We start from the raw sequence: 144,179 nt of genomic DNA, 5'->3' as shown, positions 1-144,179 counted from the left end.
TCCTACAAACCATACTCCTTCCATTACACACATAAAAGAGAATTCCCTTCCTGTGCTATAATGAGTAAATGACTAGTGTTTTTACTAAAACAACTCAAGTTCAGTGAACCAAGGGATGCCACATTGGGAGGAGCTATAAAAGTCTTAAATTCAATCTTCATCTGATATGTGAGTCATCACAACATTCCCTACAAGGATCACTTAACCTTTATTTAGTTACCTTTAAAAACAACAAACTCTCTCTTCCTCAGCATTACACCTTCGAACTACTCTAACAGTTAGAAAATTCATTTTTTCAAATAAAATTTCATTTTTATTCTGCCAACCATCACAGCTAGGTTTCACAAAGACATTATCCTTCCTCCCTTCCATGTATCATCCACTCCCTATGCCCTATTTGGGGCTTCTTCTAGCCCAGGGTTCCTTTAACTATTCTTCCTACCTTAGACCACTGAGTCTCCTCACTACTGAGAAGCCTTCTGCTTACCATGCTCCAGTATGTATATCTTTCAACAAGGCTGGGCATTGGTTGGGATATCGGAAGGAACATGCATGCATTAAGACTAAGGAGCATGATAAGAGTAAAGCTTACTCTAGACCAGGGGTGGGCAACCTTTTTGTGAGTGCATGCCAAAACCAGAAAAATCTCTGACTCAAAATTCTTCTGCGTGCCAACTCTAATTTTTTGAGAGCATGTTATGCCTACTTGATATCTCTTAAAGTGTACGTATGTGAAGAACCTTGAAGAAATAATAAAATTCATTCAAGCGACAAAAACAAAGTATATGATGATGAAAAATACATTTATTTTTTAATGTATACATGTACACTGATAGTCCGACAGAAAACTTTATGACTCCGTTTGATACTACCAGTGGGACTTTTGCTGCTGCATCACTGATGACAGAAATTTTACATCAGGTTTATATTTCGTGACCTTCAGAGATATGCATGAGCTACTACTTTCATCCGTCAGGCTGCTCCTATTATGAGACTTAACAAAATTCATCACTGAGAACAAAGATTCACAAGCGTATGTGGATGAAACCAAAACACTGGTCGGATCTAGGAAGGCAGGGAGAGTTAAGGCAGAGGCATAGAAATTGCTCTTCCCCTTTCTTGTCAATCCAAGTCTATGGTCTTTAAGATAACTTGTTATGTAAAATTATTTATTTACCTAAGATGCACCTACATTGAATTTATCTGAAAAATAAAAAAGTCAATATTAAGAAAAAAATTGTAAATGGAAGATTATAAGAGAGGGTTTCGAGTGCCGGCAAAAGTTACTGGTATGCCATGTTTGGCACGCATGCCAGGGGTTGCCCACCCCTGCTCTAGACCTATTCTAACAATACCTATAACCAAGCCCTGGCAAGATCCTCTGAGGAGACAGAGTTTAGAAGCTGAGTCCTGCCGAAACTGGTTTGGCTCAGTGGATAGAGCGTCGGCTTGCGGACTGAAGAAACTGAGTCCTTCCCCTGAAACTATAAAACTTGTAGAAGAAAACATAGGCAGTGAACTGCTCCTTGACTCAGTCTTGATCATTTTTTGTATCTGACTCCAAAATAAAGGCAACAAAAGCAAAAATAAACTAGTGGGACTACATCAACTAAAAAGTAGTACAGGGAAGGAAACAACAACAAAAAGGCAACCTACAGAATGTAAGCAAATATTTGCAAATCATATATCTGATAAGGGGTTAATATACAAAATATGTATTAAAAACTTTCTACAGATGCCTGGGAGAAAACAAGATGGCAGCATAGGTAAACACCGGAAATTGCTGCCTCGAACAACCACTTCAAAAATACAACTAAAAGACAAAACAGACATCATCCAGAACCACAGGAAGGCTGGCTGAGTGGAAATTCTACAACTAGAAGGAAAGAGAAAAGCACACTGAGACTCAGAGGAGGTGCGGAAGTAAAGTGCAGAGGTACGGAGGCGCACGCGGAAAGGGCTGGCAACTGAGGACGCAGTTGTCTTTTTCAATTGAGAGGTTGTCTCAAGCTCTCGACTGCTCTGACCTCCAGTTGCGGGTGAGTCTCTGGGGACCCAGACTCATACGGGGAGAAACTGCACTGTCTGGCATCGGTCGGAGCTCGAGGGCGGCTTTCTCTCAGAGGTGCTTGCAGCGAGATTACCGGGACACTGAGATGCAGGGCCTCTGAGGGTAGGACTGAGGAGCAGCCATAGCTGTTTGCTCCGCCCTGTTGATTCCCTGAGACCCCGCCCCACCCAAGCTATGCATAGAGGCTTTTGCATATGAAAGGCCTGGCCCTTGGCAATCTGAAAATTACCTAACAAACTGCAGCTGGGTCAGAGAGACCCAGAACTTCCAAAAGAAGGCCCAAGGCCCCACAGAAGCTTGCATTGCTTCATAGCTGGGCCTCATCTGGGCACCTCCAAATCCCAAACAAAGAAGAGGAATCTGCAGATCTCTCCATAGCTCCTGCTGGGAAGCCTCAGGCAGAGGCTAAATTAGCACCTCCTTAGAGATCCAAGAGCCAGTGTACCCAGTGGTCAGAGTGGGACTATCCAGATTACAACTCCTCAGATTCATAAGGGACACACTCAGGGGGCAAACTCAGTGAGCACCAAAGCCCTACTGAAGCAAGTCTTGCCCCAGAAGGGTGTCTCCAGCACAGAAGTTCTCCCACTGTAGACACAGTTGATTCTCACAGCCAATTGGCCTAGAGGTCAATTCCTCCCAGTGATACCTACAACAATCAAGGTTTAACCACAAAAAGACTGTGCACAAAGCCCACAAAGGGGTGCGCCAAGAGTGTCCACCTCAGGTAATTGAGGATGCTGAGCCACTGGGCCCTATAAGACACCTAGCACACAAAGCCACTCTATCAACAGAGGGAAGCAGCCAAAATGCAGAGACAAAGAAATAGGTCACAAATGATAGAAATGGAGGAAAGCAAACTACTGGATATAGAGTTCAAAACCACACTTGTAAGGTTTTTCAAGAATTTTCTAGAAACTGCCGATAAAATTCATGAGACCCTCAAGAAATCTAGTGAGACCCTCGAGGATATGAAAAAGGACTAACTAGAAATTAAGCATACACTGACTGAAATAAAGAATAATACACAGAGATCCAACAGCAGACAAGAGGATCCCAAGAATCAAGTCAAAGATTTGAAATACGAAAAAGCAAAAAACACCCAACCGGAAAAACAAAAAGAAAAAAGAATCTAAAAATATGAAGATAGTGTAAGAAGCCTCTGGGACAGCTTCAAGAGTACCAACATCCGAATTATGGGGGTGCCAGAAGAAGAGAGAGAGCAAGGTATTGAAAACCTACTTGAAGAAATAATGACAGAAAACTTCCCCTACCTGCTGAAAGAAATAGACTTACAACTCCAGGAAGTGCAGAGAACCCCAAACAAAAGGAATCTAAAGAAGACCACACCAAGACACATCATCATTAAAATGCCAAGAGCAAAAGACAAAGAGAGAATCTTAAAAGCAGCAAGAGAAAAAAAGTCAGTTACCTACAAGGGAGTACCCATACGACTGTCAGCTGATTTCTCAACAGAAGCAATGCAGGCCAGAAGGGAGTGGCAAGAAATATTCAAAGTGATGAATAGCAAGAACCTACAACCAAGATTACTTTACCCAGCAAAGCTATCATTCAGAATTGAAGGTCAGATAAAGAGCTTCACAGATAAGAAAAAGCTAAAGGAGTTCATCACCACCAAACCAGGATTATATGAAATGCTGAAAGGTATCCTTTAAGAAGAGGAAGAAGAAGAAAAAGATAAAGATACAAATTATGAACAACAAATACACATCTATCAACAAGTGAATCTAAAAATCAAGTGAATAAATAATCTGATGAACAGAATAAACTGGTGAATATAATAGAATTAGGGGCATAGAAAGGGAGTGGACTGACTATTCTCGGGGGGAAAAGGGGTGTGGGGGTGCGGGAAGAGACTGGACAAAAATCGTACACCTATGGAGGAGGACAGTGGGGGGTGGTAAGGGCAGAGGCTGGGGTGGGAACCAGGTGGAGGGGAGCTATGGGGGAGAAAAAGAGGAACAACTGTAATAATCTGAACAATAAAGATTTAATTTAAAAAAAAAACTTTCTACAACTCAATATCAAAGAAAACAAACAATCCAATTAAAAAATGGGCAGGGGATCTAAATAGACATTTTTCCAAAGAAGACATACATGCAGCCAACAGGCACATGAAAAGATATTCAACAACACTAATCATTAGGGAAATCCACATCAAAACCACAATGAGATATCACCTCACATCTATAATAATGATGATTATTAAAAACATAAGAAATAACAAGTGTTGGTAAGGATATGGAGAAAATTGGTGGGAATGAAAATTGGTGCTGCCACTATGAAAAACAGCAAGGAGGTTCCTCAAAAAATTAAAAATAGAACTACCAGATGATTTGGCAATTCCGCTTTTGGGTATAAACCTGAAGAAAACGAAAATACTAATTCAAATAGATATATGCACACCCATGTTCACTGCAACATTATTTATAACTAGGGGCCCGGTGCACGAAATTCGTGCACTGTGTGTGTGGGGGGGGGCGGGGGGAGAGTGTCCCTCAGCCCAGCCTGCCCCCTCTCACATACTGGGAGCCCTCAGGCGTTGACTCCCATCACCCTCCAATCCCAGGATCGGCCCCTTGCCCAGGCCTGATGCCTCTGGCCTAGGCGTCCGGCCCGGGCAGCGGGGACCCGCAGCTGCAGCGGCCCCGTGATGGTGGGCTTCGCTTTAGGCCCAGGCAAGGGACCCCTAGCTCCTGGGACTGCCAGCTTTGACTGTGCCCAGCTCCCATCGCTGGCTCCACCCCTACTTCCTGATATCACTGGCCAGGGCGGCAAAGGCACCTGATTCTCCGATCATGGCTGGGGGGCAGGGCAAAGGCGGCCCCAGGGCCGCCTTTGCCCTGCCCCCCAGCTCTTAGCTCCCCCCTGGGTTTCCAATCACTGTCAGTGGCAGGGGGCTTCTTCCTGCTTTCCCTTTCGCCTCCCTGCATTGTGCCTACATATGCAAATTAACCGCCATCTTGTTGGCAGTTAACTGCCAATCTTAGTTGGCAGTTAATTTGCATATAGCCCTGATTAGCCAATGAAAAGGGTAGCTTGTACGCCAATTACCATTTTTCTCTTTTATTAGTGTAGATAGTTAGGATATGGAAACAACCTAAGTGTCCACGGATGGATGAATAATGATGTGGTATGTATATTATTCAGCCATAAAAAAGAATGGAATCTTGCCATTTGCAACAACATGGTTTGACCTTGAAGGCATTATACTAAGTGAATTAATCCAGACAAAGAAAGACCTATACCATATGATCTCACTTACATGTGGAATCTAAAACATAACAACAAAAATTTAAAAAAAAAAAAAAAAAAAAACAAACTCATAGATACAAAGAATAGATTGGTGGTTGCCAGAAGTTGGAGGAGGAATGAGTGACAGGGTCAAAAGATATAAACTTCCAGTTAATAATACTGAACTACATATTTGAAAGTTGCTAAGAAAGTAAATCTTAAAAGTCCTTATTACAATAAAAAAGAAAAATATTGTAACTATGTATGGTGAGGATGGTGACTAGACTTACTGTGATTACTTCATAATGTACACAAATATCAAATCATTGTTGTACAGCTGAAACTAATATAACATTATACGTCAATTATATCTTATTTAAAAATACATTTTTAAAAATTAAGTTTTGCCCTGTCTGGTTTGGCTCAGTGGATAGAGTGTTGGCCTGCGGACTGAAAGGTTCCAGGTTCAATTCTGGTCAAGAGCATGTACCTTGGTTGTGGGTACATCCCCAGTAGGGGGTGTGCAGGAAGCAGCTGATCGATGTTTCTCTCTCATCGATGTTTCTGACTCTATCTCTCTCCCTTCCTCTCTGTAAGAAATCAATAAAATAAAATAAAAATTATTAAAAAATTAAGTTGTGTCCTGCCAAGTTAAAGTGGCTTGGGAAACACCCTGGGTTTTCCACAGATCTTCTCCAACAAAGCATGAAGACACTAACCAATTAAAAACTCACTGGAAGGAGTTAACAGCAGATTGGAGATGGCAGGAGAATCAGTGACCTTAGACACAGATCAACAAAAATTATCTTAAGATCAAAAAGAGAAAAAATGTTGGTAAAAGATAAAAGAGCCTCCAGGACCTGAGGGACAATATGAAATTGTCTAATATATGGTGTAATTGGAGTCCCATAAAGAATAGAGTAAGAATAAGGCAGGACAAGTATTTGAATGAAATAAAAGACAAAAATTTTCCAAATGTCATTAGAGAGCTTTGGGGTTATGAGTTGCTCCTAGAATGGAAGAAATGCCTCAGGACACACATTTGGAAAGAGCTAAACTCCTGGATTTTTCAAGGAGGTAGCAGGTGGGAGGAGAGGGGGTGAGAGTGTACTGTCAGCTGTTGGTGTAAAGGACTTGTATATACAAAAATCACAGAAAAAGCACTTAAGCCGACTAAGATGCCAAAGCCTCAGTGAGCTTGAACTTTTATAGAATGACAGCTACAGCTACTGAGTAGCTACTCTGGGCTGGTTTTTTTATATTTTATTCACTCACATAATTCTTATGAAAACTCTGTAACATAGGTATTATTATCCCCAATATTCCAGATATTATCACAAATGCTAGGAGAGGTTCAGTAGGTTTGTCCAAAGCCGCACATCTGAAGGGGTGTGCCGGGAGCCGGTCCATGCTTGCTGTTTCAAGGGACCTGGCATATATGGCATACTGTTCTTAAAATGTTTGCTCACCTTCTTGGCACTATGTGTTTTAACCAAGGTCTCCTCTCTGAGAAAGGTTGAATCCCCAGGTAGGGATTTTCCCCTGAAGTTAGGGAGGGAATAAAACCCCTCAACTAAGTTCAAGGCGGGTAATTAATCACTTTAACTACGAACAATCATGCTTAAGCTACATAATCTTTACTCCCTGGAATGGAGATAAGAAACGCCCTAACCTTTGTAATAGAGATTGATAGGATTGAATCAACTGGTATAAATACAGATGTAACAAGACAGCAAGACACAGAACTTAGAAGTCAGAACTCAGAAGACAGAACCTACACAGAACCTACAGACAGAAGAACTTCGCTGGAGAGAACATGGCAAAAGATCCTGGACTGAACCTGACTATAGAAATTGGCAAGAGAACCTGACTAGAACCTGGTGACCGAACCTGGCTGGAGATCTCAGACAGAACCTGGCTGGAGAACCTAGCGAGGGGACATGGCCACAGAACCTGGCTGGAGAACCTGGAGAACCTAGCAAGAGAACATGGACACAGAACCTGGCTGGAGATCCTAACCAGAACTTCGCTAGAGATCCTGACCAGACCCTGACAAGAGAACCCGGCTATGATGATCAACTGAACTCAGCCTCCGTGTCATTCATTCTTCGCCGACTCCGTCCACACCTTTGGGGACCCCTGGACCCGCTGGGGTTGGACCCCGGCAGGGGTGGAGTTGTGATTCAAACCCAATGCTGATTCCAACATCTATTCTCCTAACAACTATGCTATCCTACCTCCCTTTAAGTTGCTCTTTGACGATGTATCTTCCCTTTCAAGGAAGCCTTGGGTTCCCCGAGTATATAAATGCAGGAGGTGGCATGGTCCATAGCCCAGAACCCATAAGCTGAAGGAAGAGGACTTACCTGGTCTGGAGATCCCACAGTGCACAGGACCACTTCAGGGCTTTCAAAGGCTGCTGAAACTCAAAAGACTCCTGTCTATGAAATAGGGTCCCATAGAGTTTGCATTTCCAAAGGCTCTTTTCATCTTGAACTAATCAAAATGTAGAGCACAAAACAAGGGTCTAAATCAGGGTAAGCAGCTGAGTATACCTCTTGGTCCTGGCCACTGGCAGTCTGCTGACTTCTGCCCTGGAGAACCACATCATGTTAAGCCAGAAAACCACACCAGCGAGAGGCCTGCATTTGAGGACAGTACACAGGCCACACGGGTGCCCAGGTGCAATGAATACGTAGATGCCCAAGAGTGAATAAAAGCTCCAAATCCATTCAACAGCAATTTGTTGAGCATCTATTGTATTTCGGGCACTGTTCTGTTTATCTTGCTAGAATAAACATAAATTAGAGCCAGCATTCAGAATCTATCTGGTTCCACGCAGAGTCCACAGAGGATGTGCCTTTCAGGAACATCCTGGTCCTGGTGGGCACAGACCAGTGCCTCATGAAGCCTGGCGTCATCACCACCTTGGAGCACACTCTCCACCGGCAGGTGATAAAGTGTAGCCTGAACCCTGTCCTTGGGGTCTCCCTGGAGGCCAACAAGCTGGCTGGTGGCGGGTCTGAGGCAGCTGGCCATGCCAGCGAGCACTCCTCCTGAGGCAGGGGTGGAAGCGGAGGGCCAAGCGATGCACATGGAGAGCTGCCCGAAGGTCCTGGAGAAGAACCACACACCTGCATCCCGATCAAGAAATCCGCCCTGGCCATCTCCTGCTGCGAGGCTGTCAGCTCGTGCCCAAGTCCCCCAACAAGCACCACCGACTGGGCATGAAGGGACGGCCCTTCCCCAAGAGCATGGCTGAGGACACTGCCAGGGGCAAGGTGTCCGCCCCCCCAGGCGCTCAGGCAGCAGCCCGCCATGGCCCAGAGTGGGAGTGGGGCCTGGCCGAGGCCCGCAGCATCTGGTGTCAATGTCCTCATCGCTGTGGCCAAGCGTGTGCAGTGCCTCAGGGAGACCATGGACCGCATGGGGCGGACTTCCGTGGGCCCCCAAAGGCGGGGCGCCGTGCGAGGACGTGAGGACGTGCCCGCGGGTGTTGCTGAACGCGGACGCCAGGAAAGTCCGGCCGCCGGCGCCTGGTGCTCAGCTCCCGGTGCCGTCCCTTCGCGGAGACCCGGCGTCTGTCACCAGGGCCGGTGGCATCTACGGTGTCCTGAACGGGAAGCGGGGCGCGTCTCGGCAGAGTTCCCGGTGGTTGATGGACGCCCGTGTCTGTGGTGACGCCCGCCCACGGGCAGCGGGTCCTCCAGCTTCACGGCCACCCCAGGCCCCAGGCCTCCGCCAGGCCCGCCTCACCGCGGTAGAGGCTGCCCGCGGCGCCTGACGCCACCAGCCACGCAGCCTGCCGGCAAAGTCCCGAGGGAAGGCATCGCAGCCCCAGGCGACTTCCGGGACAGACCAGGCCGCTCTCCCCGCAGCCCCTGCCGCGTGGGACACCGCAACGCCGTGCCCGCCCCCACCCACCACAGAGATGAGCCTCACAGGTGCCTCACGACCTCTCGGCCTCTCGACCTCTCGCGAGACTGTCGATGCACCGAGATGCCCCACCCACCCGACAGGTGTCTGGCGCCCACCCCGCGCAATGCAGCAGGAACACATGAGGCCATTTCTTTCAACTTGCATTTTAAGATCTCAGGGACAGCAGAAATGTCCTCCTCGCAGCAAGCACGTATTAGGCCGGTGGGGGAGAGGGGATGGGACAACCAACACTTTTCCCCCCATTTATTCAGAAACTCGAATGTCCAAAAAATATTTTTAAATAAACGCACTAAAAGGTTTATTTGGGTAAATGGCCCATAGTGGATTTTCTTCCAGAAAGGGGGGAGGAACGAGCAAATAGACGTTTCTCTGAAGGGAAACTACAAGGCAGGAAATCTTGGGCGGTGTCACCTTAAGCACCTCCAGCTACAGTAGTGCCATCAGAAAAGTAAATTTATTGTGGTGGTGACAACAACAACAAAAAAGAATGGCAGAGGTAGAGAGATGATGGGCAACATAAGGAAACGACTGATGCACACAGAGGTTCTAAGCACAGAGAAGGAAGTAACTCAGCTTGGGGATGAAAGAGTAACTCACTCACACATCCCACAAACATTTCCTACACACATACCGTGCATGTGCTGCAATGGGTCAACACCTGGACCAATGCATTTTCCAGCAGAGGAAAACAGAGACATTTCAGGCAGAGGAGACCACCTACACATAGATGCCTGACTGATCATGATGTGTTTGAAGAAAGACACCAAGTTTTGGAGAATAAAATTTAAAGGAGGAAATCAGCACATGTGGCTGAAGTACGCAATAACACATACTATATGTTGAGTATAATAATTCGCAAAATGCATAAGGTGCCATAATTCATACTATATGCAGGAAACAGCGTAAGTTTTGTGTAGGTTCACACCCCAGACCCTGTTTATATATATTAGATGCTTGATAACCATCTTAAACTGCTGGTAGGGTCAACATGCTTACACCCATGGCAGTGCCTGACCTGACTGGCCTCAGCCTATTTCCCTCTTGAAAGGGTGTCAGGTAATCACCTTTCTCTCCTTCAGGCTGAAGGACCTTCAGTTGGTGGTGGCTCTTTCTAACTCAGCAAAGGATTGGTCCCATCAGATAGAGCATGGCCACCTCTCCCTATACTAACTTTCCATCTTTCCTGGACTCCACTGGGAGAAGACTTAGGTCATTCTTTTCCTGAGAAACTTGTGTACAACCCAAAGCAGTAGAGAGTTATAAAAACAAACAAACAAAAAAAACCCTTAACATCTTTTATTTCAGAAGGAGAACAAACCTTCCATATTTAGGGATTTTAGAAAGTATCTTCACGGCCCTGGCTGGTGTTGCTCAGTTGGTTGAGTGTTGTCCTGTGCACCAAGAAGTTGCTGGTTCGATTCTTGGTCAGGGCATATGCCATTGCAGGCTGAATCCCTAGTAAGGGGCATGCAGGAGGCAGCTGATTGATGGTTCTCTCTCATCGATGTTTCTTTCTCTCCTTCTTCCTCTTCTCTCCCTCTAAAATCAATAAGAACATTTTTTTTTTAAAAAAAAAAAAAGGAAACTATCTTTATGAAGGCTCACTCCCTTCCTAATTCATCGTGTTAAAAGAACAGGTATTTCTACCAGTTGATGTAGAAAGAGTTTGAAACAGCCTAGGTGTATTAGTTTCCTAGGGCTGCCATAACAAAGTACCATAAACTGAGTGGCTTAAAATGACAGAAACTGATTCTCTCACAGTTTTCAAAGCTGGAAGTCTGAAACCCAGATGTCAGCAGAGTTGGTTCCTTCTGCAGACTCTGAGGGAGAATCTGTTCCATACTGCTCTCCTAGCTTCTGGCTGCCACTGGCAGTCCGTGGCATTTCTTGGCTCACAGATGCCTCAGTATGGTCTCTGCCTCCATCATCCATGCTGTTCTCTCTGCTTGTGTTTTCACATCACCTTCTTATAAGAACACCAGATCTATTGGATTCAGGGCCCACCCTACTACAGTATGACTTCATCTTATCTTAACTAAAGCAATGACCCATTTCCAAATAAGATCACATTCTGAGATACTGGTGGTTAGAACTTCAACATATCTTTTGAAGGAACGCAATTCGATTCATAATACTTGGGCAAATTGGAAAAGACCAATCCTCACAAGAATACGAGTTGCATGAGAAATGGAACAATAAACACCTTTGTTGGAGGGGGATACAGGGGCAGCAGCATTCTGAGGTTGGAGGCAACTTTTACTTAAATGAAAGAGAAGGACATTGCTGGGGGTTCAGTGAGCATCAGAAAGGAGTGCAGGCTAAAAAGAATACCAAGAAAAACAGAGAATAAGAGCATCAAAAGGGACAGCTGGTCAGGGGGCTTTGTTGATGGGGTATTGGCTGAGGAGGCTGGAGATCTGAGGCTTGGGGATCGGTTTCCAGAAGTAACTTCAGTGCACTTGGTTGTGTGGAGGCAGGCTTTTGCAAAGTATATTAGAGTCAACTTAGAATTTGCTTTAGAATGGTCTGGGTGGTAACCAGCATGCATAAGTATAAAAGTATGCCTGTCATGGAAAAACAGGAAAACACAGTGGCCAAAACCGAGGTTTGGCACTGGACAACCCAGGATGAGACCAGGCCTCTCTGTCACTTAACAATCACTTAATTTCTCTGAGCCTCAGTTTCCTCCTCTGTAAAGTGGGACAATCCTAAGCCATATATCAATTGTGGGGATTACATGAGGTAATGTATGTATAACATCCAGAACATAACTTCACATAGTAGATGCTCAATAAATGGAAGCCTTTTATATTAGAAAATAACTTTTATTTGCAATAAGAATACAAGGAATTCCTGCATACCTTTTACACAAATTCACCAATTGCCTACACTTTCCATTTTTCTCCATTTGTTATCCATGCATGTTTCTATAAATATACATATTTCAATTTCAATTTCCATTTCTATTTCTACCTATGATTTTTCTTTACATCCCTAAATTATTTTATATTATGTTTAAAGATACTGTGTTCCTTTACCAAATAATTCAGTGTGTATTTCATAAGAACAATGAAATTTAACCTGATACAATACTATTGTCCACAATCCATGTTCTTTTTCTAATATAGCAGTTTTAGGTTTACAACAAAATTGAGAGAAAAGTACAGAGATTTCCCATATACCCTCTGCTCCCACACATAATTAGCATCACTTGCCAGAATGGTATTTTGTTTTTCACCAAGGACAAACCTACATTGACACAATAATCACAAGTGTGTTGTTGTCCTTAGATTTCACTCTTAGGGTTGTACATTCTATGGGCTTGGAAAATGTATAATGACATATACCTATCAATATAATATACAAAATATTTTTAAAATATATTTTTATTGATTTCAGAGAGGAAGGGAGAGGGAGATAGAAGCATCAATGATAAGAATCATTGATCAGGCCGGTTTGGCTCAGTGGATAGAGCGTCGGCCTGTGGACTCAAGGGTCCCAGGTTCGATTCCGGTCAAGGGCATGTACCTTGGTTGCGGGCACTTCCCCAGTAAGGGGTGTGCAGGAGGCAGTTGATTAATGTTTATCTCTCATTGATGTTTCTAACTCTCTATCCTTATCCCTTCCTCTCTGTAAAAAAATCCATAAAATATATTAAAAAAAAAAAAAAGAATCATTGATCAGCTGCTTCCTGCACACGCCCTACTAGGGATTGAGCCCGCAACCTGGGCATGTGCCCTGACAGCATTGAACAGTGACCTCCTGGTTGATAGGTGGATGCTCAACCACCGAGCTATGCCAGCTGAGCTACAAAATATTTTCACTGCCCTAAAAATCCTCTGTGCTATGCCTATTCATCTCTCCCCACCTCCACTCCTGGCAACCACTGATTTTGTCTCCATAGTTTTACCTTTTTCAATATATCATATAGTTGAGATTATACCATATGTAGCCTTTTCAGATTAGCTTATTTCACTTAGTAATATGAATTTAAGGTTCCTTCCTGTCTTTTCGTGACTTGATTGCTCATTTCTTTTTAGTGCTGAATATTATTCCATTTTCTGGGTGTACCACAGTTTACCCATTCACCTACTGAAGGATATCTTGGTTGCCTCTGAGTTTTGGCAATTACTAATAAAGCTGCTATAAACATCCTTTTGCAGGTTTTGTGTAGACGTAAGTTTTCAACTCTTTGGGTAAATATGAAGGATCATGATTGCTGGATTGTATGGTAAGAGTATATGTTTAATTCCTAATTTCATAAGAAACCACCAAACTGCTCACCAAAGTGGCTGTACCATTTTGCATTCCCGTCAACAATGTGTGAGAGTAGGTGTTACTCCACATCCTTGCTAGCTTTTAGTGTTGTCAGTGTTCTGGATTTGGGCCATTCTAATAGGTGTGTAGTAGTATCTCACTGTTGCCTTACTTTGAATTTCCCTGATGATATAAAATGTGGAGTTTCTTCCATATATATTTTCATCAATTATCCAATAATATCCTTTCTAACTATTTGATATTCCCCAGTCCATCTAATCCTATATTACAATGTGTTGCATTAGTTTTCATGTTTCTTTAGTGCTCTTTAATCTGGAAAAGTTTCTTAGCTTTTCATTGTAGTATTTAACCTTGATAGTTATGAAGTGTACAAACCAGTTATATTGTAGAATATCCCATAGATTGGGTCTGCCTTACGTTGCTTCATGATTATGCATTTTTGTCAGGAAAATCAAAGTAGTAGTGTTGTGTCTTTCTTGGTACATCATATCAGGAGGCACATGATGTTAGTTTGTTCTTAGTGATTAACTTTGTTCACAGCTAATAGTTAAGCGATTAACTTTGATCACTTAGTCATCTTTTTTTTCGTTGTTATTATTATTAAAAATGTAATAAGGGCTCTGTTTTAATATGATTCTCTTTTTACTGCCAATAAAGTCATTACGTTTCCTGTAACCTTCATGGATTAGTACACCTGAATTTGTATTTTCCACACTAATCACAAAGAAAACAAAACTGGAACAGAAAATGGTCTTTCTGGGTGAGCCAGTAGGAGGTAGAACTTGGACTTGTTGAGTTTGATTCCATTAAAGGCCCAATTCTAGGAAAATTGCTCTCCATTTTATTTTATTATTATTATGTTTACTCTTCACCCAAGAATATTTTTCTATTCATTTTTAGAGAGTGGAAGAGAGAGGGAAAGACAGAGAGAAACATTAATGTGAGAGAAACACATTGATTGATTGCCTCCTGCATGCACCCTGACCAGGGCTCAGGCCGGGGAGGACCCTGCAACTGACCGGAATTGAACCAGGGAATCAAACCTGGGACTCTTCAGTCCACAGACTGACACTCTATCCACTGAGCAAAACTGGCTAGGGCAATTGCTCTCCATTTTAAAACAATCTCTCTCATACTGTACATTTATGTTTTTACTTAATTTCTGAATTTATTGTGATTGCACTTATGTGCTCACCCTGACGATTCAGGATTCTTCTCAGAGAATGCATAAGCACAGAACCATTTGAGATGAGGTTTGGGACTTTCATCTTTCTTTTAGTAAAGCTCAATTCAGTTAAATTTTTATTTTTATCATCATTATTATTATTATTTCAGAGCTCCTAACTTGAAAACTAAAAGTCTTATCTGGGGCTGTGCTGAGCCTTCAGTCTCTGAGGGAACATGGAGTTAGGCTTTGGGATCTGTGCTTCAAGTATGAAAGAATTATTTATGGTCACAGTGTTTGAACAAGCAAAGGGAAACCATAACCTTCAAGCTTTATTTTGGTCATGCTGTGTATCATTGAGTGGGTGGAAGGAAGAAGATTTACCTTTATTTCAGATGAAATATACCTAAAAAATAATTCATATCCATTGAAAAGGTCAGCTTTGTATTTCTTGCTTAAGTTTTTCAGAAGAGGTAGCGCCTTGCATTCATTTGATTTTCCTGAAGAAAACCTGATCGTGCACATCTGAACATACATTTGTTTTTACAGAGTACAGCCTAATGCAAGCACACTTTTCATTCCCTTCAAGACTAATGAGCAAAGGTTATAATTCATATCCCTGTAATGCAGCTATAGCAAAACACTGCCAAATATAGCCATGTCTAACTATTATGGCTATCTTTAAGCTTAGGGAGCAGAGCTGCAATAGCTAGCATTATAATTAGCGGCTTAATCAGTCTGACTTAGGAAAACACACCTCTGAGTACTATTCTTGCACTGAACACCCAGTAGATGACTAATTGCTAATTTAAAAATTCATAACCATGACTCTGTAGAATGTCTATAACAATATAAAATGCTAATTATTCATTAAGAATAAGATGGGCATCTATTGCATGTCTCCAACGTACTAAAGGTTAACGTTAAGGATTTTATGCAGACCATGTTCATAAATTTACAAATTGTGCCCATGAATTTAAATCCTAGTAATTCAGCTTATTAAACTCCAATTATATCTTTTCCCTTAAAAGGCAGTATTTTACAAGTAGAATATTATTGTATTCATTGACTTGTGATTCCTTATAGGTGCTGACCTGATTTTCTATTTCCCCTTCTCACTTAATATTTCAGTGTGAATGGGGGACTATTACAGGTATTTCAGGCCACTTTCTTTCTTATGCCTCCAAAGGGCAGCCAGAGATATGTCTGCCATCCAATCCAAGCTCTAATGCTCTAGCTAAAGGAAAAGGATCCCCACACAACCTGTGACTCACTTTGGTACTGGTGCCCAGGAAGGTGACGGCTCTCCTCCCCAAACTGGTTCTTGGAGAGGCTTACATGGAGGATACATTATTAAGGATTGCTGCTACTTCTCAGCAGGCTCTCGACACCAGTCTGGCTAAATTTCAGGCCAGGAGACTGCCTTCTATCTAAATTTCCCTACAATTTAATACTTTTTAGAGAACTAGTATGAATTTACTTGAGCCAAACTGACAGCACTTGCTGGGAAGCAAAATCTCAGTGGAATGAGAAAATGCTCCTTCCACAATTTCGACTTGATGAAATATAACTGTCCTTCCTAAGGCATTTGGCCCTATAGGCAGTTGAATTAGTGGCAAGTCGTTTGTAATAGGAAGATTCACAGGATAGTCATTCATTCTGCAAACATTTACTAAGTGCCTGCTGCACACCAGTAACCAGGAGGACATGAAATTGAAAAACATCTGGTCTCCTTTCTCCTGGCAGTTTCATCTTCACAGATTGCACCTGGACCTCTGTAGGAAATGATGGTGCTTTGCCAGGTAGGGCTGAGGTTCCAAAGCATTCAAAACCTCATACAAAGAAATCGTACAATCCCTAAAGATACCTATTCCAATTGTTGGTACTCTTCATAGCCAGGAAGTTTTCATGTATTCTAATTCAGAGTTTCTCAGTCTCAGTACTGGTGACATTTTGGACTGGATAATTTTTTTGTCGTAAGGGCAGTTCTGTGCATTATAGGATGCTCAGCAGTTTCCCAGGCCTCTACCCACTAGATGCCATTAGTACCCCTCTCCCCTGTTGAGATGACCAAATGCCTAATATTCCCTGGGGGACAGAACCACTGATCTAATTTGAACTTATTCTTTTACAGTGTGATGCCCTATTTTATTATTGTTTTTGTTTGCTATAGAGACTGAGAATAATTGGTCATCATTTTCTAATGAATAATATAAAGGGAAGCCATTTTTAATTTTCTAAACAGATATAAACAACACTTCATCATCCTGTGACTGGATGTCACTATTTTTAAGTGAACTCCAATAGGGTAACAATCGACTGAGTATTTCAATTTCTTATTGACAAGATTCCTCATTTCCCTTTTTTCCACTTTTTCACTATTTCCTTAGGCAGGAGTATCAAGGACCGATTTCTAACTGGCTTTCATTTTGAAGTCAGTGATTCTTAACCATTTTCTTATGAGCATTTGGTATGCAATTCAGTAATAGCTAGGGAGCCTCCCCTTAGAAAGATGTGCACGTGCACATACGTGTAATTTTGCACATAATTTTAGGAGATTCAAAGCTGCCACCTCTCAAGCCCTTTCCTTGACCCCAGATTAAAATTCTGTATTTTAAAACTAGTGCTAGTTCCTTGAGTTCTGGTTTTGTGAGGTGACAAAATAAAGCAAGCCTGAAAAGGCTGTTCTGTTCTAGGTCAATGCCCCAGGCACTGTTAACCTTTTCCCAAACATCCTATTCTCTTGTCTCCCTTGGCATTGTTGCCGCCTCTGTGTTTTTGCCAACCCATTATTGCTCTTTGCTTTAATTACTGATTTTGATAGCATAGAGTCATATTACTCAACAATAGGAGATTGGATGTGTCCCACCTTCGCTCCTGCCTACCCACCACCCAGCAGCTGCTGAAGAGAACCTTTGAGGCTAATGTAACACTGCTGTGAGCTGTTCCCTCCTTCGCCTCTTTAAACTGTCTCCCCTGGAGAGAGACGGGGGGGGGGGGGGGAGCGGTGAGGGGGGGGGGTGTCACATACACAAAAGCACTGGCGAGCAATTCAAATGATTTCTTGGAGGGGATGAAGGAAAATAAGTATATTGTCAAACGAACAATTTCTATATATCTATATAGACACTTCTCCAACATTCCCCAATTTCTCCAGTTCCCCAATTTAGCCTCTCTTTCCCTTTGGGGCACAACACTCTAGTTGAAACCTATAGGGAAAGATGGAGGGAGATTATGTGAAAGTCAGAAATGAGAGACCATGTGGCCGGTTTACGGAACAGAAAGAAATACAGTATGACTAGAGCAGAATAGAGGAGGCTAAAGTAGAGTGGGAAGAAGGAAGGATGGGCAATGGAATGAGAAAAGGGCCCGAGGCAAGCAGGATTTCTTGGAGGGCATAAGAAAAATGATGGAGAAGAGTTAGAAGGCAGTGGAGATAATATGGATGAGAGATGATGGGAGCCTGAACTAGGATAATAGCAGGAAAGATAGAGAAGCAAAGGGCAGAGCTATTTAGGGTGTTAAACTAAAAAATAAACGAAAAAAATATTGGCCACAGGAAAAACAAACCCAGAAGCCTGTATAAGAGTAGGGCTTGATCAATGGGATGTTACTGTGACAGAGATGAGGACACCAGGATGATGTCCTTAATTTTTGGCTTAGGCAGGGGTGTAGATATTAATACCATATATTTGGGTGTTACCGAAAAATATTCTTACAGCCCTAGCCAATGTGCTCAATGGTTAGAGTGTCAGCCCATGGACTGAAGGGTCATAAGTTGGATTCCCAGTCAAGGGCACATACCTTGGTTGCAGGCTTGATCTCTGGCCTCTGTAGGGGTGCGTGTGGCAGGCAACCAATCAATGTGTCTTTCTCACATCAATGTTTCTCTCTCTCTGTCTCTCTCTCTCTGTCTCTCTCTCTATCTTCCCCTCCTCTCTCACCTCCACTTTCTCTAAAAATCAATGGAAAAATATCCTTGGATAGGGTTAAAAAAATGCTTACAAATTATCTCCAAATTAAAATGTTAATATCAATTTATCTATTTATATACTTACTAGGGGCCCGGTGCACGAAATTCGTGCACTGGGTGTGTGTGTGGGGGAGTGTCCCTCAGCCCAGCCTGCCCCCTCTCACATACTGGGAGCCCTCAGGCGTTGACCCCCATCACCTTCCGATCGCCTGATCGGCCCCTTGCCCAGGCCTGACGCCTGCGCCAGAGGTGTCAGGCTTGGACAGGGGACCCCCATCTCCCCCTGATCACTGGCTCTGGCCCCCACCCAGGCCTGAGGCCTCTGGCCCAGGAATCATGCCTGGGCAGGGGACCCCCATCTCCCTCTGATCGCTTGCTCCACCCCCCGCCCAAGCCTGACGCCTCTGACCCAGGCTTCAGGCCTGGGCAAGGGGACCATCATATCCCCCCAATCCCCGGCTCCGCCCCCCACCCAGGCCTGATGCCTGGGCCAGAGGAGTTGACCCTCATCACCCTCCGATCACCAATCACCGGATCGGCCCCTTGACCAGGCCTGAGGCCTCTGGCCTAGGCGTCCGGCCCGGGCAGCGGGGACCCGCAGCTGCAGCGGCCCCGCGATCGTGGGCTACACTTTAGGCCCAGGCAAGGGACCCCTAGCTCCCGGGACTGCCAGCTTCGACCGTGCCTAGCTCCCATCGCCGGCTCCACCCCTACTTCCTGCTATCACTGGCCAGGGCGGCAAAGGCACCTGATTCTCCGATCATGGCCACCTTTGCCCTGCCCCCCAGCTCTTAGCTCCCCCCTGGGTTTCCGATCACTGTCAGTGGCAGGGGGCTTCTTCCTGCTTTCCCTTTCGCCTCCCTGCATTGAGCCTACATATGCAAATTAACCGCCATCTTGTTGTCAGTTAACTGCCAATCTTAGTTGGCAGTTAACTGCCAATCATAGTTGGCAGTTAATTTGCATATAGCCCTGATTAGCCAATGAAAAGGGTATCATCGTACGCCAATTACCATTTTTCTCTTTTATTAGATAGGATGGTTTAATTTGCCCTTATCTGGTTATAGGAAGTGTTCTTAGACATCTATTATCAGTGAACATGTTTACTTGTGTAAATGGATCATTATGGGGCATACACAGTGAGAATTATCATGACATGATGTCATAAAACAAAGATCATTAGACAGAAGAAACACTGGAGATTCTAGTCATTTGAACAGAATTATGCTTCTAGCTGCAAACAGTCATTTGGTTGGGGAATTATTAAACATAGGTTAAATACAAGAGAGGAACAAATAATAAACCACAAACTATAAAAATGAGAAAAGGGAAATAGTCATAAAGCATAGAGATAGTAAAAGAAAAAAATATTGGCCACAGGAAAAACAAACCCAGAAGCCTGAATAAGAGCATGCTTGTTTTTGGCTGGTTCTAATTTCAGGCATGACTGCTGGAAGTTCCTCCATTCCCAAATGCCTATAAATGGTTTTCAGTCTCTTTTTTGACAGTACACATATAAACAGAGTGATTTCCTGAAAATCCCATATACTTTAATTCTGAAGGACTAGGTTCCACATAAGTTAAATACTTATTTTTTCGGATATTAAGAAGAAGCTAGCATGACAGAGAAGCAGTTGCTTTTTCTCTTTAGCACAGAGATAGGGAGAAAAGGCAACCTTATTTCTTTAGTTAGAGTTGTGGGCACAAATGTATGAAAATAAAACATTAATATTTCAAATTTGTTTAGGAATCTCTGAATATATAGAAATTATGATTGGATAAAAATTCGTAAGGATTTCACGTGAATCAGTTATAATTTTGTTTTAATTAGTTGTTCATTTTGCTTTGGTCCACCACAAAGTTATTTTAATTGGCATGTATTCTTTGTCTTGCATGAAAGGATGCTATTGAAATAAGGATGTAAACTCTCTTTTGGTGATCATGGGATGTTGTTATAAATTCTGACCTTCCATTGCTCAGTATAAATTTTATAGGTCTCCTTGAGGAAATTTTGTTCATGAATAACTGCCTGCAAAACTTCTGCTGAGTTAATTCAACGAATCCTTACCTAATCAAGTTTCTCTTTCTTTTCGTTTTGGCCACCAGGAAGGTCCATGCACTCTTCTGTGGCCCAGCAATAGTCATTGTGGGGCACAAGTCTCATGAATGCTTCAGTGTGGTTTTTTTTTTTTCTTAAATTGTATACGGGCCAAAAAAGAGCTATAAATTCCTTGTTTATAGCCCTAATAAAATTGTAAGAACAAAAAAAACAAAACAAGTATACACAATTTAATGCAAACAAAATGGTAAAACTAGCCTTAAGTGAAGAAAACAATTCCATGTTCCTGAGTCTGATACCAGGTGGGAATGTTTTCCACTGCCCACTTTAATCACTATTTAAAATACCCCCAAAAGAACACAATTTCACTTTTCAAATTATTGATTGAGACCCCACAAGATTTAATCCAACTGAAAACTTGTATTTTGCTAAATGAAGTTCTGGTTACCCAAATAGGGCTCAACTTTGCTAGATTATAGAATTCTACTCTGCCCACCTTGACCTTATTTTTAATCTATAGACCTGTGGTCATATGTTTCTTATTTGTAGACATAGAATCCTTTGCCAAGTCAATAAAAGCCAGAACCATGCCATCCTTAAAAGGAAACACCAAGGCTCATATACATTTCCTCTGAACTAACTGAATGTAAAGTTGACAGAAGCAAGATGATCTCCAGCCACAGAGGCCATATGAGAGAAACATAACAGGATAGAAACAGGTCAAAAGGCTTGAATGCCGCCCTGCCTGATGTTGCTCAGTGGTTAGAGTGAGGGCCTGCCCACCACAGGTTTGATCCCGGGTGAGTGCAGGAGGCAATCAATAGATTTGTCTCTCTCACACTGCTGTTTCTCTCTCTCCCCCTACTCCCTCCTCCCTTTCCATGCTCTCTAAAAATCAATGGGAAAAAAATCCTCAGGTTAGGATTAACAAAACAAAACAAAACAAAAACAGGCTTGAATGCCACCAAGGCAAATAACAGGTCAGGAAGTTCAGAACAGTACAGCAGGGCTGAGCAGATTTTATTTATTTATTTACTTAATATAGTTTATTGACTTTTTACAGAGAGGAAGGGAGAGGGATAGAGAGTTAGAAACATTGAAGAGAGAGAAACATCGATCAGCTGCCTCCTGCATACCTCCTACTGGGGAGGTGCCTGAAACCAAGGTACATGCCCTTGCCTGAAATTGAACCTAGGACCTTTCTGTCCGCAGGCTGATGCTCTATCCACTGAGCCAAACCGGTTAGGGCAGGGCTGAGCAGATTTTAGATAACATAATCTAGGTTTAACAAGATATCTGGTAAAAATGTAATCTTTCTCATCTCATCTGGTTTGAACAGCTGCTCATTTCTTTTGAACAAGGAGAGCGAACTGAGAGCCATCTATAGAGATCTGAACAAAAGTGATTGTGAGTAGTTGGTAGGGATTTGGAGCAGTGGTTGTTCAATGCAATCACCTGGGGAGCTTTAATAAACTCCTGGAGTGGGGCCCAGGCAAATGTGCTTAAAAAAAAAAAAAATCCCTCTGCCCTAGCTGGTTTGGCTCAGTGGATAGAGTGTTGGCTTGCAGACTGAAGGTACCAGGTTTTATTCTGGTCAAGGGCAGGTCAAGGGCAGGTCAAGGGCACATGCCTGGGTTGCGGGCTTGATCCCCAGTAGAGGGCATGCAGGAGCAGCCAATCAATGATTCTCATCACTGATGTTTCTATCTCTCTCTCCCTCTCGCTTCTTCTCTGAAATCAATAAAAGTATTTTTTTAATTTTAAAAATTAAAAAAAATCACTCCCAGGTGATTCTAATGGGCATCACAGATTTAGAGAAATCATTGAACAGGAGACGAATGACCCTTTATGGAGCAGAAAAAGCAACAGCGGTTCTCAACCTGTGGGTCGCGACCCCTTTGGGTGTCAAAACAACCCTTTCACAGAGGTCACCTAAGACCATTGGAAAACACATATATAATTACATATTGTTTTTGTGATTAATCACTATGCTTTAATTATGTTCAATTTGTAACAATGAAAATATATCCTGCATAGCAGATATTTACATTACAATTCATAACAGTAGCAACATTACAGTTATGAAGTAGCAACGAAAATAATTTTATGGTTGGGGGTCACCACAACATGAGGAACTGTATTAAAGGGTCGAGGCATTAGGAAGGTTGAGAACCACTGAATTAGAGAGAATCCTGAACCCACAAGTCCACTGAGGTCCACATGTGCAGAATAGGCTGGGAATTTTATGGAGTTCAAGAAGAAGAGAAATCCATTTTCTTCCATCACTTAATCTATATTCCATGACTTTGACTTTATCTTATTTTTACTTTATCTTTATTCCATGACTTTATCTTATCTGATAAAGCACATTCCTCACAAACCTAAAGAGAGGAAAAATAGCCGAAACCGGTTTGGCTCAGTGGATAGAGCGTCAGCCTGTGGACTGAAAGGTCCCAGGTTCGATTCCGGTCAAGGGCATGTACCTGGGTTGTGGGCACATCCCCAGTAGGAGATGTGCAGGAGGCAGCTGATCGATGTTTCTCTCTCATCGATGTTTCTAACTCTCTATCCCTCTCCCTTCCTCTCTGTAAAAAATCAATAAAATATATATATAAAAAAAAAGATGATCCTTTAAAAAAAAAAAAAAAAAGAGAGGAAAAATAATTAGATGATTATGTAGATGGACAAGCATGTCTGGCTCCAAAGCATTACTTGCAGGGTGCTGTGGCATAATTAGTTACCACTTTGAATCAGGTTAAGCAAGTTGATCAGCTTTGGGGTAAGGTGGGTGGGGAACACCAGAGCCTGTTTCCTATTTGATCTGCATGATAACCTAGAAAGATGGACCCCTCTGTACCATTACAATAAAGCAGGTTCATGCATAACCTCTAGTTTTTACAGCCACCTTTAGTTGCTATTTATTTTACCAAGTTATTTATCTTTCCCCTATTCAGAAATAGATCCTTCATTTTTATAGCACTTTCATGAATATTCATTTATTCTTAAATATCTTAGAAAGCATTCCAAAAGTTTAAGTGTCTGATACCAATAGATGCATGTTGGCATCTGCACAGCTGACATATTAGGAATTTTTTTGAAGCATTAAATAATGAATTAGATTTTGTCTTTACTAGCACTGAGTTTTCATTTAAGTTCTGTCAGTGACTGCTGACTTGTAAGGCATCATGAGAAAAATAATCCACCTAGCACTGATCTTTCCAGTTGATATTCATGAGCACCTGAAATAATCTGTCAAGTGATAGAGCCAGATTCTTAGTGAACCAGCTATCCCATGGGTCTTGTCTTCCCACCAAGCTGGAAAAGGGGTCCTACCCTTGGATGTCTTACATATGACTCCAGCTTGACAAGGGCAGGTGATGATGGTAAGGCTGGTTCCCATGAGAAGTGCTGTCATGGTAAAGGCCAATAGCCCGCAAAAGCTCTGATCATGCTGATGAGAAAGGAAGCCATTGGCAGCCCAAGGGGAAAATTGATCTGATAGTAATCTCAGAGCATTGAATCCCTCTTACCTGATAAATTACAGGGTGGGGGTTGTCTCTGTCAGCCAAAGAGGCATTTCATTTCATCATTCAAGTACACATTCTGTGTCAGGTATGGGGGGGTTACTCAATGGGTTTTCATAGTATATAACAGCCCTCACCCAAGATACAATTGCTATTAGAGCTGGTGGAGGAAGGGACTACTCTCATTTATCACTGCCCTGCTTGTAGGATTCATTCATTCATTGGCAAGCTTGTTCTGAGAACAATATCAGACACAAAGAAGAATGCTGCTCCCCTCCTTTGTTCCTTCCTTCCTCCTTTCCATCCATCCTTCCACAGATATGTAAAGAGTATCTACTGTGTCTTATGTGCTAGAGTTAGAATGGTGAACTAAGCTTAAGTGATATATTCTAGAACAGGAATTCTTAACCTGGAGTCCATAGACACCCCTTCCCTTGAATCTGTGGTAGGTTGTACTGGGTGCTCTGGGATATAGAATCTCTGCCTGCCAGTCTAATGGAAGAAGTCAGAGCCAACCACACATAAGGAAATACATAACCAAAATTATTTCAGTTAGAGATCAGACCTAAAGAAAATGAATCAGGGTACTGAGATAAAGAGTGAATGCCAGGAGATGCTGTGGGACATCTAGGGGGTCAGGGAGGGTCTCTCTGAGGAAGTGACATTCATGCTGACACCTGGAAGAAGAACATAATAGACAGAAAGGTCAAAGGCCCTGCGATAGAAACAAGTAAACCCCCAGTTCCCTTTAGTCCAAGAATCCAGACCACTTAATTAGTGAATTGTTTCTCTGCTTTTGGAGAAAGAAACAAATCACAGGAGTCAGGAGAGGAAATAGGAGATGGTTTGAGAGTCAAACTGTCACAAGTGGCCTAAGGCAGCAGGGAGGATATGGACTGAGGGCCTTGGTATATGCCATGTGCAGATCCTCTGTGTGTGGTGTATCTGAAGGTCAGGGGGCACCTCCATACCTTTGCGCCACCCTAAGCCTTTCTTAGACCAGTTCATCATGGTCTGCCTTTCAGACAATAAGTTGCTATAATCAGAAGCCCCTCCTTGCTCCTAGAGAGGATCCACAAAACAATTATCGCCTGAAATCATGGACCCTAGTCCCGATTTTCAGAGGCCAACAGCATTGAAATGACCTCTCTAGTCTAGGGATGAAAGAATGTCAGCTATTTGCCTCCAAGTCACATCTCAGTCTTACCTTCCAAGACCCCTTGGTGGGCATAAGAGTTCTGCTCATCCTGGCTTCTCCCAGTTGAATCCAGGGAAAGTTATTCATTTACTCTCATGCCTTTGACCTTTAGGAAAATTACCTTTTCCCAAAAAAAAAAAAAAAAGACAGCAAAGCTCCTGACAGCAGCCTCTAAGACAGTGGTTCTCAACCTTCCTAATGCCGCGACCCTTTAATACAGTTCCTCATGTTGTGGTGACCCCCAACCATAAAATTATTTTCATTGCTACTTCATAACTGTAATTTTGCTACTGTTATGAATTGTAAAGTAAATATCTGATATGCAGGATGTATTTTCATTGTTACAAAGTGAACATAATTAAAGCATAGTGATTAATCACAAAAACAATATGTAATTATATGTGTGTTTTCTGATGGTCTTAGGCGACCCCTGTGAAAGGGTCGTTCAACCCCCAAAGGGGCCGCGACCCACAAGTTGAGAACCGCTGCTCTAAGACCTCGCTTGTAGCTTATTAAAGTCTACAAAAATCCTACCCAGTGGCTATTAAACAAGCTCATATTTTTAAAAACCAATAATTTCTAGTGCATATCACAAGGTCACTGAACATTCAACCTAACACCCTATAATAAATGTTGGCTAACTTATTGCACAAATGCCATAAAGGGCACAGGCAACCACTTTTATTGAAAAGTAGACCAATTGCTTCTATCAGAATATCTTTCCTGATACTTTTAAATCTTCAGTTGCCTTATTCTTGTTCATAGTATTCCCCACACACATACTTAAAATGTCAGATGAAAATCAGTGAGGGTTTGACATCTTTTATAAACGTTGCTAATTTCCTTCCTATACAGTTTGTATCTACACTTAATCTGTGGTCAGATGTGAGATGGTAGCTGATGGTCACACAACAGACCTAAGCCACTGTGAAATCATGCATAATTAAAGAAAAAATAAATTTTATCTATTGCACTCCACTTAAAGGAAGACAGGAAAGTGGATTAGTAAATGTTAGAAATATTTTCCAAAATCAATAGTTTAGACAAAAGGACTTTCGGCAAAAAGTTTAGTTATGAGAAAATTCCTAGTGAATCATCAGTGTAAAAGTTTTTCCTTCTAAAGTGATATTTAAAAAGAAGCCTGGGGTAGAGGAAAGAGCCTTGGACTTGAAATCAGTTCATATAAGTTCCAGAACTAGCTCTGCCACTAATTGTATCACTCTGAGCAGATTGTATTTTGTGCTATTTTGTCTCACTGGGTCTCTGCTTCCTTATCTGTAAAATTACTGGGTTAGAAGAAATATTTCTAAGACCCTCGTGTAGCTCCAAAGCTCTATAAATCTCTGTCTGTGTGCACTTAGGCAATAGATTCCTAATGGGACTTGATCCCAGCAAATATCTTGACATTTCCAATGTGGTCTATTAGGCGGTGCATGATTACTATGACAATCATACGGAATAATTAGGCAATTGGTGGAGTTTCTTTATTTAGAGATTTACTAAATAAAGAATGCCATGCCCATTATATTTTCTTTCTTTTCTGTGCCATTTGACCTAGGCTCGCTGGGGTGATTTGTATCATTTCACATGGAACATCTCCTAGGAATGAAGTCCTCCCCCCTACCCCATAAAAAAAAGTAAGGGAACGAGGGGAGCAACACTTCCCATGTGTATTCCAGGAAGCCTCCCCCGTGAGAGCCCCACTGTTCTTCATTAAACTTTTTTTAAAAGGATTTCCAGAGCAAAGAAATTTAGAGAGAGCACCATGATTTTTCCTTCATGAAGCTTTACAATGGACATTAAAGAGCCTGAGAAGTCCTGCAGTAAAAATTCCTAGCTATTTTCATTTAAATCAGATTTTCCAAACTCATTTACCTGCAACCCCTTTTTCATAATATCTGCTACCATCCATGGAACCAGTGCTATGTGGACACGCTTTGGAGTACAGATGAGAGGCCCAAGGAGACATTTTCACTGGGATGCCCACCTGTAGTGAGCTGAATGGTGACCTCTAAAAGATATTTCCACGTGAACCTCAGAATGTGAACTTACTTGGAATAAGGGTCTTTGCAGAAAAATTAAGTTTAAGATAGTGAAATGAAATCATCCTGGATTAGGGTGGTCTCTAATCCAATGGTGAGTGTCCTTATAAGAGATCAAAAAGGATCCACAAAGACACAGGGGTGAAGACCATGTGAAAACAGAGGCTGTAACTGGAGCTATGCAGCCACAGCCAAGACAGCTTGGAGACACCAGAAGCTGGAAGAGGCAAGGAAGGATTCTCTTCTAGAGCCTTCAGAGGCTGTTGACACCGTAATTTCAGACTTTTGGCCTCTGGAATGATTAAAGAATAAATTTCTGTTGTTTTAACCTATCCAGTTTTTGGTAATTTGTTATGGCATTCCTAGGTAACTAATACATCACTCTTACCTTCCTTTGCCACCACCTACTAGCTGAGTCATTGGTACAAATTAATGCCTTTGATTACCATTTTCTTCATCTTCAAAGAGAGAAAAAAATATCTACTCTGAACGTTGCCAGGATATTTTTGATTCTTGAAAGGAAAAATGAACACAAAGGTGCCATTTAGCTAAAGAGTTCATGGATATGAACCTGATAACCCCCATCAGGCTATCAGGTCCAGCTACTAGGGTTGGGCAATCAAGAAGAGACAGGATATGGAATCAGAGAACATTGCTGGTCAGATCTTACAAATGTTCATGTATTCATTCACCATAAAATGTTCCAAGGACTGTCAAAGGCACTAGGGATACAGAATCACACAAACATATCAAACCCCTGTTCTTGCGGAACTCACATAGTCTTTGAGGGAGTTAAATAATGAACACATAAGTAACCCATTTAATGTGTCAGAAGTTGATGGAAGGCATCTTGGGTTCTCGTACAGCCTACGGCCCTCACTCCAGCAACCACTGATTTAGCACACCTGGTGGTTTCAGCCTCGAAGATGGCCATGGGATAATGTGCTTAATAATAGCAATGTGGTGATGGAATCGGCACCTCCCATAAACACTTTCCACCTGGAGAAGATCCTGAAAATAAATAATTTAGTGGAACTTGAGCCATTTATCTTTGATAACAAAATAAGCAGCTATCCAAAGCCAGGTGACTCAGTAATTCCACTCTTAGGAATATACCCAAGAGATAAGGAAACACAGGTCCATGCAGAAATGAAAGAGTCATTCAAACAAATATTCATACACAGATGTTCATAGAAGCATTATTCACAATTGCCAAAAGGGGAAAACAACCCAAGTATCCACTGAGAGGTAAATGGATAAACAAAATATATATCCATACAATGGAATATTATTCAGGCATGAAAATAATTTAGGTACTGATATATTCTATAATATGAATAAAACTCAAAAACATTATGCTAAATGAAAAAAGCCAAATACAGAAGGCCATATATTGTATTATTCAATTTATATGAAATGCCCAGAATAAGTAAACCCATGAAGACTTGTTGGGGTCTAGCCCCAGCAGGTCCAGGGGTTCCCAAAGGTGTGGACGGAGTTGGCGAAGAATGAATGACACATAGGCAGCGTTCAGGTGATCATCATAGCCAGGTTCTGTATTTTATTGTCTTGTTACATCTGTATTTATACCAGTTGATTTTAATCCTATCAATTTCTATTCCAAAGGTTAGGGCATTTCTTATCTCCATTCCAGGGAGTAAAGATTATGTAGCTTAAGCGTGATTGTTCGTAGTTAAAGTGATTAACTACCCGCCTGGCACTTAGTTAAGGGGTTTTATTCCCTCCCTAACTTCAGGGAAAAATCCCCACCTGGGGAAACAACCTTTCTCGGAGAGGTGACCTTGGTTAAAACACATAGTGCCAAGAAGGGGAGCAAACATATTAAGAACAGTATGCCATATACGCCAGGTCCCTTGAAACATATGCTGTGCAGATGTTTCTTCCCTGCAGCGACTGTGTCAAGCAGCAAGGATGGACCGGCTTCCGGCAAAGACAGCAAGCAGATGGTGGTTGCCAGGACCTGGGGGAAGAAGCAAGTGGGGAGTGACTACTTAATGGGTACAGAGTCTCCTTTTGGGATGAAGAAAATGTTTTGGCCTGTGTGGGCCTTTTATGTTGCTGCTGGTCTGGGGGTGGGAAGGGCAGGAACATGCCAGGGCTCTCACTATAAGTATGGGGTCCACTATTGCTCAAGTTCAAAGCCAGAGCCCTGCCAATGAGGAAATAGGAGACATGTTCTTACCTAGTATGGGATTTGGCAGGCTCACAGCTTGCAGTGGCAGGGTTGTGGCAGGGGTGGAAAATGAAGTATCTATGACACAAAACAGAGAACGAGAGCCTGGCCAGGAGTTGAGGAGCATTCCAGAGAGGGTGATGACATCTCCCTTGTGAAAGCCCAAGTCTTGAACTACCTTCCCTTGTGTGGTGCCAAGGAAAGTTCATGCTAGCCAACACCTCTGCCTTTGTTCTTGCACTGTGATTCCTTTCTGAGATTTTTCCCTCTCCCTTCAGTAAAAAGCTTCACATGCACATTGCACAGCATGTTAGGAATAGTGGGTATCAGCTTCCTATTGCTGCTATAACAAATTACCACAAACTTAATGACAAATAATATAAATTTATTATGTACAATTCTGTAAGATCATCTGATGTATGTCTTGCTGGACTAACATCAAGGATTTGGCAGGACCGTGTACCTTCTAAAGCAGTGGTTCTCAACCTTCTGGCCCTTTAAATACAGTTCCTCATCTTGTGACCCAACCATAAAATTATTTTCGTTGCTACTTCATAACTATAATGTTGCTACTGTTATGAATCGTAATGTAAATATCTGATATGCAGGATGGTCTAGGTGACCCCTGTGAAAGGGTCGTTCGACCGCCAAAGGGGTCGCGACCCACAGGTTGCGAACCTCTGTTCTAAAGGCTCCAGGGCAGAATCCATCCCTTGCCTTTTCCAGCTTCTAGAGCAGTGATGGTGAACCTATGACACGGGTGTCAGAGGTGACACGCGAACTCATTTTTTTGGTTGATTTTTCTTTGTTAAATAGCATTTAAATATATAAAATAAATATCAAAAATATAAATCTTTGTTTTACTATGGGTGCAAATATCAAAAAATTTCTATATGTGACCCGGCACCAGAGTTAAGTTAGGGTTTTTCAAAATGCTGACACGCCGAGCTCAAAAGGTTCGCCATCACTGTTCTAGAGGCTGCCCACATTCATTGGCTTGTGGTCTTTCTTTTTTTTTTTTAATCTTTTAAGCCAGTAATCAAATTACTCCAACATCATATCTCCTTCTTTTCCATTATCATATCTACTTCTCTGACTTAGGAATATACCCAAGAGATATGGAAACACAGGTCCATGTGTTTCTCCCTATCCTATATTTTAAAGGACCCTTGTGATTACATGGTGCCCACTTTGGTAATCCATGATAATCCCCCCATTTATAGGTCCTTAAATTATTTACAGCTGCAAAATTCCTTTTGTTATATAAGGTAACATATTTATAGGCTCCAGGAATTAGTACATGGACACCTTTGGGGGACATTATTCTGTCTACCACAGAGTGGCTGGAGAAGGAGACAACTGCTGTGCACAATCAGGATGACCATCAGCAGAGAGACCCAGACCTGGAGGGTGCAAGAGAAGAACAAAGTGAGAGAGCCCTAACTTTTTTATTATTCCCTAAATTAGCAAAAGCTACTCTATTAAAATAGAAAAGGAGGAGTCCAACAATATGTGATTATAATAAGAAGAACTAACCAGTATGAAGCATTTACTAGGTGCCAGGTTCTCATACAAAAAATAAAAAATATTGTATGTGATATTATTAAGCCACATTATATAAATGAGGAAAGACAGATTATTATTCAGAGACTAATAGAAATTACCCGAAATCTCACAGCTACTAAGTACTGCAAGTGGCATTTGAATTTAGCTCTATCTGATGTGAGAACTGAGCTCTCAACCTCGTGTTGTATTAGAGTGGGCTAACTGCTGAGCACCGTCATACCAGAAACTTAAGCTGATACTTGGGCTGTTTTCCCCCTTTTGGCAATTTTAGTTTGGCAATTCCTTCTTAAGTGATATTTAAGAAGCCTGGGGTAGAAGAAAGAGCCTTGGACTTGAAATCAGTTGATTTATTTCTTGTTTAGGTAGCAGTCCAATGTGGATATTTGTGGGCAACTTTCCCTGGGGTGATTCTGGCCCCAGGCTCCTTCCACATGTGGCTCTGCTATCTGCTAGGCCTCAGGGTCCCTTGCTTCCAGAGGCAGATAGGAAAATAGGGGATGAAGAAAGCATGCCTGTTTTTTTAACCACCTCCTTCCAGAAGAGATGTATCGCCTCTGCTCACATTCCATGCGCAAAAGTTGATCATATGGGCCCATCTTGATGCTGGAGGCAGAGAAATCTGGCTCCTGCCTAGACAACCACTTCCCAGGAACAATGCTACACATTGAATGGGAAGCATAAATGTGGTAGACAGTTGACCATCTCTGCCATGAAAATACTGATACATGAATGAATGTATCAATGAAAGAGAGAAAGAGAAAAGAGGAAAGAAAAAAAGAAAGAAAGAAGGAAGGAAGGAAGGAAGGAAGGAAGGAAGGAAGGAAGGAAGGAAGGAAGGAAGGAAGGAAGATGAAAGGAAGGAAAAAATCTTGTTTCTCACATTCCTACAAACAAAAATAAAGGATGCTATCTGTATAATGTGTCCACTGGCAGGAGGAGAACTAACTAAATCACCTAAGTAAATAAAAGAGGATACATGCTTCCTAAGGTCTCTATAGAGTTATCAAATGGCATCAAGACATTTTATCTTTACTGAGAGGACACAGTGTACAGAGACATCCAGTTGTGCATGTGTGTGTGTGTGTGTGTGTGTGTAACAAGACCCCCAATGTTTTGCTGGACACTTGCATGCCCATTGAAGACTATATTCCAACCATCTTCAACTCTAGGTGTAGCCAATGTGTTCCATGCAGTGAATGTAAACAGAACTGCAACATGAGACTTCTGACGAAGTGTCCTCAAAGAAAGGGGGCTCCTTTCTTCCCCTTCTTCTCCTTCCTCCAGGTGGAGAGGTTGAAGAGCCATCTTAGATCATGAATAGATTTGGTGGAGGAACAAGCTAAAGAGGGAGCCACAGTCCCTGCTGATCATGAGGTTGCCAAACCAGTCCCAGATTGCTCAAATCCAGATTTGGTTTGCATGAGATACACACATCTCTCTCATGGTTAAGCCACCACTGTTAACCACTGTTTTCTAACACCTGCAGATGGTTCTGTTCCTGACTACTACACAGGACTCTGTTTCCTTTTATCAAAGTATCAAGCAAAACACACCACGCATGACTAAACCACAACTATTTCTGAAAATCAAATGATTTGCCTGGAAACCTCATTTTCATCACTGGCGTTTCTGCCTTCCCACCCTCAGTCACCTCAGCTGGTGTCACTGATGGCAAAGCCTGCTGGGCAAGCTTTGCAATGACTTGACAAACAGGAAGTAATCAAGGGTTTTCTCACAGGCCTTGCCCACAAGTTGCCTCACTGTCAAGCCAATTTTGCTGCTGAGTGACTCTGGTGGGTTGGGTTAAAGTTCAATAGTAGAATTCATTCCAGACAACTCTCATCTTCTGGGAAATTGCAGCTTCCTATTACCCTTGTCCACCTGTAAGGACAGAATATCAAAAGTGACCCAGTTTCTACTGACACTTTCACACTGAGATTTGTCTTACCTAATACCTTTCCAGTTGGTTCTGCTAACCAAGATAACCTGCAGTTCTGGGGTGGAGGCTGACACAAGGCAGGCTTCTGCTGCTGCACGGTGATGATATTTCTGTGGAAAGTTTTGCTTGTCTGTGAGGAACGCAAACTCTCAGTTTTGACTTCTGTGGAATTTCAAACCTTCAGGACACAGTCCATTGGCTCCAGTTCCTGGCTCCAGGCAAGGCCCCAGTGAAATGGCTGCTGACTTTTTCTTCTTTGCAATAGTATTTGACAATAAATGCTTAGAGAAAGTGATGCATCTTTATGGACCATCTCCCTAGACAAGAAATACACATGTTCACGCAACCCAAAATTTGCCCATAATTTCCTGAAATTCTAGGGCCCCTGAAGTCCATCCATGAGTCCAGAATCCCCGTTAGGAAGTCTTGCTTTTGAAGCCAGAGCAGATTTAATAACCTCTGAAGTCATTTTTTTTTTAATATATATTTTATTTTTTATTGATTTTTTACAGAGAGGAAGGGAGAGAGATAGAGAGTTAGAAACATCGATGAGAGAGAAACATCGATTAGCTGCCTCCTGCACATCTCCTACTGGGGATGTGCCCGCAACCCAGGTACATGCCCTTGACCGGAATCGAACCTGGGACCTTTCAGTCCGCAGGCCGACGCTCTATCCACTGAGCCAAACCGGTTTCGGCACCTCTGAAGTCATTTAATTTCCCCTTTGAGAGAGATTTCTCCCTTTGTCCCTCCTAAGCAGAATAGACCAAATCAATTCTAGAGCTTGTTCATGGGTTTTACTCTTAGTTATGACCAACATGAGAGAAATGCAACACACCCTCCCCACTTTCTGTTTCAAAGTTCTTCATCTGAAATTTAAATCCCAACTTCCTCTGCTTTCCTGCCTTATCTCACACAAACAGCCCACATGCAGTCACCTTGGACTGCTTATTTGCAGTTTCCCAAGCATCCCAAGGCGCCTTCTTCTGCCCTCTGTCTTTGCTCAGATAATTTCCTACCTCTAGACACCTCTCATCCATCACTGTCTGTCAAAGTACCACTCCTTCATCAAGACTCTGGGGAAAAAAGAGATTGCTCTATAAAGTTTTCCCTCAACCCTTCCTTTGTGCTTTCAGTCTGAGCCTGAACATCTGTTATAGAACATATACCTTCCATAATGGATTATTTAGTCCTCCACGGAGCAGAGTATTTGAATTATTGAGTTCTGGAATAAGAATGATTGGGTGTCAATCCTGGCTCTGCCTCTTTCTCACTATGTGACCTTATATATGTTTCTTAACCTTTCTGTGTTTCAGTTCTCTCATTGATAAAATGGACACAATAAGCTTAAATGAGCTAATCTATGCAAAATTCTTAGTGTAGTGTCTGGCACATTGAAAGCATTTTATAAGGAGTAGTTATTTTTACTTTAGTTAATGGATATTTTTGTCCCCACCCCCTAACATTAAGCTATCAAGTAGTTGAGGGTAGAGTCTGGGTCTTAGTCATCACTGTACACCAAATAGAAGCTAGCAAAAATACTTTGCACATAGTAAATAACCAGTATATGATATTTGAATGAAAAATGAATCATCCACCAAAATGTCACCTAAGAACTTCAGACAGCATTGTTGTCATCTATATTTTATGAATACATGAAAGGCCGTGGAACCGTAAGATGGATGTTCTATTGAGACTACAGAGTATTCTAGGTCTTGAAAAAACATCCTGATCTTAATTCTCTGTCCTAATTCTAGGACTTTTTAAAAATATATATATTTTGATTGATTTCAGATAGGGAGAGAGAGACAGAAACATCAATGAACTCCTGCATGCCCCACATTGGGGATTGGTCCCGCAACCTGGGCATGCGCCCTGACCGGGAATCGAACTGTGACCTCCTGGTTCACAGGTCGATGCTCAACCACTGAGCCATGCCAGCCGGGCATTCCAGGACTTTCATTCCACCATAAAGAATATGACAAGAATTCCCATCTTCTCCAATTATAATTCAATTCTTATTCAACTATACAGACATTTATTTAGCAACTACTGGGCGCCAGACACTGTGGTAAGGGGCAGGGTTCAAAGATATCCTTCTTGGGCTCCTACAAACCAGCTGTCTTCCTGGCACTGGAATTCAAGCTTAGGACCCAGATTATAAACACATTTTTAAATTCCTTGAGTTTGAAGCCCAATGCCAGATGGCAACTGGCCTGCAGGATTTTCCTCTCCTGTGACAAGGGGTGTACACCTATGTCAAATGACAGAACAGCATGTCATACTTCATTACAAAGTAATCATCATAATAATAATGCAGTGGGGCCTTGACTTACGAGTGTCCCGACTAACGAGTTTTTTGAGATACCAGCTGTCTCTCCGCTGATTTTTTGCATTGAGTTGATAGAGTAATTTGAGTTAACGCGCTCCTTAACGAGCTCGGTCTCGGAACGAATTAAACTCGTAAGTCAAGGCCCTACTGTATATAGAAAACTTACTAGACCATTTCTGACCACTCAGCCCACTGAGCCAACCCTAATGTACCCCTTGCCACACAGAAATGCTAGATACAATGTAACAAAATATTATCCACATAGCCAAATTCGATAAGAAAAAAATGGATCCTCAGGTGCTAAGAATGCCATGAAATCCAGCCAGTGGAGTAAATATGAGCTGATACCGGAAGGAAGCCACAGAAGTTTCCGATAGAGTTATGGGCCCTTTAGGCAAGGGAACTAGTTTCCTAACATCTTCAGAAAGCAAAGAAAGACATGTGACTCCAGGCCTTTAGGAGGGACAGAATGGAACTGAACTCCCTGCATAAACATATCATCTGCCTAGGGTTTTGAGAAAGGAAAAAAAAAAGTCACCTATAAAAATCAAAACTCTGAGCCTACATCACACACACAGTTTGGATATCTTAATTTATAATACTTTAATAATGTGGAACCTCCAGCGGATATATATATATATATATATATATATATATATATATATATATATCCGCAACATGCAAATAGACTGAACAGCGGAACAACTGAACAACCGAACAACCAGTGGCTATGACGTATGCTGACCACCAGAGGCACACATGGAACATGGTGGGATGGTGGAGCAGGTGAGCGGGGCGCCAGACCAAGGCTGTCATCTGGGCGAGCCTCTGGTGGTTACTCAAAATTCGTTGCTCCTGGGAGCCGTGGTACCACCGGGTGCTTGCACCTGCTGCTGGCACAGGCCCCGCTCGCACCGCTGCTAATCCAGGTTATCTGACTCTAAAGCCAGCCCTCCTTCAATGAAAAAAAGAGATAGATAAGCAGAGGAGATAGCCAGAGGCCCTGGAGTGAGAGCCAGGAATTCCAGAAACCAGACAGATGATGTGAAGACTAAGGCAGACCAGAACTAAGATAAGAGGGAGTGTTGGGAACCACATCCATCTGGAAGGTGCATGCCACCTAATTATAGCTCTAAATTATTGGTGGTACACGGGAGTGTGGGCTTGGTATTTTTAGGCTGTTTTAATTTTAAGAGAAGTTGAAACCTGGACTTTTGTATGAAATCATTCTGATTTTAAAATACTGTGAAGCTCAAACAGAACATGTCTGCAGGAGGCATGTGGGCTGTTGATACAAATTTTCAATCCCCAGTCTAGATGAATTCGAGAGCAGCAGGGAAGATGCACTGTCGTCAGTAGAGACATATGCTTCTAGTGTAGACCTATGCATAGAAAGTATTTGGCTAGGGCCGCGTAAATCATCTTGGCAACAGTTATCCAACATGAACTTTGATGGGTCCATGAAAGGAAGAAGTTGGGATCAGTTAATTGATAACTAGCTTTATTTCCCCCAGGATCACTATGTGCTGTTAAAGCAAAGAAACAACAAAAACTGCAGGAGGATAAACAACTTCCATCATGTGATCCCTGAGCATGGCAGTGAGCAAGGAACCCAAACGGCCTACACATTACTGACTAGGCCAGTGATGGCAAACTTTTTGAGCTCAGCGTGTCAGCATTTTGAAAAACCCTAACTTAACTCTGGTGCCATGTCACATATAGAAATTTTTTGATATTTGCAACCATAGTAAAACAAAGACTTACATATTTTTTTAAAATATATTTTATTGATTTTTTTACAGAGAGGAAAGGAGAGGGATAGAGAGTTAGAAACATCGATGAGAGAGAAACATCGATCAGCTGCCTCCTGCACACTCCCTACTGGGTATGTGCCCACAACCAAGGTACATGCCCTTGACTGGAATCGAACCTGGGACCCTTGAGTCCGCAGGCCGACACTCTATCCACTGAGCCAAACCGGTTAGGGCAAGACTTATATTTTTTATATTTATTTTATATATTTAAATGCCATTTAACAAAGAAAAATCAACCAAAAAAATGAGTTTGCATGTCACCTCTGACACGCGTGTCATAGGTTCGCCATCACTGGACTAGGCTGTTCTCCCAAAGAAAATACAGTCAAAAGATAAGCTGATGATGGCCCTTAACTTAATTCAAATTTCCACTAGAGCATTGTAATTACTTTCAACATGCCAGCAATCATGAGAAAGTTCATCTTTATCTCCTGGTGGGTGCCTTTCCCTAGTGTTTTTTCATCTAAGGAATAGAAAGATGTCACAAACTGTTCTTCCAAGAGAGAAGCTGTCATCAAATAAATGTCTGCTTCCGTTTCAGTCCCTCTAACTCTGGAGATGCCTGGAATGGAGAAGTACTTCACAGATTTTCTCAATTTAACCTCCCCCACCTGAACAACAACTAAGTACATGCCTCCGAAATTGTTGGGACATTTTTCCTATGGTGTTGATTTACTCAATTAAATCACAAGCAACTCAGTCACCAAGGCCTTTGGAAAAGTTATTTTGTGGAGCATATTTCTGATTTGAGGTCCTAGAATTTCTCTTATACTCATCTGTAATTTTTAAAAGGCATCAGAAGCCAATAGGAGGACTCAATAACAACCTTTGCATATCCTTGGATCGGGGAAAGAGGAATTATTTGATTGCTGTCCTGGACAGCTAGCATGTTTACATGTATTAGTGAGGCTAGGCTAATTCCTGGAACAAATAACCCAGTATTTTGATTTACTAACAGAATGAAAATTTATTTCTTACTTCTGTCACAGGGTGGGGTGGGGGTACGCTGAGTTCTGCTCCAGTGAATTAATCAGGAACTCAGGATCCTTCCATCTTGTGGTTTCATCATCCTCTTACTCCAGGGGTTGGCAAACTTTTCCTGTAAAGGGCCATAGTAAATATTTTAAGTTTTGTGGGCCATATGGTCTCCGTCACAACTATTCAACTCTGCCACTGTAACACAAAGCAACCATAGACAATGTGTAAATGAATGAGCATGCTGTGTTCCAATAAAACTTTATTTACAAAAACAGGCAGTGGGCTTCAGTTTGCCAAACCCTGCTCTAAGGACCTTGTTCCTCTCTGCATTCAGACAGTGGGTAGAGAAAGAGTGAGCACTATGGAAGAGGCACATGTAAAATTAATGCCTATTCCCATACAACTGTCATGAGGATTATACGAAACAATGTTTGTAAAGTGCTTAGTGCAAAGGTCAGTATATAGAAGTTGCTTGATAAATGGCACTGTCATCTTTTTTGTTTTTATGCAGAAACAAAGTACCTTTGGTATTTACAGGAGGAAGTGGTCATACTGAGGGAGATCAGGAAAGGTTACAGTTGATTTTCTGAAGGAGAACAAGATTTTAACAAACAGAAGTAGGGGAACAGCTTGAGCAAATGTGTCGAAGCTGGAAGCATTGTAGGCTTAGTAAACGTGTGCAGTTCAGTTTGGCTGTTAACAACATGGGGTTATGTGAAGGAATTGTGGGACATACATTTGGAAAGCTAAGAATGCTATCAACACCAGGTTTAAAGTTCAGTGCCAACAGGGCCACTGAAAATTGTTGAGAATACATACTACTATACATGCAAGTCCTGTGTTCCAAAAACCCTGTTTGTAAATTTGTTGTGTGAAACACAGACTATGTGTCCTAACATAGTATATGAAATGGGCGTTAGAGTCCCAGATTAGTCAACAGAAGCTTGTTTACCAGGTGTTTATAACTTGTAACTATCTGCGAAGGAGAACTGTTTTACCCAACCAGCATGCCCAGAAAATTATTCTGCTATAGAGCCATTGTCTTAATCTAAAATAAGCTTTCCTTAAAAAGTTCCTCAATTAATCTATACAGAGTTGTACAGCCAACTATTGAAATTCCGGGAAGAGTATGCATAATAAATATAGACACAATTTTTTGCCAACTCATTTGGATACTGAGAAATGATTTGCATAAAGGTAGAACCATGAAGTCAAAAGTGTGTTTAGCTGGGCCTTCATTTCTAGATCCCTAAAAAGAAGTACTTACCCCTAATTGATGCAAACCTGTTGGCTTGTTTGTCAGAACCCATCTGTGTTGAAAGCATTGGCTTTAACTGCCTTCTGTGCAGGAATCCCTTCTTCCACCTGCTGCTGGAGAAACCTGTTCTGGTATTCAAGTAATGTCTACCTAAATTGCAGTTGAGTGGAAGCCTCAAAATTAGAGGACCCAAGACCAGTGCCTCATTCTAACAGTTAATGTTAATAGTCATTTATTTATTCCACAAATATTTATGAGTATCTGCTAGGTGCCAAATACTGCACTGGCAACAGAGGAAGTAGAGACAGTCCACCTGAAACAGTGTTTACACTATCATATTATAATTTATTCCGAAGAGATAATATCTGAGCTGAGATGCTAAAACAAACAGAAGTTTTACAGAGAATGGGAGGCAAACATCTCAGGTAGGGAGAGCAGCCAATATCCAAAGCATTTGATCACAGAACATTGTTGCATATTCAACAAGTATTTTGCTAAGTGGATGGGTGGATGTGAAGAAACCTTCCTTGGAAGCCCAATATTGTCCTCTACCCGAGGTAAGTCAGTCAGTCCTTCTTCCTTACAGATCTCCAGTGTGGTTTGTAGTTTTATCCCAATTCTACCTCTGGCTCTCCAGAAGACATGCTGACTTTTTCTGATTTCGTTAAATTAAAAAATTTTAAATTTTGACAATGAAGGGTTTTCATCCTAATGCACAGCTTAAGCAAATGAGATGCTGAATACAACCCCATACGCACATACCCACTGTGAGCTCAGTGCTGAGCTGTGCACTGGGGAGAGATGCCACCGAGATGTGATTAGGCCACCGAGAAATACTAATCTCCCTGGAGAATCAAGATTTGTATTCAAGAAGTAAACCAGAACCAAGCCAGCAAGAACCAAATTGTCTGATTTGGATTCAAAGTTATACAAGAATTTGGATTGCTCAGTCATTAATGCAGCTGAAGCTCAGAGTTCTGTCTCTCATAGACAATTCTCTGAAACACTTTGTAGAGAGAAACTTTGCTAGTTGACGGGGTTTGAATGTGGCAAACCTAAAGAATTTCTGCAGCTTCCTCCTTTCCACAAGGGTTTGCCTGGCCTGGGAGACATTTTCTTTGCTTACTTCTTTCCTTCTTCTCCTTATCCCACCCCCTTCACTTCCCCTCTCCCCACTGTCTGTTTCATATCCAGAATTACAACTAATTGTACAAACTGAAGGAGATTATGAGACTCAAGGAAAGGAGACAGATGCAAGGAATGCTGGATAAAATCACAGAGTGATAAATCAAAAAGCAGAGTTTTGAGGAGCTGAGCAGATTCTCATTTCTTCACTTTAGTGTAGGAACTATGCCTCAGCTTGCCAGACAAATGTCCCTTTGCCTTCTCTGGGTCTCCTGACCCTTGTCACAGGACCCTCAAAAGGCATCCTCTTAAAAAGGTTCTTTGGTATTAAGTTTATATGATCTGGTATTTAAAGACAGATTTTCCATGCCACTGAAAAGGATCTTATATTTAAATCTCTTCAAAGAGACTGAGACAATAACCTGTAACAAAAAATCTCCTCTCAGATTTTCTGTGGACTGTAGTTACCTCACGAGTATCGGTGAAAATGTGAATACTTTAAAAAAGCTCATCAGTGACTCACACATTGGGGCTGATTTTTTTTTTTTTTTTTTTTTTTTTACTACAGATGCTCCTTGATGTATAATGGGGTTCCATCCTGATAAACCCATCCTAAGCTGAAAATATAGAAATTGAAATGCATTTAATACACCTAACCTACTGAACATCATAGTTTTGCCTAGGCCACCTAAACATGCTCAGAACACTGAGATTAGCCTCCAGTTGGGCAAAATCACCTAACACAAAGCCCCTTTTATAATAAAGTATTGAATATCTCATGTAATTTATTAAACACTAGAGGCCCAGTACACAAAATTCGTGCTGGGGGGGGGGTATCAGTATTGAATATCTCATGTAATTTATTAAACACTAGAGGCCCAGTGCACAAAATTCATGCACTTGGGGGGGGGCGGTTCCCCTCAGCCCGGCCTGCACCCTCTGGCAGTCCGGGAGCTCTCGGGGAATGTCCGACTGACGGCTTAGACCCGCTCAGGGAGCAGGCCTAAGCCAGCAGCCGGACATCCTTAGCACTGCCGCAGAGGTGGGAGAGGCTCCCACCGCTGCCACTATGCTTGCCAGCCGTGAGCCTGGCTTCTGGCTTAGCAGTGCTCCCACTGTGGGAGTGCACTGACCACCAGGGGGCAGCTCCTGCATTGAGTGTCTGCTCCCTGGTGGTCAGTGCACATCATAGCAACCGGTCATTCTGCCGCTTGGTGGTTTTGCATATTAGCCTTTTATTATATAGGATATCACTTTCAAACCATTGTAAAGTCAAAAAAATTGTAAATCAAACCGTTGTAAATCAGGGAGCATCTATATAGAAAAAGCCTTAGATATTTGGTATATCCTTAGACCCAACAATGCTTCTGCCACGAATTTAGGTATAAACATAGATGAAACTATGAAGAGGATCATCAGAGCTTTGTTCATAGTATAAAAAAATTGGAAAAAACTGTAGAGAAATGTTTAATCTATATTATGGGATACTATGCACAGAAAGTGGTATTATAGAAAAATATTAAAGACAAGGGAGATATTTGTAACATATTAAGTTTAAAAGTTGGTTTTAAATTAATATAAACTATATTCTCATGCTAATAGGAAATACAGTAAAAATTGTAACCTCATAAAGTTCACATTCTTCCTCCTTCCACCTCCAAAGCGAACTCAGTCTTTGTCTGCCCCAGTTCCCAATGTCACTGCTGCCATGACCCTCAAGCTACCTATATGATTACCATCCATGACATCTTGCTTTAAGAAGAGTTCTGTTTTTCTCAAATTCTTTGAGTTTTGTCATATGTAATTAGAATAATGGAGAAAGATGGAACTAAAGAGACAAAGACTTTCATTTCAAGGATAACTACATGTATATAATAAAGTGCTGAACTATTGAGAAAAGGATCTTGAGGTGGGGGAGAGAAAGAGTTTTTTAGGGGGTGTGAGAACAGCACCAAGGTGGGAGGAAATGGGATAGAAGAGGAAAGAGTTGTAAAAACTTACTATAGAAATATAGTGGCAAATAAAGAATTTGAGTTCTTTAAATACTAATTTTGCTTGCTGGCCCCAAAACTGTATGAGGGGCTTGGATTTATTAGGGTATATTTATATGCACATCCACAAAGAAAACTACAAGTTTCTCCAGCAAGACATTAATATGATTTAGATGGGATTGTTTTATTCTTTTTACATATCTATATTTTCTAAATATTTTAGTTGTGTGTCTGTATAAATAATTGCTTTCATTTACTCAAGTACCTCCATGAAGTAGGCATCATGATGAGACCTGTTTTACAGGTAAGGAAACTGAGGCATGCAAAGAGAGGTTTGGCAACTTGCCTTAAGTCACTCAGCTAGTAGTTGAAGAGACAGGATATGACCCCAGGCAACCTGACTCTGGACCAGTCCACCCCATAATCAACAACAGGGAGTTCTGATGACAAGGAGACCAATGCTCATGTTTCTAAGGAAGTGAAATGAGCCAAATAGATTGTGAGATAGTGGGGCAGTGTGAAGTTTTTTACCCCAACCCCAGTCCTACTTCAGAAACAACAGACTATCTTGAATTTGGTGTTTATCACTTTCTTGCATGTTTTGTTCAATCCTCTAACATATGTAGATTTTCATTAGACATAGCACTGTCTGGCCTACTTTGAAGAATTATATACAGGGGTCTAATGTGGGGGGAAAATGTACTCAATGGTCAGTGTTGGTCCCTCTCAAGCTCAATCTATTGTCTCTTCAACATGCTTTCATCTTTTTTATCCCTTTGACGCTCTGCATTCCGAGTGTGAATTCTTTAGTACTATCTTCCAATTCATTAGTTCTCCCTACAAAGATAAAATTTTATATTTCAAAGACTTTTTTTTCTATTTTTCCAGAATTTCCAATTTATCCTTTTTCACTTCAGGTTTCATTTCTATTACTTTTGTCATTCAATTTTTTTACTTTCAATAATGTTATGTCTTCCTTTTTCTCCTTGAATATCTTAAAATTTTTGTCAGGTAAATTAATGCAATTAAATTAAAGAATGAATCAATCTCATTTATAGTGAATTCAGGTCTTTCCTACCATTAGATTCCTCTTTGCCGTCTCTCTTTCTAAGAGTTTTGAAGTTGCCTCTACTTGGTGCCCCAGAACCCAGTGAAGAACACAACCTCATAAGAACAGCTTAGAGATACCCTGTGGTGATAACTGGAGCATTGCCCATCACGTCACTGAGTCAGCAGGCAGCTTGGCTCAGCTGCTGGCCAAACCATTGGGCCTGTGTCCAAATCAGGCATGTGCCAGGATGCACAGCTCCAAGTATTAGTTAGAAGCAGGTTTTTTTTTCCCTCCTAATCGTCTTTTATGGGACATTGAGTGCATTCCAGCACCTGGCTCCGAGTCACAATCCCGTGTTCAATTCTCCAACTCCCATGGAGCATTTTTGAGTCCCTGTTACCTGAAAGAGCCAAGCTCCTGACTGTTACTGCCTGCTTCCAGACCCAGAGCTCAGCAAGCCTATAACTCCAGCCCACTCACCACCTATACTGTTTGTTCATTTCTGACATACAGGAATATTTATCTTATATCTTTAGTCCACTGAATCAATATATAACCAATGTTTAACCTAATAAAATTTTGCTATTTAATTTATGAGAGCTGCAATAACAGAAGATTCCATTTCATGTTATTTGTTTTCTTTTTTCATGTTTTATCTATCAAATCTGCATGTTAGAGCAGAGAGGGATGTGTCGAAATACTAATTAACTTTTCTAACTTGACCAGAAGTCTGGTCTCTCCCATAAAAGTTAATTCTCATTCATGATAAGTTAGAAGAAAAATAAACATTGAAGATGCAGGGTTCTTAAAATCAGAGATAAAGGTCAAAGGAAAGAAGTGTTGCCCAACTGTTAAACAGACTAAACTGAGAGCAATGGTGGAGAAGGAAATAGCCAGGGTTGAAAAGGGGGGTTAGAAGGAATTAAAGGAATCAAAAGGACGCTGTTTAGAAAACTTATTTGCCAAACATGTTTCTAGAGACAACTTCAAGAAGTGAATGTGAGGTCCAGGGAAAGGAATAATAAGCTTATATGTCAAGTGATTGCAAAGAAAGCAGATTTGACCTAAACTCTGGATTGCCCTGGGAACTTATCAGAAAGGTCCTTGTTTTTCCTAAGTGCAACAGGAAATAGCTGGGTTCAAAGAAGTAGGTTCAAAGAAGCCGGTTTATGTTAATCCATCTCAGGCTGACACTCTATAGTTCTGCTATGTGTGTCCCTTCCTGTCTTGCTGGGGTCCAACCCCAGCAGGTCCAGGGGTCCCCAAAGGTGTGGACGGAGTCGGCGAAGAAGGAATGACACGGGGACTTCTCCAGCCAGGTTTGGTCACCAGATTCTAGTCAGGTTCTCTTGCCAATTTCTGTAGTCAGGTTCAGTCCAGGATCTTTTGCCATGTTCTCTCGCCAGGCTCTGTCTCTAGGCGCTGAGGCCAGTCCCCTCTCCAGGATCCTCCGGCATGCTCTCGCCAGCGAAGTTCTTCTGTCCCTAGAGAACGTTCTGTGTAGGTTCTGTGCCTAGGCTCTGTCTCTCTTGGTCCTGTCTTCCAAGCCCTGTGTCTGAAGTTCTGTCTTATAAGTTCTGTGTCTGAAGTTCTGTCTCTCTGTCTGGTTCTGTGTTCTGAGTTCTGTCTTCTGAATTCTGTCTCATGAGTTCTGTGTTCTGAGTTCTGTCTGTTGTTGTCTTGTTGCATCTGTATTTATACCAGTTGATTCTAATCCTGTCAATTTCTATTACAAAGGTTAGGGCGTTTCTTATCTCCATTCCAGGGAGTAAAGATTATGTAGCTTAAGCATGATTATTTGTAGTTAAATTGATTAACTACCCGCCTGGCACTTAGTTAAGGAGTTTCATCCCCTCCCTAACTTCAGGGGAAAATCCCTACCTGGGGATTCAACCTTTCTCGGAGAGGTGACCTTGGTTAAAACACAGCGCCAAGAAGGTGAGCAAACATATTAAGAACCGTATGCTATATATGCCAGGTCCCTTGAAACAGCAAGGATGGACCGGCTCCGGGCAAATTCCCCCTTTTTTATTTTTTAAAAGCAGACATTAAAAAGAAAAACCTCAAATGCTCTCTTGTATCCATTTTAAGAGTAGGATTGTCGCTTTCCGCTATTACCTGAGTCCTGATCTATAAAGTTGTATGGCTGTAGAGGTTCTCTCCAAAGCTTCACCACAAAGAGTCGAGGAGACTTGACTCCCTGAAGCTGTGTGAGGTGCTGATGATTCACCACAGAGGAACCCTAGAAAGGGTTAAGGGATAGGACCATGGGAGAACGAAGGAAACTCTCTTGATCTGGTGGGTGATCATTGGATGATGACCAGAAGAAACTGATGGGAACTGATTGTTTGAAATGTGATCTTGGGTTTTCTTACTCAACTCAGGATGCCCTTCCATCAATCAGCATCTCAAGCATACAAAGAGTCTTCTGCAAAATAATACATACCACTTCTGTTGATTCACAAGAGCATCCTAATAATTACTATGCTTCACAATAATAAAGAGACCTAAGGAATGCCCTATTGTTCCCTCATCAGAGGTGATATGTAATCACATGCTAAGTTTTCACTTTGCCTTTCTGTCTTGGTTAGCATCATTATCTTTTTTTTTTTTTTTAATCCTCACTGGAAGATATTTTTTCCTTTTTTTTTTTTTTTAGAGAGAGAGAGAGAGTGGAAGGGAGGAAGGGAGGGGAAGAGAGAGAAACAGAGAGAGAGAGAAACATTGATGTGAGAGAGACACATAGATTGGTTGCTCCCTGCAAGTGCCCCAGTAGGAGCCCAGGATTGAACCTGCAACCCAGCTGCGTGCCCTTGACTGGGAACTGAACCCAAGACCCTTCGGTGTGTGGACTGACACTCTAACCACTGAACACACTGGCCAGGGCAGCATCATTATCTCAATTATCTTCCTGTTCACACATTTTTCTTGAATGAACAGGAATGATGAGCTCTTGGCTTTAATCTATTTGCCATATGTGTATCATTAAGCCAAACTTAGCAATTCCATTAGCCTTTTCTTTCCAGTAACTTCAAATTCACCTGTGTAAAGCAAAACATCTGGCTGCTGGACATGACTTCACAAGTCTGGTATTCCAATCATTTTGTCAGCTATCATAAAGAAAGCAAGACATTCCAACATTAGAAGTCTGGCTTCCTCTCCCTTCAGATGAACTCATAAGACGACAAAGCCCTGGTGTATATGGAACCAGTGACATCTGCATCCCCTGCAAATACACCCTCTCACTCTAGTCCAGGCTTTGCTGCATCTGAGGATTAAAAATTGCTGTCAGTTTTTATTACAAAATTGCTTTAAAGATTTTATGCTTGGATAAACTACCTGAAAAGAATTGAATAAAAACCTTCTTATGAGCTCTGATTTAGCTCCTTCCTCCCAGGATGCCAAAATATCTCACCAAAAACATGAGGATTTAAAATATATATAAGGCTACTTATTGTTTATCTGACCTGTTCCCTTGGAGTTTTATCTCATAGATGCTAGTTGGTTGCATTTTGTTATTTTAATCATTTTGTGCCAACTCTGGGGAATATGAAAAAACAGGGAAATTCAGGCATAGCCTTACAGTATATTGCGGTGTGGGAGAAAGGGCACAGGATTTGTTTCTTAGTCTTTATGGACCTCAGTTTACTCATCTCTTCAATCAGAAACACAGTGTTTATCTCATAGGGACTTTGAAAAAAGTATAACAGCTTTGAAAAATGTACAGTAGTAGAGTATTTTTCATCACTGTTAATAATAGAATCATAGCGTGATAGAGCAGGTCAGGACCTTGGAAATAACTAGTCTGGATTTAAGAGATGAGGAAACTAAAGACCAGCGGTAGTAAATGACCTACTCATGAATACAGAGTATTTGGGGGGCAACTCACACTGTGTATGCTCATATCTAAATCTTTCTTTACTACAAGGGTCATGCAGATAAAAAGAGAGAAGCTGGGTGCTGGTTGAGGAAGCAGGGGAGAGTACAGGGGGCTGAGGGGAACTGGAAATGCACATGCCCCAATCAGACAGCTAGTATTTATTTCTGGGTAATTTTCACCATATCAGCGTGCAGGCTCAGCATTGTCAGATCTCATTTTTTTCTAGAAAGATCAGAAATCTAGATTTTTTTTATATGTGAAACCTCCTGATTGTTAAATGATATTTCAATTTTTAAAATAATATTGTATAAGATAAATAAAATATCTGAGGGTCAAACCTAGCTCATGGTTTACCAACTTGTGAGCTCTGATCTACAGGAAAATGACCAAATTCTGTCTCAAGATACCAAAGGCCTTTCATGATCTGGGCGCTGCTTCCTTCTCCAGCTCACTTACTATCTTCTCCTTTCCTTGGGCTTAGGCTCCACTGCACTGAACAGCTTCTGATTTGACAGACACACCTGGTGATTCTCACAAACGTGCACACTTATTGTCACTCTGCTACCTTTGCTCCTTGCTCATGTTGTACCTCAGGCTTGCAATGAACTTCTCTCCCATAACTCTTATATTTCTTTTAAGATGGCTCAGATCTTATTTCCACCAGGAAATTGTCCCTGAACAGTCTCGCCAGCACAACACCACCCAATGTGTTCATCCATGTCATTCCATTTGCTTAATAGTACTGTACGTTTATGTCTCTAGTTCCCACCAGAATCTCGGCTGTTGAACTGAAATTAAACTCTTCATTTTTACTCAAACGTTATCACTGATCTCCCCCTTCCTGAACCTCACTTTGCTCCAAGACTGGTCTTTGACTCTAAGTACTGCTCATCTGCTGGAAGAGATGCTAAAATTTTCTCTCCAATGAATGACTTCCCAGAGACCCAGGTGGCTTCACCTCTTCTTTTGTTGGGGTTTATGGGAAGCAGTCAGCCTCCTAAATGCAGCCCTCTGTTCAGCACCTGAAACTAGCTTACTCCATGTCCAGGTCCTGCTTTTCCCTGGCTCCATTGTATGTGATCTTTCGCTGTTTCTGTCCTATTTGTGCTCCAAAGATGCAAAGCTTTCCCTACCTGGTGCTGGACACTAAAGTCAACTCCTCAGAGCTCTCATCTGGGATCTTTTACAGAACTACAATCCCTCACAGCAAAAATGAGGAGTAAATGGAGGGGACATCGGGGGTGAAGTCAACCCTACTGGAATCATATGGACCGATGAAGGATGACTGATTGACCAAAGGAAAATCTTCAGGGTCCTGTCAACTAAAGAAGAGTAAATGAATGTCAGACAGATCAAAACATAGATGAGCACTGCACTACATCGCTTAATTCCAAGTCCGAGATTTCTTCCACAGTTCCCTATCACCCCAACCTGGGTAGCTAATTAAGCCTTGCCTTCAGAATCTTGGTATTTAACCAGACTAAAACTCTAATTTGGGTTATTTATCATAATAAAGCTTTCAAATTACAGTTACAAAGATTTCACCTTAAATTGTCAGTACTATGGACAGCACCCAAGTTTGCACCGTAAATTCTTACTACGTGAAGCAGGAAGAAATTTTTGCAACAACATGTTAAAGGCCTCTAGTTTTACAAATGAGAAAACTAGGGCACAAAAAGGTTACAGATGACTTGTTCAAGATTAGGGAGCCTTAAAATTCAAGTCCATGTCCCTTTGTGCTACACCTGCTATTTCTCAGCACATTATGATAACATGGGGGAAAGGGCAAAGGGACAAATTTAAGGGACAGTAGTGGACACCTGTTACTTCTCCCTTTCCAGCATGAATATCCTCTAATTTTGATAAATACAGCTCCATTTATGTATTGCAGAGAATATGCCGTGCTTTCCTCTGGTCAGTAGATGAGATGTATCCCAGAATGGGCCAATTAGATTCCTTTTCTCTCATGATTTCAATTCTAAAAAAAGGACATAATAATTGGAGGTGACACATTTCCTTGCTAGCATCCTGACGTGGATCTTCCAAATTTGAAAAAAAAACCACAAAAAACACTTTAATTTCATTTATACCTTTTTCCATAGTTCTGGACAAATACTACAAAGTATAATTTAGCTCTGAGATAATTTCATTCTAAAATAGAAATACAAAAAAAGTCTACTCATGATTATCTTAAACCTGCCTTTGTGGCATATTCTAAAATTATTATTCTTTCACATGAGTAAGCCCATAAATTGCTATTTGGACTGACTTATATACTGACTTATATTTCAGTCACAGCTTGTGTGAGATTGCCTTCCATATTATAGTCTTCTGCTACCCTCAATTCATTTAAAATGTATCACTACACTCATTGTAGGAAACTAAATACCATTATCCACAATTTATTGGTGGAGAGATTATTAATAGAGTTTACATCTATTTATATAAAAACCCTGGGTATAACACCCATCACGACCGAGGCTTTACCAACCAGAAGGCAGTCAGTCCTGCAGGGGTCACCTTGGCAATGGCTGTGCACTCCCCGAGCTGTTTCCGGCGAGGACAAGGTTTCAGGCAGGAACCCGCCCTCAGAGTGTGGAGGCACTGAGTCCTGGGTCGCCTTGGCAAGGGTTGCGCCCTCCCTGAGCTGTTTCCCCGTGAGGGTGAGGTTTGAGGGAGGAACCCACCCTCACAGTGTGGAGGCATATCTTTATAAAGTTTTAATACATTATATTAGAGGTTGTGCTGGTACTGTTTTATCCACAGCATCTACAGGGATTGCTGCAAATTCACTTCTCGGTGGAAGAACCTTTCAGTCCCAACATAAATTACCGATTCCATTAAATGAAACTTCAATTTCTAGACTCAATATAAACAGTGAAATTGCTAAAACTATTAAAAAGGCCCAACTTCTCATTATTGATGAATGCACCATGGCATCCAGTCATGCTATAAATGCCATAGACAGATTACTAAGAGAAATTATGAATTTGAATGTTGTATTTGGTGGGAAAGTTCTCCTTCTTGGAGGGGATTTTCGACAACGTCTCAGTATTGTATCGCATGCTATGCGATTGGCCATAGTACAAACGAGCTTAAAGTACTTACTGTTTGGGGATGTTTCAGAAAGTTGTCTCTTACAACAAATATGAGATCAGAGGATTATGCTTATGATGAATGGTTAGTAAAACTTGGAGATGGCAAACTTGATAGCAATTTTCATTTAGGAATGGATATTACTGAAATCCCCTGTGAAATGATTTGTAATGGATCTATTATTGAAGCTACCTTTGGAAATAGTATATCTATAGATAATATTAAAAATATATCTAAACATGCAATTCTTTGTCCAAAAAATGAGCACGTTCAAAAATTAACTGAAGAAATTTTGGATATACTCGGTGGAGATTTTCACACATATTTGAGTGATGATTCCATTGATTCCACAGATGATGCTGAAAAAGAAAATTTTCCCATGGAATTTCTTAATAGTATTACTCCTTCAGGAATGCTGTGTCATAAATTAAAATTGAAAGTGAGTTCAATCATCATGCTATTGAGAAATCTCAATAGTAAATGGGGTCTTTGTAATGGTACCAGATTTATTATCAAAAGATTATGACCTAAGATTATCGAAGGTGAAGTATTAACAGGATCTGCAGAGGGAGAGGTTGTTCTGATTCCAAGAATTGATTTGTCTTCATCTGACACTGGCCTCACATTTAAATTAATTCAATGACAGTTTCCCGTGATGCCAGCATTTGCAATGACTATTAATAAATCACAAGGACAAACTCTAGAGAGAGTATGGATATTCCTACCTGAATCCGTTTTTGCACATGGTCAGTTAAATGTTTGCTTTCTCTCGAGTTCGAAGAGCATGTGACGTTAAAGTTAAAGTTCTAAATACTTCATCACAAGGGAAATTAGTCAAGCACTCTGAAAGTGTTTTCACTCTTAATGTGGTGTACAGGGAGATATTAGAATAAGTTTAATCACTGTATCAGTCATTGTTTGCATCACTGTTGTTTTTATATCATGTTTTTGTTGTTTTCATATGTTTTTGTCATTTTCATATCATGCTTTTGTTGTTTTTCATTTCGTTTTTGTTGTTTTTATATATGCCTCTGTTTTGTTTTATCCTTTTGTTACTGTTTATTTATTAATAAATTTATATATTATTTTCATATACATTTTACTAATTACCTTTCATCTCTCACACTTCTATTATAGAGAAAGGGCAAATAGCAATATTAAAATATTTTCTCTAATTAATTCCCTTTTAATGTGCACAACTTTCATGCACTGGGCCACTAGTAGCTATATATAACCCCAGAAAGCACAACAGCAATGAAAGGGCAAGAAAAAAAAACAAGAAGAATTAGGCATCTTTTTCAGTATAAAGAGCCTGGATTGAGGAACAGACAGACTTGGGAATTAGGATTCTAGTTCTAACCCTAACTTTACGCCTAACCAAGTTACCTTGGGTAAATCATATCATTTCTCTGATTTCTTTGAGTGGATAAAGTTTAACATTCATTCTAACCTAACATTGTTGGATTTCTCCTGTCCTTTGTGCAATCATTTTCTTTAAAACTCTGTTCTTAATATCATCATGAAGTGAGGCACTCAAAGGTCATGTGTTCTTTATTCCTTTCCGGATTCTACAAATATATATTTATTAAGGAGATTGATTAAACCCTCTGGCAGGAATAAAGCAGGTAATTAGTAAGTGAAACAACATCATTCACCTTTGATGCCCTCTGTGACTTTGTTTCAAGTGGATTTTGGCACATACATTTTCAGGCCTTGTAATCACATAAGGTCATTGAACTGCAGAAACACCTGACCTGGCTGATGTGCCTAAACCTGTATGTCAACCTGTGAACCAGGAGGCCATTGTTCGATTCTCAGTCAGGGCACATGCCTGGGGTTGTGGGCTCGATCCTAGTAAGGAGCCTGCAAGAGGCATCAGGTCAATGATTCTCTCTCACACTGATGTTTCTATCTCTCTCTTCCTTTCCCTCCCTTTCTGAAATCAATAAAAATATACTTCAAAAAATCCAAGGCCAGAGAAACCAAGATGGTGGCATAGGTAAATACCGGAAATTGCTGCCTCCCACAACAAATTAAAAATACAACTAAAAGACAAAACGGACATCATCCAGAACCACAGGAAGGCTGGCTGAGTGGAAATCCTACAACTAGAAGGAAAGAGAAAAGCACACTGAGACTCAGAGGAGGTGCGGAAGTAAAGTGCAGAGGTACGGAGGCGCAGGAGGAAATGGCTGGCAACTGAGGACGCGGTTGTTTTCTTCTATCGGTAGGGAGATACAAGCTCCCAAGTGCTCTGAACTCCAGTTCTGGGCTAATCTCTGGGGACCCAGACTCATACGGGGAGAAACTGGATTGTCTGGCAGCGGGCAGAACTCGAGGGCATCTTTCTCTCAAAGGTGCTTGCAGCAATTACCGCGGGACACTGAGACCTGGGGCCTCTTAGGGCAGGGCTGAGGAGCAGCCATAGCTGTTTGCTTCACTATGTTGATTCCGTGAGACCACGCCCCACCCAAGCTGCTAGCAGAGGCTTTTGCATATAAATGGTCTGGCCCTTTGCAATCTGAAATTACCTAACAAACTGCAGCTGGGGCAGAGAGACCCAGAACAACCAAAAGAAGGCCCAAGGCCCCACAGAAGCTTGCATTGCTTCATAGCTGGGCCTCATCTAGGCACCTCCAAATCCCAAACAAAGAAGAGGAATCTGCAGATCTCTCCATAGCTCCTGCTGGGTAGCCTCAGGCAGAGGCTAAATTAGTACCTCCTTAGAGATCCAAGAGCCAGTGTACCCAGTGGTCAGAGTGGGGTCACCCAGATTACAATGCCTGAGATCCATAAGGGACACACTCAGGGGGCAGACTCAGTGAGCACCAAAGCCCCCCTGAAGCAAGTCTTGCCCCAGAAGGGTGTCTCCAGCACAGAAGCTCTCTCACTGATGACACAGCTGATTCTCACAGCCAATTGGCCTGGAGGTCAATTCCTCCCAGTGATACCTACAACAATCAAGGCTTAACTACAACAAGACTGTGCACAAAGCCCACAAAGGGGTGCGCCAAGAGTGTCCACCTCAGGTAATTGGGGAGGCTGAGCCACTGGGCCCTATAGGACACCTAGCACACAAAGCCACTCTATCAACACAGGGAAGCCTAAAAAATGCGGAGACAAAGAAACAGGTCACAAATGACAGAAATGGAGGAAAGCAAACCACTGGATATAGAGTTCAAAACTATGGTTATAAGGTTTTTCAAGAATTTTCTAGGAACCGCCAATAAATCTCGTGAGACCCTCAAGAAATCTAGTGAGACCCTCAAGGTTATGGAAAAGGACCAACTAGAAATTAAGCATACACTGACTGAAATAAAGTATACAGAGTTCCAACAGCAGACTAGAGGATCGCAAGAATCAAGTCAAAGATTTGAAATACGAAGAAGCAAAAAAACCCAACCGGAAAAACAAAAAGAAAAATGAATCCAAAAATATGAAGATAGTGTAAGGAGCCTCTGGGACAACTTCAAGCGTACCAACATCCGAATTATAGGGGTGCCAGAAGATGAGAGAGAGCAAGATGTTGAATACCTTTTTGAAGAAATAATGACAGAAAACTTCCCCTACCTGGTGAAAGAAATAGACTTACAACTCCAGGAAGTGCAGAGAACCCCAAACAAAAGGAATCCAAAGAGGACCACACCAAGACACATCATCATTAAAATGCCAAGAGCAAAAGACAAAGAGAGAATCTTAAAAGCAGCAAGAGAAAAACAGTCAGTTATCTACAAGGGAGTACCCATACGACTGTCAGCTGATTTCTCAACAGAAACTATGCAGGCCAGAAGGGAGTGGCAAGAAATATTCAAAGTGATGAATACCAAGAACCTACAACCAAGATTACTTTACCCAGCAAAGCTATCATTCAGAATTGAAGGTCAGATAGAGCTTCACAGATAAGAAAAAGCTAAAGGAGTTCAATATCACCAAACCAGTATTATATGAAATGCTGAAAGGTATCCTTTGAGAAGAGGAAGAAGAAGAAAAAGGTAAAGATACAAATTATGAACAACAAATACACATCTATCAACAAGTGAATCTAAAAATCAAGTGAATAAATAATCTGATGAACAGAATAAACTGGTGAATATAATAGAATCAGGACCATAGAAAGGGAGTGGACTGATTATTCTCGGGGGGGAAGGGGAATAGGGGGTGCGGGAAGAGACTGGACAAAAATTGTACACCTATGGATGAGGACAGTGGGCGGGGGGTGTAAGGGCAGAGGGTGGGGTGGGAACCAGGTGGAGGGGAGCAATGAGGGGAAAAAAGAGGAACAACTGTAATAATCTGAACAATAAAGATTTAATTAAAAAAAATAAAATAAATCGAAGACCTGGATTCTGGCTCTAACTATAACTTCTTCTGTGTATATGTCCTTGGTGTACTTATTAGGACCCTGGTAGATACAAAAACTCAATGCACTTAAACAAAAAAGTCCATAGACTCCATGGGAGGATTGAGCCACCAAACTTCAGGAGATCAGGAAAGCACCTGAGCACCAGGAGCTATCGGGGACTCAAGCTCAGCCAGCACCCATCTTTCCCCTGGTGTCTGCTCCACACAGCATGCTGGCTTTGGTCTCTCTTATTGCAGACTGGCTTTCTCTATTTGCTAGAAAACCTGGCCTTCCGAAGCTATAGATGTTACATTAATTCAATCACTCGATCTGCTGTTGCTTTTGAGCCTGACTACACCATAGCCAGCATTCTCAGTGCTAGTAACATGGTTGTGACAAGGAAAATGTTGGCCCCTGGGGAACTCATGTTCTCATGGAGTGGAGAAAGTCACACAATAAACAAAAGTACAAATAGTACATCAGGTAGTGGTAACGGCTATGGAGAAAAAAGAGCCAGCATAAGGAGTTAAGAGTGCCAAGTGGCAGTAGTGGTGTTAGTTATTTTATAAAAGTAGCCACAGAATGTCTTCTAATATTTGGTGATATTTGAACAAAGGAAGAAGTTAGGGAGAAAGTAACAAGAATATCTGGTGAGACCACAAACACAAAGATTTCTAAAGGGGAACATACTCATGACATGTTCAAGGACAAGCAAGGGGCCAGTGTGCTAGAGTAGAAGTGGGGGAAAGGAGAGTGCTAAGAGACAAGATCAGAAAGGTGACAATGACCAGACCATGTAGACTCAAGATAATTGTAAAAACTTGTGCTTCTACTCTGGGATGGAAAGTCATTGGGAAATATTGAGCTGAGAAGTGACAGGATCTGAGTTATGTCTCAGTAGAATCACTCTGGCTGATGAATGGAGATTAAACTGTAGGAGTGCAAAGTGAAGGCAGGGAGCATATTTAGGAGGCTATTTCTATAATCTAGATAAGAGACTATGTGGTAGACTTGGTGAGAAATGGTCATACACTGAATATCTTTTGAAGGTAGTCAACATTATATTCTGGAGTATTCTGGATGGAGGTAAAAGAGGAGAGAATCTAGAGAGCCAAAAATAGAGAATAAAAGAGGTTTGAAGACTGAGCTCTGGAGCTCTCCAACATTTAGAGATTGGGAGCTGGGAACAAGCCTGTAAAGAAGGTTGAGAAGGAATGGCCAGCAAAGTAGAATGAGAAGTAAGAGAGACTGGTGTCCCAGAAGCCACCTGGAGAAAATGAATGAGGAGAAAGTGATCAACTCTGCTAAATACTGCTGAATGATGGAGAAAAATGTGGCCTGAGAATTGACCACTAGATATGACCACAGGGAAGTCATAGGTGACCAGGACAAGAGCTGTTTTCAGTGGAATGCTAGAGACAGACAAATACTCTATAAGCTTATGCCAGTGAAGAGGTGAATTCTCAGTTCGAGTTTCTAAAATCCTAATGATAGACCCTGATTAACATATCTCAGGTCAAGTACTCATCTTTAGGCCAATAAACCATGACTAAGGAAAAAGTTATTTTGATGGATCAGTGATAGACTGATCATCAGTGGGGGAATCTCAGGCTGTCATGTAAGAACATGGGCACTCCTGAAATAGGTGTGAATGGAGACAGAAGACAGGAGGAGGAAGTCACCACTGATCTCCCCAACACTGGGTCTGTAACTTAATCTTTAATTATAAAATGGGGTTGAAAGTCCTAGTTTCACAGAAGTAGTGTCAAAAGCAGATCAAATAAGAGGATGTGGTAAATGAACTCTGCACATACTGTAACTTCTATACAAAATAATGGGTGACCAGTCATGGGTTTGATTCCTGGTCAAGGGCACATACCTGGGCTGCAGGTCTGATCACTAGTCCTGGTCCAGGCACATGCAGGAAGCAACCAATTGATGTGTCTCTCTTACCTCTCTCTCTCTCTCTCTCTCCCCCCCCCCTTTCCCTCCCTCTCCTTCCCTCCCTTCCTTCTACTCTCTCTAAAAATCAATGAAAAAATATCCTCAGGTGAGGATTAATATAAAAAATAAAACCAAATAAATATAATGGGTTACCATCATGTTTCCAAAATGAATGTACACGCCCATGTGGCACTTCTCCAGGACACACTCCCTAGATGCACTGTGCCCCATTAAGATGCTGTACACACATATATTTAAAACAAGTAGCTGGATATTCTTGCTAAAACAAAATAATTATTTTTCCCAAGTTTAAACATTGGGGCTCCTAAGAAAATGCACTGTTAATATCTCTCAAAACAGAAAGTAGAAAAAGCCATCCCAAGAAGAACTTAAGGGAATAGCATAGGCTCAAAGTGAAATTTTTTTTAAAATCACTGGTAAGGAGGTAAAGGAAAGAAGCAAATAAAGACACCTCCACACACACACACACACACACACACACACACACACACACACTACGTACAGTGGGGCCTTGACTTACGAGTGTCCCAACTAATGAGTTTTTCGAGATATAAGCCTTCTCTCAGCTGATTTTTTGCTTTGAGTTGCGAGCTAAAATTTGGGTTATGAGCCAGCTTCAGATACCCCACCGCTAGTTGGCGCAGCGAATGTCACAGTGAACTCCACAACATCAGCCCAGCATCACGTGTCTCACTCGTTCACTTTAAGATTTGACATACGAGTAATTTGAGTTATGAGCTCCTTCACGAAACGAATTAAACTCGTAAGTCAAGGCCCCACTGTATCTGCATACAGGGGGATTTGTCCTTGTTCTTTTTTTCTAGTTCTGACAAGGCATTTTCAAACCTGATGTATTTTTAAAATATACGAGATCTTAAAGAGCCCTAACCCCAAATGGGCCTAATTAGTCCATGGCTGTATGTTAGGTGTTTAAGGATGATTATTAATCCTTTGATATGAAAAGGGCCCTATTTGAAGAAAGGTTTGAGAAAATTTTGTTCCTATCCTTAGAGAACTAAGAATTTTAAAGAACTATTAATACCAGTCTGACTTCTTCTCTGGGAATTGTACATGTCCCATCTTAATTTACCAAAGCAGGAATTCTCTGACAAGTCTCAGAACATGAATATATTACTCTTTTTTTGTGATATCCTCATCTTCTAAAATAAACCAAATAGAGATAAAAGATGTTGAATTTTGAAACCTCAGATATAATTTGAGTGAATATAAGATTGGACTTTGCCCTAACCGGTTCGGCTCAGTGGATAGAGCGTCAGCCTGCGGACTCAAGGGTCCCAGGTTTGATTCTGGTCAAGGGCATGTACCTTGGTTGCGGGCACATCCCCAGTAGGGAGAGTGCAGGAGGCAGCTGATCAATGTTTCTCTCTCATTGATGTTTCTAACTCTCTATCCCTCTCTGTAAAAAAATCAATAAAATATTTTTTTAAAAAAAGATTGGACTTTATTCTCTTTCATGTTTACTTTATAGTCATGCTTATTTATATGTCATCCTCAAATACTCTAGAGCAGCGGTCGGCAAACCGCAGCTCACGAGCCACATGCGGCTCTTTGGCCCCTTGAGTGTGGCTCTTCCACAAAATACCAAGTGCGAGAGCGCATGTACAGTGCGATTGAAACTTCGTGGCCCCTGCGCAGAAGTCGGTTTTCGGCCTGGGCAAGTCTATTTTGAAGAAGTGGCATTAGAAGAAGTGGGGGTACGTTCGCTGAGGTTGACCCCTCAGATTGAGCACGTTTTTAGGAAAGGCCAGCTTAGGAGTACCCTAATTAAGTTAATAACAATGTACCTACCTATATAGTTTAAGTTTAAAAAATTTGGCTCTCAAAAGAAATTTCAGTCGTTATACTGTTGATATCTGACTCTGTTGCTTAATGAGTTTGCCGACCACTGCTCTAGAGAGATGGATAAATTCCCAAGATGTTTCTCTTTTTAATATAAATCTATAATTAACATAGGGGGTACATTTTTCATTTATGACACTCAACGAACTAATCTTACAAAGCCTTTAAGACAGAGTAAAATGAACAATTAATACTGTTAAAATGGCCATACTGCCCTAACCAGTTTGGCTCAGTGGACAGACCATCGGCCTGTGGACTAAAGAGTCCCAGGTTAGATTCCGGTCAAGGGCATATACCTTGGTTGAGGGCACATCCCCAGTAGGGGGTGTGCAGGAGGCAGCTTATCCATGTTTCTAACTCTCTATCCCTCTCCCTTCCTCTCTGTAAAAAATCAATAAAATATATTTTAAAAATAATAAATAAATAAATAAAATGGCCATACTAGCCCAAACCATCTATAGATTCAATGCAATCTCTATCAAGATCCCAATGACATTTTTTACAGAAATAGAAAAAAAAAACCCTAAAGTTAATATAAACCCACAAAGACCCTGAATGGCCAAAGTAATCCTGAGAAAGAAAAACATGGAGGCACCATGCTTCCTGGTTTCAAACTATATTACAAAGTCATAGTAATCAAAACAGCATGGTACTGGCATAAAACAGACACACAGATCAATGGAACAGAATTGAGAACCCAGAAATAAATGCATGCATATACGGTCATCTAAATATTTGACAACGAAACCAAGAATACTCAATCAAGAAAAGGTAGTTTCTTCAATAAATAGTTTTGGGAAAACTAATCAGTCACATGGGGGAAAAAAATGAAACTGGGTCACTATCTTACACCATTCACAAAAGTAACTCAAAATGCATTAAAGACTGAAATGTAAAACCTGAAACCATAAAACTCCTAAAAGAGAACATAGAGGGAGAAAGCTCCTTGATATTGGTCTTGGCATATACTTAAAAGTTGCTTAGAAAACAGATCTTAAAAGTTCTCACCACACATAGAAAAATTATCACTATGTGAGGTAATGGATGTGTTAAATAACCTTATTGTGGAAATCATTTCACAATATATACATATGCAAATCATTACATTGTATACCTTAAACTTATATGATATTATATGTCAATTATATCTCAATGAAACTGGAAAAGAGAGTACAATGTTCTCAAATTGGTATTGAACGTAGTAAAAGTAATTTCATCTTTCTTGATTATGGAACACCTCTCTATTCTTCTGCCAACTCTCACTCGATTTTAACAGTGACATCGATGTTATCAGTACTTGAATTCTTTGCTGCCCTTCCTTCCAGGCTTTCCCTCTGGAAAGTTACATATCCCCGATTCATTGACTTCAGCCTTGGTCATGTGACTTGTCAGTCATTGAAATATGAGAGAAAGTAATGTGTATACTTCTGGGGAGAGTTTTAGAAGTCATCACATGGTGCCATCTTCTCTTTTCTCTAAGCACAAGACCAGCAGTGTCCCAACTTGGACTACTCTCTGAGTGTGGGTCCTAAAACGAAGGCAAATTGAAGCTGAGCTAAAACAGACCCATGATGGACATAGAGCATGAACAAGAAATAAATGTGACGGATCCTGTTCAGGATACATTTGGTCCAAGTCCAAGTGCCAACTGTCTGTCTCCCCTGCAGCAGGGGGCCTGAGTGAGCACCGCCTGCCTGGGTTTTATTCGTCTCTGACCCTCAGCCTCTCCGACAGAGCCTTGCGGGGGTGGGGGTGGAGGGGATGGGGTTGGGGGGTCTGGACAGAGCTTGGCTGGGGACAGAGCCTGGAGGGGGGGTGGACAACCTGGGGGGGGGGCTGGGTGCTACTAGGGAAGGGAGCACTGAATGCATGCCCCTCCACCACTGCTCGCCCACCCCTAGGGCCAGCACCTGGCCCTGCCCACATCTCTGGAAGGCTCCTGGCTCTGGAGGCCGGGTGGGGAAGGGCAGCCAGGGAGGGATGGGAGCCATGGGCAGAGGAGGGACTCTGGAAAGAGTCAGGTCACAGGTCCCCAAGGGCATTTTTCTGATGCTAATGATCCCACCCTAGCAGCCTGGCCTGAGGAAATCAATGGGAAAATATCCTCGGGTGAGGATTAAAGAATAATACTAATAAAAATAAGTAAAGTTCCAAAAAAAAAAAAAGAAAGAAAGAAATGTGCATTGTTATAAAGTTCTAAAACCTCAGGGATCATAACAACCTGACAGAATAAAGCTTTATAAATTATTTTACATATTATGTTTATATAATATAAATGTTATCATTGGTAAAATATAATAATACGATCTATAGATTTTCTGGGTTCCCAATTTTCTGGTAGAGTTCAAAAGAATGAAAACAGCAACAAGAGTATGCCAAATGAGTTGGAAAATTCATACTACAAACCAGTAGTGCTCAGATAATTTCTGTTGATGGAATGTTAGATTACATTGATTTTAGGTCAATAAAAGGACTGCCCAGGGTTGGAGGGGTCTTGTCATTTTATAAGAGAAACTCTCAGGGCATACCTACCAGACCAAGTCTACACAAAGTGTGGTCGGTGAACTTCTTTCACTAATCTTCAATTAGATAAACCAGAAATTAGGAATATGCGTGTAGAAGCTCTTAATGCAATCTGACATTGCCAGCAACATCCAAGCTCAAGACTGGACAAGTTGTCTAGCTGAGCGAGGTAACAGACCTGGATGTGTTGTTAGATTGGTATGGTGAGTCAAACGTGGCCCAAGCTGCATGCCAGGATTGGTCTGCCACAGATCAGAGACAAAAAACAAATAAAAGAAAGAATCCTATCCTTCACCACAGATAGTTTGAAAGGCGCTGATCTAGAACCTGCTTGACAGCCATCAAAAGAACCATTGCACTTAGCATAATAGGAAAACAGGACCTAAAACACACAGTAACACAATATGTAAAATTGAACTGTTTTCTTGGGAAAATCCATGTCTGTACTAACAATCTGCCTGACATTTTCTATCCCACTGGAGATTTACAAAGGCAGACAGAAGTAATAACACTTCTTAATTCCCCTTTGTGTGTGGGGCACGGTACAGACAGTTCTCAGGTTACCAAATACTATGTTACAGAACACAATACATTTTTTCTTAGACGTAGTTTTACTAATGGTGGGGAGTACTCATGCCTATAAAAGTTGACTTAACCTAAGAAGAAGATAAACTGTATAATTTTACCTCTAGAAGTCAAGATTGTACTAACCTGACTTCTGGGTCTCTAGAACGGAAATTAAAGTGACGGAGTGAGAACAAGGGGAAAGAGAGAAAATGTTAAACCACACTAAACTTTTGAGACTTGCCTTCCTTATGTCTCTTCTGCCTCTCCATGACTTCTCAACCAATTCTCTCTCCTCTTATGCTCCCTAGACTCCCAAAAGATACTACTCATCAAAGTTATTTAATCCCCTTCCCTTCAATGTAGGTAACCTCAGGTATTAAGGAAATAAGCATATTGGATTAATTTATAGTAAGGGAGAGATGGCTAATAACCTCTTAATCCTCCTACATGTCTGTTTTTGTGGAGAAGAGAACATGCTTATTTTAACTCGAATAACACTCAAAGGAAATATGCAAGGGAATTAAAAGAAAATGTTTGAGAAAATATATGAAATTATTCTAGGTCAAGAAAGCAGGATGACCCTGACTGATTTTGCTCAGTGGATAGAGCGTTGGCCTGTGGACTGAGGGGTTTTGGGTTCAATTCTGGTCCAGGGCACATGCTGGGTTGCGGGCTCAACATGGGGGGTTGTGCAGGAGGCAGCCAATCAATGATTCTCTCTCATCATTGATGTTCCTATCTATCTCTCTCTCCTTTCCTCTCTGAAAAGTAATAAAAAGATATATTTTTAAAAGAAAGAAAGCAGGATGACTTTTGTCTGAGTTGCCTTCTCTCAATCACTTCCTGATTTTCAGTTTCCCCCCTTTTCCTACTTATTACATGAAATTCCCAGTTGTTTTCATAGTGACTCTCAGCACTAGGAGCAGAGATGGTCGTTGATGAAAAGGAATTGTCTGTTCATGATGTATATGAGTCAAGGACAGATTGAGTGAGAACTACACAAATACTGAAAGAGAAAATGTTTGAAACACTATAAATATTGAAAGCTGAAAGAGACCTTGGAGATTATCTAAACTAGTATATCACAAAGTGTGGTACATGAAATACCTTTAGGTAGCATGCTGGTAAATCATTAAATTAAATGGAATCACTTAAGGAAGAAATCACTCCCTTTCAATTCTTTTCCAAGTTTTTAAAAATTATATCAAGGATAACAACTCAACTTATAAAGGCTTTAACACCTCTCTGTTGCTTATGTTCATAAAGAGCAGGCTTAGGGCTCACAATCAATAGGCAATGGCCTCTTTGTAGCAATTAATAAAATTGTTTTTACTATTATTTATTTTTACTATAATCTCAAAAAGTGGTATTGATTTTCCATTGGTGATCATGACATTAAGTTTCTTTTAAGACACATTCATTTAGGAAAAAATAAGTTCAAAAAAATATTAGTAGTATAAGCGGTACGTAGATGGAGAAAAGAATTATGAAGGTGATATGCAGAATACTGAAGCTGGGGAAATACTGACATAGCCTGAATGAGCTTCACCTTGAATTTAAAATTGATGAGATGTGGAAGAAAAAAAACACAAACAAAATAAAACAGAAATGGTGTTAAGATCAAACACAAACCTGTCACCTGAAAGCAGTGTAGTTAATTCCTCTGGACACACCCAGCAGCCCAATGTAAAGAGATGTGGCCACAAGATGAGAGCTTACACACTTCAGTGACACATCTCTCAGGAACCTCAGTTTATATTTGTACATTCCGTCTCTAGCATTACCAGAATCAGGGTGTGTTTCTACCTCCTCCTCCTCCTTGGAGACAATCTTTGGGGATTTCCCACTGTATATTGCTCTTTCAGCACTTTTTTCTACTTGTGACCAGAAAGAGGATAACCCTATAAGAATAATACAGGAAATTTAAGTATAGTATACATTTTTAGTCTAAATAATGATAATTAACAAGTCAGCACGACCTACATTCATTCAGATATTATCAATAACCATGGGCATACAGGATACATTTATTCGGAGCCAGTATGTGAGAATTTTAAATTATTAATGTAAAATAGCTTTGTTTGAGCTCAACAAATGTTTATTAAACACTAAAATATATTCCAGGAATTGTGCTAGGTGTTGAAGAATCATGATAAAAAAGACTCAGTCCCTGCCTCAAGGTATCCACAGTTGTACATATTAAATATGAGTCACCCTTTATTTATAAAATGTGTTATAATTCATAAAAGTTTTATGTTGAAATTACTTAATACTTAGAAAAACATCGTGATGTGAGATATTATTGTTATCCCCATTTTACATACAAGGAAACGAAAACTAGTCAAGTTGACTCGCCCAAGGTTATTAATAGCATATTAGTAAGCAACAGAGAAAAGTCTGAACCTGCGAATCCTGCCTCCAAATCAGTGCTCTGCCTGCAATACCGGCCTCCCAAAATTATTCCTCTCAGATTTCTGCTTCTGGCTGTAATGAAGTAGCATGTGTTCCTGCTGAGAACAACTTGAATAGCCAGAAAGAATGCAAAAATAAAATCTATTTGAAGGCATTGTGTTTATTGGACATCATTAGAAAAATTGCCTTAGCAGCCAGGATTTTAGAGTACAAGATTACAGAGATGAAGAAGTGTCAAAATGTGGCCTAGCAAACAGGAAAACAATGCAGAAAATCAATAAACCTAAAATCTGGTTCTAAGGGAGTAAAACTGATAAAATTCACAAGCTCCTACCCAGATGACTCATTAAGCAAAACATGAAGAGAAAATGCAAATTACCAATATCAGGAGAGAATGAAAGGACATCACTACAGACCTAAAAGACATTCAGGATAAAAGGGTATACTGTATTGTGAATAACTTTATGCCAATATATTGGACAACTTAGTTGAAATGGATGCATTCATTGACAGACACACATTATTGAAAATTGACTCAAGAAGAAATAGAAACCTGAGCAGACCATTAGCAATGAAAGAAATTAAATTCATGCTTAACAACTTCCACAAAGAAACTTCAGGCCCAGACAACTTCACTAGTGAATTCCATACAACCTTTAAGAAAGAAATACAGTGGGGCCTTGACTTACAAGTGTCCCGACTAACGAGTTTTTTGAGATACCAGCTGTTTCTCGGCCGATTTTTTGCATTGAGTTGATAGAGTAATTTGAGTTAACAAGCTCCTTAACCAGCTCCTTAACGAGCTCGATCTCAGAACGAATTAAACTCGTAAGTCAAGGCCCCACTATAATACCAATCCTACACATACTTTTACAGAAAATAGAGAAGAAACACCAAATCATTTTATGAGGCCAGTATTTCCCTAATTCCAGAAGTAGACAAAGACATTAAAAGAAAATAGGCCAAAACCTGTCTGGCTCAGTGGCTAGAGCATTGGCCTGCGGACTGAAGGGTCCCGGATTTGATTCCGGTCAAGGGCATGTACCTTGGTTGCAGGCACATCCCCAGTAGGAGATGTGCAGGAAGCAGCTGATTGATGTTTCTCTCTCATCGATGTTTCTAACTCTCTCTCTCCCTTCCTCTCTGTAAAAAATCAATAAAATATATTTTAAAAAAAAGGAAAATAGAACATTCTTCCTCCTAACATACATGTGAAACGTAACAAGATATTGTCAAATTTAATCAAAACATGTATATCTAATATATTGAATAATACATATCCAATGAAGATAATGCATCATGACCAATAGGGTTTATTCTGGGGATGCAGTTATATCATTAAAGACCCAAGTAGAGAGAAATCACACAGTAATATAAATAAGGAAAGTCTGATATAAAGAATTACTAATTCCATCAAGGGAGTAACTATAAAGATATAAGGAGAATGCTAAACAATACAACAGCCCTGAGGAAAGTACCCAAGGATGGCAAAACTTAGAAGAAAGCCCTCTCCCCAAGGCTGGAATAGAAGCCTAATTGGAGAAGATGTGGTTATAGCCCAATGGGTTGTGAAAAGCTTTTTTGGGTTTCCCAGGTAAGAACTGGTCCACAGTTACCAGGCCAGTAAGAAACACCCTCCTATAGTTCAGGTACGTCAAAGCTGGTACATGGGCATGAAGAGGGAGTCAGGAATCAGGGGCCCATCACCAGCAGGGCAGCACAAGCCCTGGGACATGAAGTGTCTGCATTGGGCCACAGCAGGAGCTAAAACAAGAACAAAAACATACTTTGAAAGTGAAAGTGAAACAAAGACATTTCCAGATAAACAAAGACAAAGATAATTCATTGCCATAAGACCAGCATAATTCATTGCCATGAGACCAACATAATTCATTGCCATGAGACCAACTTAGCAAGAACTATTAAACGGAATTCTTCAAGTAAAAGAAAAATGATCTCAGGCAGAAATACAGAATATAGGAAGAAATTAAGAGAACCAGAAAGGGTAAATATATGAGTAAACCTAAGTGAACATGGAATATATAAAAATAATACTAATATTAGTACTACTAATTCTGTCTTATGAGGTTTTATACTTATGTAAAATTAAAATGCATTACAACATAAACATAGAAAAGATAGAGTTCATATATTCCAAGGTCCTATTATTATGTGAGAAGTACTAATTTATATTAAACACTAATAACTCAAGAATGATTGTTTGAATGCAGTCATCTCCAGTGTAACCTCAAAATGCATAAAGAATGTATGACCAACAAGTTGATTGGAATGGTAAAAATAGTTGATTAGGCCAAAAGGAAACAATAAGAGCAAAAAAGAGCATAAAATGGGGTGGGGGGACAGTTGGGGGAAACCAGGTCAGCAAGGGGGGCAGTTAGGGGTGATCAGGCGGGCAGGCAGGTGAGCAGTTAGGAGCCAGAGGTCCCAGATTGTGAGAGGGATCCCGAATTGGAGAGCGTGCAGGCCCCGCTGGGGGGACCCCCCTCCCACGCACGAATTTCCTGCACCGGGCCTCTAGTTGTAAATAATGCTGCAATGAACAGAGGGGTGCATATATTCTTTTGAATTAATGTTTTGGGTTTCTTTAAATACATACCCAGAAGTGGAATCACTGGTTCATAAGGCAGTTCCATTTTCAATTTTTTGAGGTAACGCCATACTGCTTTCCACAGTGGCTGTACCAATCTGCATTCCTACCAACAGTGCATGAGAGTTTCCTTTTCTCCACATCCTCGCCAAAACTTGTTATTTGATTTATTGATTATAGCAATTCTCTTTTTTTAAAATAGTTTTTATTGATTTCAGAGAGGAAAGGAGAGATGGAAACATCAATGATGAGAGAGAATCATTGATTGGCTGCCTTCTGCACACCCACTACTGGGGATTGAGCCCTCAAACCTGGAATATGACCCCTGACTGGGAATCAAACTGTGACCTCCCAGTTCATAGGTCCACAGTCAACCACTGAGTTGCACCAGCCAGGCAATTCATATATATATATATATATATATATATATATATATATATATATTCTTTTTTTTTTTTCCAGAGAGAGGAAGAGAGAGGGAGAGAGACAGTGACCTCCTCCTGGCTCATGGGTCAATGCTCAATCAATGAGCCACACCAGTGGGACAATGATAGCAATTCTGACAGGTGTGAGATGGTATCTCACTTTGGTTTTATTTTGCATTTCTCTAACAATTAATCACCTTTGAGCATTTTTTTCACATCTATTGTATGTCCTCTTTGGAGAAGTGTCTATTTAGGAAAACTAAGATTTTTCAGACTGATAATGAACTCAAAGCCAGCTGTTTTCTGCTTTTAAGAAACATACTTCAAATAAGGTCAGAGAGGTTTGTAAAAGTATGGAAAATTATATATCATGAAAATATTAATTAAAATAAAGGTGGTATAACTTTACTAATATTAGAAAAGGAGACTTTTCGATAGAAAGCATTACTAAAGATTAAGATATTTCATAAAAGTAATTGTGTCCTCTTCACCTTTCTGTAAGTCTGTAAGACTAAGTATATCTAATGACTCTAGCCTGGCACCTCCTAAAGGTGTCTCAGGAGATGGAGATTAAATGAAAATTCTCTGATTGTGCTGCTTTATATTTTTGACTGAACTATGTAAATGTTTCATATACTTTTAAAATTATTAAAAATTTAAAAACCAATTTTTTAAATTTGAAAACAAATGGAAACCTGTAGTGTAGCCCCAAGTGTATATCAAACTGATAGCATAACCACAGGGAGGAAAATATTTCAAGTGACTTTTAAAACAGTAATTTGACTGTGTATCCCTCAGGGGCTATACCCTGGGGATAGAAGAATGACAAAGAAATCTTAAGATGCATTCAGTGGCCTTATTATTGGAAGTAATATTGACATTGCTTTTAAAACTATAATATATACATTTAAGAATAGGAAATAAATACTTGAATCGATGTCTTTAAGAACCAAGATTTTCAAAGTAAAGAGAAAAATTATACAAAATAAATCAAAGAAGTTTAATCAAAACTCTATAATCTGACATTTGAACTGGTTCACATCCATTAGGATGGCTACTATTAAAACAAAGAGAAAATAGCAAGAGTTGATAAGAATGTGGTGAAATTGGAACCCTATTCATTGCTGTGAAAATGGAAAACAATGTGGCTATTCTTCAAAATATTAAACAAAGAATTACCCAGCAATTTCACTTCCAGGTATAGACACAAAATCAATAAGGGCAGGGACTTGAACAGATATTTGTAACCCATTTGCATTGCAACATTATTCACAATAGCCAAAAGGTGGAAACAATCCAAATGTTCATCAATGGATGAGTAGATAAACAAAATGTGCTATATACATACAATAGGATATTATTCAGTCTCAAGAACATTATGCTAAATGGAAAAAACCTGCCACAAAAAGGCAAACATTCATAGATACAGAAAGTAGAATGGTGGTTGCCAGGAACTGGAGAAAAAAAGGGAGTGGGATTTAATGTTTAATGGGTACAGGTTTCAATTTAGGAAGATGAAAAAGTCCTAGCCACGGATAATGTTGATGGTTGCTACAATGCGAATGTACGTAATGCCACAAAACCATACATTTAAAAATGGTTAAAATGGTAAAATATTTTATGGATATTTTACCATAATTAAAAATTTTGAATAGATAATATTAGTATGAACTCATCATTTCTTTGTCTATTACTATGAACCATGTATTTCTGAGTGTTGCCCACTAAAAAGGCCTCGCATCATTGACAACCTAGTGGCAGTGAGTCTCCCCATCAGCAAGGCTGTTATTTTCCAAATATTATTTTCAGCTAAAAGGAACCTGGACCCTTTGAAGAAGTGGCTGGTTATAGTTCCAGGGCAAGAAATTTCTTGGGACACCTTGCTGATCCAAAAAATAAGGACACTATTGAAGACAAATGGTCCTATCAAAAGAACATAGAAGCCAAAATGAAGGGGCAGCCATTACCAAATATGGAACAATCTGAGCAAGGAAAAGCATCGTGACTATAATTGATTGAAACACATTAATCCATCCAAAACACATATAAATCCACATGTCCATAATAATGCTAATAAAAAACAAGAACACAAAATTTCATCAGTCACCATTGGAGGTTGCTAGTACACCATATTCATTATCAAGAAAACCAAGAAAGAAAAAAATTAAGCATGGATCCTGCCTTTTCTGTACAAACTCTATTTCAGGGTAACCAAATAGTTGATGAGATTAAAAAAAAAATCTTTTTATACAAGAATTCCAGCAAATATGTTCAGAAGGAATGATAGAATTAGGATGGATTAAATAAAATGGTCTTAAGCAACCATCGCCAACAGATGCCAAAAACATATTCGAAAGGGTGATGGTGAATTTATCACAGATGAATCAGGCTGACTATATCAGAATTCACTGTTCAAGTTTATCATTGCTAAATATCAAACCTCTAGTTCTAACCACCAGCTTAGAGGAAACAGTGGGGGTAGAGAGCTCATTAGTTGCTACTGTGAAGAAGCACTCAGCCAAATCCCAATGTGAGGAATTTTGTAGGACAAAAGATCTCGCCCCTTTAACAAGCAATGAGATGAGGAGTATCTGTCTTAGAATAAAAGAAAAATTTTTTTTAAATTAACAACCCATTGTAGTGTGGACTTATTTGGATCCCGGTGTCCAGAGCATTATCCTCTGTGTTCCTGGTTGCAACTTGCCCTGCAGTATTTGTGGTTGAAATCTGCAGCTGTGAAGATGTATTCTGTCCTTACTCTTGGCCTCCCTTGGAGCTGAGGGGCATTTACTCACATCCTCGGTCTCACCTCAGCTACTACTAGTAACAAGTGAGTCTCTTCATTAAGCCAGTTTACAAGGGTTCCCCCAGACTCTAAGGATGGTCACTTCATCCTGCTATAACCATTCCATGGCCTTTGGCTCAGCATCCCTGCCAGGAGGAACCAGGTGGTTAGGAAGTGAAATCTCAGAGCCTCTCTCTGCCTGACCACACTGCCCTGCCACATTCGCATTGATGCCGGGGAAGGGACAGCCTGGGAGGCAGCCTCCCAATGGGAGGTAGGAGACAGAGATGCCCCCTCTTTTCTCTTACACCCCCTTCCTGGAAGAAGCCTGGAGAGAGAAAACAGGACCAGAATTGCTCTCCTCCTCTCCCTTCCTTCTTCCTTAACCAGAAAGTGGTGACTTTTACTTCTAATTCCCTGATGTCTTCATCTCCTGCTGCAACAGAGTGACAAGTCGAGGACATTTTTCCTCCACCACAGGAGAATTCTGTGTGATGGGTCTTCCATGCTGGGATTTTGATATTCTAATAGGGAGATGCAGGTGTGGTAGGCAGTTAGACAGACATGAGCGGAGCAAAGACAATGGGTCAAGTACAGAAGGTCACCAGGGCAGAAAGCCCTGGGTGTCTAGCAAAGGACAATTGTGGGTCCTTTTCCCCAGGGTCCTTTCCTCCCCTAGCAAATCTCTGGTCATGTGGTTTAGACCTCCTGACCTTGCCTCTATTGAGTTAATATCCAGGCCTTAGGTTGTATTTCAGCTCTAGGTCCAGAAAAGCAGCAAAACCAGATAAGTAGCACCATGGCTGCCCTCAGGACCATCTACATTGAATAATGACCCTCTCCTCCGGTGCTGACCAATCAATCAGTGGAGACCTAGACCCTGAGGAGGCACACCTGGAAAGCTGCTGAATATTCTATTAAGATCTCCCCTGGGGCCTCTCCTAAAATATGCACCCTTAAAAGCCTTAGGACAGAGGACCCAGTGCACTCTCCCTCCTGGGAGCATGGCCATGTCTTTCCCTCTCCCCACCCCCTCCCTCACTTCTAAGCGCCACCAGCCCTTCCTTTACCTCTATAACTTGTTTCCTAAGCCCATTTCTTCTTCGAATTACTTCTTCTATCTCTGTGATTTTCCAAGTAAATGTTCTCTTATTGTTTGAGCCTTGACTCTGAATTCTTTCCTAGCCAAACTCAAGTACCATATGGAGGTTGCTGACCTCACTGGTCTAACACCTGGTGTGTTCTTGCTGCCCCCAACAAAGGAATATGGAACATTCTTTCTCACGATAATAGTCTTTCCTGTACATAATCCTGGATAGCATGCAAAAGTGGAATGTTAGTACTTTTTTTTTTTTAATTCCTTCTGTAACAAATCCTAATTCTCTCAATCTTTAGCCAATCCACTTTACTGGACAGTTAGGTTGTTTCCAACTGAGCTGGGATGAACAGTCCTTTGATATTTTTTTGTATGGATTTCTAGAGGTAGAATGGTTGAGTTAAAGAATATAAACACTTCTGATGGAAAATGTTACAAATTGTTTAATTATCCTCAGACAAGTTGTAGCATTTTCTAGGACTACCAGCAGTGTGTGACACTACCCACTTCTCCATACCTTCTCTAAGTTTACAACTTATCATGTTAAAATTATAAATGTTATAATTATGAATTTTAAAATATTTTATGTTAAACTATCTTTACTCAGTTGGTGAACAAATATTAGTTTAAATTGTTATTTTGGCCCTAACTGGTTTGGCTCAGTGGATAGAGTGTCAGCCTGTGGACTGAAGGGTCCCAGGTTCGATTCTGGTCAAGGGCATGTACCTTGGTTGTGGACACATCCCCAGTAGGGGGTGTGCAGGAGGCAGCTTATTGATGTTTCTCTCTCATCGATGTTTCTAACTCTCTATCCCTCTCCCTTCCTCTCTGTAAAAAATCAATAAAGTATATTTTTTAAAAAATTGTTATTTTGTTGAGTACTAATGACACTGAAAATTTTTTCATATATTTCAAATATGTATTGATCATTTGTGTTTATTACTCTAGTCTAAATAGTATCTTCAGATGAGGAAACTGAGGTGCTGAGAGGTAAAATGACTTGTGTAAGCACACACGGATTCTATGAAGAAGATAACTTTTTTCATATTCTAAAATGAAATGGGATTGTTCTTCAGTTTGTCAGAGTGAGCAATAAAGCCTTTGGAGCAAAGTTCTGTTTAATCCAAGAGTTGAAGGACATCTAATATATAAGTCTCTTCAGAACAAATCATCTTTATAAAATATTGCTTGAAGAATTATTATGAAGGTTTAATGAGTTAGAGTTCTTTTATTCTTTAATTTCAGTCTCAGATAAATTAAATCCAGAACAAGATTGGGAGATAAAGAAGAGACTGTTAAAAAGAGTGTCTGAATATGTTGACAGCATCCTTCTTACCATCCATTGGTCATGAATGGCTACACAGTGGTAGATGCTGAAGGAGACTCTGGTACCCCCTGACCTCCTTCTCCCCATTATTACATCATGAGGACAAAGCAGCCAACTCAATATGTTTTATGATGGTAGAATGCAACCAGCAAACTATTTCTAGCAATGAACAGAAGCTGATACCTGATTTTTTGTTTCTGAATGTCTTTTTTCATTTCTATCGCAATTGATATGTAAAACCAGGCTGTTACCTGCTGCTTTAACTTTGTGTGGCAAAGTCAAAGATTTCTTTCTGTAATAACTAACAACATACTTCATGAGTCAACAATAAAAAAAAAAATAACAATAAAGGAAATGCCAGAGTTACTGAAATGTTTTTTAAAAACTTAAAAAAGCACACTGGCCAAATGTAATCTAGTTAAGAACTGACCAAAGGTGTACTTCAGCAAGAGGAAGGAATTTGAGGGACCTGGAAAATGGAGAGGTTAATATTCTCTTGGGGGTGAGGGGGGCTCCTAAAATTCTTTCTATTTGACTTTAAATTCGTATCCCAGGAGAGTGAAGTTTTTGTTCCAGGATCTGAGTGTTCAAGTTCCCTCAGGAAAAGGGAAATGCCTCTGAATACATGTCCAGTTTGAGATCATTTGTGTTCATGACTATCCCAGGCCAAGAAAGTAAAAGAATTAAATTTAAGCACTAGGGGTTTCTACTCTACCCCCTCCCCAAAGTGATGCTTCCTATACCATTTCTCGTTTTAAGTAAATAAATCATACAGAATTAGGTGCCAATACCAGCAATGAAGACAGAAATTTGAGAGTTCAATCACTGACCCTATGAAATGCATGCAGTTTCCAGTGGAGCTCAGCATGTTAGGACATCTTAGTTGTGGATGGCTGGGTTCTTGAAGGTCTTGCATAAAGTAAAATTCACATAACTCAAGAGTAGTTTTCCCATAACAATTCTGTATTTGTTCCTTATATAAGAGGTAGAAGTTTTAAGGCATGGATTGCTGCATTTAGCTTGAGGCAGACTACCTAGTCCAATCCTTGCTCCTCCTCTGACTAATGAACAGAACTTAAGCAAGTTAATCTCTTTTTGCCTTAGATTCCTGTTAAGCAAAGATGATGATAATACACAAGATCTCATTTGATTGATTCTTCAAACAGCCCCATGAGGTAGTAATAGTCCCTACCTGATTAAGTTGTTGTGGGAACCCTAATGAGTTAATACGTGTAGAGTGGGTTAAAAAGATGCCTAACACATAAGTGCATTAGAACTATTTGCTTATTAATTATTACCAGCTAAAGAGGAACAGCCATGTATCAATAGCATAAATGCAGTTTATAATTCACTTGGCCCACCCACTTTGAACTTTTTAGATTCTTTTCATTTAGGAGATTTCCATTATTTCAAAAGGAGTATATATATTTAGACTTTATCTTTTTGTGTTGCACTATTTTAAATTTGTATAATTTAAATAAGCAACAAACAGATGTGTACTATATGGGCTTTAGGCATGAATGTGCAATAGATTTAGGGTTCATTGCAATTCTAAAGGGCAATTACTATTGATCAATATACAAGTGTTCTTGTGCTTCTGAAGTGGTTCAGGATATATACACAAAAGGCAGGCAACAAGAGAGAGAATTGACTCAAAGTAAAACTAGTGATAATAATTCTTTTTTTTTTTTTTTAAAGATTCCCAGGGGATTCTTTTTTTTTTTTTTAAATATATTTTATTGATTTTTCACAGAGAGGAAGGGAGAGAGATAGAGAGTCAGAAACATCGATGAGAGAGAAACATCGATCAGCTGCCTCCTGCACACCCTCCACTGGGGATGTGCCCGCAACCAAGGCACATGCCCTTGACCGGAATCGAACCTGGGACCTTTCAGTCCGCAGGCCAACGCTCTATCCACCGAGCCAAACCGGTTTTGGCAATAATAATTCTTGTGTTCTAGGCACTGGTCTAAGTCCTTTTAAAATATATACATATATTTAATTTTATTGATTTTTTTTAGAGAGAGGATGAGGGAGAATGAGAGAGCGTGAGAGCAAGAGTGGGAGAGAGAGAGGGAGGGAGAGGGAGAGGGAGAGGGAGAGGGAGAGGGAGAGGGAGAGGGAGAGGGAGAGGGAGAGGGAGAGGGAGAGGGAGAGGGAGAGGGAGAGGGAGAGGGAGAGGGAGAGGGAGAGGGAGAGAAACGTCAATTGGTTGCCTCCTGTACCCACCTCACCAGGGATTAAACTTATAACCTGGATATGTGCCCTGACTGAGAATTGAACCCACTACCTTTTGAGGTGTGTGACAACATTCCAACCAATTGAGCCACATGAGCCAGGGGTGGTCTAAGTATGTTATACACATTGTATTCAATTCTTACAATACCCCCATTTTACAGATATAGAAACCGAGACAAAATATTTAAGCAACTTGACCAGGTCACCCAGCTGGTAAGTAATGGTGCTAAGATTTAAACCTAAATATTCTACTCCCAAAACTGAGATGTAATTTTCTTACTATATCTCAAAAGGTTGTGATGTAAAAAGTTCATTTTAGTTTCTTCCACTTTTTTCTCTCTTCAGGATTTGTTTACTTCTTTAAAAAAATAATTCTTTATTGTTGAAAGTGTTACATATGTCCCCTTTTCCCCCCATTGGGATCTGTTTACTTCTTAAATACTGCCATTACAATTGTAATAGGCATTCATATGCTAAATAAACATTTTTGAAAATACAGAAAGATAGAAAGCAAAAAGAATCAATAATGATATTATCGCTCAAAGATGACCATAGTTAAATTTTTGGTGCATTTCCTTCTAGACTTTTTTCTAAGTTCGTGGTTTTGTTTTACATGTTTGCTTTATATAGTTGTGGTCAAATTGTATATATAATTTTAATCTTCCTTTTCCCCCTCATAATACTGTAACATGTGCTTTAGAAAGTTCATAAAGTTCCTTATGAATTTCAGAGGCTGCATAATGTACCATCGCATGGCAGTTCCATAATATACTTACTATTCCTTTCATGTTGGACATCTGAGCACTTCCAGCTTTTTTACTCTGGGATGAAAATCTATGCCCCCTCTTTCTTAATTTCCTTTTTTTGACATTTCTTCATATCTTCCTTAGCATACAATGACCTTGCTATCCCTCTACCCTTCCTTCTCTCAAAATTTACTTTCTGGAAAGGAGCTGGTAAGCTCATTCATACTAAAGTGTAGTATATGGTTTGTGAAGCTTAGTTTATTATCTCTTCAAAGATAGCTGTATCAATTTAAGCCAAAAGAATGAAGCTCTTATTGTGAGGTTTTAGTTATCAAAAAATCTGGCTGGGGAGATCCTCCAACCTCCCCAATCAGAGAGTAGACTCCACAATAGCAAAAAGGTTCAGGGCTTACTTCATGTTAGTGAATCTGAAGAGAAGGCGGCTAGAGCTGTGAAGGTGGAGATGTGGTGAGAGGAGGGAAAGAGTCTGTGGACGAAAGGGGCCACTCGCTGACCTGACAAGCTCAGGGAAGGCCTGCGTGGCAGCCTAGCAGACTCAGAGACCTAAAATAACCACAAAGGATGGTCTGAAATTAAACTTTAACTAAAAGCAGTTATGGTGGGCAGTTATGTCCTAAGCCAGTATCTTCACTGACAAGATCAACTTTGATCCTTACTGAGCCCATTTGCCTTTTTGCCTCTAAGATAACATACCCTTGAAGTGTCTGGGTAACTTGTAACTTCCCTTTTTCTGGAGCCCCTGGGGCACAACCAAATGTTCTGGGCGCCAGGACAGATACTACAAATTCCTTCATTACCATGTTAATTGATCCTGCACCCACCTAAGTATGTGTCCATCATTTTACTTTTTATCCTATCACACAGGTTCGCTTAATCCCACCTCCTTAAATCTGTCACCAATGAATTTCATATATAAATACGGATGTAACCCTGCCATTCTCCGGAGCACTATCTCAATTCGTTGAGGTTCTGCTTCCCGGCATATATGTCGACAGTTTGGCTCAAATAAACTCACAAAAATTCTTTACAGGTTTCAATGGTTTTTTTTATGTTAACAAGTCTGTATAAGCAAAGTTGGAAAACTGGATAGAAGAATGGAAGAGAATTAGAAAATTCACTCAGCAGTACAGAGTAAATTTGGTACCACTTACCTAGTTTCTCCAACTCTGTTTGCCTTTCCAATCCGTTTGGCCTTAGGGAGGGGCCCGCCCACTCCTCAGAACCGCTGGGTCGGGATCTGGGGCCTAATCACTCTGCCAAGACTCACAGTTTGGGGGCCTTTGTCAGCCACAGAACCAATCGCAAGGCGCAAAAGTGAGGTTCTAAGAGGGCCCAAGCCCTGGGTCCACAGATGATCTTGTTGGACCTTCACCTCCCCGCCACGCAAAAGGAGAGTTAATAATACCTGGGGCAGAGGGGGCGAGATGGTTAAAGTCCTCACATGAAAGTTCAGGTCTCTTTCTTTCCCTCCTCCTAGAGACTGTGTGGAAAAGCAAAGGGGTCCCAACACAGAACTCAGTTTCCCCCGCAACTCCTCCTGCCCAGGATGGCACCACGTTCTCCAGTGATGTGCTGATAATGGCTGGTGTGAAGAAAGGGGACCAGAAGGGGTGTGCAGGGTAAAGGCCAAACCAAAGGGGTCAGTGGCTCCTCCGTTCTGGATTACGGACAGGAGGAAACCCTAAATGCGAAAACTTAGCCTGACCATCTAAAAAAAAAAAAAAGAAAAAGCGAGACATTCCGGGAGAAGGCGGGGCGGGGCGCAGGTTCCGGAGCAGCAGCCTCGGGCGCGCAGGGCGCGCTCCCACGCTTGTTCCACCGGCACCGCGGGCGCCACACACGCACCACCCGCCTCCCTGCTCTCCCGCTCCTCCCTCCTTTCTCGCTGGTTGGCACGCGGGCCGCACAGCGCCGCGGCGGCAGGAGGAGCCGGGCGCGCCCGCCACGCACATTCCCCGAGCTAAAGGCGGGGCGCGCAATCTCAGGTGGCGGCGGCGGCGGCGGTGACAGCGTCAGTGACAGCGGCGGCGGCAGCAGGCAGCGCACACCCTCTCCCCGACGCCGCCGCGTCCCGCCTCCACTGCGCCTTGGAACCCCGGCGGCCCCCTGGCCCCCGGCCCCCAGCCGGCCCCGACGCGCACCACCGAGCACCGCGCACTACAGCGGCCGCCGCCGCGGCTCCAAGCCCTACCGCCCGCCATGAAGAAACTGGCGAGGAAGGGATGCGACCACAAGCGCTTCCTGAAGAATAACTGGCTGCTGCTCTCCACCGTCGCCGCGGTGGTGCTAGGTGAGTGGCGCGGCGGGTGGGCGACGCGCGCACCCTCACGCGCTCCAGCGCCCAGGCCGCGTGCGGGGCGGGCGGGCGGGTGCGAGGGTGGGCCAGGCGTTGCACACCCAATGCCCGGGTCCCTCGGCGCCTTCTCGGCCTAGGACCCCACGCGGGAGCTTGCCTCGCCCAGGGTGTTGTTTTGTGCATGTGAAGAACAAAGCTCATCGGGGATTCCATTTGGGTACCCCAGGAGCTGAGCTACCGGGTCCTGCTTTACCCAAAACGATCAAACGGGTTTGGAAAGGGAAGCAAGTAGCTCTGGGTTCTTCCCGAGTGGAAGCAAACATAGTGTGTGTGTGTGTGTGTGTGTGTGTGTGTGTGTGTGTGTGTGTGGTGTGTGTGTTTAATGGTATCTGCTCCCCAATTTTTGGTCTGAACCACGCTGCCCAGACAGAGATGTGGATTACAGTTCTCCTTTGACTGGAAGAGGCACCTTAGCTTGGGACGGCCAGGGCGTAGGGTGGGGGGTGCTGCCCTTGCTTCCCAGGGGGCAGGGGCTGGAAAGGCGCCTTCCCAGGCAGCGAGCACGAACTGCCGGCACCCGAGCTCTGAAAACCTGCCACATTCGTGCCAAATGCAGGGGCGATGGGAGTGGGAAGAGGAGATCCAGCAGAACTCAGTTTTCCTCCTTCCCCAACCTGCTAATGTGTAGACATGGGCTCCCTGAACTTCCGTACTCTCCACACTGTTCTTCTATTGAAAATAATTTTCAAGTCATATTTGCTTGTTTTTCAACAAAAACGTATTTAAAGTGATTCACTCCTGACAGATCGCTGCACTGGGTGGATGTCTGAGCCATTGCTCAGAGGTGTGAGTGGTTCCTGTTTGGATTCTGGATTTCTGCCAGGTTGTCTGTTTTACAATCTGGGCTCTGGGATGCTCCTCTTTGAGTCGGAGCCATGTCTGGCTCCTTTACTCTGTGAGTTCACACAGGTGAGGACACACAGCAGGTGAGACTCCTTCTAAGTCCCCACCTTCCATTTGGAAACAGAAGCTGGGACCTGCCAGCTGGCATGGTTCAGTAGATGAGCATCAAACCTGTGAACCAGGAGGTCTTGGTTTGATTTCTGGTCGGAGTGCATGCCCGCACCCCCCCCACCTCCTCCCCCCACACACACACCCTCCTCACCACCCCCCCACCCCCACCCCGGTCTGCAGCTGCTACTTCTGCATCTCAGAATAGTTGGTATTGCCTGCTCCCTCACTTAACCCCCCAGATTTGCTCCTCCAGAAACTTGTGCAAAGTAAAGTCAGGTTTGTAGTAAATGAATAGTGTTCTCTAATTGTCTTAGCAGAGGCCATTTGTGGGAGGAAAGAGAAGTAGAGAACCAAGTCTTGACCACTTAGCTCTACTGTATCTCCCCCTAGAAGGGTCAAGTGGCTTAGGGTGGTTTTAGGGAAGATTTCTTTCCCCACCCTGTTCAAATGACACACGTCACAAAGAAAGTGATTAGATTTCCCTGCGGCCAAATAGATGAGATGATCTTGATTGTTTTCCTATCTCTGTGTAAGGACAGTTTTCAAGGGTAATCCTAGCCTGACATTTCCCTCCCAATTCCCTGTGGGAGTGGAATCCTGCTTTTCCGGCCATGAGGTTCTCTAGAGAGACTTGCCTGTTAACCATGTGTTGCTTGCTGGCTTGGAAAGGATTTTGAGCAGTTGTCCCCTGGCCTTTAGAACCTGTTGCATAGGTACATCTTTGGAGTCAAGAAGGATGACATGCCTATTTTGCAAAGCTGGCATTTGGTCCTGAAGGTCATTTTCCCTCCAGTTTTAATGTGAGTGAGCCCAGAAGCTTGATTCAGAAAGGAAAACCCCCACATAAAAATTGTGAGGGCCCAGCTGAAGTATTCCTAGACGTTTGCCCCTCCAGGAGCAACACAGGGAAGTCCCCTAGTGTTAATGCTCCTGGTCGGAGAAGTGTCAAGCCTGGGCCACCCCCAGTGTACCCATCCATCACAGGCACTTCCCGAGATCCTCCTTTTCCCCTCTTTCTTCGGAGCACTGGGCCTGTGTGGAAATTACTAGTATACCTGTTTGTGTTGTCTCATTAGTTTAACCAGAAGTGAAATTCCAGCCAACTTATAGCAGTGACACGGAGTCCATTCCTAAGAACTTACTAGTTCATGACATTAAGTTTATTTTTATAATCTTAATTGAAACAGAAAATCACAAAACACTTTCATGCAATTTTCCTTCTGGACCTTTGAGCATGTGGATCTTAAAGATGTATGAACTCTTAAATTTATTAACTACCCTGGCACAATGTAGGGCTGATTGCAGCCATTAAAATGTTTGGTCCCTGCTGTAATTCAGCAGCCTTGACACTTTCAAATATTTTTATTATTAAAATGAGGGGCAAAAGTATGAAACAGCTTAAAGTCTTTGATTTTTCAAGACATAGTATATCTTTATTAGGTGTGAAAGTTCTTTCTTTTCATGGACAAGAAGACGCTAAACATTTTCCCAAATACTTAGTCACAAGATAATGGGACTGAATAGTTACATAACCAGATTTGTTAATTTCTGTGAAAGCCTACAAGGTCCTAGAAATAATATCTTGGCTATTCAGATGAGAGGCCTTTACACAAACTCCATTAGGGACAGTTTTGTTGCCTTCATTACAATTCTTACAGGCTTTTCCCTGCTTCTGTAGCATAGTAGAATGAGCACAGAGCCTGGAGTCGAGAGTGCTGGAGTTGAATTCTGACACTACCAGACTCTACCATTTAGCCAAATCTCTTATTCTCTGGGATCCTCAATGTCCTCATCTGGAAAACAGGGATATTTGTCATGACTTCATTTTTTATCAGGGTTGACTAATATAGTGTGAAAACACACAGTTGTGGCACATAATAAGCACTTAATAAATGTTATCTTAAGGTAAATTGCAATAATTTTATTCTGAGGAAGTTAATATTTTCTTATGAAATGAAGTCTCATGGTCTGTCCTGCTTAGTGTCTGCCTTATACTACAGAGTTCTAGGTGATTCGAGTGCTTTGATGACATGCTCTGTCTAAGGCCCAGGAGTGGGGACCTTTTGTCTGCCAAGGGCCATTTGGATATTTACAACATCATTCGCGGGCCATACAAATTATCACCTTAAAAATCAGCCTGCTGTGTTTGGTCGAAGATTTAATTACCTCACCCCTAATGCCTTGGCAGGGCCGGACCGAATGATTTCCTGGGCCTAATACAGCTCATGGGCCAAATGTTCCCCAAATACCAGCCTCCACGGCATTGTTCAGGTTTTTTAAAGGGTATTTTTTAAATGCTTTTTTTAAAGACTTAATCATTTTGTCTTGTGCCCCATAGCCCGATTCTCAATTCGTTTAACAGGCTGAAACAGTGAGGGAAGAATTTTTGTGCTTCAAGTGGGAATTCTGTTCACGCAGAATCGAGGTGTGAGAATTCTGTGCCCCAGGGCATTCTGATTCAGGTCGCCCAGTGCTTATATTGTGCATCATCGTGGTAAAGCACGCTATTCACAGCATAAAGCCTGGTCTTTCTGTCTTTTAAGACAGTGTGTGCTTTATTTCAGTCACTTAGAAAATCTGATTTCTAGCTTATGGATTGTCAGGAAAGGAAATAGATGTTATTTACACAACAGAGCTGGCAAGCTTATTCATTCTGAATAATTTTCTTTGGAGTACCCAAGGAAGCAATCATTTCTAGATTCAGATTCCATTGTCTACAACCAGGAACCGTTCTTAGTAATACCCTTGCCTCAGCCTTGCACCTCCTGCACTTGAGTTCCTGTAAATGTATATCTGGCGGTGCTAATTTGAGTCATGGGATATGCTTTCTTGCTCTACCTGTTTTTATGTGTCTGTGAAGCCCCTGGGGACAGGGGCGAGCCACAGCTCCGGCTAGTTCCAGGCCCAGCTCATCACCTGCACGGAGCCTTGCGTACGGCAGTGTTCAAAATATGTTTTGTTTTCCATGAAGCTCATTTGTTGTGGCAGGTCCCAGGCCTGGTACTGCTGGGCCTCTAATCAGCTCAGCCTTGGAATGTACCTGCAGTAACCAACACTTAAATCATTCATTCATTCAACAACTATATATTGTGCACCTACTGTGTGCCAGGGACTGTTCTAGGGGTAGGGCATACAGCAGTGAATAAAACAGTAAAAACCAGGTCCTCCTGGAATTTATGTTTAAATGGAGAAAGTAACCAGTAAACAAAATAAATTGGTAAAAGACAATAGAATATATTAGAGGGTGAGCATGCTCTAGAGCAGTGGTTCTCAACCTTCCTAATGCCATGACCTTTTCATACAGTTCCTCATGTTGTGGTGACCCCCAACCATAAAATTATTTTCGTTGCTACTTCATAACTAATGTTGCTACTGTTATGAATCATACTGTAAATATCTGATATGCAGGATGTATTGTCATTGTTACAAATTGAACATAATTAAAGCATAGTGATTAATCACAAAAACAATATGTAATTATATATGTGTTTTCCGATGGTCTTAGGCGACCCCTGTGAAAGGGTCGTTCGACCCCCAAAGGGGTCGCGACCCACAGGTTGAGAACCTCTGCTCTAGAGTAACATAAGGCAGGAAAGAGGGTTGGGGTGCAGTTTTAAATAGGGTTACAGGGAAGGCTCTGTTGAGAAGGTGATGATCAAATTGAGACAAAAGAGGTGAGGGAACATGGGCACAGTTACCTGGGGAGCATCCTGGCTTACTTGAGAAAGCACATGGCGTGGAGTGAGTAAGGGTGGATGAGGCAGGAGGCTAGGACAGGGACAGAGCACTAGGATGGTGTAAGCTCTTCTATTATAAGGACTTTGACTTTTTACTGGGAGATGGGAAACCATTAAAAGGTTTTGAGCAGAGAAGTGACATGGTCTGGTTGTATTTTAATCAGCTCTCCCCGGCAGCTGTTTTGACCACAGACTGCAGAGGCAAGAGCAGAAAAAGTGATACCAGTTTAGGAGGCTAGTGCAGTTAACCTATGTATGTATTTTACTTGTTACACTTGTCTAATCTCATTTCCATCATGGCTAGTGAAATCTTAGGAAATGCTTATGGGAAAAAAAAAGTGTGCAACTATAAAGTAGCCATTGTTGCCATTATATAGATGAGAAAACTGAGATTCAAATAATGATTGGCAACACCAGATGTTCCTGTTCCTTCCCTCCTCCTCCTTCAGGCTGCTTCTCCTCCTACATCTTGCTCCCCATCTCCTTGCTGATCCACCTGGGAGTCTTGGTCCCCTGGTTGAGAGCCAGGGTGGAGTGGGGGATAGGAATTCTATACCATGCACTGAGGCTGAGAAGGGGCAGCAGTGTGTCTCCACGGGGCTCTCAGAATTGCAGTGTGTGCAGTGGAGAAACACCTCTCCAGTGGCATTTGCCAGACCACTCAGCCAGGCTGGTTTCCACTCTGGGCTCAGACCTACCCTTACCCCTCTGCCCATGAGGCTGCCTTGCTTTTCTTTCTGCCTCTAAATTCTGCCCTTCCTACCTTTTAATTAAGTGACTTGGTGTGACTGGAGTAGAGGGTGCAATTGAGTGACAGGAAAAAACAAAAAAGCAAGGCTGCACAGGAGGTCAGGGGCAGATCCTGGGGGGCCTGCAATGCCATGCTGACGAGTTTGGACGTGGTGCTGAGAATGAATTAAATTGGGTAGTAACAAGGTTAGAGCTGTGCTTAGAAAAGATCATTGAGGTGGATGGATGTGGAAAATGGATCCAAGGAGGGCAAACGTGCAGGTGGGCTGACCCCCACGGGTTTACTGTGAAGGTCCAGGCAGGGAGAGATGGAGACGTCCACTGGACAGCAGCATTGAGAGTGGAAAGGAAAAGACAGCTATGCCACGTCTTCCGTGGGTTAGCCTGAGGGGGCTTGGCTGGGTTTGGTCCACAGGAGAAGGAGCAGGTGACCTCTAGCAGAAGAGGGAGTCCTGGGAGGGACACCAGCTTGGAAAGAATTATGATGCTCTCCCGCTGTACTGAACCAATGTCTACTTGGTATTTATTAGTTAGAATATATTCTAATTTTCTGTCTCCCTGCCCATAAGTCTTTGAGGGAAGGAATTCTGTGTTGGTCCTCTCAGTACCCACAGCACCCGTCACAAGGCTGGTAGTCTCAATACATGAGTTGAATTGTTGAGTCATTTATGACCCAGAGAGTTAGTAAGGCATTGTCTTGGTTTATTGAGTGAATAAATGAGCTCAAAGTCTAACTTGAAAATAAAATGAGAACTTAAAGTAAATGAGACACTCAAAAGCTATGTAAGAAAGTATATCTGATAGTTAAACTCTCTGGGCCTTCGTTTCTTATCAGAAAGAAGAGGGGTTTAGATTAGGTAGAAGAGCAAAGAGGATTCCATTCATGTGCCAACTCCCATTTATATTCCATACGATAGGTTTGTTGACAATGGATTGGAAACAAAAGTTCTGAAATTGATTGCTGATGTCTGTCAAAGGATTAGGATCAGGAAGCAGTAGCATGTGTCCTGAATAATTGCTGACCTTGGATTAGAAAATCTCTTGGGGTTCCTTTTAGTTTAATGATCCTTTAGCTTTATGATTGTATAGTAATTCCTTGGTTCATTGCTAGGAGAGAAAGAAACTCTTCCATAGGGAACTGAGGGAGGGTTAAAGGTCATTACTGGAGGATAAAATGACCTTGACGTTGACTCAGTTGTTCTGCATTTGAACTGTTTAATCAGTGACTTGAGTATAATAATGTAAATTGTATATGGGGCTATTACGAGGGCAATGTTCTGTGTCAGCATTAGATTATCCATTAGAGTAGTAATATGAGTTCAGTAAACCTATACTATTTCTAGATGTGTACTAGTATATATATTTTGCACACAGCTACTTATGTACCTTAGAAAGAAAGGTCCTTTGGCTGGCTTGGCCCGAGTTCCACATATTGAACAATTAGGAAAGGAATTTTGGGCTTTGAGTGCCTATTTTTGAAATCAAATCAGACCCCACCAGATTTAGGGAATCACTAAAAAGATTCTGATTTGTGGTTGTTCTAGGGCTAGGCATAGTATGTGCCTAAAGTCTATCAAACCAAAACCTCACACAAAATTATCTAGACACATAATTATAAAATGAACCTTAAAAATTTATTTTTAAGTGTTAGACTCTGCACATCAGGGTTGGTATAGACATTCTTAGTGTATCTGTGGGGAGGACTTTGTAAATCACTAAAGTATATAGAAAAGGGAAAGGGACTGTGTGTCCGTCTGTCTGTCTGACTTAATTCAGCTTTCGTACTCAGAAAAGAGAAGATGGTTGATAAATACTCAGCATCTTGTTAGATGTTGCTTAATCTGTGATGCAGTGTTTACAGATTTGAGCAGCAGGCGTAAGAAATAAGGGAAGCGTCACATGACACAAGAAATTACTGTGTGCTAAGTCAGGATGTGGTAGGGCTCGAGTAGTGCCTCAGATGGGTAAAAACCCTGGGTTAGCCAGACAAGGTGTACATAAGTGGGATTATCCTGTGAGCACTTGCTTGCAGAGAGAAAAAGCTTTCCACATTAATTAATTGTGAGAAATTGTGATTACCTTTAACAGAGCTGAGACTGAAAATAACTGTCCTGTAGGGAGGGAGTCAGTGACACGCCTCTGGCCAGGGGAGCTCTGTTTGCCTGAGGAATTGCAGGCCTCCCCGGTGTTGGTGTCGCTGGAGATCTGGGGTCACGTATACTGTGGGGACTGGAGCCCTGACAAAGAAAATGCACTCATTTTAGATGACATCCAGTGGCCCATTTAAACTCCGCTGCAGCAGTGTCTGCTAACGTAGCACGTGTTTCAATGGCCTTTCCTATTTTGAATGTGACACATACGTCTAATAGAAGGCAGTATTGGAGACGGTACTGTTAAGCCAATAATTCACTTACGGAGCTATAGTTTAGCTCACAGATAGATTTGGAAGGAGGTAATTCATTATACTTGCTGAAGAAACAGCCCCACATTGCAACAAAGACTGCTCTGTTGCAATTAACACGCTGCACAGGAACACCTCTGTTAATGGAAAGGAAGTGTTTCGGTGACTCACTCCTTGCCAGAAATGTTGCTAACCCTGGGTTTGGACTGTCCGTCCCATTACCAGGGGTAGGGTATTTCCTTCCCAGCAAATACTCCTGAATTTTCTGGGATGGACGGACCCCGCCCCGTTCACAGACAGTTCATGCTGGGTGTCCCGGATTATTCCTCTCCCAGGTCCAGGCCCAGCTGTGTGAGCTCAGGGCCGCCATCCCCACTCAGTCAGGCTGGGAGGACACTGTGCCTCATTTTCCACCTGGAGACCCAGGCCCACAGCGAGGAGATAAGACCCTCTCACCAGTCACTCCATGCTCAAGTTGAAGGCTTTGCTCCCTGGGCCCTTTTGGTTGCAGAGTCCCTAACCATGTGCACAGACAGGACAGCTGTCACAGCAAATCTTCATGTGTCCAGGAAGGCTCCTGAATCTCGCATCATGGGACTTTCTGCTAGGTCTGCATGTTGAAGCAAAGAGATGGCCTTTGGGGCCAGAATTTCAATTCAGAAAGAGCCTTAGAGGGAATCCACCCTGTGTGTCTTTACTCTTATTACAGCACTGAGACAACATCTCAGGGCTCAGGGCTCTCAAATGGTTAAAACTGCATTTAGTTACTCAACTAAGAGGGAATCTCTTAGAGGAGAGAGCGTAAGTGAGATCATATCATTAAATTACTTCTCTATCACCGTTCTGTTGCTTGAGAGTTACCTGGTTCCTTATAACTCAGTAAAGAATTAAGTCAACAAAAAAAATGCACCATCCCCAGAAATGCTTAACTATAGAAAGCCTAAAGTCCACGCCTCTTCCCATTACTGGAAAATCAAGTGATCTGGCTCTATTTCTCTGTGTATTTCATAAACTTAATTGTTTTCTGAGCCACCTAATAACTATTGTATAGGTTTCATATGAGATTCCGCAAATTATGAGATAATGAGGTAGATAGACATTTTCTCTTTTGAAAAGTTCTTTTTCTTATGGTTAACCAAGTGTAATAGCTAATAGTGAGGGCTTGCTATGAGATTAATGCATATTTCTTCCCCATTTGACCCTCAGGACAATGAAGTAGGGCATTTACTTATTTTACAGATGAGGGGATTGAGACTTACAAGGCTTAAGTTATCCAGCTGAGGTCAGAGTCAGAACTGGAATTTATACCCAGAACTACCTGATTGCAAAACTTAGGTTATTAACCATTAAGCAAGGCCACTTCCTTCCTGGCGAACCTTGATATACCTAATTGAAATTTCAATTCAGCACTGGCTGGTGTTTCTCAGTGGTTAAAGCATTGGCCCACGCACCAAAGGGTGACCAGTTCCATTCCCAGTCAAGGTCAAGGGCATGTACCTGAGTTGCAGGTTCCATCCCTGGCACTGGTCGGGGTGTGTGCAGGAGGCAACTAATCGATGTGCCTCTCTCACATCAATGTTTCTCTCGCTCTCGCTCTCTTGTCCCTTCCCTTCCTTCCATGCTCTTTAAAAAAATCCATGGACTACGGGGATGATAAAAATTGGGGGGGGGGGGGGGGAGGGGGAAGCAATGGAAAAAATATCCTTGGGTGAGGATTTTTTTAAAAAAAAAGAGAGTTCAAATCATTCTTGCAGACTTCAATTCACTCTTGGACATAACTAAATAAAGCCTATTATCTTCCCTCTTGCTCCATCCCTTCTCTGTCTCTTGGCTATTCTTCCTCCCCCCGCCCCCGCCCCCCGCACTGGGAGGAGAGGGGGAGGAGATCTCTTGGCTATTCTTTATTCTGTCCCTTAACTTGGAGCATTCACAGCATTTCCCCCATTCTTTGTAAACCTCCTATTTGAACTTGCCTCATCCTTGCTTTACCGGGTTGTATTGTACTTTCCTACTCTAGTACTTTTGCTTGTGTTTCACCCACTGTTGTCCTACCCATCCTTGAAGATCTAATCTTTACTTTTATCATATAGACTTCTCTGACTGTGTAGTACTCCAATCTCTTTGCTGCACTCTAATAACCCTTAATTTACCTTCCCAAGTTATACTGCATTTGCACCACTACCCCCAGTCCTGACCTAGGCAGACATCACTAATTGATTACAGCCCTCTTTGCCACAGAGCTTTGTTACGGCGCAGAATCTCCAAAACTATGCTCCAGACAACCACTGTTAATCAAAGGGAATGTGCATGTAAGATGAAAAGTATTGTGCATTGCTGTGAAAATCTATTCATTTAGCATTCAAATAGAAACTCAATTTAAATTGAACAAGTATTGATGTTCCTGGTAAGAGATGCAGAGTTGAGGTCTGTGTTTTGTCTTAGACTACCAGATGCATTGTGTGCACAGATATTAGTAACACGAGCCTAATAGATAAAAATAAAAAATAACATGATCCTACATGTGGTAAGTGCTATGAGAAAGCTGCAATGTACCAATGGCCTTCAACAAGAGATGGGATTGAGAAAGGGTCCTGAAGGACGCCAAGAATGGTCTTGAGCAGGTGTGCCTGGATTCCTGGCCTGAGAATTGGGAAGATTACAAACCCAGGTAAAGATTAGCATATGAGTACAGAGGTCTTTATCTTATCTTGTGTCCAATTGCAGTAATGTATGGAACTACTACTCTTACTACTATTATGACTTCTCTTTCTTATCTCAGTTTCCTGAGAGTTAAAAAAAAGTGCTGTTTTATATAGGTTATCACACTCATAGCATTGCACCTACTTATAGGAGATATTCCAAGTATTTTTGACTGATTACACAACCTTCATTGAATAAGAGGTAAATCCTTGACAAGCCTATCCCACTGATCCCCTACTTACCCATCCATTTGTATCAGTTTTTTTTAATATATTTTCTTTTTATTTTTTATTTTTTTTTAACAGAGAAGAAGGGAGAGGAATAGAGAGTTAGAAACATCGATGAGAGAGAAACACTCATTGGCTGCCTCCTGCACACTCCCCACTGGGGATGTGCCCACAACCAAGGTACATGCCCTTGACTGGAATTGAGCCTGGGATCTTTCAGTCCACAGGCCGACGCTCTATCTACTGAGCCAAACCAGACAGGGCTATATCAGTTTTTTGAGTGAACAGTCTGGGGAACTCTTGCCCAAGCTGAAATATCCTAAATATACTTTACTACTAGTTTGGGGATCCCAGAAGAGCAAGCCTGGTCTGGAATGGTTTTGAAGCCATTTTATTATGAGCTCAGCCTGGCCCCAAAACTCCCAGACTGGAGGGCATCTCTCTACCTGAGGAAGCCCTGACGGTGCCAGACCAGTGCCAGAACCAGTCTAATCTTTAGAGAGCTCTTTGGACTAGAAAGAATGGAAGATCCATCTGGTTTCCCGAAGATGGACCATGGCCTGGAGCTGATTCAGCTGTGGGTGATAGTCTTTTCGAATGTGGTCTTTGTGGTCCTCCCTTTTTTTTTTTTTCCCAATTACGGTTGACACCGCCTGGACTGCATGGCTCAGTAGCTGAGCATTGACCTATGAACCAGAAAGTCAGTTTGATTTCTGATCAGCGCACATGCCCAGTAGGGGGCATGCAGGAGGCAGCCAATCAATGATTCTCGCTCATCATTGATGTTTCTATCTCTCTCTCCCTCTCCCTTCCTCTCTGAAATCAATACAAATATATTTTAAAAGAAAAAAAACAATCACGGTTGACATACAATATTATACTAGTTTCAGGTGTATAACATAGTGGTTAGACATTTATATAACCTATCAAGTAATCACCCCAGTAAGTCTAGTGCTTATCTGACACTATATATAGTTATTACAATATTATTGACTATGTTCCCTGCACTGTACTTTATATCCAGTCTCCTTTAGTGAACTTGTTTTTCTCCCTCCATGCATCCTCTCACATCCTTGTCCATATTCTTCCCATTTTCTCCCTGTCTGGAGATTATTTTTGCGACAAGTAAGTAATCAGCCTGTCTGTGCTGCTTGTTCTGCTTGGATAAACACTAAACTTGGTCATTAAAGAGTCTGAAGATGGGCTTTTACTTTATTAGCAAAAGTTAATTGTCAACCAGGAGACATAACAGGTTTGCTCCATTTCTGCTTCCCCTTCATTTCTTTCTTTCTTTCTTACATCTGGAGAACGGCCTAAGTTTTCATTTCATGGAGGAGAATCTGAGGTCCACTGAGTAATGGAGCTTGAGGTCTTGTTGTCGGTCCAGAACCCACAGACCCTGAGAAACCTACCCAGATTGCCTCTGAAACTAGTTTGCCACCTACACTGAATATTAATATTTTCTACTAATCTTTAGCTAGCTTGTTTATTTTGAAGGGAAAAAAACACAAAATCTAAAACTGAAAGTTTATATCTACTATTGTTTAAGTGGAAATGATGGAGGGTAAAGTTTGGTTGCTTTTTCAACTTCAAGTGAGTAACCGTAGAAGTCTGGACTTACTGACTCTCAGACCTAGAACCCTGGAGTTCCCTGAAGTGGTGCTCATCTCTGAGCTCTTGCAGGATCTGTAGTAAATCCCGCTCAGTACTCTGTGCTCTGTGCTCTAGGGAAAGGTGTTGGCGACTGCAGGGGGGGAGGGGTGTGCACCTGTGACTTTTTGCTTAGATTTTCTCTTTCTTCCTACAGACAGATTCTATCTCCCCTTGTACAGCCTCTGCCCAGGCCCCAGGGAACATCTGTTGTCTGTGAGGGAAATACTGAGAAAGGAGACTAAAGATCCTCACAAACCTAAAACATTTTGAGATTCCAAGAATAAAAATCCTCAGTGTTGCTGTGAAAAGACTGTACTCCCCATGTTTGAAGACCCTAGAAGATGAGGTCATCTTTGTGTGTTTTCTGGGGTCCTGATCACATCCTGCACCAACGGGCAGCTGGGCCCTATTTAGTTGCTATATGGCCTCTTTAACATTCTCTATGTAAGTGTTCTTTCCTTTCACAAACAAGCTGGCCTGTCTTTGCCTTTATCCTCCTAGTGAGGATTATGAGAAGCATCTGAGGTATTACAGACAGAGATTCCTGACCCAGCCTTTCAACACTGCGGACCACTTTCATTTTAAGAAATATCATAGCACTGACTAGTTTGGCTCAGTGGATGGAGCGTCGGCCTGTGGACTGAAAGGTCCCGGGTTCGATTCCGGTCAGGGACATGTGCCTGGGTTGCGGGCTCGATCCCCATTGGGGGGCTCTGCAGGAGGCGGCCGATCGATGATTCTCTCATCATTGATGTTTCTATCTCTCTCTCCCTCTTCCTTCCTCTCTGAAATCAATAAAAATATTTTTTTTAAAAAAAGAAATATCATAACATTCTTCAAATATGTCTTAACTACTTGAAGACAAAAGTAAACTTTTCTGCAGTCCTTGGAGTGGGGAAGGAGAGGTGAGAGTCACAGCTCCACAGAAGTTAGGGGGAAAGGGTACACGGCTGGCAGGCAGGCCCCATGGTTAGGAATCATGGAGAATAGAGTTCAGGGTAACACAAGTGTTAGAAGCAGAGGTGAGGAGCAGGCTGAGGATAGTCAGGGAGTCCCAGTTACTCAGACTTAGCATTCTGGATGCAGGGTTCATCAGACTGGGAGTTCCAGCCTTGTGACAGGTCTAGAAAGTCCAGGATGACTGGCTTGTTTTCCCCAGAGGTCTATCCCTTTCTCTGCCTTCAAATTGCTCCTGACTAAAACCTGCTGTGGGGGAGACGGTCAGATTTCATCTACACCTGGGGAGAAGGCTTTCTAGGATTGTATAATGAACCAAGAAGGTATTTATGGGAGTTGTGAAACTGGTTCTTACAAAGAGGTATTATTTCCAGACATCGATGTTAAACCTACGGAAGAGGTGTGTCCTTCGAGCCTCTCCAAACTGTATAAGTTGGGGTGAGGGGACTTGTCATTCCTTCAGTGCCTTGGAGGCCAAATATTTGCTGAGGTAGCAAGATGGGGAGAGAGTAGAATGTGACCACAAAATAGATAAAAGTCTTTCACAGGAATGCATGAATCACCCATGAGATTATCAGATATAAACCATTTCAAGAAGGCGGGGGGGGGGGGGGGGGAGTACAATAGAGTACACCAGATGTTTAAAAAAAAAAAAAGGAGGTGGTTTTTTTGTTTGTTTTAGAATCCACAAGTCAAGTCATAGATATTATCTCTGGAAATAACCCAGCACACCTGTGTGGGACTAACACACCTTCGAGAGGAAGGAGAGTCTGGTTGCTCCTAGATTGACAGGTCCACTCACAAGCCAGACCTCTAAGCCAGTTGGATGTTTGCTGGAGAGCCGGGTTCCTGTGGGCTGGTCCTACAACCAGACTCATCCTCATTTGAATCCAAAGGGCTCTTTGTACCCCAGGGCCCCCAGAAGCCTGGAAGGAGTCCTAAGGCATAGAAACCAGGCACCCAACTTCTCATGGGTGCAATACCATAGCCAGCCATTGTCCAAGGAGGATAATTTCACGAGTCAGGACTACTGGAGAGCCCATGTTTGGGTATGAAGGCCTTGGGGCAATGTGGCAGAGTTTATATCCATATTCCTCTGGCTCAGTTTTTTTGCTCTGCTAACATCATCCTCTATTTTCTCCTGCCTTTTGTAATTATGTCTGATGATTACAAAAGAGAAAATATAGAAATTGTGGTGGCTTCCGGGACACATGCCTTAAATAGCAATTACAGTGGATTCCTCATTCAGTTCAGTGCAGCAGGTATTAATCAGACACCCCTGGAGTGTCAGGCTCAGTGCCTTGGGCAATGGGTGGGTATAGAAGTGAGTATACAATGCTTATGCCTCAAGAGCTTAAGATGGGGGGGAGGGGCTGGAGGCAGGGACAGGGACACAAAATGGGTATGGGGCTGCCTGTCACTACTTGAGCCAAATTAAGCAGAGGCAAGGCTGAACCATATATGAGCATTTATTCCAATAACGCCAGCAGTATGGAGAGAGCAGCAGGGCATCCTGAAAATTCTGCTCCAACATTTCCTACTAGCTGGCGATTATATAGGGAATAAGGAGGAAGGGCTACATGCAGGAGGGAAGGGGGACAGGATAAGGGCTGCAGGGTCTGGGGTTTGCGTGTTTCCTTCCAGGATCTTGAAGTCCAGTAACAAGGTAGTTAATTTTCTCTGTTAAAAACCAGCTCAGCCCGTTCCTGGGACCAGAGAATGGTCAGCATTCCTGAGGCAAACACCCAGAGAGGGTCAGGGTCCAGGCGCAGCAACCAAGTCAAAGTGTGCCCTGTCCTTCATCTGCTCTCAAAATGTAATTTCTTTTCTGAGTAATGAACCGGTCTGTGCTCCAAGGCATCCTATCTTTTTACAGCCCTGTGTTTCCTCTTGCAACACATCCCCAGTTTCCCAGGGTCTGTAAAAAAACCTCATATCTATAGTTAGTAAGGTGAATAATCATGAAACAACTGTGGTTTTATTCCTAGCATGTGCCCTTCCCCGGTCACATCTGCTCTGATTGTTTTGGGCACTGTTGGGCATGGAAGGTAAGGGGACTTCTTAATTCCACATCTGCAGGGCCAGCCAAGGCCTGCCTGGTTATCTGGCCCAGGGACACACATGTCATATGGATCATGGAGGAAGTTGGGAGGGCTTTCCAAACACCCTGGAGCTGAGTTTTTAAGTTGCTGAAGTGGTGATCAGGTAAAGTGGAAAAATAGAGGGGGCCATGTGCAAAGGCCCAGAGACCTGGGTCTTCGCAGAATTGATACGCTGATGCAGGGCGGGGTTGGACCAAGGAGCTTGGATGCCACTCTGTGATGGGGAACCATTGAAAGGGCTTTAAGTAGTGATTCAACCCGATTTGCATCTTGGGAAGATGGCACTGGCTTTGAAATGGAGGACGAATTAGTAGAAGCAAGACTGGAAGCAGGAAGAGCTTTAGGAAGTTAATGAAACAGTTTTGGTAAGAAATGAGGTGGACCTGAGCCATGGCAAGTGTCATTGACTGGAAGGGAGAGAGAGAGATTTGAGAGTTGTTTACCCAGTAGAATCAGTGGAATTGGTGACTGCTCAGTATTGTAGGCTGGAATGTGACACAGAGTCCTCTAGAATGTCCCCAAAGTGTACCCAGATGGCTTCGTTATCTCAATTGTGTCACTGATTTCCTGTGGGGCCTCCGGCAAGTTACTTCACTTCCTTGTGCTTCAGTTTTGCACCTGGAAATGAAGTTACCTCACAGAGTTGTTGAAGATCACAGTTAATTATGCTTAGACCAGTACCTGATACATACATAGTCTGCAGCCCTCAATAAAGGTTTGCAATGATAGCACAATTTAGGGAGATAGGAAACTCTTTCAGATCTCTATTTCTATGTAACCAATCACTCCCAAACTTTAGTGGCTTAACATACAATGATCATATTATCCCTTATGGTTCTGAGAGTTAACTGGCTCAGTTAGGCATTCTCCCTTGGGTTGGTTCTCTTTTGTGATTACAGAGTGACAGCAGCTGGGGCTAGAAGCAGCTAATGTGCATTGCATGACCTACTTGTCTCCTACCTGGAAGACTCAAACTCTGATCTCTCTCTCTCTCTCTCTCTCTCTCTCTCTCTCTCTCTCTATCTCTCTCTATCTCTCTCTATTTCCCATGTGGTCTCTCCAACAGCAGCTTCAAGGTTGCTGGACTTTTTACGCTGAGTGTCTCAGGAAGAGAAGCCATCAGAAGCTGGCCCTTTCTGACCCAGCCATTGAGCCTCACTTTTGCTCATTCTCTTTATCAAGGCTATCACCAAGGCCCACCCAGGTTTAGGGGAAGGGGACCGAGACCTCATCTCCTGATGGGAGGAGCGTCAAACGATTTGTGAACTTATTTTAAAATCACCTGGGTAACCCAGAAAAATCAGAGGTCTTCTAGGGAAAAGATAGGTGTGTTTAATTGGCCCATGTTGTGTCTCATGTTGAGGTACATATCCAGGCAGAGATGCCCTGAAGGCAGTTGGGAGACAGAATGAGGCAAGAGATACAGGTGGAAATTGAATCTCTAAGAGCAGATAGGATCACTCTGGGAGAGTGTGCAGCCTAAAAAGAGATTGGAATACAAACTCCTTGGGAAATACATCAATGGAAAGGGGAATGTCCAGTGGTGGGGAGATGGAGAGCTTACTAGTACTCAGCCTTGCTGGGTTCCTCCAGAAATCCATCTTATTTTACCCTTAGGGTGTTGCAGTCTGAGAATTCTTTCTCTGGGTCCCAGCATCTTCTTGACAAAAGAGTTATCTTTCCAGCCAGAGTGGACCCCTGGTTGTTCACATCAAGCATCCTTTCCCACATCTCCTACCAGACTGCTAATTGTCAGACTCCCCTGCCTTCCCTGCAGGCCAGGCAGTCCATGCAGGGAGTACTGGGTTCTGATTACTTCTGTCCTCCTCCCTCCTCCCAGTCAGGTGTTATCTGAACTAAAAGAGTACTTGAAGTTGTTAGGTAAATTCCTTCCCTTCAACCGCCTCAAAATGACCTTCAGAATTTAAGCCACATTCTTGTAATTGGCCTTCAGTTCCAGATCCTTTTAGAGAACCATTGGTACTAGAGCTAGCCTGGTTCCTCCTTTGTGAATTGCCACAGGAAAGAGAAGGTGACCTGTGAGTCTATGAAAGAGCCAGGTTCTAAATCAGGTATGGCTGTCTGACTTCGGGGCTGAGCCCTTCACCCCAGCCATGCCTCCAAAGACAGAGTGTAAACTTACCCTGAATGGGCCAGAACATTTGGACAATTGAATACAATACACATTAAATGGTTCTTGAGGGATTAAGCACAGGTCTAGTGGGTTTAGTTTGAGGAAACAGGTGTGATAACACAGGGCTTGCTGCCCTGACCGGTTTGGCTCAACGGATAGAGCGTGGGCCTGTGGACTCAAGGGTCCCAGGTTCGATTCCGGTCAAGAGCATGTACCTTGGTTTCGGGCACATCCCCAGTGGGGGTGTGCAGGAGGCAGCTGATCGATGTTTCTCTCTCATCGATGTTTCTAACTCTCTATCTTTCTCCCCTCCTCTCTGTAAAAAATCAATAAAATATTTAAAAACAACAACAACAAAAACAGGGCTTGCTGTTGGGACATGGGATAATCAACATGGCTTTATCTGACCTCCTCTTCTCTCTGGAAAACAGATGAGTTAATTACCTGATTCATACTCCCTCTCATCTAAGCTCTGAAATAAACCACTATCATCATCTTACCAAACCTTTCCCTGACCCAATTCATGGATCTTAGATTCTCATTCTCTTGCCTTCTCTCTCTCTCCCTCCTGATGAAATTGGCTTGCAGAGGTAGTTGCTGTGACCTCACAGAGTTTAACAATTGTTTTTTAAGCTTTGAACATTTAAAAATTGAGCCATTTCACACAAAGACCCAGATTCTTAGTTTCTTTTTTAAAAATTCAGACAGTGAGGCCACCTAGACCCTCATTTCAATGTGACGGTGCTTGGCTGGAACTGTGAGGACCACCACAGACCCCCTCGGGCCTGGGTCTCACTACTGCCCTGACCCCTAGCCTTGGACATTTGTAATCTTTGTTGTAAACAGTGAAAATCACTCAAACATATTTAAAATTCATATTTAAGGACAGTGTAGTTCCTCCTTTCTATTTTAGAAAAGGTGACCAAGGAGTTGTTATTTCCTGGGGTGAAAGGTTATTCTTCAGCGCCTGTCTGTGGCTTCTTTCAGATGGAGAAGCCAGCAGTCCCATTCTGTCCCTCAGGGAAGAGTGAAAAACAACAGGCCACTCTTCTTCTCCAGTCACCTTTCAACACTGGTCCCTCCCTTTCCTAGGGACTGCAGAAACCACAGGGAAGGCCCACCCTCCTGCAGGGAGAAAAGGAAGAAGAGGAAGAGAATCTTCTTACTTTACACTTTACTAGGGGACCAGTGCATGAATTTGTGCACCTTGAAAGGAACTGTGGGCTGTGAGGCTGTGGTGGGCATAGGGGCCTCTGCCTGGCCCCTCCCACCTTGGCCCCGGGTCCTCTGTCTGCTGGCAGCCCCACTCCCCTCGCCACCGCTCCCATGCGCTGATGCCACTGGCCCTGCTTGCACCCGCTGATGGCATGGAGCAATTGGTGCTGGCACCAGCAGTGGGTGAGAGCAGCAGGTGCGAGCGGTGGCTGCTGCCCTGATCGCCCCTCAGGAGCAAGGGGAGGTAGAGAAGCCCTCAGGGGTGATAGGGGCCGGCGGCCACCACTCATGCCCTCTGGCAGCACCGAGTGATCAGGACTGGCGCTGGGCACCGGCAGCGGGTGCAAGCAGCGGCTCTGGAGCTGGCAGCAGGTGCAAGCGGGGCCATCGCTGGCAGCGGTTGTGAGAAGTAGCTGCCAGCCCGGCTCGCCCCCCAGGAGCAGGGGGAGGTAGAGAAGCCCTGAGGGGCAATTGGGGCCAACAGCCACCACTTGCACCCACTGACAGAGCCAAGTAATTGGGGCCAGTGCCAGGTGCCAGCATCAGGTGCAAGTGCTGGGCAGGACCGCATCGTGCAGGAGCGAAGAATTTTCAGTAACCACCAGAGCCTTGCCCCAATGACAGCAACCAGAGCCCTGCCTTGGTCTGGCGCCCCCCACCGCGGCCAATGCCCACCATGTTCCACGCTTGCCCCCTGGTGGTCAGAGTGCATCATAGCAACCAGTTGTTCCGGTTGTTCTGCTGTTTTGGTCTATTTGCATATTAGCCTTTTATTATATAGGATAATGAACTCACAGAAAAAGAAACCGAAAAAACAATCCCATTTACCATTGCAACAAAAAAATTAAGATACCTAGGAATAACTTAACTAAGGAGGTAAAAGACCTGTACTCAGAAAACTACAGGATGTTGAAAAAACAGATAAAGGAAGATGTAAACAAATGGAAGAATATACTGTGTTCATGGATTGGTAGAATCAACATTATTAAAATGTCCATGCTACCCAAAGCAATGTATAGATTCAATGCAATCCCCATTAAAATACCAATGGCATACTTCACAGACCTAGAACACTCTCCAATAATTCATATGGAATAAAAACCCCAAATAGCCACAGCAATCCTGAGAAAGAAGAACAAAGTTTGAAGGATCACAATACCAGATATCAAGCTATATTACAAAACTACTGTTCTCAAAACTGCCTGGTACTGGCACAAAAACAGACATATAGACACATGGAACAGAACAGTGAGCCCAGAAATCGGCCCAAGCAATTATACTCAATTAATATTTGATAAAGGAGGCAAGAACATACAATGGAGTCAAGACAGTCTCTTTAATAATAGTGTTGGGAAAATTGGTCAGATACATGCAAAAAAGTGAAACTAGACCACCGACTTACACCATACACAAAAATAAACTCAAAATGATAAAAGACTTAAATGTAAGGTGGGAAACCATAAAAAATATTAGAAGAATCCATAGGCAACAAAATATCAGACATATGTTGTAGCAATATCTTTACCAATACAGCTCCTTGGACAATGGTAACTAAGAAGAAAATAAACAAATGGGACTACATCAAAATAAAAAGCTTCTGCACAGCAAAAGAACCAATCAACAAAACAATAAGAAAGCCCATTGCATGGAAAAATATATTTGCCAATGTTATCTCCGATAAGGGTCTAATCTCCAAAATTTATAAGGAACTCATACATCTTAACAAAAGGAAGATAAACAATCCAATAAAAAAAAAGGGCAAAGGACCTAAATAGACATTTTTCAAAAGTGGACATACTGGTACAGAAGGCCAAGAGACATATGAAAACATGCTCAAAGTCACTAATCATCCAAAAGATGCAAATCAAAACAACAATGAGGTACCATCTCATACCTGTCAGAATGCTTATCATCAACAAATCAACAAATGACAAGTGCTGGCAATGATATGGAGAAAAAGGAACCCTCATGCACTGCTGGTGGGAATGCAGACTGGCGCAGCCACTGTGGAAAACAGTATGGAGTTTCCTCAAAACAGAAAAAATGGAACTCCCATTTGACTCAGTGATCCCATTTCTAGTAATATTTCTCAAGAAATCAGAAACACCAATCAGAAAGGATATATGCACCCCTATGTTCATAGCAGCACAATTTACAATAGCTAAGATTTGGAAACAGCCTTAGTGCCCATCAGCAGATGAGTGGATTAGAAAACTGGTACATCCACACAATGGAATATTACACTGCTGTAATAAAGAAAGAACTCTTAACCATTGACAACACCATGGCTGGACATGGGGAGCATTATGTTAAATGAAATAAGCCAGTTGGAGAAAGATAAATATCACATGATCTCACTCATTTGTGGAATATAATCAACAACATAAACTGATGAACAAATATAGATTCAGAGACAGAGAAGCATTGATCAGACCATCAACCCTCAGAGGGAAGGCAGGGGAGGGTGGGGGCGGAGGGGTAAGAGATTAACCAAAGGACTTGTATGCATGCATATAAGCATAACCAAGGCACACAGACACTAGGGGGGGTGAGGGCATGTGCTGGGGGTGGGGGGGACGGTGGGAGTGGCTGGGGAGAGGTCAATGGGGAAAAAAGGGAGATATATGTAATATTTTAAACAATAAAGAATTATAAAAAAATTTTTTGGAAAATTTTAAAAAAGCTGTTGGTAAAACAAAAATAACAGTACTGGTATACAAGAAAACATTTATTTGAAGTACTTAGCACAGATTCTGACATATAGTATATACTCAATAATTATTAACCATTTTATTATGATTAACTGCAATAGTATATGTAACATGGACACAATTTCACTTTTCACATATTTAAGTTGATAAAGTTGTGGGTGAATTTTTGCACTTATTATTTCCAGTAGAGCTGTGATAATATTTCTTGTGCAGTTAAAAAAAAATAAAAAGCTGTACTGACTCAGAGGCATCTATTTTTGAGCCAGAGTTCATGTAAGAGCTTGCACTGGTAGAACTACTTAGCTCTAAAGAAAAAGATGAGAAAAGAGACAGATATTTCATTGGAAGGACAGGATAGAGAGACCGTCTCCCCCTTTCTCCTCCCCCCCCCCCCCAGTCTATTCAGGGTATACAAATACAAGTAGTTATTTGTTGATAACTCTATTTATTCTGTACTTTTTATTTTCTGGTTATCAGCATTAACTTTAGACAAAAAAAAACACATTGTATTTGCTTAATATGTCTAGAATAATGGCATGGCTAGATAACTATTTCAGTGATGGTTAAAATATTTTTTCCTCTGCCAATAATTCTTGTTTAACCAAGCCAAAATCAATCTGTGGATCATAATACTATTCTGGGACTTTGATTAAAAATCACAGAAGGTTTTAATCTCTTTACTGCAAATATCCTAAAATAGGAGCAATGCTATTTTCATGAATATGAATCAAATGCATTTCAACTACTATTCCTGGATTAAATTGTTATAACTATTAAAACATATATAAGAATGAAGGCTGGGTAGGTAGGGCCTGGAAAGTGGCATGAAGGGGCGGTTAAAGGAGTGGATAGGTTCATGAAATCATTACTTGTTCTTTATTTTGATTGCCAGAATTATTTCTTGAACAATAATTTTTTTAGCTTTTTTTTTTTTTAACAATTTTTTTATAAACATTGTCGGGGGGGGGGGGTGCGGGGGGCAGTCACACATTACCTCCAAGATAAGGCTATTGGAGTAACAGTTGTTTGAGACAACATGGACATGAAGAGAGAGCATCTTCTCTTTTAAGCTTAAATTTTTGAACATGAGCTTAAAGAAGAAATCTCTAGCTCAGGTCTTAATTGCTTTCCTCCCTAGTTTCTCCCTTTCCTGTTTTACCAGTATGCGTAACATTTGGTGTAAAAACTGAAGAAAACGGGGCCAGCTCCCTTGGAGCTAGCTGCTCCTATGATCCCATTTTAAAGTTGAGGACACCAAGGCTGAGATGATCACAGCATTTTAGGCAGTAAGAGGGGCCTTTGAAGGCATCTAATCCAACCCTTTTGCCCCTACCTCTGATTTGACCACTTGACAACTAGGGAAGGTTAACACCTTGTAAGTGGTGGAGGCAGAATTCAAGCCTGTCCTAAAACCATGTTCTTTCTAAGCTACCTCAGTACCTGCTTGGGATTTTCTTGCCTGTGTTGGAGGAAGGCAGCCCAGAAATCAATTCCTGGTATTCTCAGGGGCTGTAGAGGTCTAGGTACCAATTTTACCTCTGGGCTTCCTTGTAAGCCCTCCTGAAGGCCTTCCTAGAGCAATACTTGATCTTGATCTTCTCTAGGTCTGGGAGTGAATGTGACCTGTGCACCCCAGACAGACACTTATTCCCAGCATCCTTTAGATTTGGAGACCTCTCCATGCTCCTTAATCCAGTCCAAGGTTCTGTCTCTGCAAAAGGGTAGGGAAAGATTGTGCCCTGTGAAAATCCTGACCTCTCATCTTAGAACCTAGAAAATCTTTCAGTGATTTTTCTTATCTCACATCTAATTTTTCCAAACTTGTTTGAGACCAAAACAAAGCACACCCATTTCCTAGGTGTAACTCCTGGTCATTCACCAACCACTTCTTATACTTGAGGACCCCAGGGATGACATTTGTGGCTCAGGGTGAATCGCACCCCCCTCTCCTCCCCTGCTTCTCCAGGTCTCGGTTGGTTTTTATTTTTTATTTTTTCAGTAAAAAAAAGAAAAGAAAAAAGAAGAGAAATACTGGAATACAATTTGCGATAAGTCAAGCACAAGCTTGAGAGAAAGCTTTCATTACTAAACACAGTCACCTATTTATAGTGTTTGTCACCTTTGATTGCTTTCAAATGACTCCTTGTGCAGACTCTTTTATCTCTGCCATGAAAACCCATATCTGGCTAAAGGCTGGAAAAGCAAGCACGTTTCTTTCTAACTGCCCTGCATTCATTTGGGGTGGAGATGATTAGAAGCACAGTTAATTGTTAGTAAGATCCGAGCACTTTGGGTTCTTTGCTACTCAACAGAGTGCTTTTGTGACTGGTGTTTGAGCACAGACACATCTCCTTTATTTTTACATACAGAGCTCTCTTTGACATACAAGCCAGAAATTTACTTGAAGCAACCTAAATAGTATGAGAAAAAAATGTCTGTTTGGTTGGTTTCTTTTTTTAAAACACTGAGCATTATAGAGTATCCTTACAGCATAATGTAGGTGTGTGCCATATAGAACAGCTGAACGTAAGCAATTTATTAAGGAGGAAGTGAGCACAAAAAGCTTTTTAAATTCACTTAAAATATTTTGAACCCTTGGTGTACCTTAATTACTCTGGAGTCTCTAACACTAGGTTTTGAAATACGAGCCAAATGGGTTTGATAATAAAGCCTTTTTTTTTTTCTGTCTTAGCTACGTTTTGGGAAATGTTTACATGTACACTGAGTGGCCAGATTATTATGACCACCTGACGTTTGTAGGCAAATTAGCTATAATTTTGCACTGAAGTTGCTAGAGGGCCAGACCATTATAAATAGGGAAGCAGGTTGTTTAACACGGCAGTAGAAGTGATTTTTTTCTGAAGATATGGGTAAACAACGCAATTTAACAGCCTTTGAACATGGGATATATATAATTTAAAGTGGCTGATCAGAAATCATTTAAAGTGGCTGATCAGAAATCAGTAATGCATACACAAAATAAAGAGATGAAAGCAAAAGTAAAATACGTGGGAATATAAAATTAAGCTACTAGTAAGAATAATATTACTACACAAATGTATCTTGTGAGGTGCATCTACTTGGTCTACTAATAGGTATGGGAAGTATTCCTGAATTTAAATGAAAACTCTAATACTGATTATAATTCACATCTCTTTTCATTGCCCTGGAGTTCTTAACGATGCCCAAACAACTCTAAATTTTCACATTTGTAAATTAGCGTATCCAGTGATATCCTCCTGGAATCTTCCTGCTCCTTAGTCATCTTACCTCCAATTAGCCTGTCATCCTCAGAAGTTGATGCACTAGTCATCCCAGCCCATTTTACTTCTTGGTTTTAAAAAGGGGGATTCTGAATGGGGTTTGTGGGGAATGGGATGGCGTAGGGCAGTTAGATATCATTGGAACCATTTGGGAGAGGATAAAGAAGACATGTTTAAAATTTGTGATTTTTTAGTTATCCAACTCATCACAACAGAAGGATTTCATTAGATAAGGCAAGCTTTCAGAGAATGTATAACATGTCTTGATAGTAAACGTTCCCCTACTCACATAATAAGCCTAAATGTCCAGGATTAGAAACTTTGTAAAAAGCATCTAGAAAGACCTGAAAAGAATGCAAAGCATTAGAGAACATAATTGTTCAACAATATGGTAAATATGTCAAACCAACAGAATCTTATGTTGCTATTAAAATTATAAAAGTCGCATAAACAGAAGAGTTTTTTTATAAAAGTTATAAAAAGTAATTATGATAAAATAGAAAATGAAAACAGTTATGTAAACTATAAAATACATAAGCTATCTAAGCTAGACAAAATATAAGGTTGGTGTGTAAAAACCAAAGTTATACTGTCTTGGGTCGACCAAGATGATTATTTTCTTTCTCACAGTATTTTGTGATGTTTTTTCATTATAATAAACACTAGGGGCCCGGTGCACTGGGTGGGGGGGGGGGGAGTGTCCCTCAGCCCAGCCTGCCCCCTCTCACATACTGGGAAGCCCTCAGGCGTTGACCCCCATCGCCCTCCAATCGCAGGATCGGCCCCTTGCTCAGGCCTGACGCCTCTGGCCTAGGCGTCCGGCCCGGGCAGCGGGGACCTGCAGTGGCAGCGGGGGGTGCCGCGATCGCGTGGGCTCCGCCCCTGCCCCTGCAGGAAGCCTCTGGCTGAGGCGTCCGGCCCGGGCAGCGGGGACCCACAGCTGCAGCGGCCCAGCGATCGTGGGCTTCGCTTTAGGCCCAGGCAAGGGACCCCTAGCTCCTGGGACTGCCAGCTTCGACCGTGCCCAGCTCCCATCGCTGGCTCCACCCCTACTTCCTGCTATCACTGGCCAGGGCGGCAAAGGCGCCTGATTCTCCGATCATGGCTGGGGGGCAGGGCAAAGGCAGCCCCAGGGCCGCCTTTGCCCTGCCCCCCAGCTCTTAGCTCCCCCCTGGGTTTCTGATCACTGTCAGTGGCAGGGGGCTTCTTCCTGCTTTCCCTTTCGCCTCCCTGCATTGTGCCTACATATGCAAATTAACCGCCATCTTGTTGGCAGTTAACTGCCAATCTTAGTTGGCAGTTAATTTGCATATAGCCCTGATTAGCCAAGGAAAAGGGTATCGTCGTACGCCAATTACCATTTTTCTCTTTTATTAGTGTAGATGATTGAAGAAGAAAAGAAATTAAAAACAATTTTTCACGTGAAGAATATTTTTTACAGGTTTACCAAATAATGTGTACTTACCATTCATTAAAATGTGATTTGGTTTTTAAGTCTAAAATTTACAGACTCCTGGGAGATTATCTAAACTTGCCATTAAAATTTGCATTTGGGGGGAGTATTTTTCAATAGAAATTTATACAAGAGGACTCAATAATGTTCTCTTTTTTTCCTTCCCCTTTTTTTTAGGGATTGGCATAGGAGTCTTGGTTCGAGAATACAGCAAACTCTCTAATCTGGAGAAGTTCTACTTTGCCTTTCCTGGAGAAATCCTAATGAGGATGCTGAAACTCATCATTTTGCCACTAATTGTATCCAGCATGATCACAGGTATCTTAAATTGCTCTTTTCTAATTATGGGAAAAATCAAAAGGTATTTGATGTAACATACACACTCTCTCACATACTTTACTTGGAAAGTGAATAGTTGCTTGAGTGGACATATTCCATTATTCACAACGTGGCATTGCTTTGTGGTACTATCTACCAGAGCGCAAATATTCAGATGACCATTTTCAAACATATTATAAATAAAACTCTATCCAGGGCACAAAAGTTTAAAAAAAAAAAAGGCACGTTTTTTCACTGAAATGTCAGCCAGGGTTCTCAGGCAAAATGTGGTTGTCAGTTTTGATCACCTTTTCCTTAGTTCACTCATTTGTGTCCCCACCCGTCCTGCCCTTGATCCTCTCAGCAGCTGCCTTCAGGGTCCTCTCCCCCTTCTCCTCACCCACTTGCAATCCTCCACAGAACCCAGAGCCTGCTACATACCTGCCCTGCAAATGGTCCCAGGGTGCCAGCAGCCACATCCTGTGCGACAGGTTCAATGATAGGTGTGCATCATATTTTAAAAGCCTAGTATTTTTAAATCTAAACTTGTGACGCAGTTAAATTTGGAAATTATTTTTCCCTTACTGATCATTATATTGCAGATTCCCTTTAAAGAGCAAGATCCCTTATATAGATGGAAAATAATTTGGTTTACAAAAGATATTATTTGTCTGGTTCTGGTAAACTCTGTGCATTTCATAGTTTCTTATACTTACCTTAATTCTGGCAATAAGCAAAATGTGGCATGACAGTCTATTAGTGCTGTCAGCTGGACAACCAAGGTTTTATATAACTACGTAATTAGGATTCTTGTTTTTCTATTACAGTTTACATTCCATATTATTTTGTATTAGTTTCAAGTGTACTGGAGTGGTTAGGTGGTCTATATTAGGATTCTTGACATGTCTTCTTCTGGAACATTTTTCCCGCTGCTACTAAAGAGGCCTGGGATTGACCTAGGTAGAGTACTGGACATTGGCTGGGGAAGGAAGGGTGGGTGTCAGGATCCGCTGCATTCAGCAGTTGCATTGATATAGATTTGGCCATTGAACTTTTCAAATGCCAAATCACCAGACTAGAATCCCTTGGGAGCCTTGTTCCTAAATGGTCTTGGTGTTGTTGGCTTATTACAGATCTGAAGAGAGCGTTTAGTTATTTTTATTTATGAATTTAATTATGTTTTTAAATGCCTGGCTTCGGTTAGGCCCTGCAAACCGGAGGACCAAGTCAGCAGACCAGTTGTCGGTACCATACAATGTTTGTTTATTTAACTTGAAATTATTATGAGCATTTAAAATTTGGAAGATTTCATGTAAGCATCCAGATTTCTGGCTTCCTTGGTGGGGGGAAAGAGAAAGTAAGACCAGGAAACACTTGAACCTGTGTTCCCACCTACCAACAGTGATCTGGAGCTTAAAGATAGCTAGCTACTCTATGTAGTTGGAGTGAATGTATTTGAGGCTATCAGTTTCCACCACTCCCTATTGCCTAATACCTCATCTACTTCACTCATTTATGTTAATCTGTCCGGCCCCTGTGAGCATTGCTGTTGTGACAACCCTTTAGAATTTTTTTCCATATCAAAGGCTCTTAGTGTTTTCTTAGGCTCCTTTGAAACCATGATGGAAGTTATGGACTCTCTCCCACGAAAATGTTTACCGTTGTACTTACATACTGTATTGTGCATGCAGTTTCACACAAAGTTCATAAACCACTTGGTGATCGATGCTATTTAAAATTTGTGTCTATGGAGGAAGGTATGGAAGTTGATCCAAATTAGTCAGCAAATCCAAAACTCATGCAGTGAACCAGGCTTTAGAAGATAATACATGTATGAATATACTAGTTGTATAATGTTTGAAAACATGTACTGCTCTTGGCAGTCAGTAAATAGTAAGATTTTTGCAGTCTGGCTGTTTTCGGTGCTACCTAGCTTTGCATATAATCTAGGAAATAATTTACAACCTTCAGCATTCCACTCACATAACCCAGCTGTTTTTTTGGAGCTATAGCACAGGACTCCATTTTTCCTTCACTAAACCCCCAGCAGTTAAACAGGACTCAGAGAGCAGAACCACTACCCATACCTTTGACATAGATCAATAAAATGGTCAAAGATTCAAGGGACATGAGCAAAGCAGGATGGGAACAGTAATTCCACATGCACGTTTTTAAGTTGTCAGACTAAAAGAAAAAAGTAATAATACTAGTGCAGTCAGGAGGGTAAAGCTGAAGTTAGGAAATACTCAGGAGGAGCTGCTTTCACATCTCAGAAGCCTTTATAAATCCACAGATCAATAGCTTATTTTATACATCCAGTAGGCCAGCAGAGGATGCATGTTGGAAGCTGGGTGAGTTGAATGAGCCCTGGGGATGCATTAACTGAAGATAGAGACACAGCAAAAATTGAGGCCCAAGACTAAGAACCTGTGCTCCTGCTTAAAGGAAATGCTCTCGTCAAAGTAACAAGTGGAAAAAAACCTCTGCTGTTAAAGCCTCTGCTAACATAAAAGTACTTACTTTATAGCTTTAAAGGAAAAAATGAGGAGAATCCCTCTTCCTGTGATGGTGAGGATCCGATATCATGTTAATCAGGAACATTTGAATACAGACTGGCTATCAGATGGCGCCAAGAAATGGTTGATAAGTCTGTGGTGATAATGGTATTCATTATGTAAGAAAATGTCAATTTTAAATGTATATGGGATTAATGTTGGTTTGAAATGACAATGTCTGGAATTTGCCTTAAAAAGGGAGTGAGCGCGAAGGGACAGTAGACATAATCTCAAGGCGTTTTTACAGACAGACAATGTAGGCACTCGCAAATTTTTACCCATAATTTATATCTGAGGGACACTGGTGCCATGCACACTGTGGGCCTGTTAACATTTAGGTTTGAAAGCTCTATTTACATCAAACCATGAGGGAACTAGCAGGGGAAATGGCTTATGAACATGCCTGAGAACTGTATCCCCAGAAAATCCTGCTCCAGTCTCACCAGCCAGTGAGTGTCAATTCGGGTCACATTTTCTTTCATGCCCAAATTATGATGATTTTCACTTCCTACGAGCAGCACAGGAAAGGAACAGCCCCTCAGCTCCCACTCCCAGAGGTTCCCAGAGCATCTTTCCAGGATGCGCCTCAGAAGTGCTCCCCTGGGCACAGCTGCCACCTGTGGGGTCTCCTGTGGCTGCCGCCACTCCTCTAACTCGGAGGAGCTCCCCTCTGCTTCTCATCCCAAGATGAGAATGAGAATTTAATTCTTCATAGCACAGCAAAGACTAGGCTGCTGTTTGGGACAAAGTTTTCTGAAAGGTTGGAGGATAAAAGGAGATGAAACGTCAACAGTGGCATAGAGCTGCTCCCTGAAGGGGCTCTTCCGAGAGCCTCGGGGTCCCCGAAGGGGGCTGCCCCTCTGCTTAGCTGTCGATCCGCCTCCATGAGTGTGCGACCAGCTTATTCTTATACAAGAAGATGTTCTATCCAGGCATTGCTGCGCCCCAGGCGCATCACCCAACACTAGATTCTAAGAGTGAAAAGTTTCGTCATCACAGAGGCCCTTTTGTGTTGGCCAGGAGCAACCTCGATTGCTCTTCTGGAATATCCACTTCAGGGAAAACCCCTACCACAGCCTCAAGGGGCTGGCTTTGTTGCGTGGGCCTCATCAGGAGACTCACACTAGAATGAATACCTTTAGTACCAGCTGTGTTGTGGCATACCCACCCAACTTGGCAGACTTGGGGTTTGTCCAGTTTGGGCTATACCAAGTCCGTGTGGCTCCTGTGCACAGTCCCCCTCCAGAGCAAGAGGCTCATTCCTACCCCCTCCTGTGGCATCTTACTCTGGATTTCCTACAGATGCTGGCTCCTCAAGAAGCAGCACCGGTTTGCAGCTCTCTGCATCCCACGTTTACACCAAGCCTTTCCCTTTCCGCCACCTCAGGACCCTGAGACCTGGACCCTAGTACTGATGACTTCGATAAAAACTTTTTTGATGTTTGTCAGTGACTTTCCAGTTTCCACAAGAGCACTGATTGGGTAACAGACTTACCTTTAAGGGAGCTTCCCCAAAGATAAATTTAAGACTCCACAGTGGGGAGGAAAAAAAATTTTTTAAAGGCTCCAAACTTTTAAATGGTTGCTACTCCAACTTCTGCATCAGGATTTCAAAATTTTTAGGGCTTGATCTCACCGGACAGGGCAGAGGTTTTCCACCACTTTTTAACAAAGAAAAGAAATGAAAGGCTTCGCTGTAACCAGTATGTATTAAACAGCCAGCTGGAGAATACCTATGTGAGTCCGTTTCTTTTCAAGTGGGAGAATGCAAGCTTCTTGTAAAGAGTCAGGTAGTGCATGTTTGGGGCTTATCAGGACATTGTGTCTCTGTCCAACTACCCAGCTGGTTGTTGTAGAAAAGATAGACATTAGATAAACAACTGGGCATGGCTGTGTGCCAATAAAACCTTTATTTACAAAAAATGGGAGGCCAGCCAGGTTCTAGCCCAAGCTGAGATGAAAGATAAGATTAGATTCTGACCTTCAAAGGTACAGTCTAGTCAGGTAGAATCCTGGTGACAAACCAACAAACGTTTTCTCGCTCGCTCTCTCTTTTTTTTCAATCTCTTCCCTCCTTCTCCCCCCTCCCCGCCCCCCCCCACCCCCCCCACACACACACAGCTGTCAGTCTGCTCTATCTATGAGTCTGTCTCTATTTTGCTTGTTAGTTTATTTGTTCATTAGATTCCACATATGAGTGAAATCATATGTTACTTATCTCTGAGGGAAAGTGTGCGTGCTGTTCTTGAAACATGGTGGTTTTTTCTATAGTTCAGTCTCTATGAAAATTGCCATTTCAAAGTGGCTTATGAACTTAAAACTCCATACAGGCTGAGGATGAACAACTTGCCTCATTGGCAACATCTGGAGCCACCGGGCTCTGCCTGCATTTCCAGGAGCACCTCTTTTTTCTTTCCTCAGCCTTGTTTGGGAACCAAGAAAATAAGATGGCCTAAGCCAGCGGTTCTCAACCTGTGGGTCGCAACCCCTTTGGCGGTCGAACGACTCTTTCACAGGGGTCGCCTGAGACCATCCTGCATATCAGATATTTACATGACGATTCATAACAGCAGCAACATTACAGTTATGAAGTAGCCACGAAAATAATTTTATGGTGGGGTCACACCATGAGGAACTGTATTTAAAGGACCAGAAGGCTGAGAACCACTGTGAGCAGTCCTGCACACATGGAGTAAACGTTTCCCTAAGACCAAGAAGTTTGTGTTGAGTTAGAACACAACTGTTGAAGCCAGAGGACTTAATTATATCAACTGGATTTCTACAGTGCCTTTTAGCCAAAGAAGGACGGGGCATGTAGTGTATGAAGGAACGTGCCGCTTGGAACAGTAATAAAATGAAAACTGGCAAGAGATAAATATGCCCTGCTTCAGTCTCCCTCTGAGACAGTAAAGCCTAAAGAACTCACCAGGCTGCCCCCTCTGCCTAAACTGGTACTAGACTGGTTCACGGCTCTGTTTGACGATGAATTAACCTAGTCTTATTTCTTTAAAAAAGGATCTAAGGAACCTTGCAGGGATTCTAAGGCACCTCCTATGTGTTGAATGCATGGACATGGGAGACCACGCATTCATTCATTGATCTTTGGTGCCCCAGGCTCTGTGCTAGGCACACAGATGTAAAGAGAAGTCCTGTCCCGCAACAAAGAGAAAGTGGATTGCAGTTGTGTGTGATAAGTGCTTTGTGCAGATGAGGACAGCAGAGGGGACAGTGGGGTGCAGTTTTAAAGAAAAAAATAGAAATTAGATGATGTGGGGGGTGGACATTGTTGGAAGAAGAAAATAGCAGAAGGCATGGCATCTTGGGAGGACTGTGAGACTTTGGAATGCTGGAAACATGGGGAAGAGGAGTGGAAATGAAAGGTGACCATGTGGCCTTGTGAGGTTGTGTGCCTTCCTGAGGCGTTTAGACTGGAGCCTGCAGGCGTGGAGAAGCAACTTTTAGCAGCGACTCCCCACCGTGCCATTCTCTCCAAAGGGACACAGTGACAATCTTCAGGTGTGGAGGTGTTCTGAAAGAAAAGAAAATTCAGTGACCCTGGGTAAAGGTGGACTTTATTCAGGCCCATTGTGATAGGTACCAGGACCACTGCAATGGGATTTGCAGTGGGGGGAGATATATTGAGCAAGAAGAAATTGATGTCCACCTCGAAAGGGAGGGATAAGTGGATGGATTACTAAGAGGAGGCATTAAGGGGTAAAGAGGATTCTGGCTAAATTGGCCTAACGGTTAGGCCCTAACCTGATTCTTGCTGAAGGTAGGCCAGGGTAATCAGACATCACCTGGGAGATGGTGGAGACTAAGGAACCTAAGTAGATGTCAGTGATCCAATATCAAGAGTGGAGGGTTCTGATTAAATTGACTTAGCAGGGTTCTTGCTAAAACTAGATCTTACAAGGAAGTGTAAATGGGCCTAGGGGAAGGTGCAGGAGCCTGACTAAAGTTTGGTCAAGCAAAGAGTCTTCGTTAGTATCAGACATAGATAGGAGGGCAAGGGAGTCTAGTGGTTAAGAGTGCAGCCATAGGAGACAGACTGCCTGGGTTTGAATCCTGGCTTTGCCATTAACTAGCTGTGAAACCTTGAACCAGTTACTTAACTTTGCCTCAACTGTAAAACAGGGAAGTGACAGTACCGTGTTACATAACAGTGTCCTGGTGCATTTGAAGTGCTATCTAGTTCTTTAATCTTTTGTCTAATACTGTCAGAAATGTTGACCTAAGAAACATCCAAACCTGCAGAGAATGTCTGTAAGAGTTTATTTGAGCCAAAATTGGTGACAATCGCCAGGAAGCAAGATCTCAAATGCTCCGGAGGATGACAGTTTTGCAGTTTCTCTTCAGGGTGGTTATGTTCATTTCAAAGGTGTGTTAACCCAGGTCCACAAAAACAATGGACTGGGTTCACTTAAGGCAAAGATACATCTTTTACTGAAATAGTTATATGTCTGGAATGTGACTACCACCATGACCTGCTCGGTTAGGAATTTATGATCAGATCACCTTGGGAGGTTCCTGCCATAGAACCTGTTTTTCTTTCATCCATAGTTTCAAGGAAGTCCCTGCATTGGCAGTAGACACTATCAGGCCAGTATTAGAACTGAGCCATACACTGGGAGTGCACACAATGCACCCATTCTGGAGATGAAAACAATATAAAAAGACTTGCTCTGTGGCTGGTTTATGAAGTTCACCAGCATTCAGGTAGCTTCTACGCAGAAGCCTGGTCTACCCGTTTTATAAGGAGAAGCAAAGAGAGAGCTAGGTGATAATTAGGTTGTGGTAGAAAACCAGAGATGTGTCAGAGCTCTTAGCTATCCTGATGTCAGAGCATTCCTATGAGCTCTGAAGGGAGTGGCTGAGTCCCCAGATCCTCTGAGGTCTGGTTAATGCTCTTATTTAGACACTAAGCCGCCTCTAAAAGCTCATGGGGTCTTCTAAGAAATCTGTCCCAATGCAAATACCAGGACACTTTGTGGTATTGAAAAAGTGTTCAAACAGCTCCCCAGACTGCTGAGGAAGCAGCCCAGCCCGCAGCTTCTTGACACGCTTTGAACATCAAATGTGGACCTGCTGACGGAGGCTGCAAAGTGACCTTTAGTTGGTTCTGCCTGAGGACCAGGTTATTTCCTTAACTTCACAGAATAGTCTATGCTGGTGATGTAACTATTTAGGGGAGTTCTTTGTATTAATGTCTCTAAGAAAAATAGATGTCCCAGGGGAAGCATGCACAGAAATATATTTTGCATGCTCCCCTCTGCCTTTTCTCTTCCCTTTCATCATCCCAGGTATAATGGAACCTGCAGAGACTTCCCTGTACCCTGGATGAACAAAATGAACTCATATCCAGCCTTGTTTTCTCTGGGCAGTGACCCTGTTTATTGGATCCTCATAGCAGCCCAATGGAACAGTACATTAGGTAGGACCTTATCTCCATCTTTAGAGATAAGGAAACTGGAGGTTGAAGAGAAATGAAGCCGCTTTTGCAAGATCACACAGACTCTGTGGGACTGACACAGAGTCTGGAATTCCATTCTGGAACATTCTGCTGCCCAGGGACCATACCCTGGAAAGAGGGGCCCTGAGTACAGGCAGCTGTTCATAAATAACCAAGTCATTCATTCTGTCCATATGTGTTTCTCAAGTTCCTCTGTGTGCGGGCACTGCATCCACACTGGTGAGCAGGCAGATAGCCTCCTGCAATCAAGGAGTTTCTAGTCTAGTGAGAAAGACAGAAGTTAAATGAACCCGTTGATAAACCATGTGAAATATGACATGAGCAAGATGCACATGAAAACAGAGGAGCCTGGTTCATCCTGAGACTCAGGGAAGGACTCTGAGGAAAGGACTTGAAAGTAGCCAAACGAAGGGGAGAGAAGCGGCGGGGAGTAGTCCAACAGAGGGAGAAGCCTGTGCAAAAGCCTTCAAGTGGTGGGGAGCTCCCTGGGCTCCAGAGGGTAGGAGGAGGCGACAGGAAGGTGGCACCAGCTGGGACAGGGAGGCAGGCAGGCACTCTTCGTGCAGGGCCTCATTAGCCGGATTAAGGATTTTCTGGTTTAAGTACCACCAGAGGGTTATACATGCATGTGAAATGGCCTGATTCATGTTTTTTAGAGATTTCTTTAGTGACCACATGATGAAGGAGTCCAAAAGGATGATGGAAGAAAGAATGAGGGAATGAATGAGCTGACCCTTGTTAAATCCCTTCCATTTGCTCAGTGACACACTTGATAGTGATCTGTTCGTTCAAGAATAATGGAATCTACTCACTAATACAAATTAAGTTCTAGGCACAGTGCTAGGTGTGTTACAGATACTATTTCTAATCCTCACAACAGCTGTATAAAATGAGGTTGTCCATGTGCTCCTCACAATTACCCTTTAAGATGTAGAGGCACTTAAAACCTCATTTGATAGTTGGGGAAACTGAGTCTGGTAGGAGAAGGCTGGGATTTGAGCCCAATCTGTCCCACCAAAGCCAATGTTTATTTCTCCCTATACCGGTGGCTCTCTGCAGGTGACAGAGAGAAGAAGCCATCCAGATGCAAGGATGCAACAGTGAGTTTCCTGGTTGTGTCCATTCCAAGTTGTGAAGCACCCATCAGCTGCCAGGCCAAAAAACGTCCAGTAATAGTTAGTGCTGAACTCTTAGTGGCAACTTGGAGAGATAGTCATGAAAACTTTGTTCTCCAGTGGGTGGTAAGCTACATCAGGGAGCTCTCAGAGGAGACTTCTGCCCTCAAGTGTTTATTTTTAAAACATGCTATTGTTTAGCCCATGGCAGCTGCTTCTTTTGTAGTGTTTTTATAAAAAGTTCTAATCGATTATTACTGTTTGGGCCAGGAGCCAGCAACTCAGCTCATCAGAACCTCCTCCCAAAGTGAAAAAGCAAGTGTGGTTTCTTAAAATAAAGAGCTAGCAGGTGCCCCCCACTTCCAAGGACAACCTTAGATTGTATTCCTGTTTCTAGAGCACAGCCCAGCCGCAGAACTGTTCCTGACTATTGAGAGTAAAACCCCAGGATAAAGCATGGTGATGTTTCACTTGTTTGGAACTGACCTTCCCCAGTAAGTGGTGGGGGCCATATTCTTAACCATTGTGTCATACTGGCTCTATCCACCTGCTACAAATTCTAGACCAGCACTTCCCAACATGATCTCTGCTTGTGCTGTCCACTGCAGTAGACACAAGCTACTTGTAGCTAGTGAACACTTGGAAGGTAACTAGTGTGACAGAGGAACTGATGAAGAGGCACTGCCTTCTGGATTAAGGTGCTATTCACACAACGGTATCCCTCAAGCTAGACTCCATGTTCTCAACAGGAGCAATATCGCCCCCAAGGCAACAAAAGCTGGTTTGGGGTAGGAGTTAAGGGATAGAAACTTACTCTTTTTATGTAAAAAAAAAAAAAAATACATGTATTTATTTAGTACATAAACAGATGTAAAGTTTGTCTATGGTATTAAAATTTCATGGGGTTGCCATAAGGAAAAATTGTCTAAAAGGCTGGAGGTGAGTGGGGTGTGGGGTAGAGTACACAGTAATGAAAGAAATGGGAGAGGCACTAAAATGCTAAATGTGTTCTCCATTGGAGGTCTATCATGGATGGTCACCCTGGAAACCGAGCCAAACTGCCCTGTGCACATGGTTTCTAAGGAGACTACCTGCCAAGTTCCTAATCTCTGACACACATGTGGATCTTTGAAATGAGCTCACTTTGTAAGAACACCGCCCATAAAAAGTGCAGCTCTGTTCTTCATGTGGAAGGCTTCAAACACAACATCCACAGAGCACCTTATTTATTTATTGCACTGGGGGCCGGTGAAGAAGAAGCCTCAAGCCTTGAAAGCAATGTGGCCAGTGTGGTGAAGGAAATGCATACCTGGAGATGATGGTTTCCCTTCATCCTCTCCCCTGCCCCTGTGCTGGCAAGGTGGAGAGGGTGTCTTTGTAATGGAGTCAAGCTTGAGTTTGTTCATTCAACATTGTTGAGCATCCACTGAATGTTGGACACTCTGAGAAGGTCTAGAGATTATGCTGTCCAGGATGGTAGTCATTACCCACATATGGCTGTTTAAATTGAGGTTAATTAAAATCAAAATTCACTTCCTCACTCACACTAGCCACATTTCAGGTGCTTACTAGCCACATGTGGCTTGTGACTACTGCAGTAGTCAGCACAAACAGAGAGTATTTCCATCATCGCAGGAAATTCTATTGGGCAGCCCTGGTCTAGAACTCTGTAGCATGTTGGTAGAGCCGGTATGACATAGTGGTTAAGAATATGGCCTTTGGGGTCAAACTTGGATTCGGGTTCCTGGCTTCATCATTCACCACCCGTAGGACCACAGCATGTTACTTAGCCTTTCTGAACCACCGACGTCTCCTCTATGAAATGGGGGGAATGATGCCTAATCTCATAGGGTTATAGTGAGAATTAAAGGTGATGCACTCAACATTGAGTCATTGCTCAGTACACAGTGTCTGTTGTCATCCTTATTGTCGTCATTGTGTATAATTATCATCATCGTCGTTGTTGTTTTTGGCAGGTGGGGTGTTTAGACCATGCAGACAGGCATTTTATATTCAAGTTAACTTGAGTAATGTTCCTATTATAGAGGTTTTCAAAGATTAGGCTGTTTCCCTACCTGTGTTCCTTCCCTCTCCAGTGGTCACTGCTCCGATTCTCAACATCACATTATAAACTGTCCAAAAGCCTGGATTTGGGGGCAGCTCTGCCCTCAGTCAGTGATGACTGGGAGGTAGAGGGCAACTCCAGAGAGAGGCAGAGAAGTATGGTTGTTGATTTTAATACATTTCTGATATGTCCAGAAGAATTGTAGGACTAGGGTAAATTTGAGGAATGGAAAACAAAGCTCTTCCTGCAAATAACTACAAGATAGTTGCTGTACTCCAGCAGGAAGAAGCTGGCTGCCTGCTTTGGGCATGTGTTTAAGATATTTCCACTGAAAGTCTCATTAGTACGAAGCCTTTTATTGGCGGCTGGGTCCTAGAATAGAAGCAGAGGCACCAGCCCTCGGCCTCATCATTAAGACAAATGAAGACATACTAGTATTAACATATGCTGGGAACAGTTACCCACGTGGATTTAATTTGTTTCACTGCTGGAAGGAAATCCTGAGGAGACATGAAACACATACCCAAGAACAGTTCTGCAACCACCCGTGAGCCTATCACTTATCAGCACCTTGGGGGCTGGGAGCTGCTTAAATTGGACATCAATCAAGGGCCAATATATCTGAAAATAGGTCTCTTAGGTCAGGTGACTCAGTTCTGTTAATTTGATGATTTTCTTGTTTGTCTTTTTAACATCGCTTATTGTTATACTTAATTGTTTTAATTGTTTATCAGAATAATATGCAGAGCTCTAAAATGGGATAGGCACATTTTGTAGTTATATACTTAACAAACTGACATGTTTGCATTATTGTTTCCTCTCTTTTTAAGAGACCACAACTAAATATGAAATAGTCCACTTTTTTCTGAATTGTGGCCTTAAATCTCTTAATTTTGTTGTTGTTTCTTGCAGAATTATTATTTTTCATTGTCTTGCCATTAGGACAAGAAAGTCTGAGCACACCCAACTGCATTTTTCCCAAAGAAAGAGAAAAAGATGATCATGGTTATTCCAGGATGTGACCGTTGCAGTATTCCACCATATGTATATGTATAGTAATTGCACAACCTTGTCCCAGATGTTGGAGAATGGGCCCTTAACAACATTCTGGGGTGGCTGTTAAAGAAGTCAAGGCCCCTTCCCCCAAAATGTTAACTTCCAAAGGAGCAATCAACAGTCAGAGGAATGATGTGTTTAGAGTGAGAGGTGATAGCTTCCTTAGAGATTTTTCCTATATCAAATATGTTCAATTATATGTGAGGAGCATAATCCTCCAGTCACATAAAAAAATAGACAGGCCTTTTATAGTGTGAGGAGTGAATATAAAAGCTACCTGTGTGTACTGATAGCCTACATGTTTACTACCTTTTCTCTGGGGTTGCTTCATGACAACCTCTTCATTTTCCTGCTGCCCTGTACTTCAGGTTTTGCAAACAGTATGACACAACTCACGTATGTTGCAAGCTCAAGAAATCATTTTCTTGGTGATCAAAATGTGATTCTCTTTTTGGAAATCAGGGAGGTAGTCTGAAACCTCCAAATAACAACTTGCTGAAAGATGGTTTGGTTGTTTCTCATGTATCCCACATGGGAGAGGTCTGGTTAGAGAGCTGCGTCATTGACTCCATTTATATGAGCATCCTTGATGGAGGGCAAGGCCTTCTGGTGAGGAAAGGTGTATGCCTTCCACCTCTGCAGCCACCCTTGGCACTCTAGACAACCCGTGCAAATCCAGGCGACATTCAAGAATTTTATTGGCAGTCAAAGTTCATTTGAAACTGCATCTAACAATGAGGCCATATATCTTCCTATGCTTTCAGAAATTTTTATTTATATCCTGCCTCCATAAAAATGGAATCTTTGTTAGCCCTGGCAGATATGGCTCAGTTGGTTGAACATTGACCCCTGCAGAGAGAGGTTGCCAATTTGATTCCTGGTCAGGGCACATGCCCAGGTTATGGGCTCAATCCCCAATAGGGGGTATGCAAGAGGCAGCCCATCCATGTTTCTCTCATCGGTGTTTTTCTCTCTCTCCCTTTCCCTTCATCTCTCTCTCTCTGAAAAATCAATAAAAACAATTTAAAAATAAAATAAAATGTGAATTTTTAGGTGTGTCACAATCAAAGGCACACACAATAAAATTAACATAGAAGCAATTTGAAAATCAATAAAAGAAGAAAAAATATGCTAGCCAGAATGGTTAGTGAAATTACTGTGATTTATTACTGACTTTGGCCCTGAGACTACTTAAAGATCTAGCAGTGAGTGGATGATTAAATACCTATGGTACAGCCCCATGACAAATTATGTAGCCTTCTTCAGGGTGAATTTATAATAATAAGGAAAAATGTTTATAATACAGTATTAGGAAGAGAGAGGATTAAAAACTATAAAATTATCTCAGCTATGTTTACAAAAAATTGAGGAAAACATATTGGAAGATAAATCACCAGAATTTTGACTATGGCTGATGAGCTGAAGTCATTTTTGTTTTCTTTATATTTTTCTCTTTTTTAATCAGATAATTATCATGAACACATATGTAAAAGTTATCTTTTAGTTGACTCTGAGCTTCCTAACAAAAGGACGAAGGGGTTATTTGATTTTCATTACATGAGGAAAGAATTATCTCAGTTCTTTAAAATTAACTCTTCCTTGATACTGAATTCCAAAAGGATGTTGAGTGACATAGTACACAAATCTTGATAACGGTCTTCTTTTTCATATATTTAAATTTTTTATTTTCTTTTTTCCATCATCATGTATCCCCTTTTTGTCCTCTCCCACCTTTCCCCCACCCACACGGCAAGCAAATGCAGAAGGAGGACTCCTTCTGACTGTGTCTCATGACCACACCCCAAGAGGAGCCCAAGGCAGGGCGCCCTGCTCACAATGGGCAGCGGCAATGAGGGCTTGCCAAGAAGGGGAACTTAGCTCTCAGTAGGCTCCCATCTCTTAATTCTGTGTTTGGAATTTTGCTTTTTTCACCCTTCACATATTGTCCAAATGTGTGCGATATGCCCAAGAGATCCAGCGACAGCTCTCAGCTCTTTGTTTCACACCTTAAGGATTGACTCATCACTAGTCCTGTAAATCAGTCTTGGTAAAAGTAATGTAATTTGACTTCTCCCCCCTTTCAGGTGTCGCTGCATTGGATTCCAACGTATCTGGAAAAATTGGGCTGCGTGCTGTTGCATATTATTTCTGTACCACTCTCATTGCTGTCATTCTAGGTAAAATTTATCGCTGAATTCTTATTCCTCTGTATAATTGTGACTTTTCACTTAAAAGGTGGTTGGGCTTTTTATAATGTGCATTTTTTAGAAAATTAGAAAGCAGTATTGTCACACTACCATGAAGCTTTTTTTTTTTTTTTTATTAAATCTTTATTGTTCAGATTATTACATTTGTTCCTTTTTTCCCCCCCCCATAACTCCCCTCCTCCCAGTTCCCGCCCCACCCTCCACCCTCACTCCCCACCCACTGTCCTCATCCATAGGTGCACGATTTTTCTCCAGTCTCTTCCCACATCTCCCACACCCCTTTCCCCCCCAAGAATAGTCAGTCCATTCCCTTTCTATGTCCCTGATTCTATTATAATCAACAGTTCATTCTGTTCATCAGATTATTTATTCACTTGATTCTTAGATTCACTTGTTGATAGATGCATATTTGTTGTTCATAATTTGTATCTTTACCTTTTTCTTCCTCTTCCTCTTCTTAAAGGATACCTTTCAGCATTTCATATAATCCTGGTTTGGTGGTGATGAACTCCTTTAGCTTTTCCTTATCTGTGAAGCTCTTTATCTGACCTTCAATTCTGAATGATAGCTTTGCTGGATAAAGTAATCTTGGTTGTAGGTTCTTGGTATTCATCACTTTGAATATTTCTTGCCACTCCCTTCTGGCCTGCAAAGTTTCTGTTGAGAAATCAGCTGACAGTCGTATGGGTATTCCCTTGTAGGTAACTGAGTTTCTTTCTCTTGCTGATTTTAAGATTCTCTCTTTATCTTTTGCTCTTGGCATTTTAATGATGATGTGTCTTGGTGTGGTCCTCTTTGGATTCCTTTTGTTTGGGGTTCTCCGCGCTTCTTGGACCTGTAAGTCCATTTCTTTCACCAGGTGGGGGAAGTTTTCTGTCATTATTTCTTCAAATAGGTTTTCAATATCTTGCTCTCTCTCATCTTCTGGCACCCCTATAATTCTGATGTTGGTACACTTGAAGCTGTCCCAGAGGCTCCTTACACTATCCTCGCATTTTTGGATTCTTTTTTCATTTTGCTTTTCTGGTTGGGTGTTTTTTGCTTCCTCGCATTTCAAATCATTGACTTGATTCTTGCGCTCCTCTGGTCTGCTGTCGGGCGTCTGTATAATATTCGTTATTTCAGTCCGTGTGTGCTTAATTTCTAGTTGGTTCCCCAATATAAGATCGAGGGTCTTATTAGTTTTCGTGTAGAGCTCATTAAGTTTATCGGCAGCTTCTAAACAGTTCTTGAGAGACCTTAAAAGTGTGGTTCTGAACTCTATTTCTTCCATTGACAATTTTGTCCTGTTTCTTTGTCTCCGCATTTTGTTATGCTTCCTTGGTGCACCCCCTAGTGGTCTTTGTTTGCAGTCTTATAGATAAATCTTGATTGTTGTAGCTAATTCCAGGGAGGGTTTGACCTCCAGGCCAAGTGGCTATGAGAATCAGCTGTGTCAGTAGTGAGAGAACTTCTGTCCTCTAGGGAGGTGCTAATCTAGCCTTTGCCTGAGGCTATCCGGCAAATGCCTCTGTGCAGGGCTTGGGCGGGGCGGGTCGAACAGGATCAACAGGGTGGGCCGGAGAGAGCAGTTATGGCGGCTCTCAGTCCTGTCCCCAGGGGCTCTGCCTCTCTGAGTCCCAGCACCCGCTGCAAAGCTCGGAGAGAAAGCTGCACTCGCTCTGACCGAAGCCAGACAGACCCGCTTCTGCCGTTTGAGTCTGGGTTCCTAAAGACTCGCCCGGATCTGGTGCTCAGAGTCTGCGACTCCCTCCCGATTGAAAACGCCAACCGTGCCCTCCGCCACCAGCCCGCTCCACGCACTCCGCACCTCAGAATTTGACTTCAGCACTGCGCCTCCTCTGAGTGTCCGTGTGCGTTTCTCTTTCCTCCTAGTTGTAGGACTTCCACTCAGCCAGCGTTCCTGTGGTTCTGGGTGATGTCCCTTCCGTTTTTTGGTTTCACTTTTGAAGTAGTTGTTCAAAGCAGCAAACTCCGGCGTTAACCTATGCCGCCATCTTGGTTCTCGATCCCATGAAGCTTTTTGGCTTGAAATCTACATGCACCTTTTATGTGAAGAAAATGTAATAGTGACTGAATTTCAGCTATGATATTCTTTATTAAAGTCTCTAGTAAGAACAGAAAGAGGGTGGCAGCTCTATACGTCTCCAAGATCATTGGGTAGAAGTGGAGCCAAGAGCTTATACAATCTTTAGAGCAATGAGTCTGTAGTAGTGGAGTTGAGTATAACTATAAAAGATTTCTGGAAAGATAGCAGTTGAGTGCATTTCAAACTTCACATAGTAGTGAGAGCTAATGGCTGAGTCTTGCCAAGTATAAATTCCACTTGAAAGAAGGAGAATGTTCTAAGGGAAGAGAGCTGCTCTTGTACCTTTGGCATTCTTTTGTGAAGAAAATGTGGTCCGTCCATTATGACCTAGCTTGATATTTTAAGGATGCCCTGCCTAGGTTGACCTCATAAGCTAAAATAAAGAAAAAAGAATAGCCCTCACCGGTTTGGCTCAGTGGATAGAGAGAGCGTCGGCCTGTGGACTCAAGGGTCCCAGGTTCGATTCCGGCCAAGGGCATGTACCTTGGTTGTGGGCACATCCCCAGTAGGGAGTGTACAGGAGGCAGCTGATCGATATTTCTAACTCTATCCCTCTCCCTTCCTCTCTTGTAAAAAAAAAATCAATAAAATATATTTTTTTAAAAAAAGAAAAAAGAACATTCTTGTCAGCAGGTGTTTCCAGAAGCAATTCTGGAATATAGCCCCTTCATTTTTATTCTCTTTTTTTTATTATTATGTTTTTAAATCCTCACCCAAGGATTTTTTTTCCATTGATTTTTTTTTTTTTTTTGAGAGAGAGAGGATGGACGAAGAGAAGGGGTAGCCCCTTCGTTTTAAAAAAAGACATGGGAAAAGTTCTTTCTGCTTCATTTAAATGGAATAGTAATTAAGGCTGCTGCTGAAGTCGCAGCTGAGATTCAGCATTTTGGCTGGACCCCGGGGTTCCACCATGTCCAGAGGGTCCAAGAAGGATGCACTGGGGGTGCTGGGTGCCCTGGAAGGGTCTCACTGCTCTGTGGATGCTCTCCTTGGCCACAGGTATCGTGCTGGTGGTGACCATCAAGCCTGGTGTCAGCCAGAAAGTGGGTGAAATTGACAGGAGAGGCAGCAGCCCTGAAGTCAGTACTGTCGATGCCATGTTAGACTTGATCAGGTGAGTGTCTTGCCAGCAGAATGGCTTCATTAGCATTCGACCTGTGTGGTCACACAGGGCCCCAGGCTTACTATAATGATCTGCTATTGCCATCTTGAAATTTTTAATAATTTTAAAATTGTGCGTTTTCATTTTTCCCGGGGCCCTGCAAATTACATAGCCAGTGCTGCTTGCGGAGTCATGGCTCCAAAAGGGCATGGAAGGAATGAGCTCCTCTGGCAGGACTTAGGATGGACAGAGATGCAGAAAGTATGCTTGTTGCAGTAGGATGCTGGGTAGTCAGTCTGAAGCACATTTGAAGAAATACATTTTTTAATTGTACAGGAAAAAACCCTCTTAATCTGAAGCGGTTAGGGCTGGAAATTGGTTAGTTAATAAATAGCAATTAAAGAAAAGAATCATTAAAAAATGATAGATATGCATTACATATTTTGTGTACAGTTAAAACTTAAACGTGTTTATTTGCCAATTTTTTTATGTAGGGTCAAGGTCTTTTCTTCGAGTGTGTCAGTTGATTGTAATTTCCTACCATTTCTGTTGCATACGCTGCATACGCTGCAGGATGCAACAGAAATGCATCGTCTAGAATTTCCAGACTCAGTTTCTGTGAAGCGGAACAAACAAAAACCCTTAGGCTTGCAAAGAAAGTGGAGTGCCGAATCCTTCCAGTTTCCCTTTTGATTCTAGTTGCCTTCCCATACCTCATTTAACTGCAGAAGTTTTAGTCACTTGGCTTGATTGAGTTTCTAGGCACTCTGCTTAGTTTTTATAGAAATCATACCTTCCTTCTCACACTCGTATTTCCTTGATTTACATAATTTTTAATTCAGTAACGACAATGATATTTGCAGTTGGCATCAAGAATTTGGGGAGAAATGCAGTGGACTCTTGGTAAGCATACATTCTCATGGATGAAAACAGAAATGTGCAGAATATTAAAGTCGTCTCTTAACTGCGAGTGTCCACCTGCCAGTGTGGTGTTTCCCCCAGGACAGCATGTGTATCGGCTCCTCGGTGCGTCAGTTAAGGAACGGTCAGTTAGGAGAGCTTCCTATTCTTGGTTGAAGCTTAGCAGGGAAGAATAAATCTTACTACAAGGAAGTATTATGTAAAGAAGCCAGAAGAGAAACCAGAGGACTGATTCTATGTTACACTCATTTCCACCCATGTACTGGGTATGACAAACAAAACAAAACACTTCTGCCTTACCTTAATACTGCTTTTCATGTCTCCAACAGGAATATGTTCCCTGAGAACCTTGTCCAAGCCTGTTTTCAGCAGGTAATAATATTGACTTTTGCCCACATCACTCCCCTCTTCCCACTACCAATTAATTTTTTTTTCCTGCCATAACCCAACAAATGGAATTAGCCCATCAAAAATGGCAGGAGATGTACCTGGGAATGGAGGAATTTCAGGTGCCTCCTCTGTACTGTATCCCTGGTCTTTCGGTCACAGTGAAGTAAGTGCCTATTGTAGCTTATTCCGCTCCCATTTCCTTTATGCTCTCTCCACCCCCACAAAAAAAGGGGCTCAAACGGAGCAAATCAGAAAAAAATGTCAAACAATGAATGTTTTCTTTTTTAAAATTTTCTCTTTATTGTTGAAAGTATTATAGATGTCCCCTTTTTTCCGCCATTGACCCCTCTACTCTGCCAATGAATGTTTTAGAACATGGCTTCTCATACCTGTTTTTGTAGAACCACATTGTACTGTATTTGTGAATAGACTTAGACTGTGGGGAGATGCCGTGCAGTGGGAAAAGTGGCCTCCATCTCCTCTTTCACTCCTGTGGGCAGATCAGTGTCTGACCCACAAGGTGGCTGGTGTTCCTGGTATTTGGTCTTTTCCTTAATCATTCTGTCCCCATTGCTGACACTCTTAAGGCACAATATAACAACGCCATGATTTTTTTTTTCTCTAGGAAAGTTTAAAAGTCTCTCCACTCCATTTTCTTCACGTCTTTTTCTCTCGTTTTTCTATGCACTTAGACAGCTGAGTCTATCGCAAAGTGCTGAATTGATTTACATAAATTATATGCACAGAGACCTCTGTGTATACCAGCAGGAGCAGCAATTAAACTGCTCGCTGCCGACCTCCAAGCAGCACAGAACCACCTCTATTTCAGGGGTGCCTTTGCGCTTCAGCCACAGTGGTCGCTTGTGAGGTTCTCGGTGTTGGCAGAGCCTGTAAGCGTGACCTGGTGTGAGGGTATACTAGCTCTTTCTTCAACCTCTCTGTTGAAGCTCCACAGAACCAGACGGGGCTGAAGGAGGAGGAGTCAACAGAAATCTCATGGAGTAGCCCTAAAACGACTGTTGATTTGGGAACAATCATATAGTTGTTGATGTTTATTAAAGTCATAGCGACTGCATTTATCAAAGTGGTGAGGTTTCTCCCAGGTTATAAATAATAAATAGGATAAAAAAATGATGCACAGGATTCCTGAGTCTGTCAAAGCACCTACAGATAACACCGATAATTTCATTCACTTTGTTGCTCCATTAATTTGTCCTTTCTTATAAAAGTGAGAGAACACTTTGACATCATTGAATGGTGGCTGTGGGCACCGGGGGTTGGATTTCTCAATTCCGCTTTTGGTTCCAAAGCCTCATAAGAGGTTCTATCAACACCTGGAGCCAACAGAGGCATCGGAGGTAGAACCTTTCAGTGGTATTTGTTTGCCAAAGTAACTGTATTCCTGTGAGTTAGCCTCAGGTGCTTAAAAAACTTTCTTCATTTGTTTCTTGGGTTTTCTTCTTCTAACGTGCAGTATAAAACCACGCGGAAAGAAGTGAGTCCTCCCAGTGAGCCAGGGATGAATATGACGGGAGCATCTGTCACAGCCGTCATGACAACTGCTGTTGCCAAGGTACTGCTTCCTTCCTTGTCGCCCACGCCCCCTCCCCAGTAGACAGGGCCTGAGTTGTGAGTGAGCAGGAGATGGAAGTACAGTCCATCCTCATTTTTCATGTATTCCACACTTTGTGAATTCACCTACTTGCTAAAATGTATTTGCAACCTCAAAACCAACACTCAGGCGTTTTCGTGTCATTCGCAGACGTGCATGGAGCGGTGAAAAATTTAAGTTGCCCAATGCACATGTGTTCCCAGCAGATGCTGAACACAGCTATGCTCTGCCTTCTTGTTTCAGCTCTCCTGCTATTAACACGTGTCTTTTTGTGGTGCGCTTATGCCACATTTTCACAGTTTTGTACTTTTCGTGGTAATTTCACTGTTTAAAATATCCCCCAACCATAGTGCTGAAGTGCTGTCTATGGTTCCTAAATGAAGAGGGCTCCAATGTGCCTTCCAGAGAATACAGTATGTTAGATACACTTCATTCAGGCTTGAGTTCTAGTGCGTGGGTTGTGAATTCAGTGTTAATGAATCAACAGTATATATAGAAATAAGGTCGTCTCTGAGCAGAAACATGTATAAAGTAGGTCATGTGTGGATGATTTGACGAAAATGTTGTGAACATTGATTCCCAAGAACTTACTCATACATTTTCCCTAGAAACAGTGCATTAGTATTCGCTAATTCAGTGTTGGTGACCACTTCATAGAACCTAACTACCCAGAATAATGAGCAGCCATTGAACCACATGGAGGAGAGAGAGCCCTGTTGCCTCTGTATCTCCGCCACTCCTTAGAGCTGAGGTGCGCACCTCTGGGAACTGCTCTAGGTTTGCACGACTATGTAAACACAGAATGCAGGCCCACAATTTCTTTCTTGAAACTCTCTGCCCAGATGTGATGTAGATCCATAGTTTTCCACGTTAGATGGGCCAGGCGGTGAGTGTACACGTTAAACACTTCCCTGAAGTAGGATTGGCAACAACACTCTAGAACAGTGGTTCTCAACCTTGGCTGCACGTTAGAATCACCTGGGAATCTTTTTAAAATCCTGATTTCTGGGCCTCATCCTCCAGAAATTCTGTTTCTTTGTTATGGGGTGGGGCCACAACATTAGTAACATGGAAACAGAATTTCCGGAGGATGAGGCCCAGAAATCAGGATTTTAAAAAGATTCCTAGGTGATTCAAATGTGCAGCCAAGGTTGAGAACCACTGCTCTAGAATCAAGCACATCAATATTCTTGCATCGAATTTATGAATATTCTGCCAAATTACAAGAAATAGACCATACGTGGCCTCGTTTCAATTCGGGTTAGGTTTTGCCACCTAGAGTTTGCCATGAACTCATAGTTAAAATCAATGGGCTTATAGAGCTTTGGGATTTCCCTATTGAAGGCTTAGAACGTATGGGCCTGAAGTAATACATTTTTTAGTCCTGTAGTAGATTTTTTCCTGAATGTTCTCTGCCTTCACACAGGAAGGGAAAATTTAAGGAAAAGATAAATATTCAGTAGACTTAAGAATTCAGTTTAACTAGGCCACCATTGGCTCCCTGCTTCCACCTGCAGAAAGCCTTCACTCCCCAGTTAACCCCTCTGACAGGTCCAGCGCCCCCCGGCTCCTCCCTAGTTTCTGGGCTCAGTTCCCAGTGGGCCCCCTCTATCCTATCCTGATCAGCCTCCTTCATTACTCCTTATTTCTGATCACCCTCCCTGAGCCAGGCCCTGCCGAACATTGGATTGCAATAGTGAAAAGACAGATGTTTGGCATCTGCCCTCGTATGAAGAGTGATGAATATTACAACAGGGAAGAACAGGGTACTCCGGGGCATCCAACAGGATGGCTTAAATTCGTTGGAGAGCCATAAAACATGGGTAGGAATTCTCCAAGCAGGATACAGGATGACTTTTGCCTTGGCTTACCATTTCTTAATGGTAACCTCACAGCCCTCATCCATGTCCCCAGGTTCCATAGGATGCCTATAACTCATAGCTTGGCTGTGCAGTTAATTACACACCATCTCACTGTGTTTCTCTTCAGAACGAATAAATCTTTCCCCTTTTACTGATGACCTTACGCTGTAGCCACTGCAGTTGGCACACTCCAGCTGCTTGGTAAATATGTGTTTGATTAAATCACATCATAATTGAGAAATAACTGGTGCCCCAGGGGCTTGTCCATTTATGTTATGTCCTTATGACATCTCTCAGTAAATCTCATGCTATTCTTACACAGGATAAAGCAAACAAATGGTTCCTAATAGTAGGAACCTGGTTAACTTTTTAAAAAATATATATATATTTATTGATTTAAGAGGAGAGAGAAACAGAGAGAAACATTAATGAGAGAGAATCATTGATCAGCTGCCTCCTATATACCCCCCACTAGAGATCGAGCCCACAACCCAGGCATGTGCACTGACTGGGAATCAAACCATGGCCACCTGGTTCATAGGTCGATGCTCAACCACTGAGCCATGCTGGTCGGGCTGGTTAACTTTTATATCTCCAAAATCCTATTGGTCATTCAAAATTAGAGGCAATAAAGAATGTTCTTTATTTAAATATGTTTTTATTTATGTTAGAGAGGACGAGAGAGGGAGAGAAAAACATCTATGTGAGAGAAATATCTATTGGCTGCCTCCTGCATCCCCCTTCTGGGGATCCAGCCCATAACCTGGGCATGTGCCCTGAGCAGGAATTGAACCAGTAACCTTTCGGTGCATGGGACGATGCTTAACGAACTGAGCCACACCAACCAGGGCAAGAATGTTCTCATGCTTCATTATCAGGATAAACCAGTAAAATGTCCTAAGAATGTCCACACTGGTCAATATTTTCTGTTTCCTGCATTACTGGTTCCTATTCTTTTTATAAAGCCTCCAAATATAGTGAGTAGTTAAAATAACCCCGAAAGTGTCTTGATTCTGAAGTTCTTACAAAAAATGTAAAACACAATGGGGGGAAAGGAGACATATATAATACTTTAAACAATGAAGAATTTTAAAAAATAAAATAAAAAATGTAAAACATCCCATAATAAGAAATCTTCAAAAGAAATATTTAGATATGGATTTGTTGAGAGAGAGAGGAGAAAAAACACTTTAAACTTCAATGGCTAAAGGTGGGGGCAGTAAAAAATCTGATATATGCATAGATGGGTTCTCTTTTTTGTATTTTTAGTTATATTTCCCAAAGTATTGTTGACTCTGACTGGTAGATCACTGGTTTATTATGTTTGCCTATTGTATCTTCTCATTTCAATGCCTATGCAGTCTAACAAGATTATAACCATGCATCAATACATTTTCCTGGTTTTGATTCACAGAATGAAACAAAGGAATACAAAGTTGTAGGCATGTATTCAGAAGGCATCAATGTCCTCGGCTTGATTGTCTTTTGCCTTGTCTTTGGACTTGTCATTGGAAAAATGGGCGAAAAGGGACAGATTCTGGTGGATTTCTTCAATGCTCTGACCGATGCAACCATGAAAATCATTCAGATCATTATGTGGTGAGCTAACACTCATTAATGCCATCTTGCTTCCCCTGAATTAGAACTATCCCCTCAGAATTAGAACCAAAAGTCTTATGTGTCTCAACTGACTCACCTTAGAAAAGGGAACCCTGAATATCAAGACGCTAACAAGAGTATTGAATCACGCCACATGTTACTTTTTGTTCACTAACAAGGGTCTAGATATCAGCCATTGTGTTTACTGCCAAAGCCTTTGATCATCTTGTACCCAACTAGCATTCATGTAAGAGATAGTTAAAGGCATGACTTGAAGGGGTTCCCTGCACATCAAAACACAAAGTGCTTTCCTTAATAGGCCCCATGCAGAAGTGATATTCCAGATACTTAAACAGGTACAGCACGAGCACTAACCCATCCAAACGAAAGCTGCTTGAGTACCTGCCCTGTCTCGGAGATGCCGAAAAGTCCACCTTTCCTCAGAGACCTCTGTCCCTCTTATCTCATATTGAGTTGGTTAACATCATTTAATCCAAATTATAGACATTGACAGTGACATAAACGGTTCAGTTATTTCAGTCACTTAATCCCATTGCACCTCAGCTTCATTATCTATAAAAAAGGGTAACAAAATCTCCCACTAGGATTGGGAGAAGCACACTAACTGAATTAATGCATGTAAAATACTTAAGCCAACACAAGACCTGTCATGAGAGCTCCACAAACAGCTATTACGACCACTCCCACTACTAACCCTATTGCTCTTTGCTGAGACTACAACCTGGGAAACAAGGTGACCATGGCTAGAAAGAGCCTAGTGACCTTATTTGCAGGATCAAGCTAAAATGAGATCTCGGAGGTAGCAATCGGTAGAATGTCTATGTCCTGGGAACAAGGAGTGGGATATGCAGTAGTTTAATCACACCTTTTTATGTACTTATTTTATTTAATGTATTGGGGTGCGTTGGTTAATAAAATTATATAGGTTTCAGGTGTTCAATAACCATACCTTCTTGCCAAGTGTGTCCCGTTACGGTAGCTTAGGTGGGTAGAATTTAAGGTACACACAGATGTTGAAACCTGAAGCCAGTGTGGTCCCCCACAGCCTGGAACTGAGATGAAACTGAGACCTTCGCTTCATTGTGCACCCTGTGCTCCTCCCAGCTGAGGGCGGGTGCAAAGCTGAGGCTTGTTTCTTCCCCAACAATCCCACCCTGAGAAAACACCTGCTGACTTTGTCATGCTTACTTTCTAGTTACATGCCAATCGGCATTTTATTCCTGATTGCCGGAAAGATCATAGAAGTTGAAGACTGGGACATATTCCGCAAGCTGGGCCTTTACATGGCCACCGTCCTGACTGGGTATGTCAGACCCAAGAGAAGAAACCTCACTTGAACTCATGAAAGTCTGGGTTTCAGAGGGTTAACATTGGCTTTTCTCCTACGTGCAGGGGGAAATGGGGTTCAGCGATAAGAGAGCCGGTTGGGGGTAGGAGGGGTGCCCTTTAACAGCTGTACTGGAGGTGGATTGTACTGTGCTCAGTGCCAGATCTTGGCAGAACAGCCTGGACCAGGCTTTGTCACTGCCTTTGTTAGTTGTATTCAAATAATTTTTTAAAACCCACTGGTAGCCAATCTTGGCTGTCTCCTGGTCTTCACTTCCTCAGGGATATAAACTAACCAAGCAAATAAAAATAACCCCATGTACCCTGGGCCTGAAAGAAATTAGGCAGTGCCTAAATAAAATCAGACTCGAGCAAGTAGGACCAGGATGGCTGGTCAGTTCCAGGACCCTGTTGGTGGGGCTGGTGACCACTGTCACCCCCTGCATCCTCACAGGGCCAGACAGGGTACAGGGGAAATCTTCATGTTAGAAGGAATTGTGTAAAGCAAGAAGGCAGCAGGAGACAGGTCATTTGCATACTTATTAGTCCAGTTATTGGTTCCTTGAGGGGAATAGGTGATAAATGGTGCTCCCAGATATCAGCCGGGGGTGGGATACATCACATGTGCCTTGAAATACGGGCCATAGGAATGAGCAAACATCATCAATTTGACTCCCACTGGTCAATGCCCCCAAACACCCACTTAAGCAATCAGCTCACCTATTGGAACTCAATTGCATTGGGGAGTTTCCACTGCATAGCATTTAGTACTTAATCTGTGTTTACCAAGAGCATAGCCCTGATGGCCAACAGAGAAGCAGCCTGGATTCCTACAGTGTGAGGGTCAGTCAAATCCCAGGGCCCAGTACAAAGGGAGGCAGGACCTCTTTGGCCCGGTTCAAAGAGGCCAGAGGCTGCGTCCAGGCAGTGAAGGGGCTGCGGCGTATTATGCTGAGCCACTACATAACGGGGTTCTGCTGGCTTCTGTTCTCTTATCCTAGCTAGGTTCCTAAGAGTAAGCGAAGTTAGTTCCTCAGAGTTCTTAGCCACAGCTCTCTATCCAGGAGACCCTCTTTCCACACCCCCGGGAGCTGTATTTTCAATGACCATTCTTACTATTTCAGCTTCACATATCTTTAAACTCTACGCTGCCACCTATATGGCATCTGCTGAATCAGTCTCCTTTCTGAAGCCCCCTGTTTTGTGTAACCCATATATTTCCATGTGGAACAAGGAATTGTTTTGGAAGACAGGAATAACAGAGTCGGTCCAAAGTATGAAAATGGAAGAGCAAGGGCTTCCTCCTCATTGCAATCCTCACTTCCCTCTTAGACAGTGGGCGCCGTCCAACAAAACAGCGGTGAGGCCCAGGGAACAGAGTGGCTGAGGCTGTGAAGGGCTATAATAGAGGGGCCCACAGAGTCACCAAGGAGGGAGGGGTCAGCGGGAGCTGGGAGGTTGAGGGGAGGCTTCCTGAAGGAGAGGGAAGTCTTACTGAGTCTTAGAGGAGGAGTAAGAATTCAGCAACAGAAGGAAGTGAAAGATTTTAGCACATTTAGCAGGAACAGCACGATCAGGGCTTGGAAGCATGATGTAATTGTTCTGTGAGCCCTGGAATGTGCATTCAGCTACTGGCTTTGCCAGTAACTTTGATAAGATACTTCATTTGCTGAATGAATCTCCTCATCCTCATATGTGGACTGGAGACATATTCATGCCCTACTTCTCATTTTCTCATTAGATCAATATGAAAGTTGAATGACATGAAAAAAGCTGTTTGAAAAAAGGATTAATATGAAGAGGTGGTATCATCCATAAACCTGTTCCTTTCTCATCTACAGGCTTGCCATCCACTCCATTGTAATTCTTCCACTGATATATTTCATTGTGGTCAGAAAGAACCCTTTCCGGTTTGCCATGGGGATGGCCCAGGCTCTCCTGACAGCTCTCATGATCTCTTCCAGGTAAATAGAAGAGGTGTGTCTAGAGGAAGTCTCTGAACCAAGCTTTTATCAACCCTCGCCTCACTGGATGAAGCAGTATCTGCAGCTTATAGTTTTTGTAGTTGCCTTTAATTCAAGAAATGATTGCCCCAGCCAGTGTGGCTCAGTTGGTTGGAGTATCGGTCCATTCATCAAAAGGTGGTGGTTCAATTCCCAGTCAGGGCATATAACTAGGTGGTGGGTTCGATCACCAGTTGGAGTGCATGCGGGAAGCAACCAATTGGCTTCTCTCCCTCTCTCTCTGAGATCAATTTAAAAAAGAAAGAAAGAAATGATCCCCATAGTCTCTACCCATGTCCTTGAATGTAGTGCTTCACCCTGGGGGATGTTTCTGGCCCTCTTGGCGCAGCCTGCAGCCCACGAAGGGATTATGTTGTAACTTGGAACAGTGGCAACCATAGCACCTTCTGATTCCTGAACCTGTCAAAGGTGCCAGCATACCTGGTTAGTTTTTGGAATGGAGGTGTCTCTTCTTCAGGCAGGGACTGAGGACCAGCATTTCTAAACCGTAACGCCTTTGTCTTTTTATCACACAGTTCAGCAACCCTGCCTGTCACTTTCCGCTGTGCTGAAGAAAAGAACCACGTGGACAAAAGGATCACTAGATTTGTGTTACCTGTTGGTGCTACAATCAACATGGACGGGACTGCACTCTACGAAGCAGTAGCAGCTGTGTTCATTGCACAGTTGAATGACATGGACTTGAGCATTGGGCAGATCGTCACTATCAGGTTGGGGGCATGGTGTCACATTCATTCTCATCTCCGTTACTGGAATTGCCTCTAGTAAAAGTTGCCTGTGAGGGGAGATCAAGAGTGGTCCAGTGGTGGGTTGATTTTCTTGGTCTACAAAGTCGGTTCCCAAGGCTAAGCACAACTCTGTTACAAGCAGTGGGATTGTGTTGCACTGCTTCAAGGTCTAGATAAGCCAAAAGCATCATTCTGTTCTCAGTTCAGTGCCTCACTGGGTCCTAAGCACAGAGTAGGTACCAAGGATTCAAGATTGAACAAGGGCCAGTCTCTTCTTTCAAGGGGTTCCTAGTAGGTAGATAAGGGGTACACATATCTAAATAAATGCTGAGTGGTGTGATAAGGGCTATAGTAGAGGTTTGAATGGGAGGCATCGAAGACACCAGGGAAGGAAGGGTTAGCTCTCCCTGGGAAGGTGAGGAAAGGCTTCCTGGAGAGAGTTTAGCTAAGTCTTAGAAGAGGAGTAAGAATTTCATAGAAAAAGAAGGAAGCTAAGAGCATTTTAGATGAAAGGAATAGCAAGTACAGATTATTTTGTATGACTGACATAGAGTGTGATGTGGAGAACATAAAGAAACGAGGAGTCAGGGATCATGCCATGAAAGCTTTGTATGGGGAGCTCATGGAAAAGTCTTCAACAATCTTTCATACCATGGACAGATTTTCATTTTAGAAAGGCAACTGGATGGTAGCAGGAACCATAGCTGGAAGACCTGTTAGGAGACTATTACAGGAGTCCAGGTATGGTATGAAAAGGCCCACATCAAGGCACTGACATGAGGGATGGAGAAGAGCTAGTGAATTAAAGAGGCATCAGTTAGATTTGGAGTGAGGGACAGGTGGCAGATAGGATGACTCCCAGGATTGGTGGGTGTTTCTGGATTGGTGGATGGTGCTTACCAGAACAGCAACTAGTGTAGGAGAAGCAAGTCTAGGTAGGAAGATAGAGTTTATGCTTTTAGACATAATGAATTTGAAATGCCTTTAAGACACCCAGGTAGAAGTAAGCAGTGAGAGAAATGTGGTCTTCACTGTAGCTATAGAAGCCAGGGTCCTCAGCTTGATAGGAAGTCAATTATCTGAATTTGAATCTGAGCTTCACCATGATTAGCTATAACCTTGGCCAAGCTACTTGCATTCTCTAAGCTTCTGTTTCTCATCCGTAAAATGAGGATAATGATAGTGTCTACATTTTGTGCAAGTAGTGATCATTAAGTCAGATGATGCATATGAAATGCTTAGAATGATGCCTACATAGTGAGCGTTCAGTAAATGTTCGAAATGGATGGCACTGCATAGGGAGAGTCCTAGGGAAGAGAAAAGGACTAAGGACTGAGCCCTAGAAAATCCTAATGTTAGAAGCAGGGAAGGAAGAACCCAAGAGGAAGAGTGAGAAGGAAAGAAAGATGGGAAGAGAGCCCTGAAACGATGGTATCATTGACACCCAGAAAAGAGAGATTTTCAGATTAAATGGTCCGTGGAGTCAAATACTGTAGAGAATCCTAGTCAAATGAAGACTAAAATTGTCTACTCAAGTAGGGGGTGAAAATGTCCTTAGTGAATTTTGCCAGAGCTGTTTCTCTGGAACAGCACTTCTCAATATAGTACCATTAGCTACACACACGAATTGGACGGAGCAGACACAGAAGATTCTATCATTGTAGAAATAGGTGCTGTCGTTGTAGAAACTCCTACTGGTCAGTGCTGCTTTGAAGAGTGGATTGTGATTAGTCAGAACTTTAGAGTGGGAGTTTGAGACTAAACTGGGTTCTTGCGCCTACTCAAGGCTGAACCTGAACATTTCAGAGTTAATTCATTCTTTCACCCATAGCACTTGGTATAGGCATAACTTCCAGGCAAACAAATAATTCTAACAGTGTTCTCATACAGTACATTTTTAAATCTTCCCCAACCCTAAGTCAAAACATACTTATTGCAGTTTGCTTGAAATTAACCGAAGACAAGTGCAAACTGGACCATTTGGCATGTTCAGCTGGGCAACTGCATGATCTATAAAGTGTTAGTGGCTAACAAGCCATGTTAGTGGCTAAAGAGCCTCAGGCTATAGTGACCATGTGGTTAACAGTGATGTATTGGGGGTTCCAAAAGGGAGCAGTGGGCATGGGTACCTACTACTTCTAACAAAGAAAACCTATCATTGCAGTCAGTTTAAATGTTTTCAATCAGAAAGAGCTTGAATAAAGTTCTGTAGTTTGAACAGCAACAAGCATGTTAAAATTGAAATCTTGATCCATAGCCACGGTGGTTCCAGCAGTTGTTACTTTTAGACTCCCCAGTGCCTTTCCCCACCTCCCTCACCTTGGGCTGTGGGACCCCGTCTGCACTGAACTGGTTTCTAAGGAGTGGTTGTAAGAGATGCCAGTTCTTTTGGGTCTTTGCCACTTGGTGCTGAATTCCCTCCCTGCCTCAGTCATAGGTTTCCTGGATCTTTGTAACCTTTAAAAACAAACAAAAAACTGCTAGAGGGATAAACTTTGGGCCTTGAGGCTATATACTCAATTCACATAAAAACCTCTCTCCCTGCTCTGGGGTATTCTTATATCAGACTTGGCTGCTAATACTGGCCCAGAGCCAATAACAGCTGCCTGGCCAGGGTAATCATTAACTTAAAATAAAGAATCCTCTCTGGCTCTACCTGGGAGAGAATGAAATAATAAATGTTAAATTTGACAAGTTACAGTTGTGGCTCCTGTGGTTAAAAAGATTTGGGGACCTATAGTTTATCTCTTCCTCTGGCCATTTTGGACTGGACATCAAAAAAATGTAAGCACCATCTACCCAAAACACACCCTGTTGTGGTTTTCTCATAACATTCATTTATCAAAGGTTATAACTGATTAAAAGTAGGATACATTTTCTTATAATGAAAGGTAATTATAGAATTTGGGGCCCAGAAAGAGCTTGGAGGAAAAAGTAGCAGTGATAGTTTTTGTAGTGGTAGTAATAATACTAGCAGCAGTGGTAGTAGAAGCAATAGCAGCAGCTGCTGACGTAGCAGAAGTGGCATCAGTTTTTAAGAATCTACTAGATCCAGGTGCTGTGCTGGGTGCCTTAAATGTGTTACCTCATTGAATCTGCACAGCAGCACTACAAAGTAAACACATTAGTTCCATCTTATAGGTGACAAACAGATTCAGAGAAGTAACTTGCCTAAGGGCAGCTGTTAGTAAAATTTTTCCCGCCTATCTGAAGATTAATACTTCAGACGAAAGCCAGTTAGATAGCTGAAGTCCAGTAAAGTAAGGTCAAGGTCAAAGAGCAGAGTTTTAACTAAATGGATTTTGAATCTCAAGCCCAGCCTCAGGCTATAGTGACCCCATGGTTAACAGTGATGTGTTGGGGGTTCCAAGAAGGAGCAGTGGACACGGGCACCTACTACTTCTGACAAAGAAAATCCATCATTGCGGTCAGTTTAAATTTTTTCAACCAGCATTGAAACAAACTTGAATTTAACAACAAATACTTAAGTCAGAACAGATCCAAAGGATTGTGTAGGCCTGGAACTTTGAGAGGAATTGGGACAGCCCCAGAAATCTCTAACTTACTAGAAATTGGGTGGCCATAGCCACTAAGAAAAAACTTTCTTGTCTAAGAACTCTGGCCTGAGTTTAACCATACTCTCAAACACCACCTGTGACCCACACTGGAGAGATGAATGGGCACTGGAATCAGCTTTGTAGGAACTCTGAGGCTTTATGAACTCACAAGAATATGGATTTGTGGCTTGAATCGGGGATTCTTCTTGTCTAAATAGGCAGTTTCTGCATCTTTACCTTTCAACTCAGCGACATCCTGGAGACAGTTCAGGCTTTAGCCGAGAGTAAGGACGTGTCTCGAGAAAATGTCGTGGGTGTCCCCTTCAAGCTGACTCAAATCAAGGGACTTTTCAGGACCAGAGGAGAGCCCTTGTTTCCTCCAAAGTGGCCGGATTTAAGGAAGTTGCTGATAAAGAACTGTACATTCCAAAGGGATGTGCCACATTTTATCTGCCCAAGAGGGATCTTTTTAAATACTTAGCAAAGTTCTCATGGCTGCCTCTCCCGAATTCCAGACCTTTCTTTTGTACAAAGTGCATCCACTGGCAAAAAGGAGCAGTCAGGAATGAACGCTTATACCTTGGACAGGAGTCAGCTATTTCTCAAGTCAGTGCCCTAAAGGGCATCTGCCAGAGATGTCAAGAGTCTTATGATGTTGAGAAAGTGAATAAAACCTCCTTAAACACTTGAGGTTTTAGCTTCACCTAAAATGCCCTTGTCCATCTATCCATACCACTATCCCTCTACTATCCTTCAAGGCAACGTAAATCCCTGGCACATATTAGATTCTCATTAAATGCTTGATGGGTGAGTAGATAGAAGTAGGTGGAGAGACATTTGTCATTTGTTCAGGAGGGATGGGTAGATAGTCACCCATCCCAGTTGGTAAACACTTGCCTTCCTCTTAAATATATCTCTTGCATGTTGTGTGCCTCATGCAGCCCTTGCATTAGAGTGGTTTGCCCTATTTCCCCTAGAACAGTGGTCGGCAAACTGCGGCTCACAAGCCGCGGTTTGCCGACCACGGCTAGAAGATCATACTCTCCTCAGTCTCCCACAGCCCTTTAATAAGGCAGAGCTGGTGCTCAGCAGATAACAGATTCTGACTGGCCAATTTGGGGACACAGCAATAACAGCCATTGGGACTGTTTCAGGCCAGGGACCCTGAAGGAAGAAATGGGTGTCTAACTCCTTTCGTGCTGGTGTGTTTTGGCTACAGTGTCACAGCCACAGCTGCCAGCATCGGAGCTGCGGGTGTACCCCAGGCTGGCCTGGTGACCATGGTGATCGTGCTGAGTGCTGTGGGCCTGCCCACTGAGGATGTCACCCTGATCATCGCTGTCGACTGGTTCCTGTGAGTTGGAATAAAGTGCTGCAGAATCTGCAGTCTGTCATCATTCTCTCTTCAGATTGCCTAATGAGCCATCTGTTGCTGCTTTCATTTCCCTCTGACCAGGCCATCTGATAATGTGGTTAAAAATTAACTCCTCGTAACTTCAAGCAGTGATTTTAAAAAGCCAATGATCTCTACTAGCTCATTATACCTGGAAATGCTCAAGGTTAAGAGCCTGGCATTGGACAAGATAAACACAAAACGATATAGTGAAGAAGGTAGGCAAGGCCCCAGACATTCCAAACCCCATAGGCCACCCAGGCCTATCCCAGCCCTAGATCAGCAGCATAGGTTCAGACCACCTGGTTCAAAATCAGCCTATCTTCCCAGCTTCAGACCATCAGGGGCAGTGACACAAGCAAAGGCTTTGCAATAAGACTGACTTGGGTTTGAATCCCTGATCAATGTCTTACTGGCTTTTGAACTTAAGTTCCTTAACCTCTCTGAGGTTCTGTTGCATTATCTGTAAGATGGAAAAGATCCCATCTATCCCATTGGGTTGGTTTAAGGACTGAGTGAGCTAATGTGGGAGAAGTATCTAAAACAGTGTCTGGAAGCAGTATGTGCTCAATAAAAGGCAAGTCTTAATTGTTATAACTAGAATAAGTTAGACCATTCAAGCCAATAATTCTCTCTCTCTCTCTCTCTCTCTCTCTCTCTCTCTCTCTCTCTCACACACACACACACACACACACACACACACATATACATGGCTAAGGAACACACCAGAGCATCTGTGGTATGTTCAGGGTAAGGTTAAGAACGTGCCTTTTGTGACCCTGAAGGTTAAAGTTAGAACAAGCCTGATTCCACCTCTATCCTTGGTTAATACCCACGTTGTGCACTGATCTTCTGGCATCGAGGTCTCTATCCCCTTGCCATCAGGAGTAAGTGTAGCTCCTTAGCAAGCCTTCACTCAGAGCCAGCCAGGCTTACTGGGGAGTCCAGTGGTGTGCAGTTTGCAAGTGGCAGCTAAGGAAAGGGAAACATTCCATGTGGGTGTGAAGGTACAGTCATGTCCCTGAAGGCAGAAGCTCCTGCACAGGGAAGCTGTGCCATGTGGGCTCCCCTTAGTGGCTACTTGGTTCTACAAAGCCCTACTGAGGTGGCACCTTTCTTGCAAAGGTACCCAACCATTGAGGCAAATGCTTCAATTTTTCCAGTGGTGTTGGTGGATTTGCACTTCTCTCCTTTCCCTGGTTCTTCCTGGAATTGATGACCTTCACTCCAAGATCCCAGAAAAGTGAAAGGTTTAGTCTGATCCATGGTCCATTCTAGTTCAACCCATAGCCTTGTTCTGTATAACAGCAGGGCATCCAGAGTGGACATGTGTAAGCACTGTTGGCCTTTTCTGTCCTGCAGGTGTAGTTTTCATAAGGATATTCATGTACATAGTTTCTACCAACAGTGCTCTAGCATCCTCTCACCAGGATGCCTTCTCTTTCTACACAGCTTCCTGTCTTCAGCCTCTTTCCCAGGCTGTTTGGGAGTAAAGACTAGCTGGGGGTGCCTCAAAGAGAAAGACATTCCCAGGCAAACCTGGTTTTCTGACCCTGCGATCTGTGGCATCCCTGCTGGCTTATTCATGGAGTGACTTGGTGTGGTAAAGAAATAAGTACACCAGGGATACACAAACACAAGAACACCTGGACACATACCATGTGCCACCCACAAAACATCCAAGTTCTCTCAGCTTAGCCAAGAGAACCCGGAAATGTTCACAAAACAGAGGTTAGGGGTGAAAGATTTATGGAATTTTGACTGTCCCAAAATAATCTGTGAATACTATTCCCATTTCTTTGGGAAGAAAAGAGGGAATTCAGGTAAATTGCTGCTGAAGTTTGGGGAGTCATTGTGACTTATTGGGAGCACAGGCCTGGGGGAGCTGGGTTGCTCATTCTGTCCCTTTATGAACCAACTTCTGCTCCAGGCCTGTAAGGAGAGGAGCCTCTGGTCGGCCAGCCATGAGGACAGCACTTTCTGCCTTTGCTTAACTTGTAACTCAACACTTCAGGTCCTTTCTTCTCTCCAATGGCCAGGGAAATGAAATCTGGGCCTCCTGTCTGACTCACCCTCTCCCTTCCCCAGGGACCGGTTCAGGACCATGGTGAACGTCCTTGGGGACGCCTTTGGGACGGGCATCGTGGAGAAGCTCTCTAAGAAGGAGCTGGAGCAGATGAGTGTTGCATCTGACGTCAACTTCTCGAACCCCTTTGCTGTGGAAACCACAGCACTCGATAATGAAGACTCAGACGCCAAGAAGTCGTATGTCAACGGAGGCTTTGCCGTCGACAGATCTGACGCCATCTCGTTCACCCAGACCTCACAGTTCTAGAGCCCTGGCTTCAGGCGACTGGGAATGATGAAGGACATCTCTTAGCGAATTCAAACATTAAGGAAAAGAAGAACACTAATGGCCAATTGTACATTTGACCTGATACACAGACCTCCAAATTACTTTCTATATTTGGATTCAGAACTTTTGCTCTCTATGTTCTGGGACTTGGGGGTGGGGTAAGAGAAAAGGAAATTGATGAAAAAGCAAGCTATATTATCTGGAGTTTTAAAATTCTACAAGAGACGAAGTTTAGAAGTATATAACATAGCAGCTGTTGGAATTAGGTAACAGATGTGAAAGCGCAATTGCTTTCTCACGCACACACCAGTGTTTGGGGTTTTTAAAAAACGATTCTGTCAGTGACTACAACTTTTTTACTCAGGCTTTCTATGGCATGGATTTCCTTTGACGTCTCACATTTTTTATAGATTTTAATGCATCCAAACCATCCCTCTTCTCTAGTTAATGTGCCAAATTGTCCATTTTGAACTCATCTCCAGCCAATTTCAAAGAAACTTCTTTGAAAGAAAACAGATCAGCACAGTTCTGCAATAACAGTTTTAAGATGAATGTCAGGTTTGGGGGGAAGGGAAATCCTTTTTTCAATGTACTGTATTGGGACACTGGTAACTATTAACCTAACCCAGTGTTCAGTGTAGAACTATACACACACACACACACACACACACACACACACACACACACACACACACACATATATATATATATATACTAGTGGCCCAGTGCATGAATTCGTGCACCTTGAAAGGAACTGTGGGCCACAAGGCTGCGGTGGCCACAAGGGCAGGTCTTGGCCCATCCTTCATGGCTCCGCCTAACCCCTCCCACCGTGGCCCCCAGTCCTCTTTCCGCACGCAGCTCCACTCCTGCCACTGCCGCTCCTATGCACTGACCGTGCTGGCCCTGCTTGCACACACTGACAGCACGGAGTGATTGGGGCTGGTGCCAGGAGCAGGTGCAAACGGCAGCTGCTGCCCAGATCACCCCTCAGGAGCAGAGAGAGAAGCCCTCAAGGGCAATTAGGGCCAGCAGCTGCCACTCGCACCCACTGATGGCGCCGGTCCCTCGGCACCTGCTGCTGGTGCCAGCCCCAATTGCTGCATGCCGTCAGTGGGTGTGAGCAGGGCCATCACCAGCAGTGGGTGAGAGTGCCAGGCAGGACTGCAGCGCACAGGAGCAAAGAATTTTCAATAACCACCAGAGGCTCGCCCTGATGATAGCAACCAGCGCCCCGCCTTGGTCTGGTGCCCCTGCTCACCTGCTCCACCATCCTGCTGTGGCCGACACCCACCATGTTCTGCGCACGCCCCCTGGTGGTCAGCGCACGTCATAGCGAACAGTTCAGTTGTCCGCCGTTTCGTCTATTTGCATATTAGGGTTTTATATATATATATAGATATGTATATATTATTTTCATATAATTTGCCAGACAGAGATCAGAGTGGAACAGTCAATGTGAAATAAAGAGCTCTCCTAATACTTGAATATGAACTATGATTCTAATCCAGACCTACTCTGGGGCTTATCAGAACTCCTCTCTCAGGAGCACTAGACTGAGAAATCATGTTGTTCGATCATTTCTGCCCCAAAGCAGAGATGTGTTATGGTGATATTCTGATGTGGCATAGACATTCGTTACACCTTCTAAATTCTGCTGGGAGGGAATCATATCAGCTCTGTGTGAGATTATGTTCGAAGATGTCACTCACATAAGGCTGGATGTGTCTTTATCCAACTGTAAGGCTTCGTTCTTCCAAGGTTAGTAATACCCACTTAAAAATGATAGTACTTTGCCCTTTTGTACCCATCAGGGCCCAAGCAACAGTGGCAAGCTACCAGATAACTTGTATTTCAATACGAATTTGATAGGTTGAACAAGCCACATTGCCCAGAAAAGAACTATCCCTGACCTGGATTCTTGCAGAGTAACTCCCACAACCTGAGACCTTGGGATCAGTGGTTCAGGAAAATCCTTCACTCGTGTGGCACTTGTCTCTTCCTCCAGAGAGGATTGTTCTAACCGACTAGCAGTCTAGTGATCTTGGCCCTGCTTGTTAAAATCCATCATTTGCCATTCTCCTGCTAATTTATGAAGATATCTTATTAAAGTCTGTGCTTCAGCTCACATCTTGTAAATAATGCTTAACATGACTTTTGTATTTACACTGAGATCCAAAATACTTGTGCTTCTGCAGTACTGAGTAGCCACTTTAAGCCTGTGCTTTCCTATTTACCTAGTAAGAAACCAGAATTGTGCCAAAGAGCATGGAGATGTGAATACATGCTCAGTGTGGACCACCTGCACCTGAAGTCTACAGGAGCATGATACTGAATTGTCCAGTAAACATCATAGGTATGAACCAGTAATTCAATGTGAGTTTTTAAATGCAAAGAATGGTATTGTTTATAGAAAGTCAATCTAAATATAATGCAGTTGAGTTGGTATTTATCTTGGGTTGAATGGTTCTACCCCCTTGGCAGGTTTCTCTGATTTGAGGCACCAGAGTTGCAGAGCTGTTCATGAACTGCGGGCCATCCTTATTTTGGAGTCCGTTTGTAACTGACCTCTTAACACACTGTGCTGTTAATTCATCAAAGAGAACAATGTTCCATTTCAGTCTCAATAAACATTCCCATCATTCTTTCTTCCCCGTCTTTCTCTGTTCTTTTATCTCACTCTGCTGGGTGTGGGAAGGTGGAGACGTGGTCAGTTCATTCAGATTGTAGACAGATTGTCATTTCCAAAACTGTCTTTATAGCCAAGAATGAAGAAGCAGGGCTGAGGGGGAGTAATCTAATTCTTCATGTTACTCAGTGGGGATTAAAAGGTTGAAATTCATTGTCATTACGGACAGCTTGCCCATACTTGATGACAGAGATGAAAAGGAAAATAGAATTTGGTTAGAAATTACTGTAATGGGGGAAAGTCACCATATTGATGGTGACTTGGTTTCACTGAAGGACTGATCCTGACCTCTGAAATGTTCCTACAAACGACGAATAGCTGTATTCAGAGTGCTCTTTTTATTTTTTTTCTAAAATATGTTTTTATTGATTTCAGAGAGGAAGGGAGAGGGAGAGAGAAATAGAAACATCAATGATGAAAGAGAATCATTGATTGGCTGCCTCCTACACACCCCACACTGGCATGTGCCCTCACTGGGAATCGAACCGTCACCTCCTGGTTCATAGGTCAATGCTCAACCACTGAGCCCACCAGCTGGACTTCAGAGAGTTCTTTAAAGGAATGGCACAGTCCTGCCTGGAACCTCGGTCATGATGGGGTTCCTCCGGCAGACACACTGGTTAGTGACAGACAATACGGAATGGACAGCTCTCTCTGCCCCACTTAGTGTGTGTCTCATAAAAATGCTTATCACTGCCTGGTCCAACTAATTCGGAACAGTCTTCTCTTTTGGCAACATGGGATAAAATACCCAACAACACAACTCCTTACAGAGAGATCTGTTTGGAAAAGTTAGTGAACCTGGGTAGGGACCCCCATATGATTTTGATCTGCCCAAAGTATACTCATGAACAGAGCAAAGGTGTTATGAGCGCTGGAAAATAACTCTTTCCCCACAAAACCTTAGTGAGCCCACTGGGTACAATGCCTGTTATTTAAACCATAGCATTCTTAGAATAGTATGAAGAAACTGTGTTTGGCTTCTCGTTGGCAGTGGGCCAGCAACAGTGTTGGCTTTGCAGGTGTTGAAGAATCTTCCCTCCTGGCACAGAAAGAAGAAGTGGTCATGCAGAGCCTTGGCAGAATTCTAAAAAGTTCTATGCAACAGAGTATTCTGTGTTCTCTAGCTGCCCAGCAAGGGACCCATGGGTAGGCAAGTGGCTGGTCTTTTAACCATTTTGTGACCCTTGCCAGTAATCTAAGGCCTTGGTTTAATCTTCAGTGAAATGGTGATAAATCTTGCCCCTTGGGGTTGCTTTAAGTTAAATGAGAAAATGCGTATAATTCATTTAGCAGAGACCCTGTCACATGTTTGATAAATGCTAGTGCCCCCCACACCACACAAAACCCCTACACTCTCACCCCCTTTTACATGGGCAACCCATAGAGATGCAACTTTAGTTGCTAGTCAGTGTTTTGAGACCTGTCTCAGTTATTAAAGCAAATAGTGCATCCAACTTAGTGA

General features: G+C 42.3%; 1 protein-coding gene and 2 long non-coding RNA genes across 10 annotated transcripts; 1 reads left to right on the top strand and 2 right to left on the bottom strand.

The window, feature by feature from the left end:
• Positions 1–32,132: 32,132 nt before the first annotated feature.
• LOC132211951 (uncharacterized) lies at positions 32,133–77,439 on the bottom strand. The gene is made up of 3 exons (XR_009447605.1): positions 76,795–77,439; positions 38,328–38,448; positions 32,133–33,520 (listed from the first exon to the last, which is right to left on the bottom strand). It is a non-coding gene; the product is annotated as an uncharacterized LOC132211951 (long non-coding RNA).
• On the bottom strand, positions 47,558–51,024 carry LOC132212766 (uncharacterized). Its single transcript, XR_009447780.1, has 3 exons — positions 50,741–51,024; positions 49,453–49,610; positions 47,558–48,954 (listed from the first exon to the last, which is right to left on the bottom strand). It is a non-coding gene; the product is annotated as an uncharacterized LOC132212766 (long non-coding RNA).
• A 241-nt stretch (positions 77,440–77,680) lies between the features above and the next one.
• SLC1A1 (solute carrier family 1 member 1) lies at positions 77,681–142,674 on the top strand. Of its 8 annotated transcripts, none has more exons than XM_059656781.1 (12): positions 77,681–77,933; positions 104,434–104,574; positions 118,923–119,015; positions 122,134–122,248; positions 123,487–123,529; positions 125,022–125,120; positions 128,436–128,620; positions 129,837–129,944; positions 131,809–131,931; positions 132,507–132,701; positions 137,496–137,630; positions 142,267–142,674. In XM_059656781.1, the coding sequence occupies exons 1-12, from the start codon at positions 77,843–77,845 to the stop codon at positions 142,352–142,354; spliced, it is 1,416 nt and encodes a 471-aa protein (XP_059512764.1). In that variant the 5' UTR covers positions 77,681–77,842; the 3' UTR covers positions 142,355–142,674. The 8 variants fall into 8 exon arrangements, with proteins under 8 accessions (XP_059512764.1, XP_059512760.1, XP_059512761.1 ...); XM_059656777.1 differs by having other exon boundaries at positions 139,758–142,674; XM_059656778.1 differs by lacking the exon at positions 129,837–129,944 and having other exon boundaries at positions 139,758–142,674.
• The last annotated feature ends 1,505 nt before the right edge of the window (positions 142,675–144,179 follow it).

This window comes from Myotis daubentonii, chromosome 11, assembly GCF_963259705.1.
Source record: "Myotis daubentonii chromosome 11, mMyoDau2.1, whole genome shotgun sequence".
Taxonomy (NCBI): domain Eukaryota; kingdom Metazoa; phylum Chordata; class Mammalia; order Chiroptera; family Vespertilionidae; genus Myotis; species Myotis daubentonii.
The sequence above is the reverse complement of the archived record's forward strand: the minus strand, read 5'-3'. Positions and strand labels throughout refer to the sequence as shown.

Bases quoted from the DNA above. Each gene is read 5' to 3' on its own strand.
- SLC1A1 (XM_059656777.1), top strand. From the start codon at position 77,843: ATGAAGAAACTGGCGAGGAAGGGATGCGACCACAAGCGCTTCCTGAAG. The intron at 104,575-118,922 runs GTATCTTAAATT...CCCCCCTTTCAG, and splicing joins TGTATCCAGCATGATCACAG to GTGTCGCTGCATTGGATTCC. The intron at 132,702-137,495 runs GTTGGGGGCATG...TTTTGGCTACAG, and splicing joins GGGCAGATCGTCACTATCAG to TGTCACAGCCACAGCTGCCA.